The 119,269-nt window shown below is 33.3% G+C and overlaps 17 protein-coding genes across 30 annotated transcripts; 6 read left to right on the forward strand and 11 right to left on the reverse strand.

Annotated features, from left to right (window-relative positions):
• Positions 1–7,560: 7,560 nt before the first annotated feature.
• Positions 7,561–8,043, forward strand: LOC125418767 (uncharacterized). The gene has a single exon (XM_048463206.2). It carries the CDS (start codon positions 7,561–7,563, stop codon positions 8,041–8,043), a length of 483 nt encoding a protein of 160 aa, XP_048319163.2.
• Positions 8,044–26,518: 18,475 nt separating this feature from the next.
• Positions 26,519–35,139, forward strand: LOC107423411 (galacturonokinase). Its single transcript, XM_016032998.4, has 14 exons — positions 26,519–27,052; positions 27,629–27,742; positions 28,006–28,077; positions 28,514–28,557; positions 29,374–29,527; positions 30,073–30,138; positions 30,581–30,660; positions 31,440–31,539; positions 32,586–32,761; positions 33,078–33,118; positions 33,210–33,238; positions 33,932–34,001; positions 34,136–34,225; positions 34,525–35,139. Exons 1-14 carry the CDS (start codon positions 27,011–27,013, stop codon positions 34,767–34,769), a joined length of 1,323 nt encoding a protein of 440 aa, XP_015888484.2. The 5' UTR covers positions 26,519–27,010; the 3' UTR covers positions 34,770–35,139.
• A 3,618-nt stretch (positions 35,140–38,757) lies between these two features.
• Positions 38,758–39,760, reverse strand: LOC107424044 (protein SMALL AUXIN UP-REGULATED RNA 51). Its single transcript, XM_016033758.4, has one exon. It carries the CDS (start codon positions 39,620–39,622, stop codon positions 39,125–39,127), a length of 498 nt encoding a protein of 165 aa, XP_015889244.3. The 5' UTR covers positions 39,623–39,760; the 3' UTR covers positions 38,758–39,124.
• A 2,206-nt stretch (positions 39,761–41,966) lies between these two features.
• Positions 41,967–46,679, forward strand: LOC107424117 (uncharacterized). Of its 3 annotated transcripts, none has more exons than XM_016034010.4 (2): positions 41,967–43,934; positions 46,453–46,679. In XM_016034010.4, exon 1 carries the CDS (start codon positions 42,247–42,249, stop codon positions 43,915–43,917), a length of 1,671 nt encoding a protein of 556 aa, XP_015889496.1. In that variant the 5' UTR covers positions 41,967–42,246; the 3' UTR covers positions 43,918–43,934; positions 46,453–46,679. The 3 variants fall into 3 exon arrangements, with proteins under 3 accessions (XP_015889496.1, XP_015889427.1, XP_015889365.1); XM_016033941.4 differs by lacking the exon at positions 46,453–46,679 and adding an exon at positions 45,703–46,123; XM_016033879.4 differs by lacking the exon at positions 46,453–46,679 and having other exon boundaries at positions 41,967–42,125; positions 42,217–44,098.
• Positions 46,680–47,153: 474 nt separating this feature from the next.
• LOC107424321 (choline monooxygenase, chloroplastic) lies at positions 47,154–51,031 on the reverse strand. Of its 5 annotated transcripts, XM_060813093.1 has the most exons (11): positions 50,622–51,031; positions 50,336–50,381; positions 49,953–50,088; positions 49,464–49,538; positions 49,180–49,380; positions 48,841–48,936; positions 48,476–48,591; positions 48,277–48,370; positions 47,921–48,016; positions 47,732–47,782; positions 47,154–47,577 (listed from the first exon to the last, which is right to left on the reverse strand). In XM_060813093.1, exons 1-11 carry the CDS (start codon positions 50,881–50,883, stop codon positions 47,440–47,442), a joined length of 1,311 nt encoding a protein of 436 aa, XP_060669076.1. In that variant the 5' UTR covers positions 50,884–51,031; the 3' UTR covers positions 47,154–47,439. The 5 variants fall into 5 exon arrangements, 4 of the variants coding, with proteins under 4 accessions (XP_060669076.1, XP_015889685.3, XP_015889764.3 ...); XM_016034199.4 differs by lacking the exon at positions 47,921–48,016 and having other exon boundaries at positions 50,622–51,029; XR_009635016.1 differs by lacking the exon at positions 47,154–47,577 and having other exon boundaries at positions 47,748–47,782; positions 47,921–48,088.
• Positions 51,032–51,202: 171 nt separating this feature from the next.
• LOC107425380 (protein LIM1) lies at positions 51,203–52,080 on the reverse strand. Its single transcript, XM_016035413.4, has 2 exons — positions 51,598–52,080; positions 51,203–51,469 (listed from the first exon to the last, which is right to left on the reverse strand). Exons 1-2 carry the CDS (start codon positions 51,911–51,913, stop codon positions 51,453–51,455), a joined length of 333 nt encoding a protein of 110 aa, XP_015890899.3. The 5' UTR covers positions 51,914–52,080; the 3' UTR covers positions 51,203–51,452.
• Positions 52,081–53,192: 1,112 nt separating this feature from the next.
• On the reverse strand, positions 53,193–57,095 carry LOC107421902 (uncharacterized). Its single transcript, XM_048466467.2, has 7 exons — positions 56,586–57,095; positions 55,735–55,908; positions 55,569–55,661; positions 55,413–55,481; positions 54,559–54,765; positions 53,624–53,749; positions 53,193–53,476 (listed from the first exon to the last, which is right to left on the reverse strand). Exons 1-7 carry the CDS (start codon positions 56,844–56,846, stop codon positions 53,321–53,323), a joined length of 1,086 nt encoding a protein of 361 aa, XP_048322424.2. The 5' UTR covers positions 56,847–57,095; the 3' UTR covers positions 53,193–53,320.
• Positions 57,096–57,634: 539 nt separating this feature from the next.
• Positions 57,635–58,447, reverse strand: LOC107425469 (histone H3.2). Its single transcript, XM_016035501.4, has one exon. The coding sequence runs from the start codon at positions 58,337–58,339 to the stop codon at positions 57,929–57,931; it is 411 nt and encodes a 136-aa protein (XP_015890987.1). The 5' UTR covers positions 58,340–58,447; the 3' UTR covers positions 57,635–57,928.
• A 1,122-nt stretch (positions 58,448–59,569) lies between these two features.
• LOC107421989 (clustered mitochondria protein) lies at positions 59,570–74,973 on the forward strand. Of its 3 annotated transcripts, none has more exons than XM_048473414.2 (29): positions 59,572–59,910; positions 60,676–60,926; positions 61,270–61,331; positions 61,560–61,749; positions 61,824–61,964; positions 62,079–62,220; positions 62,328–62,521; positions 62,609–62,710; positions 63,819–63,954; positions 64,092–64,220; positions 64,825–65,212; positions 65,751–65,855; positions 66,130–66,248; positions 66,605–66,713; positions 66,808–66,900; positions 67,737–67,871; positions 67,971–68,141; positions 68,389–68,475; positions 68,816–68,950; positions 69,280–69,435; positions 69,730–69,798; positions 70,428–70,586; positions 70,852–70,908; positions 70,986–71,026; positions 71,125–71,244; positions 72,246–72,555; positions 73,270–73,377; positions 73,495–73,566; positions 73,980–74,973. In XM_048473414.2, the coding sequence occupies exons 2-29, from the start codon at positions 60,689–60,691 to the stop codon at positions 74,442–74,444; spliced, it is 4,233 nt and encodes a 1,410-aa protein (XP_048329371.2). In that variant the 5' UTR covers positions 59,572–59,910; positions 60,676–60,688; the 3' UTR covers positions 74,445–74,973. The 3 variants fall into 3 exon arrangements, with proteins under 3 accessions (XP_048329379.2, XP_048329371.2, XP_048329363.2); XM_048473406.2 differs by having other exon boundaries at positions 59,573–59,910; positions 62,064–62,220; XM_048473422.2 differs by lacking the exons at positions 73,270–73,377; positions 73,495–73,566; positions 73,980–74,973 and adding an exon at positions 72,656–72,908 and having other exon boundaries at positions 59,570–59,910; positions 62,064–62,220.
• A 381-nt stretch (positions 74,974–75,354) lies between these two features.
• On the reverse strand, positions 75,355–82,954 carry LOC107424521 (chaperone protein dnaJ GFA2, mitochondrial). 2 transcript variants are annotated; one of them, XM_016034384.4, is made up of 18 exons: positions 82,538–82,950; positions 82,352–82,445; positions 81,998–82,072; positions 81,724–81,809; positions 81,198–81,281; positions 81,065–81,103; positions 80,193–80,279; positions 79,286–79,330; positions 79,108–79,195; positions 78,865–78,929; positions 78,707–78,781; positions 77,852–77,924; positions 77,486–77,577; positions 77,278–77,349; positions 76,963–77,019; positions 76,617–76,665; positions 75,851–75,917; positions 75,355–75,752 (listed from the first exon to the last, which is right to left on the reverse strand). In XM_016034384.4, the coding sequence occupies exons 1-18, from the start codon at positions 82,622–82,624 to the stop codon at positions 75,656–75,658; spliced, it is 1,332 nt and encodes a 443-aa protein (XP_015889870.1). In that variant the 5' UTR covers positions 82,625–82,950; the 3' UTR covers positions 75,355–75,655. The 2 variants fall into 2 exon arrangements, with proteins under 2 accessions (XP_015889870.1, XP_060673191.1); XM_060817208.1 differs by lacking the exons at positions 75,355–75,752; positions 75,851–75,917; positions 76,617–76,665 and having other exon boundaries at positions 76,964–77,019; positions 77,425–77,577; positions 82,538–82,954.
• A 4,428-nt stretch (positions 82,955–87,382) lies between these two features.
• On the forward strand, positions 87,383–89,763 carry LOC107424703 (ras-related protein RABA4c). 3 transcript variants are annotated; one of them, XM_025074444.3, is made up of 3 exons: positions 87,383–87,969; positions 88,886–89,379; positions 89,478–89,763. In XM_025074444.3, the coding sequence occupies exons 1-2, from the start codon at positions 87,743–87,745 to the stop codon at positions 89,325–89,327; spliced, it is 669 nt and encodes a 222-aa protein (XP_024930212.1). In that variant the 5' UTR covers positions 87,383–87,742; the 3' UTR covers positions 89,328–89,379; positions 89,478–89,763. The 3 variants fall into 3 exon arrangements, with proteins under 3 accessions (XP_024930212.1, XP_024930209.1, XP_015890073.1); XM_025074441.3 differs by having other exon boundaries at positions 87,387–87,969; positions 88,880–89,379; positions 89,481–89,763; XM_016034587.4 differs by having other exon boundaries at positions 87,388–87,969; positions 88,880–89,379.
• A 451-nt stretch (positions 89,764–90,214) lies between these two features.
• On the reverse strand, positions 90,215–91,636 carry LOC107424612 (pathogenesis-related thaumatin-like protein 3.5). The gene is made up of 2 exons (XM_016034484.3): positions 91,136–91,636; positions 90,215–91,025 (listed from the first exon to the last, which is right to left on the reverse strand). The coding sequence occupies exons 1-2, from the start codon at positions 91,176–91,178 to the stop codon at positions 90,364–90,366; spliced, it is 705 nt and encodes a 234-aa protein (XP_015889970.3). The 5' UTR covers positions 91,179–91,636; the 3' UTR covers positions 90,215–90,363.
• A 971-nt stretch (positions 91,637–92,607) lies between these two features.
• On the reverse strand, positions 92,608–95,492 carry LOC107422959 (transcription factor bHLH130). Its single transcript, XM_016032495.4, has 7 exons — positions 95,328–95,492; positions 94,204–94,991; positions 93,767–94,086; positions 93,491–93,658; positions 93,185–93,250; positions 93,027–93,095; positions 92,608–92,911 (listed from the first exon to the last, which is right to left on the reverse strand). Exons 2-7 carry the CDS (start codon positions 94,784–94,786, stop codon positions 92,843–92,845), a joined length of 1,275 nt encoding a protein of 424 aa, XP_015887981.3. The 5' UTR covers positions 94,787–94,991; positions 95,328–95,492; the 3' UTR covers positions 92,608–92,842.
• A 5,460-nt stretch (positions 95,493–100,952) lies between these two features.
• LOC107422064 (SURP and G-patch domain-containing protein 1-like protein) lies at positions 100,953–106,788 on the reverse strand. Of its 2 annotated transcripts, none has more exons than XM_048471733.2 (9): positions 106,604–106,788; positions 104,814–105,258; positions 103,794–103,920; positions 103,461–103,567; positions 103,030–103,179; positions 102,191–102,322; positions 101,851–102,030; positions 101,394–101,572; positions 100,953–101,261 (listed from the first exon to the last, which is right to left on the reverse strand). In XM_048471733.2, exons 2-9 carry the CDS (start codon positions 105,214–105,216, stop codon positions 101,235–101,237), a joined length of 1,305 nt encoding a protein of 434 aa, XP_048327690.2. In that variant the 5' UTR covers positions 105,217–105,258; positions 106,604–106,788; the 3' UTR covers positions 100,953–101,234. The 2 variants fall into 2 exon arrangements, with proteins under 2 accessions (XP_048327690.2, XP_048327693.2); XM_048471736.2 differs by having other exon boundaries at positions 104,814–105,361.
• Positions 106,789–108,074: 1,286 nt separating this feature from the next.
• Positions 108,075–110,889, reverse strand: LOC112491203 (uncharacterized). 2 transcript variants are annotated; one of them, XM_060813903.1, is made up of 6 exons: positions 110,757–110,889; positions 110,571–110,649; positions 110,260–110,367; positions 110,071–110,143; positions 109,256–109,321; positions 108,075–108,286 (listed from the first exon to the last, which is right to left on the reverse strand). In XM_060813903.1, the coding sequence occupies exons 1-6, from the start codon at positions 110,776–110,778 to the stop codon at positions 108,197–108,199; spliced, it is 438 nt and encodes a 145-aa protein (XP_060669886.1). In that variant the 5' UTR covers positions 110,779–110,889; the 3' UTR covers positions 108,075–108,196. The 2 variants fall into 2 exon arrangements, with proteins under 2 accessions (XP_060669886.1, XP_024928118.3); XM_025072350.3 differs by lacking the exon at positions 110,757–110,889 and having other exon boundaries at positions 110,571–110,728.
• A 30-nt stretch (positions 110,890–110,919) lies between these two features.
• LOC107423655 (uncharacterized) lies at positions 110,920–114,288 on the forward strand. Its single transcript, XM_016033288.4, has 7 exons — positions 110,920–111,082; positions 111,172–111,275; positions 112,011–112,079; positions 112,219–112,277; positions 112,640–112,700; positions 112,794–112,847; positions 113,648–114,288. Exons 1-7 carry the CDS (start codon positions 110,920–110,922, stop codon positions 113,924–113,926), a joined length of 789 nt encoding a protein of 262 aa, XP_015888774.3. The 3' UTR covers positions 113,927–114,288.
• Positions 114,289–117,093: 2,805 nt separating this feature from the next.
• On the reverse strand, positions 117,094–117,603 carry LOC125420179 (photosystem II protein D1-like). The gene has a single exon (XM_060811552.1). It carries the CDS (start codon positions 117,601–117,603, stop codon positions 117,094–117,096), a length of 510 nt encoding a protein of 169 aa, XP_060667535.1.
• Positions 117,604–119,269: the final 1,666 nt, after the last annotated feature.

A 119,269-nucleotide genomic window follows, 5' to 3' on the forward strand; every position in this document is an offset into this window, starting at 1 on the left:
ATAGAAGAATATCTGAGGTTGGAACGGTGGAGATGGTGGATTTTATTTGGGAATTTTGAAATGGTGAGAGGTGGTGGATTTTATTTGAGAATTTTGAAACGGTGAGAGATAGTGGATTTTATTTGAGAATTTTGAAATAGTAAAGTCTGTGTGAAATAGTGGTGCTAGCGGGAAAGAAAATGATAGTTGAAGAAAAATTTTTAAAGTTGCAATTTTCATACGTGTGACTGAGAAATATCTGAACCATTCACTGAATAAGTTGAAATCTAATGACTGGTTATTTTTTCACGTTTTTGGACCACACCATTTTCGTCAGGTCAATCCTGACCATAGAAGAATTCTATATATGTATATTATACATTTATGGATGTGGACAGCACAATTTCTTTTTGATTAATTTTTAAGGAGATTCGCGCCAGTTGACCCACATTGTCGGAATTGATTTTCTCTTGCGGCTACCCTTCTAAGCTTATCTACTATATATAATTGGCATTTATTCTTAAAAATATCTTTTAATTTATAATAAAAGATATGGTGATATAATACATTTTTGAACTATCACATTCTCAATTAAATTTCTGATTTTAAATTATAATAAATATATTACTAATATGGCTATAATATTTTTATATTGTCCATTATAAGTTGGAATATATAGTTAGAATATGTAGTTATGAAGAGAACAATTCTTCATTTCCGTTTTAGTAATTAAAAGAGAGAGAGAGAGAGAGAGAGAGAGAGAACAATTCTGATGCAAATTTATATTTATGGTGTAAATTTATCCAAATTCTGAATGTTAATATTGTCTAAATTAGTTATCAAATCTTTGTTAGTGATTTATTTTTTATCATTTTTCACAATTTGCAATCTCCTTGGTATCCAAAACAGACTAATGATAAACCATTACTTTTTCAAAGAAAAATTTCAAATTTAAATATCTCTCAATCCAATATAAAATAAAAATAAATAAATCTTCACCATAAACCATTACTTTTTCAAAGAAAATTTTCAAATTTAAATATATCTCATTCCAATATAAAATAAAAATAAATAAATCTTCACCATATATATTATCTACCTATTTAGTTAAATGAATTGATGAAATATTTATAAGATGTCGCTAAGTAATAAATAGTAAGTACTGTTTCAAATTCCACCATCAAAAGATAATAAGTTTGCATATAATAAACCAATATCATATAATGATTATAACAATGATATTCATATTTAATACAAGATTCATATTGTTAATATATTAACAATTACATACAAAATTATTAAAAATATACAACTTTTTTATAATTATTTCTTATATTTTACATTACAAAATAAAAATGAAAAAAAAAAGATCAATAATTTTCAGTAATCAAGATGTGGTTTTCATATGACATTTTATGATATATAATAGAATTTATAATAAATATTTTATAAATCTTAAATAATAAATATTTTAATCAAATATGTATTTTTTTTATTGAAAATAATATATTTATAACTTACCAGTGCTTACTATATATTATTAACTAACAAAAATGTAAAATTTATTTACTATTTTTGTAATTTTTATAGTAAATTTGATAATTAATTGACAATAAAAAAGATTTAAACGTGTGGTTGGAGAGCAAGAAGCTTGGTGTTTGGGGGGGGGGGGGGGGGGGGGGGGGGGGGGTGTTGTGATGGTGGTGTGTGGAAGAAATGAATGATGGAGGCAACTAGGATTCTTATCTCAAAACCTTATCCATGAGTACCAAAGACTCCAAATATCAAAATTAATGATCAAGCTTATGATCCCTTTCTTCTATAGTTTGTGAATCTGTAACAACCCGTACCAAAATACATAAGTTTGACCAAGTGAACAATATGTGGATTTAAGTTGACTTTTTCAGTGGTCAATATTTTTTATTTAACTGAGATACTATTGTGTAAATCTCGTCGATACGAGTTCATAGACTGGTGGCACGCCAAATTCCAGGTTATGGATAAGAAGTCATGGTTCTGATAAATTTTAAACATAAGTTTTATATCAGTATCCAAACCAGTCCCAAGTTTTTGTCTGTTAGTGACCTAGGCTTTATATAAGCTCGGTAAGCATGCCAAATAGGAAATCAAATTCCAAAATACCCTTTTCAGCCCCAGAACCCTAGAAATTCTCCCCTTAAATCTGTGGGTCCAAACTAGATCGTTTCGACCTATTTACCGTCGAACCGAATCACTGCTGTTTTTGCCCATTCCGGCCACCAACCTTGTACACGTGCCAGCCAGGGAGGAAGCCCATGTCGAGGTGAGCTTCCTGTAAAATTTCATGGCGAAAAGGTGGCTGGACGCTCCCGAATCTGGCCGGAGCAGCGGCTGCTGTAGGCAAGGTGGGTTGCAGGATTTTTGGGATTTTTGGCCATTTCAATCCAACCCATGCACCTTTTCTACTATTTTCGACCCCTCTGAACTCATTTTCGTGGTTTTTTTACCCAGATTCCTTACCAAAGATTCAACTGAGTTTTTCGGTCGCCGGAGGAAACTTTGGACCAAGATAAGCATACTGGTAGGTTCCTTATCTCTTGGGCTTTCCGTCAATACAAAATTTGTGAATTTTGGAGGTCGTTGGATAATTTTTCCATTTTTGGGTCAATTAGTTAATTTTCGGATAAGTTAGAACTGTGTTTGGACAAAATTGGTCAAATTAATTAAAATTGGAGTTGGATTAGTGAAATTGGATATTATTAGGACCAATTAGGAGGTTCAATTTCAAAAGATTAGGCTTCGGGTGAAAATCTCCAATTTTGGGTACCGGGTCCAAAGGATACGCGGTATAATTGGATTGTCTGGTGTTCAATTTATATAATTTATAGTAGTATAAGTCAATTTAAGATATTTGGGACATACAAGTGTCTTTAGTTTAATTATCGGAGCCTGAGGAATATTTTAATATATTTCAGGCATTCAAGTTGAGCCTGAATCCGAGTCTTCAGAGGAGCAGGAATGAGCATCTGCAGTACAGTGAGTGGTTATTATTTATAAAATGTTTTGGGGTATATAGAATAATATATATATGTGGTTGGTTATTTTACGTATATACAAATTGATTGAAAGGATTGCTTTATGCATATATAATATCTACTTTCACTTATATGAGTTATCATTTTATGTGGATTTTAATAAAATTTTTATTGATTTTTAATTTTGATGAGTTCATAGTGAACTCTGAATTATGTTAATTAAATATTTTGGTATTTAGATCGAGATTTTAAATCATTTCGGAAAATATTTAATTCGAAGAGCAAATTTAAAATCTATATGATTTTGAGCATGTTCAAATATTTTTTATAATTTTTGGGTGCTTAAACTTGGTTTTATGGTGAATATATTTCAATGTAGTATTTGCTGGTTTTCGCATGAAATGACGAATTGATATTTGTGAAATATTTAAATAAACAGTTGAGCTTGAATATTAAATTATGATTTATGATACAGTATTGTTGGAAAAGTATATATGATCTTACAAGATTGTTTTAAGGATGCTATATTGGTTAAATTTTAATTGATGTACCATGTAGTACCAGAGTTTTGATTCAGTATTATATTACAGTGCGTTGGGTTTACCACGGTGCCGTGAGATTGGTCTCATCGAACAGTTTATTATTGCCACAGACCGTGAGGTTGGGTTTATCGGATGGTTTATTATTATTACCACTGTGCCATGAGGTTGGTCTCATCCAATGGTTTATTATTGCCACAGACTGTGAGGTCGGGTTTATCGGATGGTTTATTATTATTACCATGGTGCCGTGAGGTTGGTTTCACCCAACGGTTTATTATTGTCACGGACCGTGAGGTTGGGTACGTCCTAATGGTTATTTATTATTTCCACAACACCGTTCATATATTAAGAGTCATGAGGTGGGTGTATCCCACAGTTTATATATTGATACATCGTATGGTATATCGTATACGTTTGAATATATTGTTGATTTACAAATATTGTGGTAATTTATGCATTTTCATATTTATTTGGTGAAACTATGTTTATTATATTTTATGCTCAAATATTTATATCTTGATTTGAGACATTTTATAATATTACAATGATCGTTTAGTATTTATCTTTCCTTTATCTTTTTTTATCTCCTGGACTTACTGATTACTTATTTGTAATACTAGACTTCGTTGACACTCTTAGAATGCTCTGATTTTAAATGTGGGACTCAATAAAGACCATGATACTTATGTATGTAGTTATGGCCTGTAGTACAGTAGGCTAGTTGTAGACTTTAAGCTATGTGGATTTATATATATATATATATATTGAGGTATTATTATTATCGCTTGTGTTTGTCGTCCACGTTTTAAGGTGAGATTCTATTGGATATTCTCTAAGTATTGTCCAGTGGGACTTCACTAGGTGAGACCACCTGAGAGGTCCTAAGAGAGTTCCTAAGGCGGGTCTTGTCAGCTTGGTATCAGCATTTTAGGTTCTAAATTCTTTAGGGTTGTGCATTGTTGTACGACTCATCCTGTGTTTCGCCTTCCATACTTACCTTTTTGTTGGTGGTAATTATATTTTGACCAATCCTATCATATAGAATTTTTCTTGATGTCGCGAGGAGGTAGACGTGGTTGCCGGCATGTTACAGCTGGAAGTACAGATGCGTCCACTTATGAGGAGCATCTTGTCGAGCACCTAGCTCAATCACTCTAGAGGAGTGGGTTTACTAGGTATTTTGTTAATTAAGCTTGTAGACTTAAAGCAGTGAGTTGTGGTGGCTCCATAGATCTTATGCAATGTTCGGAGGCGGATAAGATCACATTAGCTAGCTTTATGTTCGAAGGAAACTCGAGGAAGTAGTGGACGTATGAAAGAACTAGGAGATGTCACCCTTGGACATAGTTTAATACTACATTTCACCAAGTTTTGTCTTTCAACCTTTGTTAAGATTAAAATGTTAAAGTTGAGACACCTATTCAGGGTTCAAGACAGTGGACAGTGAATAACAGTAGCGACCATTTTCAGAGATCTGCAGTTCGAGATAGCTTATGTGGTAAGTTTCATGATGGACACCACCAGTGGGATGGATCACGCTTTCATTACAGGCAGTCGGAACTCTTTTAAAAAGGATTGCCCCTATCGAGGACATGGTCATGCTAGAGCTTTAAGGTCGAGTGCACAATTTCACCTGATTGATGGGCACAAAGTATATGATAGATAAACAAGCCAGATTTCATGAGGTTTTACCAACACTGGACAACTGTCATCATCCACAGCTAGAAGTGGAGGTCAGAGATAACTACTACTTACTAGAGGCAAGGTGTATGCTATGATCAGTTAAGAGGCATAAATCACCCCGATGTTGTGATAGATACATTATCTATGCTTGGTAGTGACGAACATATTTTATTGGCTCAAGGACCATACGTTCTTTTGTTTTATGTGAATATATTGTACAAGTCAGGATGACTCCAGTTCATTCGGAATGTCACTTGGAAATTTTCACCTCCACAAGAGGTTCATTTGACCTAGTCAGATGTTCGAGAGTAGTTGTTTTTGTTTCATGGAAATTAAGATTCTTAATATTAGAATCTAGCATAAATAAAGTTTGGTTGATGCATTTCGATGATCTGATATGGAACAACTTGTTGAGAACTAAGCTGTAAATCTCATAAGTTGGTTTTATGCCATCTACTTTTGGATGACGACTTTAGATATTGGTTTGATATTTTATTTTCTTGGAGATTGAGGATTTTATGCCAATGATATTTTATGGATCTAAGGTGGTTTATATTCTTGATGATAACTTAATCTCCTAAGGAATATGAATTTTTTGGGCATAGGTAGAATATAAGAAAGTGATGAATGTTTTTCTATGGTTTGAGGATCTAGTAATTAGTTTATAGTATTTGGTTGTAATATTAGAATTAAGATTTAAATTTCTTTATTGTTTGAGGTATAAATTCTTGGAGTTTGTTTGGAATCGGAAGAACTTGAGGTTTCCTCAAAAATGATATTTAAGTTGACAAGAGGACTTGGACTTGATCTTTTGGGTTCATATTCTTTTGGTGTTGACAATCTTGAGGATTTCTATTAGGCTTTATAAGCAATCTAAAGACCTTCATTATAATAAGTATGAAAGATTTTATTTCACGACTTTGAAGAATTTGGTTAAAAGAAAGATGTTTGTCAAGGTTAAGAAAACTGGATAATCAATGAGGAACATAGATCTTATAATTGCAAGTACTAGGAGTGTAATCGGAGGCGAAGAGAATAATTTACATTTTAACTTTGTGACACTGGTATTTGGTTTGAGAAAATTAAATTTAAGTTCTAAGCCTTCTTTTTGAATTGATGGATGGATTTTACTTTAGAAGTTATGAGTTGTTACTTATGCTTCTAGACAGTTGAAAAAGCACAAGTTGAATTATTTGACTCATAATTTAGAACTTGCTACAGTGATCTTTGTATGGAAGACTTGGAGGCACTACTTGTACGGAGCCACTTGTCGGATCTTTACTAATCATAAGAGCCTTAAATATCTGTTTACTCAAAAGGAGCCGAACTTAAGGCAAAGGAGATGGATGAGGTTGCTCAAGGATATGGATTGCACTATTCCTTTTATGGTTGAGTTATGAGAGTTGGATGTTAATTTGTGGATGCATACTTCAGGAGCACTTTTTGCTAGTTTTTAACTATGACAATACTTATGGATCGTGTTCTTGAAGCCCAATTTGAAGATCCTTACTTGATTAGAATGAGAAGAAAAGTTAAATAAAGGAGAAAGTCAAATTTTGCTAATAGAGGCAATTGAGCATTGGGGATTGGTTTTAGGCTTTTAGGCTTTGTGTTCTAGCCAATGAAGAGCTAAAAAGGCAAATTTTGGAGGAAGTACATAATTCTGCTTATGCCATGCACCTTGGTAGTACTAAAATGTACCGCACCTGCGAGAGTATTATTGGTGGACAGGGGTGAAGAGAGAAGTTACTAAATATATATCTTAGTGTTTCATTTGCCAGCAAGTGAAGGCAGAGAGACAAAAGCCTTATGGACTTCTATAGCCTTTACCCATCCTAGAATGGAAAAAGGAGCGCATTACAATGGATTTTATATTTAAGCTTCCCCCCATAATTCATAGACATGACGGTATTTGGGTGATAGTGGATTGACTAAAAAAATCCACACATTTTCTTACCCATTCATGAGAGGTTTTATCCTTAGAAATTAGCGGAACTCTTTATGACTCATATAGTGAGTTTGCATGGGATACCAATATCGATTATACTGACAAAGATCCACTGTTCACTTTGAGATTTTGGCGAAGATTAATGAATGAACTTAGTGTCAAGTGAAATTTGAGTAACGCTTTTCAACTTTAGATCAATGGACAATCTGAAAGGATTATTCAAACCTTGGAGGGTATATTGAGGTCATGAGTACTACAGTTCATGGGAAATTGGAATGAATATCTACTTTTGGCAAAGTTCACATACAACAATAGCTATCACTCGAGCATTGAGGTGTTAACTTATGAGGCATTGTATGGGAGACAATGTTAGACTCCATTATGTTGGAACGAAATGGGTAAAAAGAAACTTCTAGGCCCTACGGTTATACAGGCAATAGTGGACAAGGTCAATATTATACGGACCAGGTTGAAAATAGCAAAAGACAGGCAAAAGAGCTACGAGGATGTGCATAGAAAGGATCTCGAGTTCAAGGTTGACGATCGAGTATTCTTGAAGCTTTCTCTTTGGAAAGGTGTAATACATTTTGGAAAACGAGGGAAGCTAAGTCCTCACTACATTGGACCATATGAGATAGCAGAGAGGATAGGTCCAGTGGCATACAAGATCGACTTGTCAGAGGAGCTTTCTCGAGTTCACGATGTTTTTCACATCTCCATACTTTGCAAGTATATCTCAGATCCATCACATATGTTGGAGACACCGGATATTGAGTTAAAGGACGACTTGTCTTATGAGGAGCAGCCAATGCAGATTTTAGGAAGGGAAGAGAAAAGGCTTCACAACAAGACTATACCTTTAGCGAAGGTTCTTTAGAGAAATCACCTTATCGAGGAGGCGAATTGAGCATAAGAGGATCAAATACAGAGTCAATATTGTCAGGACCCGTTCAAGATCCCTCACCGGAACCCTAGACAAGCCCTGATCCCAGGGTCAGGGCAACCCTACCGGACCTTCCAATGAAAAATCCGGCAGAACCTCCGCTAAGGGTTGGATTTACCACAAATTTCCTACACTGAAAAATACACTTCTATATACACCACCTTATTCCTCCCACATTACTACAATTTGTTTCCACAAATTTACAGCATTCCAAAATAATAACAGGGAATCAATATATGATTCAATAAATATATGTCCAATCAGTATACAGAGCATTATACAAATAATTATAAAATTAATACAATGACAGATGAAGCAATACAAGATGGAGAGGAAAAAATGGCGGAAATGCTTCTTGGACTTTTGCCAATGAACTGAGATGTTGAGTTTGCCCCCGGACAATCAACGTCGACTAATCTAGACCTAAAGGAATGGAATTTAAAAACATGAGATACTAATCATCTCAGTGAGTAACCCAATCTACTATACAATAATAATAATAATAAGAGGGTAAATAACTTAATTAATTGATTAATAAAAAATAAGTAAATAAATAATAGATAGTTAAAAACAATATTTTCCCTCAAAACACTCACGATTTACTCAGTTGGAAAAGTTTCCTTTTTAAAACGTTTTACAAAATCCGCTATTTGTATGCCCCGAAAACCAAGGAAAACAATTAGTCAATAATTTTCTAATAAAATACGATAATTCAAGAATTCAAATTTATAATGAAATAAATTGAAATAAAAATAACTTAGAACAATTACTAAATAATTAATCCATGTCATAACAATTAATACCAAAATATTAATAAAACTCACATTAAAACAATTCATGAAATAATTAAATAATTAAAATAAATCAATTTATTGAATTATTAAGCAAAGGAAAATTTAAATTAAATTAAAATCTCCATTTGAAATAAATAATAAAAACAACATTAAATATATTTTTAATTTAAATACAATTTCAAAATATTTATTTTAAAATTCATGTTCCAAAAACCACTTGATGCACCCACTATATACCAGTGGCGCCAACGGTACCCAACGTCCCAAGGTACCGCCAGACAAGAGGTTAAAGAGAAAAACCGGCATACGATAGCGTGGCGTCCCACCGTACCACTGCTAACAGGGGTCCCGGCCATGGAGGGGCGACCTACCCTCATCCGATGGCAACCACAGGACAACCCCATAATCACTTGTGCGCTACTCACACCTACCTGCACACTCATCACATTCACCTGCGCGCTAATCATATCCATATATAAATAACACCAGTACATGTATGGTGCATCTAAAAATCATAAAATCAATATATTTATTTTCAATCTGAAAATCTCATAAATACTACCAGGTTTATTCCATCCAATTAAACCCGTAAATTTTCCACAATTTCTCTATAAATCATCGTCATAATCCATCGCACAATTTCAATCAATTTCAAACCCATCAACTTTCAAATACATCAATTTTCCAATCCACAATATTCAAATGCATAAGTATAATTTTTAAAATAATATCCTTAAATCCTTAAAATTCAAGATAGGCATAATTTCATTAAAATCCCATAAAATTTCCAAAATTCATAAATCCATATAAATGCATTTTTATTGCTTAAAATAAACTCATAATAATTTCAACAATAAATCAATAATGTTAAAAATCATAATTTATTTAAATATCAAATTTTCATAAAATGAGTTTCCATAATTTATCAAAATCATAATATGATGTAATGCACATATACATTTCAATTTATTCAAATTGTGCCATCAAAATTTCAAATATAATTTTGCTAAATATTTAACACATAATTATTAAATCCAAATATTTAATTATCACAAAATAAATATAATTTAACACCCGAAATTAATTTGAAGGTGGGTCACTCACCTCGAGTACACAACTAACCCAAGATCCTCCATGAGATCAATTCCACGACGCACACGTACTCCTAGAACAACAATATTACACAACTCAAATAAATTAATATTTTATTCGGATAAATAATATCTAGTACCCGGGTGGTTTAACACAAATGTTAACCAAAATTTATGAGTAATACACAGAATCGAAGCTTGTGAAACGACAATTACAAATCTGGTCTTACTTCCCGGAGATCGGACCCGAGGTGGCCGGAATCTAGTCGGAAAGCTCACGGATTTTAGGCCTTCGATTCTCACAATCCATTAAGAATTGAGGAAAGTGGACACCGAATTTGGGAAAGGATGGGCGGTGCAATTGGAAACTCGCCGGAAAGTCGATTTCCCGATGAGCCGCCGTGGTCACCAGAACCCGTCGCTGCCTCCGGCGCGTCCAGTGGCCACTGGTCGTGATTTTTGGTGGGAAGGTAGATCAGGGAATGGGTGACTCAACGGGATCGGCGATGAGGCAAACGGAGGTCGGAATAGAGAGAAATCTGGGTTTGAAGTAATCGGCGCCGCCGCCGGAAAAAGTCTCGATTCGGGCGCATCGGCAGTCGGTTGGCCGTGATTTTTGGCTAGCTGGCTGGTTTTTAGGTGGGCTTTAAGATAGGGTGGCACGTGTACTGTTCTTATGGCCGAAAATGGGTGAACGATGGTTGGCCGGTTGGGTTTCTCTCTCTAGCTCTCTCTCTCTCTCTCTCTCTCTCCTTCTCCTTCTCTCTCCTCCCTTCCCTTCTCAGCCAGTCAAACGACCATGGGTGCCACTGTGCACTCACAGGTGGGTCCATTTTTTGACACATGGCACCACTGTTCACACCCATACAAATCCATTAATAGTAAATGCTGTCTCGGAAAAACTTCACAGGTCCACAACTTTCAAACCACATGTCCAAATCAGACGTGCCGCTAGTCTATAAACTCGTATAGATGAGTACTTCATAACCATACATGATTCAAAACTCAACTTTGTATGAACAAAAAGTCAACTCCGACACCCTTTGCACAGTTTCGACCTTAACTTGTTTTGCTCATAACTTTCAAACCGTAGTTCCGTTTTCAACGTGCTACTAGTCTATGAAATCGTGACAATGTGTAATTTTTAATGGTACCTCAGTCAATGTGAAATTCCATCATGAGCAAAAAGTCAACATTTGACCCCTTTTCGGTCAACGATGGTCAAACCTGGTCAACCTCGGTCAAATTTTAGAAATTTCGATGTACTTCGAGACGAGGTGTTACAAGTATCCTCACCTCTTCCAAAACTAAGGTATGAATTTTGTGGACGAAATTTTCTTTAAGGGGAGGAGGTTGTAACAACCCATACCAAAATACACAAATTTGACCAAGTTTGACTAGATTTAACTAAGTTTGACCAAGTGAACAATATGTGAGTCCAAGTTGAAGTTTGACTAAGTGAACAATATATGGGTCCAAGTTGACTTTTTCAATGATCAATATTTTTTTATTTAACTGAGTTACCATTGCGTAGATCTCGTCAATACGAGTTTATAGACTAGTGGCATGCCAAATTCGGAGTTATGGATAAAAAGTTATGGTTCTAAAAAATTTTAAGCATAAATTTTATATCAGTATCCAAACCAGTCCTAAGTTTTTTGTCTATTAGTGACTTAGGCTCTATAGAAGCCTCGATAAGCGTGCCAAACAGGAAACCAAATTCCAAAATACCCTTTTCAGCCCAGAACCCTAGAAATTCTCCTCCGAAATCCGTGGGTCCGAACTGGATCGTTTTCGTTTTTGCCCATTCCGGCCACCAACCTTGTACACCCAAGGAGGAATCCCACGTCAAGGTGAACTTGGCCATAAAATTTCATGGAAAACAGTGGCCAAATGCGCCCGGATCTGGCCTGAGAAACGATGGCAGCTGGCGAGGTGGGTCACCAGATTTTCACGATTTTTGACCGTTTCAGGCCAACCCATACACCTTTTCCACTATTTTTAATCCCTCTGAACTTATTTTTGTGGTTCTTTTGCCCAGATTCCTTACCGTTTGGGAGATCCGACGATACGAAGTTCGACCGAAGCTTCAATCGAGTTTTTCGGCCACCGAAGGAAACTTTGAACCAAGGTGAGCATACTGGTGGGTTCCTTGTATCTTGGGCTTTCCGTCAATACAAAGTTTGTAAATTTTGGATGTCGTTTGATAATTTCTCCATTTTTGAATCAATTAGTTAATTTTCAGATAAATTGAGACTGTGTTTGGATAAAATTGATCAAATTAGTTAAAAATAGAGTTGGATTAGTGAAATTAGATATTATTAGGACCCATTAGAAGGTTCAACTTTGAAAGATTAGGCTTTGGGTGAAAATCCATAATTTTAGATACCGGATCCAAAGAGTACACAGTATAATTGGACCGTCCGGTATTCAATTTATATAATTTTAGAGTAGTATAAGTAAATTTAAGAAATTTGGGATGTATAAGTGTCTTTAGTTTAATTATTGGATGTAACACCCCGTCCCGAACCATGTCGGATTTTTTACACGTTGACCGAGGTTGACCGTTGACCGTTGACCGAAGGGGGTCAAAAGTTGACTTTTTGACCCGGTTGGAATTCTAGGTTGACTGAGGTACTGTTACGGAGTACACGTTGGCACGAGTTCGTAGATTGGTAGCACGTTGAAAACGGAGCTACGGTTTGAAAGTTATAAGCAAAACAAGTTGAGGTCCAAACTGTCCAAGGGGTGCCGGAGTTGACTTTTTATTCATGCAAGGTTGAGCTTTGACTCATGCATGGTTGTAAATTGTTCGTCGATACGAGTCCGTAGGCTGGCGGCACGTCCGATTTGGATATGTGGTTTGAAAGTTATGGACCTGTAGAGTTTTTCAAACACCGTATTATTTTAATATTATTTTAATATTATTTTTTAAACGCGTAACGATGTGCCACGTGTGACTTAATGAAGGTGACCATGTGTCACCATGTTGAGAAGCCACATGTCAACCATGTGTAATATCAAATTATTTTTATTATTATTTTAAATAATAATATTTTTATTTAATTATTTAATTATTTTTATTTCATTTTATTTTTCTTTTTCTTTTTCTTTTCTTTTCCCCACGTGGGAAAAACACCTCCTTCTCTTCTCTTTTTCTTTTTTTCTTTTTTTCCCTTCTTCTTCCCCGAGCCATCAAACAAAACGCAGACTTTTTTTTCTCCTTCTCTCTCTCCTTTGACTCTCTCACCCTCTCTCTTTGACCGACCGATTGGCCGGATTTCAGTCGCCGGAATGCCACACGCGCCAGCCACCGATGTAGCCCAGCTCGCCTCGATCTCGACCCCCAAATTTCCCGGCCAGTCGCCGCCAGACGCGCCCAAATCGGGCCGGTGAAGCCGGTGGCGGCCGGTTATGTTTTTCCGGCGATTCTCGCCGCTTCCGACCAACCCAGCCCGACCCATACCTCTATCCCACCATTTTCGACCCCTCTGAGTCCATTTCCGGGGTTAGATTGCCCAAAATCCCCACCGTTTGAAAGATCCCTCAAGTTTAAATCCGGCCGAAGCTTTCCGGCCAAATTTCGGCCACCTCCGGCGGAATTGGGGTCGATGGAGACCGGATTTGTAATCCTCGTCGCTCAAGCTTCGATTCGGTATATTATTCGCCTATTTTGGATAACGTTTGTGTTTGACCTCCCGGGTACCGGGTATTATTTACCCGAATAAAATATTATTTTATTTGACTGTGTGTGAATTGTGTTCTAGGAGCACCGGTGAGTCGTGGAATTGATCCCATGGTGGATCGTAGGTTAATTGCGTGCTCCAGGTGAGTGACCCACCTTCAAATTAATTTTGAAAATTTAAATTTTGTGATTATTATGTGTGGTCTGAATATTTGGAATTTAATTTCTATGTGCCAAATATTTATTTGATTTATTGTGGAATTATTGGTGAATTTATTTTGATTAAAGAAAATATGCATTATATAAATTTATGCAATTGTGAAAACTATTTTATGGTATTGAGGATTGCGAAATTCTTGTGGTTTTAACATTAAATTGGGCATGATTTGATTTTCAAATATTTCAAGGAAAATATTTGTTTATGTTGGTGATTCCAATTTTTATAAAATATGCCCATGGAATATTGTGAGATTTAATTATTATATTTCGAGAAATTATTTATGCTTTTGGGAAAATGTGAATATTTGGGAGTTGGTGGATTTGAAAATCATGGAATTTATGCTGTTGATTATAAAGAAATTGTGGAGAATTTCCCGGGTTCAAGCGGATGGAATATACCCGCTGTGTTTATGCAAAAGTGTGAGTTTTGATATATAAATTCAATATGTGGATTTTATGATTTTTAGATGCACCGTGCACGTACTGGTGTTCTGTTTATATGTGATATGGTTAGTGTGCACACGGTTGTGATTAGCGCGCAGGTGGGTGTGAGGAGCGCGCAGGTGATATTATGAGGTTGTCCTGTGGTTGCCATCGGATGAGGGTAGGCTACCCCCCATGGCCGGGACACCAGGTTAGCAGCGGCGCAGTGGGACGCCATGCAACCGTATGCTGGTTTCTTTCTATAACCTCCTGTCTGGCGGTACCTTGGGACGCTGGGTACTGTTGGCGCCACTGGTATATAGTGGGTGTATCAAATGATTTTTTCAAAACTGTGATTTTAAAATAAATATTTTGAAAGTGCATTGGAATTAAAAATATAATTATTACTGTTTCTGGTATTTATCTGATTGGGGATTTTAAATTGGTTTAATTTTCTCCTTACTTAATTATTCAATAAATTAATTTCCTTTAAATTATAATTTTCTGGTGCTTGACTTATTATATTTTATTTGATATTTAGTGAATTAATTGATGTCTTGATTTTCGGGGAATACGAATAAAGGGTTTTGTGAAAAGGTTTTAAAAGGGGAACTTTTTCAACTGAGAGAATTGTAAGGGTTTTGAGAGAAATTATTATTTCCAATTAATTATTATCTATCTACTTATTACTGTGATATTATATTGTATAGTAGATAGGGTCACTCACTGAGATGATTAGCATCTCACACTCTTAAATTCCGTTCCCCTAAGTCCAGGTTGGAGACGTTGATTGTCCGGGGCGAGCCCAACGTCTCAGTTCGTTGCCGAAGGTTCAAGAAGTTTTTCTTCCCTTTTTCCCTCTCCATCATGTATTACTTCTTATCTGTCATTTTATAAATTCCACATTTAATTGTATAATGCTCTGTATACTGTATTGGACGTGTAGTTGTTCTTTATGCACTGATTTACTATTTTTTTTAAGTGCTGAAATTTGTGGAAATCAATTTGTAGTAATGTGGGAGAAATAAGGGGATGAATTTTTGAAGTGTGTTTTCAGTGCAGGTAATTTTTGGTAAGTCCTACCCTTAGGGGAGGTGCTGCCGGATTTTCCGTTGGAAGGTTCGGTGGTATTTCCCTGGGATCAGAGCTTGTCTAGGGTTCCGGGGAAGGAATTCTGGACAGGTCATGACATCGGAGCCTGAGAAATATTTTATTATATTTCAGGCACTCGAATTGAGCCTGAAGGCAAGCTTGCAAAGGAGCAGGAGTAAGCATCTGCAGTACAGTGAGTTGTTATTATTTTTAAAATGTTTTGGGGTATATAGAATAATATATATATATATGAGGTTGGTTATTTTACGTATTTACAAATTGATTGAAAGGATTGCTTTATACATATATAATATCTACTTTCACTTATATGAGTTATCATTTTATGTGGATTTTAATAAAAATTTTATTGATTTTTAATTTTGATGAGTTCATAGTGAACTCATGAATTATGTTAATTAAATATTCTGGTATTTAGATCGAGATTTTAAATCGTTTCGAAAAATATTTTATTCGAAGAGCAGATTTAAAATTTATATGATTTTGAGCATGTTCAAATATTTTTTATAATTTTTGGGTGCTTAAAATTGGTTTTATGGTGAATATATTTCACTGTAGTATTTGCTGGTTTTCGCATGAATGATGAATTGATATTTTTGAAATATTTAAATAAGCAATTGAGCTTGAATATTAAATTATGATTTATGATACAGTATTGTTGGAAAAGTATATATGATGTTAAATTTTAATTGATGTACCATATAGTATCAGAGTTTCGATTCAGTATTATATTATAGCGTGCTGGGTTTACCACAGTGCCGTGAGGTTGATCTCATCCAATGGTTTATTATTGCCATGCACCGTGAAATCGGGTTTATTCGACGGTTTATCATTATTACCACGGTGCCGTAAGATTGGTCTCATCCAACGGTTTATTATTACCACGGACTGTGAGGTCAGGTTTATCCGACGGTTTATTATTATTACCACGGTGTCATGAGGTTGGTTTCACCCAACGGTTTATTATTGCCACGGACCATGAAGTTGGGTACGTCTCGATGGTTATTTATTATTTCCACGACACTGTTCGTATATTGAAGGTCGTGAGGTGGGTGTATCCTATGGTTTACATATTGGTACATTGCATACGTTTGAATATATTGTTGATTTACAAATATTGTGGTAATTTATGTATTTTCATATTTATTTGGTGGAACTGTGTTTATTATATTTTATGCTCAAATATTTATATCTTGATTTGAGACATTTTATAATATTACAATGATCGTTCATTTATACTTTTGAGCATCGATTTTTATGATATTAAATTGGGATACAAGTTTGGGTTTTGTGAAATGATTTTTAAATAAGAAAATTTTCAAACGAGTGGAATGGGAGGTCTTGAGAGAAAGATTTTTTTTCAGAAATAAATTATTATTTTTCTATTATACAATGATACTCACTGAGATTTCTTTATCTCACGTTTTATTTGTTTTAAATTCATTCTCCTAGACCCCAGCAGCTAGTAGCAGTCTATCTCGTACACAGTTTATCGTTTTGTTCCTTCCACAACAGCAGCTATATTTATCTTTCCTTTATCTTTTATTATCTCTTAGACTTATTTATTACTTATTTGTAATCCTAGACTTTGTTAACACTTTTAGAATACTCTGATTTTAAATGTGGGAGTCAATAGAAACCATGGTACTTATGTGTGTAGTTATGGCCTGTAGTACAGTAGGCCGGTTGTGGACTTTACGCTATTGTGAATTTATTTATATATACATATATATATATTAAGGTATTATTGTTATCACTTGTGTTCGTTGTCCACGTTTTAAAGTTAAAGTTCCATTGGATTTTTCTAAGGATTATCCAGTGAAACTTCACTAGACGGGACCTCCCGAAAAATCCTGGGAGGATTTTCAGAATGGGTCTTGTCAGAATCTCTTTCTCACACTTAGCTTTGTATATGGTTCCAAATAAACAAATATATATATATATATATATATATATATATTTATGTATATGTATACATTGTTTCAAACAGTTAAAAATAAAAGGAAAGAAAGAAAAACATGAAGCAATTGAGCATCCAGTAAATAAATAAACATCACATATATGTTTGTAACTTTATCAGATTTTGTTATGTGTATGGTCGGTATAATTTGGTGATCGAAGAGGCTTTGAGAATTGGGTAATTGTCTACAGCTGAGGGAAGAGAGAAGATGGAAATAACGACATGAAAAGACGGTGTTTGCCCTAGCATTACAGTCATGTGCACAACACATGTTTGTTTTGTTACAACTTTTGACAAAAATAGTAAAATGGATATATCAAGTTACGGGTGCATGACGCCAAATAAAAATAAATAAATAAATGTAAAATTTAAAGTATAATATAATTTAGAATCCATTGATGTCATTATCAATTTTATTGAATGGGGGAGATGACTGCCATATATAGAGATAGCACCCGCATTGGAGTGGTCTTCTTAATTTTTCTATAATAATGAAAGTAGGATTGGTAACTTTTGTGTATTGCCGTATTCAGAAGTAAAATATAAAATAAAATAAAAAATGCTAGTTTTATTCAGTTTTTATTTTTATTATTATTATTATTATTATTTTGGTAATAGGTCTTATTCAGTTGAATCTAGTACTGTATTATATATTTTGTGTGTGTTAATTTCACTAGCCAATTTATAGGTTATAGAAAATTTTCTGGCGTTAAGCTTTTTTTTTTTTTTTTTTTTTTTGGGTAAAATTTCTGGCGTTAAGCTGGGAATAGTAAAATTTATAATTAATATAGGACTCTGGTGGAAACCAGCTTAGCAAATACCAATGGTAGATAAGTGACAGAAAAATATAATGGCAGCATTAGTCTTTGTGAATAATTTCTTGGAAACCACATATAAAAAGTGAATCCGTGTGTTAGTGCCAACCCCAACATATCCTATAAATTATATATCTATATATATATATATATATGAATACCTATATATATAGGTATTCAGCTACGTCATTCATACCCCAAAATATGTCTTAGACCTAAATGCTGTTTAATTATGAGAGTAATACTGGACTACCACATGTATATATATATATATATATTGACATAATGATTTTTTTGAAAATATATATATATATAAATATATCTCCGAGCTTATTATATGCGGCATGATGTGGACGTGTAAATTAGTTAATAGTTTCATATTCATTTAATTATTTTAATTTATATTCTTGAACCCATTTTATTTTATATACGGATTTTTTTTTTTTTTATAAATCAAAAACCTAATATGTGAAAATTAATCATTGAAGTAGCTAACCGATTAAGTAACTATAAGCATATCGATCCATTGGTGTTTATCATATCTCCTCGAATAAGCTGGAAGAAATCTTCAAGAGATTAATTATATACATACCAAAATATTTATTAAATTTTTTTATCAAATCAAACATGTTAAAATATAAATGAATAAATCTTAAATAAAAAATAAATTAATTAAACATTACGGCATCATCTATCATATCATTTTGATTAATAAATTTGATAATGATAAATTTAGCATTATTGCATGTGTATATATATATATATATATACATATTGTGCTCTCACTTCCTAATGTCAAAAACTCACATTTTATTAATCTCTCTTCAAAACTAAGGAGATGGGTCGGTCCAGATAGGAAAATGAGAAGGGTGTTATATGGAATGGTGGTGGTCCATGCAGAAAAGTATAAAACAGCAATAACCTAATTTTCATAGACACTTTTAGAATCCTCATACCTCCAAGATTATTAAAAAGAATATAAAACTACTAAAGGCAGGATGAACGTATTGTTATAGAAGTCGTCCCATAAAATAACGCGAGAGAATACGCCAGCTGCCGAAAACAAATAAAAAAAGCGTGCAAAGAATTACAGACCTAATCTTGTAGATGGTGAATAAAGAAGAGAAATTGAAAGGGTGAATTGAGTAGACTACTAGGCCCTCCACTGTAATGGTGTGGTGGTGATGCTGAAAGTGGATGGCGCAATATTAAGCTATTACTCAAAAGAGATGCAACTGCCACTATAATTTGGCATATATCCTCCAACTTGTATTAAGCATTTTACATTTCCAACCAACGCTTCTCACTATTAGACATCACTTTTCACCATTTTTGTCCATAATTCAGAATAACAGCCTCACTAATATGATTTGCTGGCCAGAACTTTGTCCAAGTAAAATGCTAGCATTGGCTTGAAGGATTCTAGAGAAAAAAAAACCGATAAAATATTGCTCTATCTGTGGTTATCTAGTACAGAGTCATAATTGATGTGCTTTTTTTTATTATTATTTTTGTAAATGATTGATGTGCATATGTAATTAATTAATTAAATCTTATAAAGATAATATATAAATATATTGTCCTATTCAAATTAACTGTTAAATATTAAATTAACATTACATTGTTTTTTATTTCTAAATCAAATTAATAGTTAAATTTTAAAAATTATATTTATTAATCATTGATCTTAATAAGATTTATTTTTCATAAATAAAATTTTAATATATTACTAAATTTATATTTAACAACTTTTTAAATTTTAAATATTAGACATTTGATGTGATTAAATGGTTAATAAAAAAAATTAACTGTTAAAACAATTATATTTCATCATGTTAGCCTTATCCTATTTATATAATCTCTCATATAACGTGTTATGAAATAGATGCTCAATAAACTTGTATATTTATATGAAGAAATTTATTTCAAAATTTACAATCTATACTGACATTATGGTACCATTTATTTTATTATAATATGCAATTTGACCATAAATTAATTATATATATACATATATTTATACAGATTTAATATGATAAAGAATTTATGAAAAAAAACGGTAAAAAATAATTATTTATATTATCAGACTATAAAAATCATATAAATTATATAAATTTAATAATTATAGATGCACTCTTTCACAATCTCCCTTATATATAACTCCTTCGTTGTATCAAAATTATACATTTACGAATGACAAAAACTACATTAGCGTTTGCTTCACAACTAAACCCAAAAACTATATTAGTTTTTGCTTCACAACTAAACCCAATAACCTGTAAAAGGACTAGAGATAGGGAAGGAATGTAGTATATATATGTGTGTGCGTGGGTGTGCACGCATCATATGTGTGTGGGTGACTGTATGTGAGCGCTTTCCCTAAAAGGAATATATAGGGAATACATTTATGGTATATATAAATCCGCATGATTTATTCTATATAGATATCAAAAGAGATTATGACTTTTGTAAAAATAGTGTCAATGTTTTATAAACATATAAAAAAGATGATGATTTTTTTAAAAAAACTAATTTCCTTATGTTTGCATAAAAAAATCGTACGAACATCAACATGGCAGACAAATTATATATATACATAAATGTATGTGGTTCTAATTTGTTTTGCTTTTGGATTGTCAATTGTTTGTTGGTTTCTAATTTTCCTATTGCTCCTAGAATTATAATATATTAACGTACGCACAATGGTTTTGGAAGGGTCGTTCCAATATGGCTAGGGAGAGTTTCTCTGGCTCCAAATATTTTATTTAACGCATGTGATGAGATTTTTTTTTTTTTTTTCTCTTTCATATGTGAGGATTCAAATTTAAGAACATCATACAAATTTATACTTAATAAATATTATCATAACTCAGATTTAGAATATATATTAAACTCAATTTCTAATAGCTCAAGTTTATATATTTATGTATATGATTAGCTTCAAATTAAATGTCTAAAATCAAAATTACAAATAAATTTTTTTCTTTTTAACATTTCATTGTGATTTAAAATTACAATTATTAATTATTAAATTATAACAAAATTTACTTTTTATAAATAAGATTTTAATATATCATTAATATATCTTTGATTATCTCTCTCTCTCTCTCTCTCTCTCTCTCTATATATATATATATATATATATGATACACGATACAAACAAAGATATCAAGCTTCTAGTAGACCTGGCAATTCGTATTCGTGGGTCGTGTTCGTGTCAACCCGTTTAATAATCGTGTCAAAAATGCCTAACCCGAACACGACCCATTTATTAATCGTATCAGGTACCTGAAACACTAACCCGACCTGTTTATAAACAGGTCAACACGACACAACCCGTTTAACACGAATATTTTAACGAGTCGTGTTGACCTATTAACCCGTTAACCTGAAATTGACCTATTAACCCGAAACTAACCTATTAACCCGTTAACCCGAAAATTAACCTATTAATCCAAAAAAAAATTTTATTTTTTTTATTTTTATGTTTTTGTTTTATTAAAGATATTTTTTTTGTTTTTAAAAAATTAGTAATAGAAAATTATTTTTATAAAATTTTTAATTTATAATATTTTTTAGTTATTAAATATTATATTAGTGATAAAATATTAATTTAAAATTAAATTTAAATGGGTTGTAATAGGTGTATAATCATATCGGGTTGAAACTGACACGTTTAATAAATGCATCATAACGGGTCAACTTCGAGTTAAACAGGTCAACCCGAAAATGATACGATTAATATTCGTGTTAAACGTGTTGATCCGATTATGATCTGAATCCATTTATAATAAACTCAAACACATTTATTCCGTGTCGTTTTCGAGTCGTATCGCCATGTCATGACCCAAATTGCCAAGTCTAGCTTCTAGCCAAGTTGTAAGTCACGACAATACGGCACAACCTTTTTGTGAAACTTGTAACTAAAGATTATTTTATCTTTTGTAACGAGCCAAATATGGCACTGAAATGTGGTAATTTTTCAGGTGGAGGATGCTTAAATATATGGTGCGTAGAATCAACCGCATACGGATTTTTAAACGCACGGTATTAACTATAGCCATATCTTAAGCTTCTGGCTTGCAGGTAGCCAGATATCAATTTTTTGGTTCCCGCAATGCTGTCAGTAGAAAAATGATTAATGAATATGTCAAAGAAATTAAAAATAGAAGAATATAGTTGTCAAGGATTCCAATTAAGTGGGACATGATAATTAGCTTGCACGAAAAATGTCATTTCTCATCGTTAATGATCCATCATTTGTTGGATATATATATATATTTATTTATTTATTTATTTGATAATTTTATTGGTGAATTAGGTTAAGATAAAATGAATTAATAGTTTTAGAATCAAATTTTTTTTATTAATTATTAAATTATATAAAAATTAAAAAAAATTGAAAATAAGAATATTCATGAGGGGACCATGTTGTAACCCATAAAAAATGTTTAAATACACAATATAAAAGAATTCTGTATGATTCTTTGAAAAAAAAAATGGTATTTCCTAGAACGTTATACCGATTTATTTTTTGATAGATTATTAAAATAGAAAGAAGAATAATATTAGAGAGTTTTTTTTTTTTTATATGTCATGTTAGGGAATGTATTTATTTAACTAAATACAAGACACTCACAAATATTAAATATTAAAATAGAAACAGTACAATAAAACAAAAAAAAAAAGTGTCCATCCAACAAAAGTCCTTATTTTTTATTTAAATTTACAATATATATATATATATATATATTTTTTTTTTTCTAATCTTCCATTGTATTTTTTTTTTCTTAAATGCCCATATTAACAACAGTGTGTCGAATAAATATAATTCAATCATGGATAAATGGATCAAACATAGTTATAATCAAGATAAAAAGCTCCACTAATAAAAAAATACCATTAATTAATAAGTAAATTAGAAATTTCAAAACTTCAATTGAAATGCCAAATGTCACACTAAATAATAAATAAAATAAATATTAAGTATTACACTGAAAAACAAGAATACTCATTTCTTTTAGATAAAGAATAGTCACTTAATGCATAATTATATTGATATATTAATTAAACTAATTAAGTTCATCATTTAGAAATATTCACAAAAAAAAATGAACGTAGATAGAAAAGATAAATATTTAAGTTGGCGGCCAATAATTTAATTATAAAGTTAGTTTCATAGTTTATTGAAAAACCCTTACATATATCTTAAAAAAAAAAAAAAATGGCTTAAAGGGCCATGGCTCCCATTCTAAAGCATCGCTTCTTCACTTGTTGATATTTAAAATTTTAAAAATAATAAAATATAAATTTGTTTTTATATTAAAATTTTATTTAGAAAAAATAAACTCTATCAGAATCCAATGACTAATAAATAAAATTTTAAATCTTAGCTTTTAATATGATCTAATGATTGAAAAATAAAATTATAATATTATAAATCTAATTTAAACCTGATTATATAATTTGCTACTCGAAAAGGTTGAGTTTTCCTAATTAAATTTTTAATATAAAAAATCAATCTATAATTAAGCATCCAATTAGTATTTGCCATAACATAGGTCATACACATTTAGTATTTAATCTGGTAAACTACTTAGGTCAATTTGTAATGCATGATATAAATATGGTATAATATTAAATGAAGGTTAAATAAAAAAACATGCATAAAATTTTCTTTTTTTTTTAAAGAAAATCCAATCTATATGCTATATAATAATTTAATTTGATGTCATTAAAAGGTTTATATTTTTTACAGACTTTTGATATTAAAATATATAATAAAATGTAAATTAATATTATTATTTGTACTTTATCAAATCCCTATATAATCAACCATAAAATATATGACAAAATGTAAATTAGTATTATTATTTATATTTTTTCAAATTCCTAAGGTTATAATCACTAAATCATTACTATATATATATATATGTTTATATTATACATTTATGGATGTGGACAGCACAATTTCTTTTTGATTAATTTTTAAGGAGATTCGCGCCAGTTGACCCCCATTGTGGTTCTAAGCTTATCTACTATATATAATTGGCATTTATCCTTAAAAATATCTTTTAATTTATAATAAAAGATATGGCGCTATAATAAGTTTTTAGACTGTCACATCATATCCTCAATTAAATTTCTATTTTTAAATCATTATTGATATATTACTAATATGGCTATAATATTTTTATACTGTCCATTATAAGTTGGAATATATAGTTATGAAGAGAACAATTCTTCATTTCCGTTTTAGCAATTAAAGAGAGAGAGAGAGAGAACAATTCTCATGCATATTTATATTTATGGTGTAAATTTATCCAAATTCTGAACGTTAATCTTGTCTAAATTAATTATCAAATCTTTGTCAGTGATTTACATTTTATCATTCTTCACAATTTGCAATCTCCTTGGTATCCAAACAGACTAATGATAAACCATTACTTTTTCAAAGAAAATTTTCAAATTTAAATATCTCTCATTCCAATATAAAATAAAAATAAATAAATCTTCACCATGTATATATATATATAATACTAAACGCAGTTATTCAAAAGATTGAAGTCCTTTCAATGTTTCTATCCAAAAAAAAAAAAAAAGAAGTCCTTTCAATGTCTTCCACTAGCTTAGAGAGAGAGAACGATGACCACATACTGTTTCCAAATGAGCATCATGAATTTAACAAAGTAAATGCCCCATTTTGAAGCTTCAACATCGACTTATAATCAATCAGTATATTACGCGATTATGTTCTAATTGCTTTCCAACGCGACTATAAATCTTGGTTTTCTAAAAAGCAACTTGTAATCTCATTAGTGTTATTCGCAAATGTACATTATATCATTCCTGTTTCATAGAATGATTCTAATTGTTTTTTTTTTTTTTATCAAATATTTAAATATATTTAAAAAAATACAAATTAATTGGTATATACATCTATATTCTTCATCAAGTACATACATAATTGTAAGCATTCATATACATATATCACAACAAGTTTTTAAGATAAAGTCATATAAATTAGTAAGTTCCTTTTTTATAATTGGTTTGTATTTTATTTCATGCATAGCTAAAATTTTGAGACCTCATAAATTAATTATTTCAAAATTTGTTTTAACAATAGACTTATCTAAATTAGTGATTAACTCAACTATTATTATACCACCTAATTTGGCATATTAAGTTGGTTTGGAAAATGTCAAAATTTGAAAGGAAAACTAATATTCGAGAATTAATTTATCGAGAATTAGTTTATTAAAAATTAATTTCTTATGAATTATTTTTTAAAGTATTTGATTAGTATCAAAATATTTAAACTTTATAAGTAACTAATTAACATATGTTTTAAAATTTAAAAATAAGATTGTCTTTTAATAAAATATAGAAAATTAATTTTTAAAAAAAAAATTAAATGATATATTTTTTGGAGGATTCATTTTTTACCATATTTTTCTACATTTTGATATTTACTTTTTTTGGATCCACAATTTTCTCTTTATAAAAATCATTTAGATATACGAAAATTTAATTTTCCAAAAAAATTTTAAATTTTTACTAATTTTGATAATTTCCTAATAAATAATTTGGTTTCACTTTCACCAGCTTCCACCAAAAAAATAAAATAAAATAAAATATTGATGAAAAAATTGGTGCTTCTAAGTAATACTTTCATTTTACATGGTAGTACATAGTAATTGAGCGTATTTTTTGGAACTCGAACGAGCTGGAAGGTCTTTTTATTTATTTATTCATTTTTTGAAATAAAGATGGAGGCTCTTCTAAAATTCTTAATTTTAGGATAGAAAACGTTTCCGAATTTTGGATTGATTTTGAGTTAAGCCTAATAATTAATTATTTATAAACTCTCAAAAAAAGGGTCAAAAATTCTAAATTTTAGGATAGAAAACTTTTCCAAATTTTGGATTGATTTTGGGTTGAAGCTAATATTTAATTATTTGTAAATTCTCAAAAAAGGGTCCAATAATCTGAATTTATTTTGTTAGGCCCACACTAGAAATGAAGACAAGCCCATCCAATTTTGCCTAACACATTGGAAGCCAGCGCAATCATACGACATCAAAATCTAAATACACCAAAACTTTTTCGAAATTACCAAATACTCTTTTTCCTTTTAATTTTAGAAATTTCACTGCTACGGAAAAAAAGCCATCAGGTTTCAATAATATTAAGAAAAAGAGACACTGGATTTTGTACCCTGTGTGAAATAAGCAATGAATGAAAAGAAAAAGGACACAAAAAAAAAAAAAATATATATATATATATATATACACATACATATTTTATTTACAAGTAAAAAATAATTTTATTAGCTCCTCCTTCGAGAAGGATTATCTATCTGCTAGTAAAGCTTGGTTCAAAGCATATTCACCAAAAAGTTTGGTTCAAAGCAACTATAATTCAAGGGATTCTTGTGAATTCTATTATTTATTATTTTATTTTTTTTTCTTTGATTTGTTTCCTTAAATGTTAGTAAATGCTTTATTTTTTCATTGTATCTGGATTTATTTATCCATAGTTTTGTAATATATATGTATATTGTGTAAATGTGAAAAACAGAGGTATACGTTGTGAAAGTTTTCACGAATTTATTTTTGATTGTTTTCAACGAAACAAGACGCTTCAACAACCGCTAAGCTTTACGTAAAAAATGAAATAAAACCCCATTTTGTAATCGCATTTTGTTCTTACAAAGAAGTTCGCATTGTGTTCTAACAAAGTTCCACCACCAGTTCCAAAGAGCGTAATCTGATTTCCAATTCTCACAGCGTTTGGGAAAGAAGATGGATCATGGGTTCGGTTTGTCTTGGCCTTCTGAAGCAGAGGTACTCTTTACATTCCCGAGTTTTCTGTTACTTCTTTCTGTAAATAGTGTATGGATCCGTGTGTTCTTTACTGGCTATATTGGCGTATACCTGTTGATGGGTTTCTTGTTTCTGGTCTCATTTACTTTGTAGCAGAATTGTTATTGGTGTTGTAGATAGTTTCGTGGGGGCGGTACATCTCTGTTTCGATCTAAGGACAAATTAAGTCGTATTTCAAATTCTGGTTTATGTTTAGTCATGGTATATATTTCTTGATTTCTGGGTCTCGAAGCAAGAATTGCATTGTATTTTCAGGAAGAAAGAACTAATCTTTAGTGCAAACCAGAAGGGTATTCAATGTGGGTACAAATTTTTTCGGTTGGTATAAGTTGTGCTTTCATTTGTGGGTTTGGTGTGTTTGTCGACATTGTTGGCGTTACCCGCTCAAAGTTTTTCATCTTTTTATAATTATTAGTTTCTTGAACTTAGATGTGTGTGCAAGGAAAAGTGCAAGCACGTGGCACCTGCTTGGTTGTATTTTATCATCGTGTTGTGGTTATTTTATTTTCTAATTTTATGTACTCGTTCATGTTGCAGTTAAATGAAATCAGACAAACGGTTTCTAAGATGGCTGCGAGAAGACCTGATGAAGTTCGAGTAGTTGCATCCCCTTATCGAATTTGTCCACTGGGGGCTCATATTGATCATCAGGTGTTTTTAATGTACCTTTAATTGTTCTTAAGAATCTGAGCTTGTGTATAAAATAGCGATATCAAGTTTATACTGCAACAGCATTTATTTAGTGTATACTCTTAAAAACTTGCTTTCACCATTCTATTTACCATTAACTTTTATGTTAATTTTCGTTTTTCAGTTGATATGTTTTTAAGTTGGAATTGTTATATATTTATAGTTAAGTCGCTCAGAATAATACGTTAATAATTATCTTCAATTTTCTATTAATCTTTGCACAGGGGGGAACTGTATCTGCTATGACAGTTAATAAGGGAATACTTCTTGGGTTTATTCCATCTGGTGACACTCAGGTAAATGATATTCGTTTCACCATACTAGTTCATACAAACAGAAAGAAAGTTCGTAAAAACGGAAAGGAGGTAGTAACAAGATGTATGGGAAGTAGACGATAGAAACACATCTTAAACACTAAGGTGTAAAATTTATGCAAACTGGAAAAGGCTGAGTATATATACATATATTTATGTTTCATTAAGGTGTTTTGATGAATGGCAAGTATATTATTCATCATACCATATGCACATTGAAACTTATAATCAAAGTTTGATCCTTATCTGTTTGATTCTTTGAAATCTGCAGGATGCTTTGCAATGTTGTATAAAATCTTTCTTTGAAATGCTGTGGCAGTTTCTGGAACATTAGGACTTTGATTTAAATTTCACAAATATCTTAGATAATCAATTGGAATTTCATACTCCTGCTGATTGATTGAAAATCTTGTTCTAGGTTGTATTACGCTCAGGACAGTTCAAAGGAGAAGTTAGGTTCAGGTACAGTGACTAACTAATGATTGTTCTTTTGTTTCTCCAGTCATTTTCTAAATGTGTTTTGAAGCCGTATATCAAGCTTCAATATGATCGCTGAATAAATAACGATATCAAACTCTATTAAATCAACATATCAGGAAATTTTTGAAACTGGTAATTGCATACTAATGTTCCTTTTTATAGTATTTTAAATGCCAATGAGCATGGGATGTATATGTTGTTGGGTTAACTCATACAAATGATGAAGGAACCACATCTATATAATAGCCTTCCCTCGAAACCTTATATTCTGGCCAGGTTAGGGAGAGTAGTCTGATTTTAGGATTTATGGATTTGGAAGAAGAGAGTGCACAGAAAATAGAAGACTTCTGACCCTCGAAGCATAAGTAAATCTTCCTTTGAAGTGTCCAAAATTTCTTTGTTATGTATTGCTGTTTGAATCCGGTTGACAATCATTACATTCTGGCAATCTTCAAAGTGGGAGTAAATGAATAGTTTTCTGTTTAGCAGTTTTATTACTGAAATGTTCTGTTTTGAGTTCAAACTGATGACAAAGTCAGAATTTTATTTTGTTTCTCTATAAGACGATATATTTTATATATAGATATATACATATATATATGCTGCATTATTCAGAAAGCTACAAAGTCATTTATAGCATCAAGTTTGTTCTCCAACCATTGTCCACTATGTGACAGTAACTTTCTGTTGTGTTGCACCGGACTTTCTGTCAATATAAAAATTTTTATTTTAACCTTCTGGCATTCTCCCTTCAACTGTATAGAGGACTTGAATAATTGTTTACTTTTTGTATGATAGGGTGGATGAAATTCAAAGCCCAAGACACACCATTAAGACAAATGATAAGATTGATACACATGATTCTTCCAACCATTATGAAGAATGTAAATGGGGAAACTATGCTAGAGGAGCCCTATATGCCCTTCATAGTAAGGGAAACCATCTTTTTCAGGTTAGAAATATAACTCTGTTGGTGTTCCTTTCACTGCTTGGTTAGTTTAAGATAAGTTATGTTGGTTTTTTAGCATTGAATTGAGAAGTTATATAGAACCAATGAATATTCAGTTGCACACACATGGATTCCAGGTATTTTGGCACTCTTGATCAGGATTATTTGATGAAATATGACCAAATTTCTTTATCTGGTGTGTTTTTTAGGACTTAAGTTTCAAGTTTATTTTTTGATATGAAATTGACCTATGATTTGTTCTAATTCTGGCATAGGCCAGTATTAAAATCATGATCTTACTTATTGAAAAAGATTTAAACTAAAGCTGATGTTTATATGATTTCTCAAAAATAAATGTGTTTAGACTTTTGAGGAAGCAAGCACCCATCCTGGAATTTTCTGCAAATAGGTTATCAATCTACTTCTAAAGAATGTTTCTTGAATGAGTTTGTACGCAGTTGATATATCATCTTGATCACTTATCACCTCTGTAAAATCATGTGGTTTTGGATTGAAGTTTACCATATCATTTGATGCACCTGTTGCAGGGTATTACAGGATACATATGTGGTACCAAGGGTCTTGACAGTTCAGGGCTTAGCTCTTCTGCTGCTGTAAGTTTGTCTTCTTGGTTGCTCCAGAAGTGACCTGTTAAAAATTTATAAGGTGGCTGAATTATATATCTAGTTAAGAAAGGATTCATCTTTGTTACAATTGAACAATTTTATGAGTCTTTTTTTCTTTCCTCAACTATTTATTTTAGGTCTGGGCACTTCTGGGGCTCTGATCTGTTTTTCAGTGTACTAGAGATATGCCTGAGTCTTTTGAAAGAGCGACACGAAACTCACAACCCTTTTGTGTGTTTATAGTAATCTCCTTTGGTTAATTAAGAGCAACATTTTTTTAGGGCATAATGCATAAGACCCTCTACTGATATTATTCTTTTTTATCAGTAAAACCATCTTTTTCTCTTTGTTTTTATACAGGCAGTTTGAATCTTTATTACATTTGCTAAACCACCTCCAATATGTTACACTAGCATTGCATGTTTGACAGGTTGGAGTAGCTTACTTATTGGCTTTTGAAAGTGCCAATAATCTGATGGTTTCTCCTGAAGAAAACATTGAGTATGACCGGTAGGTTTCTCTAAAATTTGATATTGAATTGAATTTGATTAAGAAATGCTGCTCATGGATTCTGGAAAACTGTCATTTGATAAAACTACAAATTTAGTTATGAATAATGTAAAGTTGAAAAATTAATCTAAGTGTACAAACTAAATTCACTTAAGGAAATTTCACCAATGACACATTGTTGGCCCACAGAAAAAGATATCCTTAAGAAACCTATCTATAAAAAAGATGAGTAGATAGAACCTCTTGAACAAGGGTATAAATTGAAACCAATCTTATAGGTTTATTAAAGTGTGTGTGTGTGTGTGTGTGTATTATCAAAAGTAACTAGACTATGTAAGTTAATGAGTATATGGGCCCCTTTAACGGACACACAATAGGCAATCACCTCATTTTATATCTTGTGGAATCATTCATTGGGGTGCCTACAAGCCTCTACTAACATGAACTTTTTGAGATGAAATTATCTAATTTTCCTCTCATCTAGAATTACCTTTTCTTTCCTCAGATCATTCTGTCACTAAATTGCCATTTGTTCTTCAATGTCATTGGGTTTACTTGTAATGAACTGTGCAATTGTGAGTGTGATATCATTACTTCAAGATTATTTGGTCCTTTAAATTCCTTGGAAGCAAAGGGATGGTTTAGTTTGCAATATTTGTTTCTACAAAATGATTAAAAAACAGACATACAGATTCCATGTTCCTTACCTCGTTGAATGGGAATAATTCCCTGCATGTTCAATTTTATTAGACCTTTTGATTTCTTTTGTTTACATTTAGGCTGATTGAAAACGAATATTTGGGTCTAAGAAATGGCATATTGGATCAATCAGCCATATTGCTTTCAAGACATGGATGTCTATTGTGCATGAACTGCAAGGTAATGTGTGAATACCTGTGCTTGTACTGAATGTTGTTTTAACAAACTCCTTATCATCCTCATTCAAATATTTAAATTTTATCTGTGTGATGTTACTGAATATTTCATCTTTTTCTATTTCCCCAATATTTTTCACCACTAATAATTAGTAATTTTTAAGTTCTAGGGATGGGGAATGAGGGAATGTTCTTTGGATGTTTACAATCTTTGCTTTGTTCTAGAAAATATGGTAGGAAAGAAATGGAAGGTTTTATTGTTGAAACATATCTTAGATAATAAAGAAGTGAAAGTTATCAGCTATTCTCTTAGAAGCAAATCCAATTTGATGAAAAATATCCTCAACCTTTGGTATAGATGCTACCTTACCCATAAGCAATAGGTTTATATGTAGTAGACTAACAAAGTTTTTATATTCTAACAATGGATGTTGAGTCTGGGGGCAAATGGCTTAATAATTCCATCAAGCAATATGTGTGGAATTTATCCAGATATCCTGAGCTTGAAGTAATGACACTACCGTTCAAAGATACAAGTAGGAACATATAGCCCCCTGATGCTTGAGGCACTGTACGAGACTTGCTCTTGCAACTCTTATTAAGTTACTTTATATATTAGGTAATTTTGGATTCCTATAAAGTTCTAGCTGTCCCCTTTGAATTTCTTTTACTTATTTCTCTAAAAGCTTCAAATTTTATTTTTCTTGGTTTCACCTTTAAGTCCTCTCATTTATTAACTGAAATTATGATCCTCCTAATATCTTTCTACTCAAAGAGGCATATTTTCATTGCCAAAATTATAAAAGATATATAAGATAACATCAGTGAAAATTGAGCCACAGGCACTCTGTTTGCTGCCATTCTTGCTTTGTTTAGCCATCATTTTTTTTTTTCTTTTTCATTATTCCATGCCAGTGTAAAAGTTTGAAGTTGGTTCCTCATCATCTATTTCTATCAGAAATAAGATTCTGCTTCAGTTCTTAAAATTTTCTTGTCCTTCAAGATTTATGTGTATTTAGCAATGATCTCATGAATTCAGTTTATGTGCAGACTAAAGAGTATAAGATTATCCACCCACCCAAGGTGCAAATGAACCACAAGACTGAGTTGCAGAAAGCATACAAAATATTACTGGCATTTTCAGGCTTGAAGCATGCTTTGACCAACAATCCAGGATATAATTGCCGAGTTTCAGAGTGTCAAGATGCGGCAAGAATTCTTCTTGAGTATGTTATATTTTTGGTTTCATTTTTCATTGAGGCCATAGTCTGATGAGTTTGAACTTCAACTGATGTGCTTTACCCTATTTCTGCAGTTAGGGTAGTTTGAAATTGTTTTATATTTCCCCTGTGGTTTGGTTGTATTGCATCTGGATGGTGCTCTAACTTAAAAACTAGTTCTCTTCCTCAAATGCATTTGTTCATAAATCCACCAAACCACATGAATATTCTTTGGAGATAATGCATTTTTAATTTCGTATCTTCATCCTGCTTGGAGTATACAAATTCAGGAATTAGATATTGTTTTCTTCTACTTTTGCAGTGCTTCTGGAATTGGAACATTGGAGCCTCTCCTCTCTAATGGTATTTTGACATAACAAAATTCTCAAGTTCTTATATCTCCTGCGTAGTGAAATTGATTCTTTTTCTTTTTTTCATTTTTTACATTGAACAGTTGAACAGGAAGCTTATCAAACTCACAAGGTAAGTACTATGGTATCAATATATTTTGGGTTTCCAAATATTCAGCTTGTGGCAATTATATATCTCTGTTTGTACCTTACGAATGCTAAAATCCTTGTTTGTAATGATTCACATTTCTTCTGAAGTTGACAATTCAAATCTAGTCATAAACAATTTATGCTTCTTTTTGCGAGTTATAAATGGATACATGTTTCATTTATTCATGCAGTATGAATGTGTATTTGTTTCATGTATAAAAATTCAACTGAACTTGGTTCTGTGAACCTGTTGATTTTGTTAACCCTTGGTGCTAAACTTCGTGAATTACCAATTAGGCAAATAACCTATTCATTTGAAAAGTTAAAATTTTGATGACGGAATATTTCAGGAACCTTAGGTCATGCTTGCTGGAAATTCTGGACTGTAATTACTATGTTATGTTTGGGCTGCCTCAGTAGCCAAACAAATATAGCTTGCTGTTAAATCTGGTGCATTTAAAATAATGTTAATGGACTTAACATTTTCCAGAATTTTTTATGGAGCTTAAAGATTGTGTGAGAGTGCAGCATGTTGTGAAACAGTTTTTGACATGTAAATAAGCTAAGGGTGATCTTAAATGGTCTGCTAACTCTTCATTTTCACATTTTTTATATTTATCTCTCTTTCTCTCTCTCTCTGTCTGTCTGTCTCTCTCTCTCTCTCGCTATCTTGCAGTGCAAACTAGAACCTAGTCTAGCTAAAAGAGCAGAGCATTACTTCTCAGAGAATTCACGAGTTATCAAAGGTAGTATTATCGATGTCCAGCTGCATGTCTATAGACATACTTGAATAATGTATTTATGTAATATGTATGTATGCCACTAATAATTGTTGTGCTTCTATATTATGTATTAGTCACTCAGTTTATAATTGTTTCAGGACTTGAAGCATGGGCTGCAGGCAAGATGGAAGATTTTGGAATGCTCATTACAGCTTCTGGCCTAAGTTCTATACAGAACTATGAATGCGGTAACTTATTGTCTTAAATTCATTGCCACCTGCCATATATTGCCTGAAACTTTTTCAATGCTAGTGGACTTTATTTAAATAACTTAAAAATTATCCTTATGTCTTAGAGAACTTTAGCATAACCAACCTTCATAACCATGTCCCTTGATGACCGATGATGACTAATTACAAATGTACAATATTTGCCTTCAGTATTATCTTACGTAAACTATAGCTGAGTTCTTACATGCTCGTGTGCCCTCTAAATGCTGTTATATGAAAAGCAACAGACCATTAGCCATCATGTTTTGATGTTTTAGGTGCCGAACCCCTAGTACAACTATACAAAATTCTTCTAAGGGCTCCCGGTGTATATGGAGCACGGTTCAGTGGTGCTGGATTTCGAGGGTGCTGTGTTGCATTTGTGGATGCTAGTCATGCTGCTGAAGCTGCATCATTTGTCAAGAGAGAATATCAAAAGTTCCAACCGGAGTTGGCGAGTAAATTGGAACAAGGCACAGCAGTTTTGATATGTGAAGCTGGTGACTGTGCTCATGTAATCTGAGCGCTCAATCTAAGCCGGCCACCCTCTGATTTTTCATTTTCCATCTTTCAAATACCCTGTCAAAACAGAGTTATTCCATTCATTCATTTTATGAGAATCTTTTATTGAGTCTCATAGCATCTTGTTTACAGCTAGTGAAAACAAAATCTGGTCATGAAATTGAAAATGTTAGGATGTGAGATACTTTGTAGAAGAATAGTTGGCTGTGTGAGGGCTTGTTTGGCAATTATATTGTATCTTACTGTGTTCCACTGTACTATACTGTACAAGTGTTTGTGTTGGATTGTATTAATAAATGATATTTGTATAAGACGCACCATAATAGACTTTAAATGTTTTTGTTTTATAGAAAAATACATATATTATTTGATTTTTCAGTTCATCTATGTATTACTATATTATATTGTTATTATTTTTTTATAATTATTATAATTGTTATTATCAAATATTTTAAATATTTGACCATTTCCTAAATCAATTTGGAGTAGTTTAGTTTTTTCAAGAACCTTTCCTTTTTATCTTTTTTTTTTTTTTTTTTTTTTTTGGGTGGCAAAACCTTTTCCTTCATCCCTTCCCTTCCTTTCTCCTCTTCCACTTCTTCTCCTTGTTATCCTCTCATCTCTATCATATCACTAAAAATAAAATAAAGTTACCAAACAAGTCTTGTGACACTTGTCTCGTTTATAATCAAAATATTAAAAAGTTTTTATTTTATAATTTGTTAAAATAGTTGTTTCAAGAGATTAATAATCAAAAAAAATATATATATATATATATACAACTTTGATCCATTGGAAACCTAATTACCATCTTATATTGAGTGTTATTACTACTTGTTCAGTAAGAGTTTTAATAATAAGTTATTAATTAAAATTACATCCTTAATAATTGACAGTATAATGATATCTTAAGAACATCAAATAGTAAATAGGAACATATTGACATGACATATTAAATGCCCAATCAATTAATTATTTAAAATTACTATAAACCAAGTTCAGTGATCCAAAATTGATCTCTTGGCAGCTTTTAGTCAATTTATAGACAATAAAAATGGAATCTGTATTGATTAATCCATTTAGTTTTAATATGCACTTCAACATATCCCCTAGAGTAAATTGGAAAATAGTTCCCACAGAAACATATTTGTGTATATATTATTTATTTATTTATATGCATAAGCCTATCCTTTATCAGTTTGTTCTCCAAATTAATAATAATCATAACAATAACAGTAATAAGTTTAACTTTAAAAAGAATGATATTTTTTGCAATATTCTTTCCATAATTAGGGTTTTATAAAATTGAAGTGCAATGTGCAAACAAAGGATTTTGGACCGGATTTCCCAAGTACAACCTTCCCAAAAAGTTATGTTGATGATGATGATTATAATATATTTCTCTGCACAACCGCGGCCTGCCTTGAAAATATTTATTTATATATTATCAAATAAATAAGTCTTCGTTTGGTACTGGGGTCAAATTAATTTTACACAGTCTCCTACATGCATAAAAGCTAATATTTAATCTATTTTACTATTTATTTTTATTATATTATCCAAAAAAAAAGTCTAATATTTTTATTATAAATATTATAATAAAAAAGTCTAATCCGATAAATAATACACCAATTATATGATAAACTTTCCTATCAAATCCTAATCTTATCCTGTCCACTTTAATTCGATCATCCAAACTATGATTATACCCTAATCTTTGGAAACTAATATGCCAATCAAACATCAGAAACTGTATCAGATGATCAACAATTATAGACCCTTTTTGTTATTTCAAATTTTTTGGTTTTTTTAATCTATAGAATTTATTAAAGATTGTTTACAAATAATAATAATAATAATAATAATAATCCATTGAGCGAGGAAACTATTTAGTGACGTAAAGTTGATTTTGAAAGAAAGTAGGAAACGTGTTGTGGGACAATTTGGGAAATACTGGGGAGATTAAAAAAAAACAAAAAAAAGGGAAGGGTGGATTCCTTTGATTCAAACTTTTTTTGGGGCTGCGCAAAGCTTTTGTCGTACAATTCGGGATCTCCATGTCATCGTCGTCGCTGGTTTTGAATAATAATAATAATACCAACCCACTCTCAGTCTCAGCATGTGATTCTCCTTATATCCCCATTTTGCCCCCCACTCTCCTCGTAATCTAATTCCCTCCCTTTATTCCAATCTCCGTCTCCTAATAAATTTAGGATCTATTCCCTTTTTTTTTCTTTTTTTCTTTTTTTCTTTTTTCCTGAAAAACATATCATTGTCACAAGTGATAAATTCTTTCCTTTCCCTCATCACCCCTGCTTTTTTATTTTTTTATTTTTTTTTGGGTTACTTTTTAAAGCAAACACTTAGATTTACCAAATCAATTTTTATCTAAAGTGATAAATTCTTCGCTTTCCACCATCACCCTCTTTTCTTTTCTTTTCTTTTTTTTAAGCAAAAACTTAGATTTACTTAAATCATTTTTTTTCAAATTTTTGTTCCCCATTTATAATTTGGATTTTGAAATACTATCCTTCTTTTTTGTTTTTCTTTAAATATATATACATATATATATATAGTATCAAGTTCAAAAATTATATTTTTTAATTATTAAATTCCATTAGTGCTTACTTTTCCAAAGGTTCACTTACCCATTTTAGCATGTGATCAAATTTATATTTAATTTTTTTTTTAATTTTAAATCTTAACAAGCAAATGCTACCTTATTTGCCCATAGACTTTCATAACTAGCTTATTATATTTATTTTCCGGAACCCACCATAATCAATTAATCTGGTCTTCGGTTCTACTCAAAGATATGAACATTTTTATATGCTAGCATAAAAGTAAAATCAAGGATCTCTTTAGAAAATAATCCCTTGTCAAATGCTAGATTTTGTGACTTCATTTGACATGAGACTCCTTAGAAAAGAATCCCTTATCAAATGCTAGATTTTGTGACTCCAAAAAGTCTCAAATGGTATAATTAGTTGAAACAAAATGCTAAACATCTATAAACAAATTAACATGTAAAAAGATTAAAGAAATTTTTTAAAAAATAAAAAAAAAAACTTAAATCATTTAAGGTATATATAGTATTTTTGGAAAGATAAACGTGAGCTCTTACACATGATTCTAACACTATAGAATTTTAGTGTAAACTGCTATATTCTAAAAAGTAAAATGGAGTGTAATCATTTAAGTAGATGACAATTAGTGGGCATGGCAGAGTGGTAATGAAAGGGAAATGTGAACTAAAAAAAGTAAAATAATTAAAAAAAAAGTAAAATGAAGTTTTTACTATAAGAATCTGACAGCTATACTAACTGATCCAATGATCCTCATGCGAAAATGCCAAGAAAAGCAAAAGCAATAGAAGTCACATGAATAGCTTCACAAATGTAGGGGAATTTTGGATGAGAAGAAAAAGGATTAAAATATTATGAAACCAGAAACACAATCTGCCAAGGGAATCAGGAATCACAAACCCTTTTAATTTCTCCAAAAAAAAAAGTTAAATTTTATTTTGTTTGTCTTTCTCTGTTGAAAGTCATGCATGCTTACTTCAGTTTATGCTTTAAAGGTCAGCTACCTATATATAAATCACCATGATGGTATCAGCAGTTCAGCAGCACTATCGAAATGATAGCTAAAAGCCAAGGCTAAAGCCAACAACAAATATGCAATTAAATACAAAACCAGATAAATAATATTATAATATATTATTAATTTCTATTTTAATTAAAAATTTCTGGGAATCTTTCATCACGCTAGATAGCAAATGACTCTTGAGCAGTGGAAACCATGATTAATTATGACCTTCAGTTGGCCTACCATGCCAACCCCTCTAGCAACCCTATCTCAAATTTTTTTAAATAAATATATGACTTGATCAAATTTACAGTTTCATAATTTATACATTTATACAACTTTTGTAGCTGCAAACCTATAACTTGACAGTTTCAGAACAGTGAACAAAATTGTGATAAAGATTAAAAAAAAAAAGTAACAGCTAATCTGAACATTTCATTCATTGATTTTCTGATATTTCACTAGCAGTAGCATCACTACAAGAAACGGATGCCTGGAAAGAAGAAAGAAAAGTCCAACAACATCTCATTGATACCCATCAAAGTTTTTTTTTTTTTTTTTTTTTGGGAACTTTATAAAATGGGTTCAAGGATGGTATGAACCAAAAAAAAAGAAAGAAAATCCCAACAAAAAAGAAAAAGGAAAAAAGAAAAAAGAAAAAGAGAGAGTAAGACCAACCCATTTACAAATGGCTCTTGAGAAACCCTAAAAAACCATTTTCCAGGTAAAAAAAAGAAAAAATGGTGCTTGAGTGCTAACCGGTCGTTGTCAAACCCTAGCCTTCTGCAAGAGTGGAGTGAAAGCGTGAGACATGTTGTTTGTGGATATTTCTCTACAGGAATCAAAACCCACATCAGAAGTCATCTTCAAGAAATCATCCAAACCAAATTTCCCAAACTTGGTCTCGCTTTTCTGAAGAAACCTCAAGATCTCCTCAAAAAACCCCACTTCACATGGAAGAACAAGACCCCCACTGCACTCGAATCCGAACTCTTCCTCCGCCTTCTTCAACAATGCCACGAACACCGGCAGGTTCAGAAACCTTGCCGGGATCAGAAACCGCCGGCGCTCCGTCGAACCCACGTAGACAGCCAGAAAACCCGATGGAATGCGGCGGCTGGTCGGATCGTTCGCCACCGCCGCCGCATGCGGCTCAGAATCGGAGCAATAGACGGGCCGGCGGCGAACGCTGACGTGTTTCCAGCGCAGCATTAGCTGCTTGAGGCGTACTATTTGGCTGATCTTATGAACCATAGCGCCGGCCATTGGAGTGTTCCGCAGAAGAAGAAAAAAATAAAAATAAAAAATGGAAAGAGAAAAGTTTGAAAAGAAATTGAAAAAATGGAGAAGATGTTTGTGTTGGAGTGGAAGTCAGATCCTAATCTCGGGTTTAGCGTGATTGTTGTTTTTTTTTTTTTTTTTTATTTTGGGGCCGAAATCTCTATTTTGCCCTTCTATTCATCTTAATCATTGGAATGGATAATTATTGTTATCTCTAATACCATCTATTATTTCCTTATTTAGCACCGAAAAATTGCTCATATTTTATTATTATTATTATTATTATTTTAATTGCTAGGGTTCAATTATAAAAATGAGCTGTTTTTTATTGCGTTGATTTTTAACCTTAGCTGAGCAGGAAAGATCCCACTTCCAATGTCTTCTAAAATAAAATAAAATAAAATAATTGAATTATCAGAATTAGCTACAAATCTTTTAGTTTCAATATTATAAGTGAAGGATCTAAAAATCAATAGCTACATATTCATTAATAATCAATAATTATTTGATTATTAATTGGAAATAGTTTACATGTTCTAATAATTGACAAACGTGATTATGGCTTGGAAAAACAATAACCATGTATTATTTGTAGTTATCAAAATTGATGATTGTAAGTCGTATATGCTATTTTTGAAGATAGGGAGTTAGCCAACATCCGACAGGGTTAATAGGGGAACTGGGGCGGGAGGCTCAAGATAGGATGGGGATCGTACTTCTTACGCCTTGCCCTCTACACACACACAAACACACACACATATATGTATATATATATAAATTTAAATTTATTGTTATAGTTTATAAAAGTATAAATTTATTAATAAAAATATGTTTTTGCATTAAAATAATATTATTAAAACAATTATTGGATATTTATTTATAAAAAAAAAAGGGAAAAAGGGTTTTCCCACCCTACCCTATCTCATTTCCCAGTTTGAAAATTTCACTCTATTTTATTTTAAAATAAGCAAGGTATAGAGCCAGAAAAACAAAAGGGACAATGTGGGGTACAAGGAAGGTCACCTTGGACTGCTCTATCCCTTGCCATTCTTATTTGAAGATCATAAATATGGAATAATTCTCTTTTCCTTGACAGTTTTGTTCGGAATTGTCCAACATTACATCGAATGTGATTTGGTATTATGCATAAGTTTACACACATCTTGTGCTACATTGTCTTGGACAATTGTGGACCAAAAAATAAAAAAATTGAAATTTTTTGTATAGATATAGTTTTCAAATCACATATTTTTATTTAATTGTTGAGAACTTTTTTTTTAGTTATTTAGATATACATCACAAACAAAACACAACTTAAGTGATAAATTATAATTTTATAACATAGAGGTGTAACTATTTACATGAAAAATGTTATGGGCCAATATTGTACTTATCCAGCCCAAAACAAGCATACAACCTATTCAAATTTCTTCCTCGCCCATTTGGGTTTTGTGCTTGAACAAATTGTATTAGTAATTTCTTCAAATTTCTTCCACACCCATTTGGGTTTGTGCTTGAAGAAATCGATTTTGATATATTGTATTACAAATATTAATCTATCACTTTGTTAAGAATCATAAAATGATAAGGGGTTGTTGTCATTGTGTTTCAAAATTGGAAAGGTGACCTTATCTATTGGCATCATGTTTTTGTCTTGAGAGTGATGCTTTAACAATCTTTTCTTATATATTTGAAAGCAAGAAGAATAGCGTACAATAATATCCAAGTCGAGATGGATTTTGTTATTTTTCATGAAGTCTTACGAAAAAAATGCTCCAAATCGGTAGTGAAACCTTTAAGTTATAATTATAAACATAATTTTGTGAAGACACAGCTTTTTTATTGTTTTTTTTTTCATTTAATACTCTGATCTTTGTAATATAGAAGCAGATTGGGTGGCTAAAAGGTTTTTTAGGGGAAATATGCTTCCTAATTTGGACTTTAAAACCTTCTTTTGTATTGGACCCTAAAACCCATTCTGACTTACAAATTTTCTTAACGCAAATTTGTTCTTATTGCTTTTTATGTTCAATACTAAAATTTGAAATATTGATTTAATTGTTTTTCTAAATACCAAAACTTCTAGAGATTTAAATTATTTTCCTACTCTGATTAACTATAAGTGTATTTTTGATTCCAAGATTTGACATAACAAATGATTAAATATATAGATTCGCAGCAAGCAAAAACCGAATCTAAACAAAAACAAAGTATATATAGAGGCATATTTATAAAACTCACAAAATGCAGGGATCTCAATGTAATTTAAAAGAAGGACAGAAGTATAAAACTGAGAAAGAAAGGGATGGAAATGCAAAAACAGTCAAATAAAGAAAGAATCCACGTCCGCTGCTTTTCTCCTCTCTTTCCCCAAATCGGAGCCCTAGCCCTAGGGTTTTGTAAGGAGCAGAGCAGGGAAACGAAATTGCCCACCGCCACCTTCCTCTTCTCTTCCCAATCCTCTTAGTCCCGCTATCTTCTTCTTCTTGTTAACATTTCTTACTATCCTTCATAGTACTTACATATATATATATATATATATTTATATTTATACGCACAGTTGTATATATAATTTTCAGGGTTTAAAGGGAGGAAGTAAAAAGAAGAAGATGGAGGAGGAGAGAGTAGAAGAGGGATTGTCGCTGATAAAGCAGCTGGCGGCTTGCGACAATGGAAGCCGAGAGAAAGCTCTTCGCAACGTACTTGGATCTTGGCTTCCCTCCCAAACCAGTATCTCAGACGATCTAATGAAGAAGCTCTGGAAGGGACTCTTCTACTGCGTCTGGCACTCCGACAAGCTTCCGGCTCAGGTCGAGCTCATCGACCGACTCTCTTCCTTGGTTCCCACTCTGGATCTTTCGCTCTCGCTCCATTATTTGTCCGTTTTCGTGCTCACCATGCGCCGAGAATGGTCCGGCCTTGACGTGCTCAGGTTGGACAAGTTCTACCTCTTGATTCGGAAATTCTTGCACAATGTCTTCGTTTTGTTGAGGAATAATTCGTGGGATTTGGAGCTTTGTCGTCGTTTAATGGGGGTTTTGGAGAAGTGGGTGTTCTTTGCAGATGATAAGTTTCAGGGGAATGGTGTTAATTACCATATTGTGTCTGTTTTCCTTGAGGAGCTTAGGCCTTTTCTGCCTGTTCGTTTGGAAGTGTTTGATAATTTTACAGTGCCTTTCCTTTCTGTTATGCAAAAATTGCCAGATAAGGTCTTGTTGGCTAAGCTCAAGTCTAGTATGTTTGATGTGCTACTGAAGAATGGGCAGAAACTTGTAGAGGCTAAGAAATTGGGGAAGGAAATCGATTCCGGTGATGATGTGGAGGTGTTCGGGTTGATAGCATTGAACATGGGATTTTCAGGGAAGTTCTTTGAATTGGGTTCGTCACCTGAGTGCTATCAAGGTAATAGGAAAGTGCTCTTTGGTTTGCATGAGGAGTTTTTGAAGTTAGAGAAAGATTTAGCATCTTCAGGGATTGAAGTTCCATTCCCTAATGTCCCTGATATTGTTGAACATGATGAAGATGAAGTGCCAAACTTGGTTCCCATTGCTGTTGAGGAGATGGAAGTGGTTCCTTCGGAACCTCTGGAGGAAGATGCCGGTTGGTCTGCAGGGAAGCGTCTAAGAAAGTGTAGGAATGGCGTTAAAGCTTCTGGTGAGAGTAAGAAAAAGGCAAAGAACAGCAAATTGAAGAAGAATAAGAGTTCTGATTCTGATACAGAAAAGGGTTCTACAAATAAGGACAATAAGAATGCGCTTGTTGCAAATTGTGAGAAATTGAATAACGAACCAATTAGTGATGGTGATTTAGTACCGATTAATGAATCTGTGATATCAAACCTCCAGCTGCAGTTTGAGAAGATTGCTGCTGAAGCTGGCTTGGAGAGTGATGTTACAAGTAGTTGTGGTTTGCGTAAAATTGCTGTTCCTGCTGTCTCGAAGAAGAGAAAAAGGGGAAAGACTATGGATAAGAAGCAATCTGGTGAAGGGGATCCTGAAGTTGGCATGGCTGCAAAGAGTGGGGAGAAGAGTGCAAAGAAGGTAAAGTTTTCAATGAAAAATAATTTGGTATGGAAGCCTCAGACTCCTTTACCTCCACAAGACTTGAGATTACCTCCCTCTGTTACTCCAAGAGGAAGTGCACTTAAGAAAGGGGTACCTCCAGGTCCCATTAGGGAGATCCCTACTCCACCTAAGAAGGTGAGATTGAGGGCTGTTACTGTTAAAAAGGCCAGGAAGGCCTTAAAGCGGCGTAAGACTTTGAAATCTCGTTCTACCTAGTTGAAGTCGTGTTGGAGGTAATCTTTTAGTGGCAAAAGTTCATGCTGTGTTTGGTTGCCTACATTATGTTGGATTTGAATCCTAAAGTTCATTTTGGTTTTTATATTGTTTTTTTCATCAATTGAATCAAATTTGCTTCATGCCTTTAGTTAATATGAAATCTTAAAACTTGTTAGTGATATTATTTATTTATTTTTTCTCATATAATACATAAAGTATTACAATAGAATTTTTGATACTTGTTAAATAAAAAATAACAATTCTAATAATACCTTGGCATTTGGAAAGTTAGGTACGATGTTGTAGTTATGAATTCTGGTTTTGAGAAGTTGTTAAGGAATGGTGAGATTGCATATAAACATTTCTAGTTATGAGAGTTAGGGTTCTAGAGGTGGAGAGGAATTGCAGAAGTTGCAGAGGGAAACATGTTTAGTTACTGTTCATGCATAAAGAACATAAATGGCCTTGGGATGCCGTTGTGGTGCCGGCTGTCCTTGAAGTCAAATGGATTAGGATTCTAAAAGTAGAGTCCTTTGTTTGAGCTGGTTTCTATCGGAAGGGAGTTGTAATTGAATAGAACTCTCTATTTGCATCTCGATTGGATTGCAGGTAATTTGGAGTAACTTGTCTTGGATAAATCCTGTCAGTCCTTATGAGATTTTGAACTGGACAACCCTCCCTCATGCTTTTTGGACAAAACCAGTCAGATTTGACCCTATTGAAATGTTTTACTTGGACGCTATTGAATGGCTATTTGCATCCCATTTGGAGTGCAGGTAGTCTGGAGTAATTTGTCTCGGATAAATCCTGTCAGTTGTCCTTATGAGATTCTTAATGAATTTGATGATCGGCCCTTGTGTCCTTTGGACAAGACCAATCGTATTTGACCAATCGAAATGTTTTTACTTGGACCCTATCGAATCAGATGCAAATTTAACTCTCTATTTGCATCTCTTATTTGCATCCCTTTCAGAGTGCAGGTCTGGAGTAACTTGTATCAGATGTAATGAATTTGATGACCGTCCCTTGTGTCTTTCAGGCAAGACGAGTCGGATTTGATCTATCAAAATGTTTTTACTTGGACCCTATCGAATGGGATGCAAATAGAACTCTCTATTTGCATTGCATTCAGAGTGCAGGTAGTCTGAGGTAGCTTGTCTCGGATAAATCCTCTTAGTTGTCCTTACAGGATTCTGAATTGGATGACCCCTAATGTCTTTTTTAGACAAGATCGGTTGGATTTGACCCTATCAAAATGTTTTACTTGGACAGTATCTCAGTCCAAATTTCCTTGCGATTATTAGTTGAGAAAAAAGTGCAGAACTTGCATGAGGGAGAGGAAGTAGAGCCTGTATCAAAAGCAAATGGGTTATAATCAAGTATATTGAAGACACCATGCAAAGCTTAATTCTAACAAGGATTGTGGCTTCTGGAAATGATATTTGTTTCCCCACAACTTTTGGGTGACCATAGCACAAAATCTGAAAACCATCAATAGTTGAACTTTTGGAATTGGAAGACTCTTTTTGTCGATATGGGATTGGAAGACTGTAATACCCAATGTGTTTAACCCTCTCATACTCTACATTTCCTTTTCTAGAATAGTTAACTGGGAGAACACTTTTAAATAGCCACATTTTCCAAGTACACAAACAACGTGTGTAGCACTGGAAACTCATAAAACTAGTCTCGTCAAACCCATGGTTGCAACCTCCGTAATCTCCCATCCCCTCTGTAAATTTTCACCAAAACAGTACTTCCACTAAAGTTTGATATTTGCTGCAGGCCACTGGAGAGCTTAGGCTCAAGTTTTACTTCTCACCCAAACTTGTTGGGGGTATTGTGTTGAACTCGGTGCAATATTCTGGAGCAGATGGTCATAATTTTTATGGTTGGTTTTTAAGGATGGAGAGAGTGGGACGATGGAGACAAAAGTGCTGAAGTAGCTATATTTATTCCTACCCAAAAAACAAAAAAAAAAAAAAAAACAAAAAAAAAAAAAAGAAAAAGAAAAGAAGGAACAAACGAGGTAGCCTTTACTGAAAATCAAGGCCTAGTTTAGTAACTAGTTAATTACTTGCTTTACCCTGTTTATTTAAGTTTTCTTGCTTTGGAAAGCTTAGTATAACTTCAAAACGAGTGGTTTTTGTTTGCTTTATAGATGAATTTTAGTGATGGAAGAAGTATAGATCAAATTAAAAGATTAGACAGAGGTGACCTTGGTGCGTTTTATTTTTATTTATTTATTTATTTTTTGTCAATTTAAAATCTGGAAATATGTAGGTACTAAGAAAATTACAAAAAATGATTTTCAACAAAATAAAATAAAATCATTTTTTAAAAAATAAAATAAAAAATATATATATTTAGATGTTCGAGAATATAGAAAGATAAAATGAATTTTTTTTTTTTTAAAAAAAGGAGATGAAGATTAGATCACTTCCCCTTGAGATTTGAGAAGATTAGGGAAAGTTGCTTGAAATGTTTGAAGCGAAAAAACAAAAATGGTGGTTGAATTGTTTTTGTCATTTGTAGTAAAGCAAAATTACGGATTATGCTTATGGTTATGGAGGATAAAGGGAGGCTAAAACAATACAGGAAAAGTCCTGTGAGAAGCATTCGAAAAGAAGCAGAAGAAAGAGCCTCGAATGAATTCTAGTTGAGAAACGCAAATTCTGTGGAATTCGTCTCATGGCATTTGTTTCTTCATTGCCCTTATTTGTATTTTTCGTGATTTAAAAACAGTATTTATATTATAAGTTCATTTAAAACATAAATTGTTGTATATACGATGATGTAAAATTATGAAAGGTGTTACTGTTTAATAATGTATATAGATATTTATGAAACCAGTTTAATAAAAAAATTGTAAAAGAGTTTTAAAACTTCTTGTGTTTTTTAGTTGTATAGCGTTTCAGATTTAAAAGATAATAGAAAGGAAATCTGTAAAAAGATCAAAGACTGAGAAAAGATGGGAGAAAACTAAAATTCATCCAAGAATACAGTTTATCACAGCATGCAGAAGAAAGAAATGATCTAAAATATCAGGGTACTATTCGTTTGCATGATGGATAAAGGAGGCAAAAGATTTTTTGTCATTGCCCAAAATAAGCAGTTCTCTAAATTGGGAAATGTATATAGAATGCCTGTTTATATTGTAGGCAATGAACAAGTTGAGAAACAAAGTAGCACTATAGTTTAAAATATTTGGTGTCAACCAGTTAGTCAACTCGAGGTTTAAATCAAAATCGTAGTTTCATGAATTTACAATTTGTTCTTAAAATATGCTTCACATAAATTTAAACTGTTCTACAATCTGGAAAGCTTTTATTTACTGAAAAAAGAAGCTTTAGCATTCTACAATCACAATTGTGGCAATATCAGTAATCTTGTTATTTACTTGGGGACATGGACTAAAGCTTCTTCATACTGCAAAACGACTAGTCACTCATAAGCAATAGCTACTGGCGATGCAAATTGGAATTCTTGGTTAATTTTTTGTATCTCAATTTGTGTGGATGCTCATTTGGTCAGGCTATCGTAAAGTAGGCAATGGAAATGGTGCATGGCATTTTCAACAGCAGGAGCATATCTACCAACACTGTATGCTGACGATTCAAGTCCCCTTTGAACACCTTCACATAACATGATATCTTCCATCTGCACATCCTCAATCAAAGAGTTGTTATGATTATGATAGCAATAATAGTATTATCTTTAGTAGGAATAAAGATAATAATAATAATAATAATGATAATGATAATGATAATAATAATAATAATTATAGAGTGGATTAAGCTTGATTTGTTTCTACCTGGACTCTTTCACTATCTTTCAAACTCTTCTCTATGAAAGCTCTGTCATCCTACAACCATACAAAAGAAGAAAGGAAAAAAAAAAAAAAAAAAAAAAAAATTTGAACAAAAGGCATAGTTCATAAACGTATCTCAAAGTTTGTCATCCATAACTGGACCAATGCTCAATCTAAGTGAATATTGGTTACGTTTTGATAAGCAGTGTGGATTGGGTAGATTGAATCGCTGCCAAATTCCTTCCATGTATTGGTTTTAGTTAAATCCCTGACTGACTTAGCAGAAACCTCAACAAGCACCAGCACGCAAACATATCACTACAACCCAAAAAGCTTCCAACCATGCTAGATACCCGTAAACTAAATGCACAGAAACAGCTTATATAATTGCCCTGAACGGAAATGCTACTACAATATTGAGTTAATAGACCAGGGTAAAACAATTCAACCTGATATCTATCCTTTTAATTTATATTCATAATCTTAAATATCACAGATATAGAATATCAATATGCTGTGATGAATATCTAAATAGATATGGAAGTTACCTTAAGAGAAGGTTCAAGAAAATAATCAAATACCACTTGGCATTTCCTGGGTCCTAAAGGGAGTACAAGATTGGTGTCCATCCATGGACCATACCTACAATAAGCACCATAATCTACTTATAGCCCAGTAGAGAAGAAAACAATTAGTTTATACAAGTAACACAAAAGTTGATAATCACCATTTTAGATGACCAAGTACCTATTAATCATGAAATTGGGAAAAACAAAAGCATATAGAGCTTTGGATCCAAGTCGATCATAATCATTTTCTGTCGAGCCACCTTCACACTTTTGGATGCTGACCCTTTCAAATATCTATATCATCAATGGCAATCACTTAGACTAAACAACAACCATCATTGGAATGAAATAATCAAATATCTAATACTTCTGAGAAGAAAAGGGGGAATGATGCAAGGGATTCTTATACAAATTAAATATCGTTCTGCATTTTACAAGTTTGACTAAATGAAGGTCGTCCCCCCATTTAGTAATTTATATTGCTATAATAATCAAGACTGATGTACAAATTACCAGAAAAGTGAAATAGTCAGCAAAGCTTACTGTGGTAGAGTAAGAATCGAGGTTAAGACCAGAAGCAAGGCCCTTATGTGCATATGGCACATGATATCCCCCATCTAAGTAGTTATCACAGAACACCTGCATGAAGAAATAAATAATAACTAAAGTTGTCATTGTCTGCAAACATCAACATCAAAACAATAATTTGTAGACAACTTCTTTTGTAAAAAATTATTAATTACTTTGTCAGTAAGGTAATTAACCCTTTGTTGCAAAGAGAAAAAAGTGGGTGAAACAGACAACACTCAACAATTAATAGTTAAGTGCCACTAAAGAAGGTAAAACATTGAAGTGAACCAAATTTTGTTTGGTGAAACATACCTTCCAGTTGCATTCAATGGTATATTCACGTCTACAAACATAACTTAAAGAAGAATCAACACCATTGCTACTTAGTAGTTCTGAAGAACTACCAAGCCATTCTTCTGCCACTATGTCTTCATCACTATCTACATCCTGCTCCATGTTGAGAAGAACAAATGGCCCCCAAGTAGCTACTTTTATTGGTATAAGGCCAAACTCCTACTCCCCATGACCAAAGAATAGACCATATTATATATTTCACAAAAATGGGAATGAGATTACTACCACAAATAAAATCATACATGTTCAACAAAATTCTTAATTCCTGCTAATCTAGATGCTTTAAGAAGTGCTCCATCTAACCCATATGTCCATCCCTGCAAAAAAAGATGGGATTTGCTTGTTTAAGCATTCAATATTCAAAAAGTAAAATAAGATACTAAATATCAGCAACAACCTTTTGTTTTACATATTCTACCATCCTCATCAATCCATGCAACAAATTAAAAATAGATGTCATTGCGAAAGTTTTAAAACAACACTCTATCAATCACAACTTGCATAAATCTTTCTCTGTAGTCAGATCTTCCATTCTTAGAAGAATCACAAGCATAACTCATCTAAACGTTAACAGCTGCTTATTAGAAGAAAATAATTCCTTTACCTCTCTAAAATCATAATCAAATATGCTCACAAAACCAAAAAAATAAAATAAAATAATAATAATAAAAAATAAAAAAAATAAAAAAAGATTTGAAAAAATCAACACGAGAAATCTTAAGTGAACTCACATGGTAAGGGCATACGAAGCAAGATTTTTTGCCGCTTCCATGTGCAAGAATTGAGGCATGATGACGACAGACATTGTGAAATGCATGAAGTTTTTCATTATCATCTCGACACACCACAAACTCTACATTTCCCAGTCTGCTCTACAAGGAGTTCCCCGTTTGGTCATCAGAGAGAGAAAGGCAAATGACTAATAAAAACGTGCACAAAAAGTAAGCCACTTTTTAGTTAGTCATATCCCTTTCCTTCTCTAACAACCAAACGGAGCCTAAAAAATTGAGCAAAACCACTTTGCAGAAAATAAATTAAAAAAAAAAAAAAGAAAAAGAAAAGAAAAAGAAAATTTGCAATGGTGAAAGAAAAATGGTTACAAGAAAGCATTCACCTGCCAGTGAAAAAGTCACGAGGACGTTTAATCTGTTCAGTACATCCTGAGAATTAACCAAGACGAACCCACTATTGAAACTGAAAATTCTTGGTGAGAAAATCAAAACCCAAAAGCCAATATACGCTAATTTTAATACTTTCCCACTAATCAAAACGAAAACGAAAACAAGCCAAGATGAACCCACTATGAAACTGAAAATTCTTGGTGAGAAAATAAAACCCAAAAGCCAAAAACTGCTAATTTGAATACTTGCCCACTAATCAAAACGAAAACGAAAACAAACCTATGGCTTGCCAGCCTCTGTAGAAGATTTGATCGAGTTCGAAGGAGTAAAATGAAGGGTCGGCGTACCAGGAGCTTGGGGCAGTGAGAGCTTCTTCTATGGGGATTCTTGGGTCGAATTGATGGACCAGTGTCGAAGGTGGGAGTGAGCTGGTTTCAGAATTGTGAAGGGAAAAGGCCTTGAAGCTTCTTCTTCTGTTTGGATTTTTTGTTTGATGGAAGAAAACAGGCGATGTGGGTTTGAGCATCATCGTCATCGCCATGGCAGAGTTTCGGAGAATGCTACTCTCACTGAATTCTTGACGATTTTCCCGATGTTTTCTTCCACTTTCAAAACGGGCTTGGGCTCACTCTGTCTCACCCCGCTTCTTTGACCTTTTTAGCTACTTGCCGTTGCAAATGATTTTTGATGGTTCTATTTTATTATTTTTGTTTTTGTTTTTTTGAAAAAATATTGTTAATAATTAATATAAATTAAATTTTGCAAGCCTCATGTACAAAATATGAAGTTAATTTTAATGACCAATAATCATGTGCCTCCACTCAGAAGTAAAAGCAAGCTATACCACCACTAAATGAATATAAAGGCAAATAAAATATATTGTATTATTATTAGCCATGAGATCTGTTACAGCATAAAGTGAAAATATTGAAACCCAGTACGGACTACAGATTAAAGTTTAATTAAAAGCCCACAAGATTTTTATGCATCTTACATATTTTGTCCTCTTATTTTGAGCAGCATCACCTTAAGGGTCTCCTTGAAAGATAAAAATTACATATGAACACAACTTATTCTAGAAAACTAATTTCAAGTGCCACTCTTCTCCTTCTACTTCATGATTTCACCTGCACCAGGAAACAAACAAGCAAGTAGATAGTCAGTCACAAATGCAAGGAAGCTAAAGTGCTTGATTTTGGCTATGCATTAAAATCATGTTTTTTGAGTTTTACAAATGTTGTTTTTTAAGTCATACATGGTTCGAAGTTGGCGGTGCACTTGTCAGGGAGCTGCATAGCCATGTTGCGATCAACACCGGATATGGGAGGGCCATTGACAAGGACACACAAGCAAGGCTGGCCAAGGGCTTTGAGGGCATTGCAGCAGCTCTCAGTTGGTGGGATGGGGCTAAAAGGAGCCACTGCGGCTCTGCACGGTATTAGCTGAACAAGCGCAGAGAAGAAGGTACTCATACAGCCATGGCTCTGACCTTGCTGTGCCATACTTGTCATTGCCAACATTAACACCAATACTGCGGGCACAGCCATATGAATGCTGCTCACAAGCTTCATTCTGAGTCTTTGTATTTCAGTAGTTAATATGTCTAATTGGGCTTCACATTTATAGGATCAATAGGAGTGTGAGTTTGCGCGGTCATGCCACTACTCACCTCCATCCTAACCAAGTATCACACTTCCGACGCATTCATTCCCTTTTTCCCCTTCTGCTATTCATCTGAATTCCATCCAAGAAGTTTGATGAAAAAGACAATTTGTATGCGAGTGGGAACAGTTGATAAACTTAAACTTCATGACCCTTATTGCTTTATGTATACATATATACATACATAGATTTATATATGTTTTTGTAAGGAAATATACCAGTGGCCAATCTTGATATATATGATATGATTACGGGAACTAAAACTTCTTACATGAATGAGTTCTAGTATATATGTGGATCAAAGCAATCCACTCCTAATTTCCAAATATTGTTTAGACATCAGGAAGGGAAAGATCAAAAGTTCAAAACACCCAAGTTTCCCAATATTTGTATGTTTGTATGTGTTATAACTTTAAACTTTTCACCAAGTTATCAAATATGGTCAGGTATGAATATGCTAGTTAATTGAAGATTGGTGATGACGTTTTCTTTCTTCTAAGAAAGGGAAAAACTTGTTATTTTATTCCAAAGGAAGATTTTGTGGTAATCTGGTGAGGTGGAAACCCATAGAAGGTGCATGTTTCAACTGGACCAGACATCCACATTCACCTTAAAGCAACTCGGGGAGAGTCCATTTCAGAAAGGAGCATCTCTTTTTATCTTTTTCTTGTTGCATGAAGCTTTTTTGAAACTCCTTTATTGTCAATTCAAGGAGTGCCATAATTTCTTTACGATCTGTAAGATGCATTCTATAATCCCAAGAGTTTCATATGCCCCAATTAAGCATCATGTATTGCTCTTACTTCTCAGAACTGCTCTCATTCCAAACACTCTTAGGAGTTGCTACAAGATCTGATTATATTCTTGATATCTTATTCCAAACAAAAATAATATCAATCAAAATTCCTTTTTTTATTTTTTATTTTTTTTTTTACCAGAAGAGTTCCATCATTTAAAGGATAAGGTTCAGGCCAAACCCTTAGCTGGTGAAATATCCAAGAACTAGCCAAATTGGTTGGCTTTTCTACAATTCTGTCACTAGGACATATTATTAACGTAAATAGATATTTAAAAGCAGGCAAAAATGCCAAAATTTACTTGCCCCAGCTGGATTGAAAAAAAAAATAAAAAAAAAAATAAAAAATGCCAGAAATGCTGAACACCAGTTAGAAAATGGCTGAACATCAGTTAGAAAAGTACAGATTCTTTATTACATTTCATTGCTCATTGCAAGAACCTCAGAAATGCTGTTCAAATCTTTGACCAAAGGAGTCTTTGACGAGGACAATCACATAATTTTATATGATTACAAGTTATCAAGGTTCTCCTTTGTTTCCTTTCAGATTTATCACTGCAAGCTCTTGTTCGACAAATTCTCCTGCACAGATGGGAGGATATTTGCTGGCGAGTGGGGATTCTGCAAAGTGGCCTAAGGGCTTTAACACAGCATCGGATGCAATGTGCGCAAACAACTACAAAAGATAAAAACTCATATATAAGCATGACATGCCTGGGACAGTCATTATTTTCAAAGCTCAAGGAGAAAGAGGAAAAGAAAATGGGAGCTTAAAAGTGTTGCAATTATGATGATTATGATATATATGGTTGGGTTCACTCACAGTTGAAGATACTCTCCACAGGCTGCGGTTTTGTTCTGCCGCTAGCTGGATAGCATCAATCGTCCTGTTTGTCACAACAACTTCATGCATTCCAGCTATACAATCACCTGCAGTCAACCATTCTATCTGCATTTAACAATGTGTCAAGAGGCACAATTAGCATAAAGACTATTATCGCCAGTTAACTTAACCACCAATTAGGACATTCAACCAAAAAAAAAAAAAAAAAAGGAGCAATTAAGACAATGACCCTCAATGGCAGATGCCACTTATGTGATGAGGACATAAATGCCATAAATACGCATCTTTGAAGTGTCAATTCAGCAAAATGGTTTTAAGTTCTATGCTTCATAAATGCTGTTAAAGAGAACAAAACCTAGATAGGAAAGAAGTCTGAGGAAAGGATTTAAAGGCCTAATCAGGAAGCTTACTGTTGCAGCAACAACATATCAAAGCATGGAAACCGAGAAACAGTATGTGGTTCATAAGACTATTTAAATGCATATTTATTTTGATTACTCGAATTATTGAAGACAAAATGAATGAAGGTGTGAGCTATACGAAATGTAACAGATTCTGAAATAAGAAGAGCTATAGTGTGGATATTTCCCGTTCTTTGTTTATTAGAAAAAGGGTCAACATGGTTTTCAAGTGTGTTCTTGTTCCAGTTGTATATTGGTTTTTGGTTTGCTATTGTTCATTTTTACAATTATCATTTTTTTTCTTTTTTTGTTGGGGGTTCCATGTACTGTTTACTGTTGATTTGCACCAATTAAGTAATTAAATACAAAACCAAGACAACTAGCTCTATAAATGACCTGTTCTTTTGTTTGAGTATTATATGCATCACAATTTTTTTTTTTTTTTTTTTTTTTTGAAGATCATGCAGTCAAAGTTCCCTCGTTAATAAGCACATCAGTTATATATGCTCTAACCTGCTTTCCTGTCTGAATGAGAAGACACCCAACAGGAACCTTCACCTCAGCCTTTTGCCCATTTCTTAGCCAAATATTCAAACCAGGGAATCTGCTTCTTCCATGAATCGTTAGAAAGTTCAGGTCATAGTGATATCCTGCAAATACTGTTCCCTCCTTGCCATAACGCTGAAGGTCACTTCCTGTTGGAGCTAAAAGATGTGGTCCCTGGTGATTGGATGTAATAGTCATTTTATATGTACTCAATAAAACTAACAAGTAAAATTGGTCAATGAAAAGATATATAATCCATGCCACAACTCAATTTAAAATTAATCACTTTTAGCAATTAGAAAGGTGGTTATTATCGTTAACATGTCTATGATGCATGATCCATGTCTAATCTCTTAACACAGTAGAATAATCAATAAAGTAACTGCATTGTGAAACTTTATACAATACTGTTAACCTAAATTCAGCAAAAACTAATAACATGTAAATTGACTGTCTGGTGTACCAAAAGCTCAGTTTCAAGGTGTACAAACAATGTAGGGAATAAAATTTATGGTGATTACACTGGATAAGCTAAATGCCAGAAAACAGCCTTGCAACTCTATATTGGAGCACAATAAGAGTTAAGTATGAAATAATGTTGAAGATGTACTGAAATTAGTACGATACAGAAGGAATCAACAAAAGGAGAATGTCCATGTTAGCACTCAAATAGCAAAAGATTTGAAAAGTAAAGTAAGTTGGCATATGATACAGAAAATGAAGCATAACATAGGCAAACTGCTGTCTGGACTAGACCACCGACAGCCATCAATTCTATGAAATAAGCTGCAATGCAAGTTAAGTTGATAAACACTCATCACCTGCTTCATTAGCGAAGTGAATGCATCCTTTGGCAAACCAAAGCCAATGGCTGCCATTTCAGCAACAGCCTGAAGTAAAAAGTAAAAACATTGAGTAAATGATCACCATAGATAGAATAAGTATCCACAAAACTGAGAAACCAAATGAACAGTCACCTCTATAGCTGATATCATTTTGTACCCCCAGGAGTCCATCGTTTCTTTCCATTCGGGAAAACCCTCTGGTATCACAGGCTCTGAATTTAGTTCCTACAAAGAAGACATCATAACAGTCTGAAGCAATAAAATCATATAGGTGTGAGACAAAAGAGAGATATAATACCTTAAAGCGGGTGTTTGACGGTCGTGGACCCACTCTCCACATGTACCGCCACTTGCAATCTGGACCCTTGGGTAGGGCTGGCCGGAACTGTTCAGGCATTGCGTTTACCTTCTCTTGCATTTCTTCATCAACCAGGCTTCTTGGAACTTCCACACCTTCTGGTGTCACCCCAACCTGTTATTTCCAATTGAACCCAGAATTCACATTTTGACATCATTTATATTCTGAGTGCATACAAGTAAATGTAAATTCACACCATTTAGCAATGACACAAAATATGCCTTCGTTTTTACCAAACCTTCTTCCCATTCCTTCCGATTGCATAACTTATAAGAATTTACTAGCTATTGCATCTTTCATCAATTTAATTATCTAAAACAATGAAAATCTCGCGGGAAAGAATGAAGCTTATTCAATTTTTTATTTTTTTATTTTTTTAATCATCATTTTATTTTTATTTTGAACTTTCACCTGCAATTCCTTCCTTTGTTTAACGCCATTGAATTAAATATATTTAAAGGAAAAGAAGTTTGATTTGTTTTACTTTAGTCAACGCCATTCATAGGCCAATATGATTCTGACACCAAAATCGAACTATGCTAAATAGCATTTGCCGCAGGCTCCATTGGCCAAAAAAAAAAAGAAAAAAAGAAAAAAACCACACACAGAAATCAAAACTTTCTCACCGTTCATACACTTTCCAATAACTAAGCATAATACATACCAACCCAGTATCCAAAAACCCAAAATTTCCCCCTTTTTTTTTTTTTTTTTTCCTAATCAACTTCGCCGACAAGATGTTGTCGGTAACCAAACAGCAAACAGACGTTTCCGATAAATCAAATACTGACCTGGTAATGCAAGTGGGGCCTCTCCTGGAGGAGCTTGAAGCCGGAGGGGCACTCAAAGTACTTCTCCATCATATCAAGAAAACGATCGTTGTCTTCGACGGAGCACCTGGGGTCTTTCACCAGCAGAGCTCCGGTCTCCCTCAGTGTTCGACTCACCTCGCCGCAAAGCTTACTGAGTCGGCCGTCTCGGAGCTGGCTGTCAAATTCCTCCGCCGCCGTTGCCGCCAAGTAATCGGTCAGATCGATCACCGGCAGGTCCATTCCGGCGCTTTCAGCGGCAACAGAAATTATAAAAGAAAAATCGGAGATTTGGAGAGGGAAAGAAAAAACAGGGACAGACGGAGACACAGATTTGGGTAATGGCGGGAGAGAATGTATTAAAGTCTGGCACCCACAGTTTCTTTTGATAATTGTTTCTATTATTTTATTGCTACTATCTTTGTTTTTGGATTGGTTGCGTGTTACTTTTACAGTATTGCGTTCTTTTTTTCTTTTTTTTTTCTTTGCCTTTTCAAATTCATCATGAATATTCACATTTTTATTTCCCAAAAAACCAAACAATGCCAAATTTATTCTCTAATATATATTTAGGAATTAAAGTTCAAAAATTTCTTTATTTGTCTATATCATATTATAAACAATAAAATTCAAATTAAAAAAAAAAAAAATATATATATATATACACAATCCATGTATAATACGATTAATACTATATTTCTCTTACAGATCGTCTTCACCCTAAAATTTTCATATATATATATATATATATTTTTCAAAAGAAAAAACATTCAACATATGAACTCTAGTATCTGATTCATAATGGGATAAAATTATGTTACCTAAAAAAAACAACTTATTAACACTAAAAAAGTGTTTTTGAAGTCTATTTAATATTTAATTTTATAAATATATTATTTTTATATCAATAACCATTTTGAATTTATTGCGTTAATATAAATACTTTTGTTATTAGTGAAAAAGAAATATATATATATATATATACTTTTATGCTATAATTCCTTTTATTCAAAATAATGAGAGAAAAATCATCAAAATCATCAGAAAAATCAGCAATCCGTTCGTCCACTCTGATTTGCAGAAATTAAGAATCTAACCAGGGGATAGACATAGAAAAAAAAAGAAGGAAGTTTCAAATCTAACTGATCATCAAATCCAACGTTAACACAATACATATATTTTTGATTTTTCCAATCAAAATCCAAAACACCCTCCCAAAGTGTCAAAAAACCCCCTTCCAAGACCAACAATTTACAGTACTGAAAACGACCACCCAAAAAAAAAATCGACAAAGACCTAAACCCAGCCATTTTTGCTTCTTCCATCTAAGCTCTCTCGCCTCTGATCCTCCTAGCAAGCTGAATATCTTTGGGCATAATGGTAACCCTCTTCGCGTGGATCGCACAGAGATTGGTATCCTCGAAGAGACCTACCAGGTAAGCCTCCGCAGCCTCCTGAAGAGCCGCAACAGCACTGCTCTGGAACCTCAGATCGGTCTTGAAATCCTGCGCGATCTCACGTACAAGCCTCTGGAACGGCAGCTTTCGGATCAGAAGCTCTGTGCTCTTCTGGTACTTTCTGATCTCACGCAGAGCGACGGTTCCGGGTCGGAACCTGTGAGGCTTCTTCACTCCTCCGGTTGCCGGGGCAGATTTCCTGGCAGCTTTTGTGGCCAGCTGCTTCCTCGGAGCTTTGCCGCCGGTGGACTTCCTTGCTGTTTGCTTGGTTCGGGCCATTTTGGGTCTTAGGCTTTTTTTTTCTTTTGCTTGAGAGGATGAAAAATTTAAAAAAAAAAAAAAAAATCGATTGGATTTTCAGGAATTGGGTGATGGATGATGGAGAATGGTGTAGGTTTCGGAGGGAGTTTTATAGTGCAGAGAAATTTTTTTGGCGTTTGGAGAAAGAAAAAAATTGCGCGGGAGATTTTAAAAAATTGGGGATTTTGGGAAAGTGTTAGGGATTGGTTTCACCGTTGGATTGGGAGTTATCCACGGTGGTTGTTTGATTGAGGGAATGCGCAAGGATCACGATCTGTGTGTTGCTCCACTAGCCAATATAATGACGACAGCTGGATTCCAATCATAATCTTAAATTAAATATCATTTTCTTTTTGGCCTAGAATTTTTCTTTTCCAATTATAAATTTTATGATAATTTTTATTAGTTTTCCATTTTTTTTTCCCCCCTGTACATCAACAGCACTAAATATTTATAAAATTAAGTTAGCAACTTATACGAAAAATCATATAATTTAGAGACCTTGAATGCTATGTATGTCATGGTAAAAATAGACAAAAAAATGGTTTAAAGACAAATATAGAGATGATTCAAAGGCAAATGTATCAAATATTAAAGTTGAAAAACTAATACACTAAAAATAATAATAATAATAATAATTATAAACACCAAATTGCAATTATAAATAAAATTAAGAGACTAACAGCCTAAATTATCCTTAATTTTTTATCAAACATGTGAAACGTTTACTTTTCATCAAAAAATGCTTTTAATTAAAATTATAAAAAAAAAGGAAAAGAAAAGAAAAGAAACAAGCATATTCGTATAACCCCAAAAAAAAATAAATAAATAAATTCCATAGAAAGGAGTGTGCATGTATATAGTTAATTTGTAGTGTAAAAAGAAACAACCCACTCCTCTTTGTCTACGACTCGAGCAAACAAACACAATTAGCTCGGCCAATGGATGCGGGCCAAGTGGTTGGAACTGCATGTGTCATACTAATCATTCATTCACTACCCCAATACGAATGTAAAATTAAAAAAGAAGCCCATATAATTTTTTCCGGCCCACCTAAAGCATTAACCAATTTTAGAAAACGATTATTCTCACAAATAATTGGAGTGGTCAAGAAAAAACGACGCCGTATAAATTTTGTTCCCACATTCTTTTCTTTATGGTTTTCATTATTAATTTTGAATTAAACCTAAAAAGGAAGGCGGAAGGCCCAAGCCCAAAAAGATGGGACTCCAAGCTGTCAGCAGGGCGCTTTCTCTCTGTTTTTTCTTTCCCCCCCTCTCTCTCTGTCTCTCTGTTTCTCTCTCTCTCTCTCTCTCTCTTAAAAGGTCGAAATTCGCCGCCTCTCAGCCACTTCCTCTTCTCCTCTCTCTCTCTCTCTCTCTTCCTCCTAGTTTGGGCTAAAACCTCACCACCTTCTTTCTAAAACCCTCTTTATTTTTTTTTTCGTATTTTTATATTGGAAAATAATTACTCGAATTGATTATTATAGTTACTTTGTTATTTTATCGAACACCTTTGCTGCAGTTTGAGAAGCTTTTGCCTTATTGGTGGTAATAATACTATTCCAACTCTGTTTTCATTTGGTGTCCCTTTTTTTTTTTAACAAAAAAAAGAGAAGAAGAATTATAAATAAAAGCTGGGTTTTGCACTTGTTTGTGGTAATTTTGATTGGTTCATTTGGTTAAAAGTTTTTTTTTTTTTTTTTTTCCTTTTTCTTTGAAGTGCTCAGTAAAATGGCTAAGTTAGAGACTATGAGATTTTTGTTTTTTTGGTTTTTATTTAGTTTTATTTCCGTTTATTGGTTTTGTTAAGTTCATTGGTTAGTCTCTGTACGTGCACGCTGTGCTGTTGTGATGTACATGTCATGCCTATTTATGGTTAGTCCCATATTTCTGAAAAAGGTATTGTTTTTTCACTGTGTTTTAGCTTTTTATCTTCAATGCTAATTTTAAATATTTAATAAGAAAATAGATGCTTTTTTTTTTTTTGGTGGTTTTATTAGAGCTATTGGCTTGTCAATGGGCTTAGTGATTTCATTTGCATCTATATGAGTCAAAAAATAGAGATGTTCATGGTTTTTTTAATTGGGTGTCATAATATATCTTTGAAAGAGAGAATTAGTTTGCTTTTTCCCAATGTAAGACAAGATATTTTGGTATTTTGGTGTTGTTTCATTAATTTATTTAAAACGTTGGTATCTTTTTCTTAAAGCTTGCTGAAAGAATTCCATTTTTAATTGTTTGCACATGTTATGTTTATGTTTTGGTAGTGTTGTGACGTGTATGGAAATTACTTATGTGTGTACAAATTTTCAGAGAAGGAGGTGAAATGGCTGGAAAGTCGAACAAAGGGAGGAACCGGAGAGGGTCAAATAATGCTGCTACTAATTCTTCTGAGTCAGTTGTCTCGTCCAATGCTTCTAATAAAGAATCTAAAGATAACTTAAGTGCTTCAGAGCCCATTAAAGATGATGCTAATGGTGTACCTGTTGCGGTTGAGTCAACTGATACCCAGCCTGAGGTAAAGGAGGTTGAACCAGAAAATTCAGCAAGCCAAACTAAGCAAGGTAAAATTAATAATCGGGAAAACAGAAGAAAGGATACTAGAAAAAATGGCTCTGGCATTTTGAGATCCAATTTTTAGTTTATTCATACTGTGTGTTTCTTATCCAGTTTTTAGTTCATTCATCCTGTGTTTTCTTTTGCATAAAACCTTTATCTCACCAAGAAACTTATAACTAATATAAACGCCAATTTACAATATGCATGCATTGACTTGCATACAGGTTTGCATTGCTTGTATGCATGTATAATTATATTTTGGGTCCATTATATGTATATCTGCATTTTATAAATAGTGTCCAACATAAAAAATTCCAGCATTTACATTTTTTCTTCATGCTAGTGCAGGTGATCTTCATCTTTTCCCCGTCTCTGTCAAAACACAAAGCAGCGAGAAACTTGAGCTGCAAGTAAGTTATTTCCTAACGGATATATTGCTTGTATTGTCACTTGTTTATAATTATTTGCAAAATGCAAAAGCTGCATGCATTATGACCGTATTGAACCCACTTGTCAATGAAGATTTTATTTTGATTATTTAAAGCTGTGGCATTTGAGTTATCTGTTAAGATAATTTTTGATCCTTGAATTCAATGTTGATGTCCTATTTATTAGCAATTCATTTAATTGTCTTGAAGCTGAACCCGGGAGATTCAGTAATGGATATTAGACAATTTCTTCTTGACGCTCCTGAGACATGTTTCTTCACTTGCTATGACTTATTGCTGCACACAAAAGATGGTTCCACTCATCATCTGGAGGATTTTAATGAAATTTCTGAAGTAGCTGACATAACTAGTGGTGGATGCTCCTTGGAGATGGTTCCTGGTATATACTAACACTGCCTTCCATTTGTTTTAATGAAGATCTGATTGGCTCTAACAGGAATATTGCTTTGACAGCTTTATATGATGATAGATCCATAAGGGCTCATGTTTATCGAACAAGAGAATTGCTTTCCCTTTCCACACTCCATGCATCAGTATCAACATCGCTTGCATTACAGCATGAGATGGCACAGAATAAAGCAACAAGTCCAGGAGGTTAGGATATTGAATCGAAGCCAAGAGTCTTTCACTATTATCTTGAACTTATTTTTCATGTTGTTCAGATTGTAATAGGCATACTCTGCTATGATGCAGATACCACAAAAACAGATGTACTGGAGCTTGATGGTTTGGGTTTTATGGAAGATGTTACTGGTTCACTGGGTAATTTGCTGTCATCATCCTTGAAAGAGATTAAATGCGTGGAGAGTATTGTGTTTTCATCCTTCAATCCTCCTCCAAGCTATAGAAGGTGGGGTCAATAATTTTGCACCTGCACTTAGTTTTTGTTGAAAACATAGCTTCGTTTTCTGCGGAATATTTCTCAACTCTGTGTTGTTGGTCTTTGTTAATTTCCAGGCTTGTTGGAGATTTGATTTATTTGGATGTAGTAACATTAGAGGGCAATAAGTTTTGCATTACTGGAACAACAAAGATGTTTTATGTGAACTCAAGCACTGGGAATACCCTTGACCCCAGGCCGAGTAAAACAAATTTTGAAGCTACTACCCTTGTTGGACTCTTGCAAAAAATCAGCTCCAAGTTTAAAAAGGGTAACAGAACATATTTCAGGTGTTGCTGGATGTTGTTAAAACTCAAAGCAGTCTGATTAATCATTTCCTCTTATTCTCATTTTGAAGCTTTTCGGGAAGTTTTGGAGCGGAGGGCTTCTTCTCATCCTTTTGAAAATGTTCAATCTTTGCTGCCACCTAATTCATGGCTTGGATTGTATCCCGTTCCTGGTGAGTTAAACTACATGGAAGTTAATTAAATTCTTTTCCTCTTCAAAGTCTATATGTTGCATGTTAGGCTGTTGGAGTTGTGGTAAGCAGGCTGCTTCTATAAAGTGTTTAGCTTTATATTACTTTTGGTACCAGAATTGCCTCACGCATGTTTGATGATTACTTTCATCTTGAAGATAATGATGGAAACCAAATAAAAATATCAAGACCTCCTACTTGTGGATTTAGAAATTAAATAATTAAGTTTTTTATTTATCGCTGGAATTATTTTATTTTTGTTGGTGTGTTTATTTCCAATTAAAATCATGGTTATTTGGAAACCATTTTATCGGATGTATTGACTTATTAAAGGGTCAATTGTATCCCTAGAGACTCAGACTTTGATAATTCACTAGTTTATGTTATTTCCTTCCTCTGGTTTTCTCGCTTAACTCTTTTTGTTGGTCCTCCTTATCTTTCTTATGTTCTTATTTAGTCTTCCCTCTTTTTTATCTCTGTTCTTTAGATTCTTCTTTTTCTGTAAGAAAGAAGGAAAATATAGGAGAATAAATTTTGTTCTTGAATTTAATACTGCCATGGTAATATAAATAACGTATCAATCATGATCTTGTTTCTAAAGCTTGTAATTGGTCTCACAAGAAGGAATCTAATTTCTTTAGCCTCTGTTGTACGTGATTAGTTTTTGTACTAGATGCTATTATTAAAATTTAAATTATCAGTTATCACAGGTGGCGTCAAGATGTGAATTTACTTACATACTGCACCTATAGCTATAGAATTCTTTTTGCATACAATGCATTCTCTTACATCAACTGTTGCTTATGAATTTAGTATATCTATTTTGGCAAAACATTGTTATGATTTTGTGTGGTTTGATATGATTATTGTTATCATTGTTGTTGCGGTTTTATTCTTTTCTAATTGTAATGGTTCTTGGCATTTATAAGTTTTGAGGTTTGATTTTGTAGTGTCCTCTTTTGTTCATATCTTTTTTACATAATTACATTACTGGTTTAGGTTAAAGATCTTTGTTTTGTGAACTTGGAGATTGCTTTATGAAACCTTTGATTTACTTCATTCTTTAATTTTTACATAATAAACTTGTCAGATCACAAACGTGATGCAGCAAGAGCAGAGGATGCTTTGATTCTTTCATATGGCAGTGAACTGATTGGTATGCAAAGAGATTGGAATGAGGAGTTGCAATCATGTCGTGAATTTCCCCATACAAATCCTCAGGAAAGGTGTATCACCTCTGATAGAGTGACATGTCAAAGTTTTGTTGTATTTTCCTTTGGCTTTGGCCAACAATGGATAAGGTGTCAAATATGACCGCTGTTTGGTTTCCAGTGTTTTCAATTATGAAAATTTTATTGTGCAGGATTCTGCGTGATAGAGCTCTCTACAAAGTGACTTCAGACTTTGTTGATGCTGCAGTTAGTGGTGCTATTGGAGTCATCAACCGATGCATACCTCCTATAAATCCAACTGATCCAGAGTGCTTTCACATGTTAGTTTGATCTGCAAAAACTAGCCTCTTTTTTCTAGTACATATTTTCCATTAATGGCTTTGATTAAAATCTCGACATTTGTGTTGAACATTTTGTATTTAATGGCCATCTTTTTATCTTTATACATTACTGTTTGAGGAAAAGATAATGACTTCAGTGTGCTTTTTGGCAGCTGCCTTTTGATGGAAAATCTTTACTTTCCAAGTTAGGGATATATAATTCAGCTAAGGACCAGATTGTTTTTTATCAGACTTGAGTGCAGGATACTGATGATTTTCTTTTCCAATAGATGTATACGTTGATTTTATAATATCTTTTGTCTTTCTGTATGCTGCTATTTATAATGAATTAGCTCATCACCATCCTGAATTTTAAGATGTGAGGCTTTACATCAAATGGTTATGCTTGGCATATATGTTTTCTTCCGTGACTGGTAGCTTGCATTTAGGATATATTTTGTTATGTCTATGATTGCATCTTACATTCTATATTCTCTTTGAGATGTGTGAGCGGTTTTGCTTTTGACCACCATATGAATATTAGGTTCCCTCAGTATGTGTCCTTTTTGTTTGATTAATATAACTTTCTTTGTTTTTTCTCTAGGTATGTTCACAATAATATATTCTTTAGTTTTGCTGTTGACGGGGACCTTGAACAGCTATCCAAGAAATGTGTGTCAGATAATAAGCTGAAGAATGTGAGCAATGACTCTTTGCCTGAAAAGGCTTTCAGTGGTTCATTGCATGGAGATAGCGGTCTTCCCAATGGGGAAAAATGTGATAGATCATGTACAGGGGAACATAATAGTGTCACAGAATTGGCTCCTGATGCGTCTGCTGAGGCACCATCTGCTGAGACTGAGCAAGCTACATATGCTTCTGCAAACAATGATTTGAAAGGCACTAAGGCATACCAGGAAGCTGATGTTCCAGGCCTTTATAATCTTGCAATGGCAATAATTGATTACAGAGGTCATAGGGTAGTAGCTCAGGTTGGACTTAACTCTGAGACTAGATCTTTTCAATTTTCACCCTTGCTTGAAAGCTGTCATTCCTAACTTATATTCTGGTTATGACCTAATTGGTTCTAGAAGGTCAAGATATTGGGTTATCTCTCTCTCTCTCTCTAGATGTATACATATATGTAGTGTAGTATGTGTAAAAGTGTAAATTTATGTGTACTCACTTTCTCTTACTCTCTCTAAGCAATCTATTCTTTTGTTTTTCTTTTTTTTTTTTTTTTTTTTTTTTTTGGTGGTCAAACTTATTATTCAATCGCAATCCTCCAGTAATAAGAAGAAATGACAGAACTGCCTATACTCAATGTTATATGCATATAATTTTTTTTGATCGGTTGTCACACTCACATGTGATAGTTTTTGAGTGTTTTGGATGTTCTTTTACTTTTCAATTCCCCATATTCATTTTGCACTTAGCTTGCTTGAATCCCCTTTTTTTTTTTTTTTCTATATGAAATTTAATATTGATTTATCTTCTCACCACGTTTTTTTCATACAAATCCTCCTGCAGAGTGTTTTACCAGGCATTCTTCAAGGGGATAAATCAGAATCTCTTTTGTACGGTTCTGTTGACAATGGCAAGAAAATAAACTGGAATGAAGATTTTCATTTGAAGGTGAGGGAGCATCTGACGATTTGTTGATTTCATCTGCTGTTGGTTTAAGATGCTACATCCCCTTTTGTTGTTTTTTTATTTTTATTTTTTTTTTTTTGGGGCCCCTGTTTTCTTTTTTACTTCGAAGGTTCCTCTTAAAGTAAGGTTTCCATATATACTTTATTGGATTATTGTGCCAATGCTTTATATAAATGAATTTCCTTGTTACAAGTACTCATTAAAGGAAAGGGAAAAAAATCCGTTGTTGCAAATGCTAAGTGTTGCTTATTATTAGGTGGTTGAGGCTGCAAAACGCCTTCATCTGAAGGAGCACACAGTCCATGATGGATCTGGAAATGTTTTCAAGTTAGCTGCACCAGTGGAATGCAAGGGTATTGTTGGCAGTGATGACAGGTGAATCTATTGTCTTTCTATCATAAAAACTTCTTACTCTTGAAGTTGGGTCTTCCTCTATCTCAATCCATGCATACTTCGGATCACCTTAAACCTTATTCTTTCTGTGTATTTGGCTTTTCACCCCAGTTTAGTGCTTGCATATATCCTTTCATGTGATGCTTGAAGTTTGCATCATGGTGAAAAATTTCTAGACTCAGCTTCTCAGCGTTCTTTGTTGCTGTTTTTTTCTGCAATTAAATGTTTTAACTAATATTGAAGTCTCTGCAGGGGAAAATCTTAGGTGTAGTATTAAAGTGTTAACAACTTAAACATCTAACTATCTTTCTCTCTCTCTTTGATATCTTATGATTCAGGCATTATCTCCTTGACTTGATGAGAGTCACTCCTCGTGATGCAAACTACACTGGACCTGGGTCTCGATTTTGTATCTTGAGACCAGAATTAATTACAGCTTTTTGCCAGGTAAAATTCTGATATATATATATATATATATATTTTCTCTATTTGGATTAGACCAGTATGTACATTTATGATGTAAATTTTACAATTGGAGAAGGCCAAAGCGACAGAGAGATCCAAAACTAAGTCCACATCTCAAGGAGATGCTCATACTGCCAGTAATTCTCCAAATGTTGATGGTGAAATACAGGTGAGTACAAGGCAAATTCAATTACAGCTATGATGATGTAAATTGTGTTATTTTTAAATTACTTTTTGCACCCGTATGTGATATCTGTAGATACTCTATATGGATGGTTGGATTTAAGTTTTTCCTTGTGCTCAAAATGACCCACCGGTAACTTCAATTGCACGCTTAAAGCATTTGTTGCAATATGACTAGGGAATAGTTATGATTTGTGCTTCTCTTTATACCTCAAGTTCTATTGTCTTGCATTTCAACATAATACTCTGTCCTTGGTCTAATCACTAATTGGATAGAAATTTTTATTTTTTATGCATCACCTATAGTGTGAGTACAACCAAAATAGTTGTAGGCTTGCAGTAACAATTATCTTCAGTTATTGGGGCAAAAGTTACAGTTTTCCATTGTTTGAAATTTGTTCTTTGTGAATTAGCATTATTCTTCCTAATATTCACCATTGTGGACATTTAATCTTTGTATTTTTCTCTTCGTCGTGCTGTAAGGATGCCTATTGAACTGATTCCTTTTGCATGTGTATACTCCTTGTTCATTTTGTACGTTCAGAAACATGAAAAGGCAAATAATTTCTCGTTGCTGATTACTTAGTTTTGTTAATCTTAATTTTATTTATTGTTATTATTTTTTTATTTACTAGTAGATTTCTGTCAATTTTTTGTTATTCTTATTTTTATTTATTGTTATTATTTTTTTATTAACTAGTAGATTTCTGTCAATTGTAGAAGTTTCTTTGACTGTTCTGTTTGTATAATTTATAAATAATTTGTGCCTAATTTGTCTCTTGTTGTTTGGCTTTTGTGGCTAATTGCATTGCTCTTATTTAGGATATAACAAAAGAAGAGAACACTGAAGATGTTCAAGAATGTGCTTCTGCACCTGCTGAAAGCTTTGAATCACAGGAGGGGATTCTTTTCAACCCTAACATCTTCACTGAGTTTAAATTAGCTGGAAATCATGAGGTTAATTACGGACCTTGACCTTGTAATATCTATTTTATCACTCTCACTGAAATCTAAGTTCATAATCTTTGGTTTTCTTTTTCCACTTTGTATTACCAGGAGATTGCAGCTGATGAAGAAAATGTGAGAAAAGCTAGTTCGTACCTAACTGATGTTGTGCTTCCAAAATTTATACAAGATCTTTGCACACTTGAAGTATCACCTATGGATGGCCAGACACTAACTGAAGCACTCCATGCTCATGGCATTAATGTTCGCTATATTGGAAAAGTATGTCATGAGTTACAATTAGTGCTCTCCTAACAACTTTTATTGTTAAATGCATATATATATATAATATAACATCTAGTTCTATATGTATATATATATATAGAGAGAGAGAGAGAGATAGATGGATAGATAGAAATTACGTGTGTTTCATGTGGATGAAGGATGTATCTGTGCCATGGTAAGGTATATGGTCCTTTTTGTGGGTAATTGTAATGTTACTTTTGATATAATTTGATCCCATTAACAGGTGGCTGATGGGACCAGACATTTACCTCACCTCTGGGATCTCTGTTCTAGTGAGATTGTGGTCAGGTCTGCCAAGCACATCTTCAAGGTACGAGCATTATCATATTTGCTTATTGTCATCTTGTTGGTTTTTTTTTTTTTTTTTTTTTTTGGGGGGGGGGGGGTTAATTAGTAAAATGTTGTCTTGGTGGGGAGTATGAAATGTTAACAGTTTCCAGGTAATTTTCGTTTGATCCTATTAATTTGTCTCCTCTAACTGCCTGAAACAAGAGGGCTTGGGTGATTATGAAGTTGTGTCACTTTTGTAGTTTAAGTCCAACCTCGCACTGTTTCTGATTTTTTTGTGGTTGTAATAGGAATTAATTTAGTTACCGAGATTTGGTGCATTGGGCACATGTGAACACACAATAAAGAATCTTCTTGTGCAGGCTGTTTTGAGAGATACAGAGGATCATGATCTTGGACCAGCAATCTCGCATTTCTTCAACTGTTTCTTTGGAAGTTGTAGTGCTGTTGCCTCAAAAGTCTCTGCTAACAGTGTGCAGTCTAGAACTCCAAAAAAAGTATGCCTCTTAGATGAATCTATTCAGATTTGTTCTCAAGTTAGTTCCTTTTCTTTTAAAAAAATAAATGAATAAACAAATAAATAATAATAATAATAATAATTAGCTCTTGACATTTAAATCTTGAAAAGTGTCAAGAATGGTCTTAGTTATTTGCAAGTGAGCTTAAGTGCTGAGGCCTGCCGAAGCTCATTTAAGTGGATACTTCCTATTGTTCCTTTTGTGAATTGGAGTAGACTTCCTTTTGCTTTAGTGTTATAAACCTAAACTGGTCTAGTTGCATAGATAACTTGAAAGGAGATTTTTAACTCATATTCAATTATCTACAGGACCAAATGGGCCATCAATCTCCGGGAAAACATTCTAGGGGACAAGCAAGATGGAAAGGCGGAGCTTCTGCTAGGAAAAATCAATCCTCATATATGAATATTAGCTCTGAATCTCTATGGTTGGACATTCAAGAATTTGCGAGGGTCAAATATCAGGTATTACTATTAATAAGCAGGGATTGCTTTATAACGGACTAAATGTTTACTAGATTTTTCACTGTCCTCACTGCATCACACATCATCATGAAGACAATCATTTGATCTCTTCATGCTGAGACCATTTTCTGTGTTGATTTATACTACAAAGGGGACTTTACATAAGTATTCAAAATAAAGTGGACTAGCCTATGTTATCTGCACTCTCCAAGCACAGATTTTGTTCCTTTTGTTATTTGTTTACTTTGCATGTGCATCAGAATCTGTTTTGACTTTAAGTTTTTACTGCTACAGTTTGAGTTACCAGAGCATGTGAGGACACAAATAAAGAAAATTTCTGTAATCCGTAATCTTTGCCAAAAGGTAAATATGAGTTCATCTTATCCAATTGATTAGAGCTTGTATACCATGATGTTATTTAGAAATATCTTCTGCTTATGATGTTTGAATACTTGTTTGTTTACTTGTTGGTAGGCATGAATGCCTTTGAAATCATTTTTTTTTTTTTTTTAATTTAAATCTTTCAAATGATTTTTATTTGCTTCGGTTTTTCTTTCATTGTTTTGTTTACATATGCAAGGCTGCTCTAAGACAGCCATATGGTAGTTAGAAAATCATATTGTCCTAGCATTAAACCCCTCGGTTTAAGTTGAATATCAAGCCAACACTTAAACTAAAAACCCTTTCATGTGTAGGAAACTTGGTAGCTAGAAACAGTACAAGAATTACTGAATGCTAAAGCCTGAAATGAGAGTCCCAGGAATTGAACATGAGTCCAGAAGGCATATGTATATCAAGCAAAGACAGACACACTACCAAATATGTGTTCTAAGCTCACAATAATTTCATTTAAAATATAACATAAGCTCTTGTTCTTGCAAACATTGTAGATACACTAGTATTATTGATATATTATGTTCTGCAGAAATTTGCTTCCAGAATTGCTTGAGCTTAAGAGAAGCCAACTTACTTGGCTTTGAATTCTTTTGCAGGTAGGAATTACAATTGCAGCTCGCAGATATGATCTTAATTCCACGGCACCTTTCCAAACATCAGATGTATTGAATCTCCAACCTGTAGTTAAGCATTCAGTTCCTGTGTGTTCAGAAGCTAAAGATCTTGTGGAAACAGGAAAGGTCCAATTGGCTGAGGTATGAACCTTTTTTGGATCTTGCAATAACTTATGTTTGAATATTATTAGGAAATTTGAATGAAGTTATATGTGATTCGGCTGAAACTATTGTTTACTGCAAAATAAAATCATAGAATGTGGTGTAACTTTGGTATTATCTGAAATGGCAGAGAAATATTTTAAGCTGAATTACTACAGTATGCAATTGTTTAGCTAATAATCTGGACAAGAATGGCCCATTAAATGGTCCATTAAGTTTCTGATAATCAACTTATTTGTTTCAGGGAATGCTTAGTGAAGCCTATACATTGTTTTCTGAGGCGTTTTCAATTCTTCAGCAGGTATATTATTTTACTTGGGTTGGCTTCTTGAGATCTCTTTTGTTACATGTAGTTTTATCAATTTCATCTGATTACAGGTTACTGGTCCAATGCATAGGGAGGTTGCTAACTGCTGTCGGTAGATGTCAAACTCATTTCTCTATGCAGATTCTTCTTGTTAATTTGAAGTGCATTTGTGATGTACTAGCCTCTTAAAATATATCCCTTGAACTTCAGGTATCTCGCGATGGTTTTATACCATGCAGGAGACATGGCTGGAGCCATAATGCAACAGCACAAGGAACTGATCATAAATGAACGTTGCTTGGGTTTGGACCACCCTGACACCGCTCACAGGCATTGTTTTCTATTCTTTACTTTTGTTTTAGCTGCTGAGATGGAGTTTGAAATAATTGGAAATGAACTTTTTCAGTGGTTTAATATTGTTTGATTATGGAAAGTATAGTCCCCAAGGCTCAATTTCTTTTGATTGCTGTGATATTTTTATGGATGTGTTTGACAATGGAGGTTCTAATCCATGTTTTCCCTTTTTGTTTTGTGATTTTGCAAGGTTTCCAATGTTTCATTGATTGATTAAAAGAAAATTATGAAGAAAATAAAAAGATTAAGTATAAAATATACATATTCTATTTTCCATGGAAATATGTAAGGATTTTCCTTTTTCTTTTGTTTTTTTACTTAGTGGAATTCAAATACGAAATATAGCGTGCTCTTACATAGTAAAAGGCAAGCCATAAAAGATGTTTCATCATGAAGGGCTTATTTAGTTTTGATGGGCTATTTTGTTAGTTTTTCCTATGTCCTGGTGCTTAAATTCCTAACCTTCAGAGACATGCAATTTCTGGTAGTTTATTCATTTAAAATGTTTCATGGTATATATACCATGGCATCTTGGCTGTTGAAGTTCATTATATAGTGTCATATGCAGAATCACACTTCATGAAAACAAATCCATACTCATTTATAAAATCTTTTTGCTGTGTTTTTTGGGTATAAAGGATCTGAAAATTTTTCGTAAAGCTCTATATGAAATTTCTTTCTATGTATCACAGTATATTTCTTCTTCTTTCTGGAAGATTTTGATAGTAAATTGTTCTTAGGAATAGCTCCATTGACACACCAAGATTCTCTAATGAAATACTACCTTTTTGCATGGAGTAAAGTACATGGTGGTCATAACAACTTTGGAATAATAAAGTGAAATATAGTAAATGTGAATAAAAATCTTGATCTTTGAAATTGCATGGAAGATTCCTCTTAACTTTGCATGCATCTCTGTCACTCTTTACCTTCATATCTAACTGTTGGCTTTCTTGATCTGTAAATATGCTATGCAGTTATGGCAATATGGCTCTTTTCTATCATGGACTTAACCAAACGGAACTTGCCTTAAGGCATATGTCCCGAGCATTACTCCTGCTAAGCTTGTCATCTGGACCAGATCACCCTGATGTTGCTGCAACTTTTATAAATGTTGCAATGATGTACCAGGATATTGGGAAGATGAACACAGCACTTCGATATCTGCAAGAGGCCTTGAAAAAGAATGAGAGGCTTTTAGGCGAGGAACATATCCAAACTGCTGTATGCTATCATGCCCTTGCCATTGCATTCAATTGCATGGGTGCCTTCAAGCTTTCTCACCAGGTACTGTACCTTAGGGACATTTGCTTAGCAAAAAGTGGAAAATTTTGTTTGTACTCTTTGAGTTTTATTGAAGTTCACGTATCTGTTCTTTTGGAATTAGGCATCACCCTTCCTTGAAAGCAAAATTAGATTACACCGACCATCTCTCCATGTAATGGGTGCTAAATGGGGAGTTTGAATTCCATCTATACTGGTAACATTCACCCTAATTCTCTACCAATGGTGCAATTAGCCCAAACCAGAACCTGCATGGCTTTGTTGGGATCTATTGATCCAAGTTCAAGAAAGAAATGAGATGTTATTAACGATAGTGGACAATATAATGAGAGTACTTAATTATTTTCATTTTGGAAGTGGACCTAGTTCAGGTCATATGAGTGCACTGCTTAGCTTTTCAATTGTAAAAGGGTGCTTCGTTACTCACAACAATCTCACTTTAGGATTTGCGTCATAAATTTTGCTTTTTCTTTAGTTAAAACAAATTGAGAATGAAAATTACACATGTTAATCCAGAATTGGATGCTGGTATTAAAACAATGTTATGCTACTCGATTAGAGAGGTGTCAAATGCCCCTTGCTTTCTCTTTTGAGTTGCAGTGGTATCGAATTCCACATGGAGAAGATAGAGTATTTTTATTAAGACCTATCAGGAGGTTAGTGATATTCTTCCAACAAGTACAATCATAAAAAAGAATTGTCTTCTGGTGTTTGCAGCATGAGAAGAGAACCTATGATATACTTGTCAAACAACTTGGAGAGGAGGATTCAAGGACACGTGACTCTCAAAACTGGATGAAGACATTTAAGATGCGTGAGCTACAGGTGAATGCATGTTCCAGAGGGCTTTGAAGATAAAATTTTGATGGAATGCAGTTTCAATTTTTTCAAGATGATACTTGCTTCATTGCCAATCTCTGAATTTTTGTATTTGATTGACAGTTAAATGCACAAAAACAAAAAGGCCAAGCCTTGAATGCTGCTTCTGCTCAGAAGGCTATTGATATTCTGAAGGTATCTTGGGTGCTCTTTTTGCTTATGCAGTTCGAATTTCACATTTTTGATAATGTTAAGATATAAAGATCTAACTTTAACAGTGCACTTTTGTCATGCTTTCCCGTTGAATTATTCCATTTTGGTTTTATCCTAGTATTTGTCTTTATTGAGTTTTATGGCTGCAATGCTAATCACCTGTGAGAAGGATTAGGAATCTGGCTTTTGTCCTAATGCATTTTCATATTGCATGATAATCTTCTGATCTATTACTGCAGAAACAAGTAACCTAGGTTCTTTGATACTATTATTGCAGAAAAACAAGTAACTTTAGTTCTTTGATATGTAAACATTCGTTGTGCATGCTGCCAGGATTAATAGACTTGGTACCCGAGAGCATTTTGTTTATTTGATAGCTGACTTTTGCATGGCAGGCCAATCCTGACTTGATACAAGCATTCCAAGCTGCTGCTATAGCTGGAGGATCTGGGAATTCCACTACTTCTGTTAACAAATCTCTCAATGCTGCGGTTATTGGTGAAACTCTTCCCCGGGGGAGGGGATTTGATGAAAGGGCTGCTCGTGCAGCTGCTGAAATCAGAAAGAAAGCAGCAGCAAAGGGTCTCTTAATTCGCCCTCATGGTGTTCCAGTCCAAGCTTTGCCCCCAATTACTCAGCTCCTTAATATCATCAATTCAGGTGCTACCCAAGAAGCAGTGGATGATGGAGAAGCAAATGGACCAAAGGAATCCGATGGCCTTTCATCAAATGGTTCTGTCGATGCAAGTAAAGACCAGTCACAGCCAGAGCAAGAGGGTCAGGCTCCTGTTGGATTGGGCAAAGGCCTTGCTTCATTGGACAGCAAGAAACAAAAATCAAAGGCCAAAGTTGCAGCTTGAATTTTTGAAGCAGTGATTTAGTTGATCGGAAACAAAACAAGAATATAAATTTGTTTGTGCGCTTTGGTCATTTTCCTTTTTCTATGGTTCAAGTTGCAATTTTTTTCGATCATCTCGAGGAAGAGTACCTCGCCGCCTCAGCCTCAGAAGCTATTAAGAGAGTTGAGATGAGCATTGCACCCATAAAATTTCCCCAGTTTTGGGTTTTTGTTTGGCACTCAGGCTGGTAGGTTGGCTCAGGGAGCAGGCAGGCAATCTCTGTTGCAAGTAGGTTTAATGTAGTAATGCTTGTAGCAATTTTTCCTTTATAAATTTGGGTATTCCATAAAGCCATAATCTGAAACAATCTCAGCGCAACTTCATTGTTTTCCATGTGAAACAATATAATTCATAATCGGGTTGAGTTTAATTACATAAAATGTAATAGTTACTCCCATCTTTTTTCTTTATTTAAAAGATGCGATTGATTCAGATTAAGTATGACCAGCAATAAGAAGATATCCTTGGTCTTGGTCTTGTTTCTCTCATATTTCTAGCTGTTCTTTTATTTATTTTGCCACCCTTAGAATTTGAGAATCTAATATCTTAAGAATATTACTCATTTTCAAAATGTATTTCTACCCAAAAAATAATAATAATAAAATACAAGTGTCGTCTTTTTATCTTGATCAATTAAAAATCACAATAAAAATTAAGAACATCCCCAAAGGAACTTTCAAACTAGATATGTATAATATAAAATTGACCGAATTAACATTACCTCCAAGGCTGCATCAGTTTTAAAATCAGGCAATATAAAACATAGAATCCATCCAAACAAAAGAAAAGTGGATGTTTAATTAATTAATTGGCATACTGAACAATTTGAGTGGTACAAATGACCATGTCAAAATACTTTAGGAGTCTGAAATAATTGATAATTTTGCTTCTATTTTTATCTCGAAACTGTCTAAAAAAAATCATGTAACTAATAACATGAGCATTTGCTGCCAATTCAAATAATGACATAGCAAAAACGATTTTCTATATACAACGCCTAACTATTATCACTCTTGAATGTGTTACAAAATAACATTATGATATGAGGGAAAAATGTTTTTAAGATAACCTCATAAATTTATAGGTCAAAATAGCACCCAAAATCACTCCTACAAAACTTCCAGAGTGGATGGGTATTCGTATGCTATAATTTTCCATTAGAAGCTCTTTCTTCACCCGGATGCTCCTGCTGCTTTGCTCTTATCGAACTCCCCCTGCTCCTCTTTGACAAACTCTTCAATTAATTCACGCTGTCTCTGGGTCAAATTGCTGCACAAAGTAAACCAACATTGTTAATTACAACAAGCTTCTACTTAATTCTATTGCTTTGATTTTTTCTATTAAAATAAATAAATAAAATAACCTACGTTGGGATGCTGACGTTGAAATGTACATATTGGTCACCGAAAGAATAAGAATTTCTGGTCTTAATCCCTGTCATTAAGCACCAGATGGTCAGAAGGCAAATTCAACTTATAAAATAACCAAAGAAAGCAAAATAAACTTGGATTTTGAATAAACCTCAGCTGCTTATAATAGAAACTACACAATCTAAACAAAGAACTTTTGTCATACTAATGCGAACAATACAACATACAAAAATCCTCCATCCAACCAATTTTTTTGCTTGTATAAGGCAAACCAATTGCCCTCTAGAACATTCCATTGCAAATGGTAAAAACAAAAAACAGACCACTTTACAGGCTTAATTTAGACCCATCTGCAGCAAAATGGTCTTAATCCACCAATACACAATAAAGGTGGAATGCAAAACCAGGATGAAAAATAATCAGTATAAAACCAGTGACCCTATCTGTATCAACTAAGATCAAGAATCTAACTAAGATCAGGAAAGCCTAGAAAAGCAACCTGGAGAAATAGACTTCAGAAAAACCAAACAAAAGACATCAGGAACTAAATACTGATGATTGAAATGAAAACCACAAAATATATGAAATACAGTAGTACAAATCCATATGCCAAGTTAGCACAAATGAGATTATTGTTTCTTAATAGTTATTTGTTATAAACAAAATAGACGCTATTAAAATGTAATATCTTCATAGATACCGAGGACCTTTACAGGGCTAGAAACTATTAGTACCAACAATTAGTAGAAGTCATGAGTCTCACCTTTTTTCTTGAGGACTACCTTCTGGCCGGGTTGGGTGCCTGGCCGGACCTGCAAATAAAACAGCAATTAATATTTATCACTTTGGTGACAAGCACATCTATAGCAAACCAAATTGCTGCAATACCAAAAAAGGAGTAGAGAAAGAAGAGTGGGTGAGTGAAAGAAGAGGAAAGGAGGATGCCTAACATGTTCTATGGGTAATATTACCAAATAACCCTAACTGATATGATAGTGCCTACATTAAAATGAGGAGGCAGGCCCACTATATCATGGCCTCTATTACTAGCATTCATAATATCTGCAACAGCAAACAACCACTGATCAACTCTGGATTACTAAACAAACCTTTAAAACAACATCTCCCGTTAGAGTTGGGACATGGATGGTTCCCCCCAAAATTGCCTGCAGAACAGCAACCCAACAAACCTCATCAAACTAAATAGAAAAATGTCTGGACCTTAATAAAGGAAACATGAAACACATGAACAAAACAAGAAGCATAGTGATGGAAATCCTGTAACACAGTACTTATAAAAGCAAAATCATAGTTTAAGCTTGAGGTCATGAAATAACTAAAACTTAAAACTGTCCTCAAGGAAGCATAAAGAATATCCCAATAATCACTTCATGCACACTGGTCTTGAAACTCTAAAGCATTACCTGTGTGATACTCAAAATGGCATCAACATGAATGTCAGCACCTTCTCTACGAAAAACAGGATCTTCTCTTACCTGCAATATTTAACAAAAAAATTATAAATGAAGTCCACGTAGGAAAATTATATTAAAGGAAAAGATGTTTGGAACCTTCACAAAAGAGAAAGGGGGTGGTGGGGAAATGAAGAAGAAGAAAACTTTTGCATGTTACCCTAATTGTAACATAAAGATCACCAGGTTGATTTCCATCCGGATCAGCCCCACCACTACTGAACATCTTTAAAGTTTCATTATCTTCTACCCCTGTAAATAACAGTAAAGAAAAAAGTCAAGAACCCAGTAACATGGAAAAAAACCACATATAACAACAACAAAAAGATGTGCATGATAAGCTCTTAACACTTGCAATTTATGTTCTCATATAATGATTAAACATTTAATGTTAGTAATCAATATCGGATAGTACACAGAAAAGAACATAAAAGGAAAGTGCATGTCATATGTATGAAAAGGCTCAACAAGAGAAATAACCTTCTACACTGCAAATACTAATGCCTGAAATGTAGAAAAAGAATACCTGGCATGATATCCAGCTTAACCGATTTCATTCCACTCACGACTCTTTTTCCATTACATGACTTGCAAAGTCTCTGATGCCACAATTATGTCCATAAGTTAATACAAGCATGTCAAAAAACCATCAACTATTTATGTTCAGTATATTAAACCATTCTTTTATAAGCATATAATATTAATCGTCAATATACCACTGAGTGAGATTGATATACAGATGTGCACATATTAGCACTTAAATTGCACAAATTTAAATGTGCTAAAGATATACAGGTGCAGACACGCTTGTATGCAATGTAAAAACTGATAAAACACACAAAAGCACACTGCTCTTGAGAGGTACAAAGACAAAGCAAGTTTACTGCTCTTCAACATAAAAGCGGAATTCTCACATCTTCATCCATGAAGATGAAAGTAGGAGATACGCTGACCACATATTTCCTATGTTCAGAGTACATTGGTGTTTGTGGGTGGCGCACCGCCGTGGAGTACATATTAGTATAATTATTACTTTTTATTTTTTAAAAACTAATTTTGGCTTAGATGTATGTGCAAATTATATGTGTAATATATATAAAATATAAAATAAATAAATAAATAAATAAACAACAACAACTTGTATTTCTTCCTACAAACTACTTTCCCTTATACCATGGTCCCATCTCTTTTATGGAATTAAAAATGAAAACATAAGTACACAGCCAAAAAGTATGAAGCACTAAGAGCACAACTAAAAGGGAGAATGGAAATATTAATAATGACCACATAATACGCTTGCACACCAATTAGAGATAGTTGAACACTATTTTTAAATCCATATTAATAATAATGTGATAATAAAGGGATGGTATGCCCATACCGGGAATATTTTCCCTGTTCCACCACACTGAGTACAAGTTGTCTGCATCCTGAATGGGCCGCTTAGAATGGATGTCTGAAAATCCAGCAAAACATACGAGTTAACACATATTTAACCCTTATTTAAACCTTTGAAATTTCAATTCCAAGGAGACTCACCATCCCAGACCCTCTACAGCGCTTACATGATTCAGGTCTGGTTCCAGGAGGAACACCACTCCCACCTAGGAAAAAAATATCCAGGAACAGGATAAAAGTTAATAGGAACATCTCTTTCCAAAGTAACCACCAACCAGCCAATAAGGCAAGCAACATCTAAATACTTGACAAAAGCCAAAGAATCTGTAAACTAGCAAAAACAACAGAGCAGAAGCAGTATGCAAGTTAAACAAATTGGCATACCACAAGCTTCACAGGGAACTGCGGCTTGAAATGTCACAGTTTTTGTGCATCCCTGAACAGCTTCCATAAAGGATATTTCAACAGCAACCTATACACAATAAGCAAGCAAAAGCATGTCAAACGACCAAAATTCTAATGCACAAATGTATCTCAACAACACAAAGACAAGGGTGAAAACCTTGACATCCTGACCACCATAATTCTGACGGAAAATGTTGAAGATCTGATCTCCAGTGTAGATATGTACCGCAGCATTCACATGAATATACAATTGAGAGGTCAAATTACTATCTTAAAAAACATAGAGCAAAGGTAAAGAATTTATACTTTCCTTCTAATAAACAAATATAAACATTCAGTGATCATAACATTGAAAGTTTATCACTACTAAGAAGAATAGAACACCATTGTAAACTAATAGAAAACAGACAATTTTTAATCTAGTAGTGCACTTCCATGAAGTTGCTGTAAAAAACAATATGTCAAACCAGCATAGGATGTAACCGGTTATCAGAAAATGCAAAAAAGTTGGGCAATATTGAAAACATGAGTAAGCAAGAAGAAAAGCACCCAATTCAAATAATCAGGAAATACCAAAAAGGCAAAAGTTAGTAACAAAAAAGAAAGAAAAGAGGGGCTAAACATGCAGAGTTACAAGGCCCTATCTTCTAGGCTCTCAACATTTTGAAATGGACAAATTTTGGCATTATTCAACTGAAAATAAGACCAAATGCATCGAGATAAACTTGTATACAGATAGATAGTATCCAAATCTGAAAAAGAATTATCGGAGTCAATTTTATATTACATTAGGTCTCATTTATGCCAAAAAAATACAAGAACACGAACATAATATTTATGTGACAGAGTTCTAAACATTGACACCAAATTCTGCCAAATACTCTGCATAAAAGGCATAGCACCACATACATACATCCGTTTGTGTCCATATCACACCAAATTTATTTTTCAAATTTAGATGGCACAAGATGGAATACTCAAAAGTGGAATTTCAACTTAAATGAGTTAAAACTCCTAGTGCAAAAAACAAGCCATCAACTGAGATAATCAAGAAGAATCATTACTCCATCATTGAAGATATCGTTAAAAGGATTCCTGAAATCATGGGAAAAGCCAGAGCCCTCTTGCTCTTCAAATGCAGCATGGCCAAACTACAAAATTAAATATCAACCATAGTGTCAGAAAAACAAATAAATGACATAAAGATCATATTAACATAATTATATGAAGAACAACCATGTTGATAAATACAGTACAAGTCAAGTTGTTCAGTGTCATTGCGATGACTGAAATGATAAAGAAAAGAAAAAAATTATATTTGAACATCAACACTCCCTAATATGTCAACTCATCAATCATTTTCAATCCTATCCGTCTTAATTAAAAAGAAACCACTATCTAGAAGTATTTGCAAAATACTTCTGCATTCCTATGATTTTAGATTTATTGAAATATAAAATCAGCACCACTGTTAATGGTGAAATAATATGATCCATGTAGCTCTAGCTCGTTACCTAAATGCAAAGCAATTAATAAACGTGATTTCTTAAAGATTTCCCTGAAATAACGAACCTCATATTATGACAAACCACTACTTAGGAGTACAAGAAAAATCAACACCTCAAAGATAAATACATTCAGTTATAGTTGCTAAAATTCAGTTTTTATAGAAAATATATATATATATATATATAATTTTTGGTTTAATATGTCTCTTTGTTATATCTATTGTCTCCTTTCACAACTCATTGTCATAATTTAAATAATCAATAGCATATTTTTTATTCTTTCAGTTAATTAAAAAAAAAAAAAAAAAGAGGCATTAACTGCTTATAAATACAAAACCTCCATGGTTACAGAAATGTAGACAATCCATGGCAACGGAGCAGCAGAAAATGAAAAGGAATATGAAAGAGGGAAAAGAAACAGTACACACCTGATCATATTGTTGACGCTTATCCTCATCTTTTAAAACCTACGACAGAGATAATAAAATTGGATTTTAGCATATTCCGTGAACACATAACAGAGAGGAATCTAAATAAATTTGAAATTGAAGATTGAAGGACCTCATACGCCTTTTGAACTTCTTGAAACTTCTTTTCAGCTTCAGGATCTTCTTTGTTTGTGTCAGGATGGAGCTTCTTTGCAAGCTGCAGAAAGGGTGACAGGTAAATGATCAAAAAAGAAGCTGAATACAACAACAACACAAAAACTAAAGTTGATTGGCAAAATCCAAGTAAATCATACAGTAGATAATGGAGATAAATGACAAAAGCTTACATATTAAAATAAAACATATATACAAGACATTAGGCCCTACAAATTTACATCCACACGTATAAATATAACTCTAATTTCTCCTATAGAAACTATTATGAGAATTCAATCCAGTCTAAAATGTGCAAAATATCCGTACTTCCCACAAAAACCAATAAAACACTTAGCCTATTTAGAAATATAATCCATCACCATAAAAGAAGACACTAAAAAAGCGAGCTTGTTGCTAGATACCAATTCTATAATTTCATATTAAGTGAGCATGTGAAGAATGTAAATTAAAAAAAATGAAAAATAAAGAGGTGAAAAACCTACCCCATAATAAGCTTTCTTTATTTCAGATGCAGTAGCATTCCTGCTGACACCAAGTGTATCATAATAATCTCTTGCAGCCATGGAAGCTGATCAGAAAAAACCGCATTAGTATAATTTTCTTTTAATCGTCTAACATAGAAGTCACAATAAAGAACAACTATACAATAATAAGAAGCCCATCAATGAACAGAACCATTAAGCTCTATCTTCTTTTTTTTTCTTCTTTCTGCACAAAACTATGCATGAAAAATGTTATTTCATCTTAATTCAATACCAGTGCCGTGAATTGATCTCGTTGTGCCCTGCCTGGCATTCAAACCTCTCAATAGCAACCAATTCTGCTGATAAACTGCCAAAGGAATTTAAAAAAGAAAAGGCCCGATAAGCTGCAGAAGAAAGCACGACCTTTAAAGGCACAAAAATAAAATCACAATCAAAAAACCACATAATGGGCACTGTTTAATTACTTTGCTTGATTGAGTATGGGCATTCATGTCACTAAACCAAAACCTCCTAAAATAAATGAAAAATATTCAATTTTTGTTTTTCTTATTCTCAGGGAACCCAAACAGGAAACCCCAGCATATTAAAAGCCACGGACATACAAAACCAAAAATAGTTTACTTACCATTGTTAGAAGCGCGAGATCCTAAAACTCTAAATGGATTGAAAACTGCAGAATTGAAGTTCCTATAACCACCTCGAAACACCGTCTCCTTAACCTACAATACAATTCATCAATTAGCTAAATTATTAGCAATAAATAAATAAAATTGGTTTCAATCAATTGGTCAGAAGAAAAATTGAGGCATACGGGGTTCTGAGTGTGGTGGAGAAAATGGGATGAGAGAGAGCGACGAGCGAGGCAGTGAAGGAACCTAACGCCATTGGAGCGAACCATTTGGAAACCCGCCTTGTTAAGCGAAAAAAGATTTAATTTAGCCTTCGAATTTGAGAAAGCAATTGATGAGAAATGGGAAAAAAAGATTAGGGATTTGATTAATTTGGAAATTGTGGGTCTAGGGTTTGGAATTTGATTTTTGGAAATTGCGAAGGAGAGGGTGAGAGGATGGTAAGCATAAACCCTAGTAAAACCCTAAAAGTGGAGGAACTCAGGAAGGTTCTAGTAGTTAGCGAACCACACGCCCCACACAACGAAAGACTCTGAGAAGTAGCCTTTGCTTATAGCCCCTATCAAACTCTACCACACATTGAAACTCAAAAAGTCTGAAATGCCCAACTTGTTGGAGACACACACAAAAAAACAATAAATAAATAAAAACAAATAAGAACCTGCGAGATTGTCCATTTTTTTTCTTTTTTTCTTTTTTCTTTTTTTTTGGATTTTAAAAAATAAATAAATAAAGAGGCAAATGTTTCATGTATGATGAATTTAGCATAACACCCATCTATAATTTTTTTAAAATTTTTTTCCATTATGGTTTTAATTTTAAGATTAATTTTCCATTTGCCTAATACCAATTAATTAGTTAGTATTCTATCAGAAAAAAAAAAAAAAAAAAAAAAAGAGAAAGAAAAATACTATTTGGTATTTTATATTATGAGGGTCTTTGGTGTTAAATAATTTGATGTAAAATGTGTGTTTAAGTTTAAAAAACTGGAAGAGAAAGGGAAAGTGTTGCAATGATCTTTCTTTTATTTTATATTAATTTAATTTCACTTGTGTTAATGTATTTGAGTTTGACCATTTTTTTTCCTTTTTTTCTTTTTTTGGGTTTGGTTCTTGATTGGAAGAATATTTTATTTGTTTCTGTACAGTCTATAAAGCAAAGGTTGAAAATATTAACAACCAAATGAAAAAATATTAACCGAAAAACATAACAAATATGGAATAAAATAATATCTTATTTTAAATGAAATGGGATTACATTCCTAGAGGATAAAATGGAAAAATAAAAATAAAAATAGAAGATGTTCACCGTATGTACCTTGATACATATGGATTATGGAAAATTGTTGTTATAGATATTAAAAGTGAAAAAAATAATAATAAAAAAAGTTTTGTACTTTTCATTAAAACCAAAAATAAATAAATAAATTCTATAGGTAAGGGATATATGAAAAATAGAGAAAGAGCATGCAAATTGACAACACTTATTAATGGTTTGGGTATTTCTTTCCTAAGTAGTTATGTTTTTACATTGACCTCCCTTGAATGTTATCTGAATTACAACAAGGCTGATCTCTATGTAATACAATTAATTTATTAAAACGGTGAACAATAATTGCACTAAAATTATTATAGTAATTATTCACCCAAACAAACTTTTATAGTAATTGAAAAATATAATAATAATAATTCATCTGGTGCATAGAATCCGTGATGAGAAGCTCCACAAGGAGTCAACCCCGGTATATCATTGCCTCTTTTCCGACTTTTCTCTTGCCTTCATTCCAAACCATGGAGGCATCGATGTAGCTAATGATCTATTTATTTATTTATTTTTTGATTTAGCAATATAATTATATTTAAGGCATCTTCAATTACCACCTAATTCCTGCTCCCAAGCCCCTTCAAACACTTTCTGAAACTGCTGGTGATAGTATCTTCTTCTTTCACATCCTCTTTTCCCCTTCAATCCCTTATTTGCCTTGCATTTAGCTGAGGCATATTGTTTGCACTCCAAAATGACCTTTAAAAGATCACTATAATATAAAACGAAGATAATAAGAAGAAATGGAGGGAAGATACTAAGAAGAAATGAAGGAAGAAAAATGATTATTATTGTTATAATCTTTCATGGCCTTCAACTCCATCACAAGCATAACTAAAGCTATTATCATCACAACTTCCATAGATATAGTTTCTCTCCCATGTAATTTCTTTTCCGTTGTAACTTTCTTTATTTTGTTTCACGTGAAAGTAATTCTTTGTAGACTCTTTGAGATGATTTATAACCTAAACTCTCTACCTTTTTGAGGTTTATTATTATTATTATTATTATTGATACATGGTTATGTTTCAAACAAATAAAAGGGTATTGTGACAATTAAAATGTGGCATTGATTAATGAAGGTATGGGTCGATAAACTATAGTTTAGTAACAAAGTATCCTTTAGTAACCAGTTGATTTGTTTTCTCTTCTTTTTTTTTTTTTTCTACCTAATTGTAAGAAATTTGCTTATTTCGTTTGCTAATATTAGTTATAGTTTGTTATATATTTTTATTAACTATAAAGTTGGGAGGGACAAAAAAAAAAGGCATAAGAATAAACATCAAATTGAATACAATTTTAAATTAGGTTGATTTTTTAATTTTCTTAAATCTTTTTTCTTTCAAAATATTTATTTAAATGTCTAATAAACTTTAATTATTATGAATTAATACTAACAAATATTTGAGGTAAGAAATTAAACATATTAGATAGAAAAAATAAAAACCAACAGTGTTCCACTTCTAAAAACTAATTATATTTGAAAACATTTTTATTTATTTTCCACTGAAAACTACATCTTTTGGCACAAATACTTGTTGTATTTGTTTCTTTTTTTTTCTTTTTTTTGAGTGGAATACTTATCTCTGTTAAAATTAATTTCATTCTAAAAGTTTAGAAAATCAATCAATTTTATGATAACATGAAGTAAAATATATACAACCAAACTTACATTAACCTAATTTGATTTTTTTACTATTATAACTTCTTTTATCAATTATTATATCATTTTGGGGATAAGACTTAAAAAATATATTTATGATTTACTATATCTTTACTTTATGAAGTTTATTTTTCTCAAATCTAATTTTAGTATATTAGGAAATCCATATTAAATTATTAATTGATCATTTTTAAATTTGAACTTTGGAAATCTGATGTTAAAATTATCATATGGATCTGACGTGAGTTTGACATATATATATATATATATATTTAAAGTTTAGATAATTAATTCTTATTAGGGTTAATATCATTTTACCCCTAATTGAACCACAATTTTTATCATACATATATATATATATATATATATGTATATCATTTTAGTTCAATTATATATGCAATTTTTTCTAAGAATTTGATCAAATCAGTTACATACACTACACAAAAACAAAATTAAGCATAATAAAATTGTTTGCAAACAACATTACATTGTTTGTAATACAGTTTTTATCAAATGCATCTATTGAAAATGCTTCATTGGATCAAAGTGGCCTAAAAAATAATAGTTTAAGGGGTAAAATGAGAATATTTATAGTTTGTAGTTCATGGTGCTAACTGAAAAATATGACAAGGGGTAAAATGATATTAACCATTCTTTTGTTCCAAGCCTCTTCAAACATTTCTTAAACAGTAATTCTTGATAAAATCTTCTCTGTTCCCATCCCTTTTTACTCTCCCATCCCTTCTTTGCATTACATTTAGCTTAGGCAAATGCTTTACACTACAAAATTATCTTGAGATAGTTACTAACCTTGGAAATATAGATTAGTATATAATAAAAAGAAATAAATGATGAAGTAATTAGACGAGTAAGATAATTCCGTTGGTTTGAGTACCACCATCTATGCCGATAAAGTGGATTTGAGTCTACCAGACAGGGGACAAGGGGAAAGCAAAAAAATAAATAAATATGATGAAGTAATTAATAGAGGATTACCAATGCCATCTTTCATGGCCTTCATCGCATGCATAGTTGATATTATCATAATCACAACAACTATAGTTTCTCGTCCAATGTTTCTTTTCCAAAGTAATTTCTCTTTTTTTGTTAAAGTGAAAGTAATTACCCCAAAAAACCCTAAATTGTTTGAGAGGTTTTTTTAATTTTTTTTTAAATGGTTGTGCTTAATTAATGTTTTAAACTAATGGAAGGCTACGTAACAATATATTAAGATGTGGCTTTGAGTTAAGTTAATTTTGGTTGAAGTTTAAACTTGTTTTTAGTTTTATTATACGAACCAAAATATATAATAAGCATCGAACTTACTTGGAAAATAAAACATCTTAATTGTATTATATATTAAAAGTTGAACAATTCATAATGTCTACAGGATATTTTATTGTGGAAATCGAATTATGTTGAAAAAAATATAGCATTAATTGAAACGTTGGTAACATCTAAAGGATAAGAATATATCTGACGAAAATTTATGGTTTGCTAACATAAATACGCAACAAATTTGAGGATTTATATAATTTAAAAGAATAAAAATACAATTAAAGTTCAAGAAGGTAAAATATATTCAATCTATTTTTTTTTTTATAAAAAGAGGGTTTTGAAAGGGACATCAAACTAAGAAGGTTTTAGAATGATACTTTTACAACTACAGATGCCACATAAAATATACATTCAAAACTCATAATAACAAAAATCCTGGCAAAAATAAAAACTCATAAAAACAAAAATGATATTTTCCTATTTAATAGCATGATAACCCGTGCAATTAATAACAAATTTAACTATTTTAAATTATTATAAGGAGACATGGGTGACATTACTGTTCCTTGGATATTGAAATCTCTTCATTCCTAATATATATATATTTATATTATAAAATAAAATAATATATTTTTTTTGGTAATAAAGAAATTATATGTCAAAAAAATTGAATTTTTTTTCCTAAACAATTATTTTATAATATAAAATTGTTATAAGCTTATGTTTGGCTAAAAAATCATTTTTTCTTTTTTGTATAGATGCATGTATTCTCTTTTAAAACATGGTTCGATAAAAAGGGAAATTGAAAAATAAAAAATAAAAAAAATCATAGTTTGTTTCTAAAGAATTTCTGGGAAATGGCAAAGATGGCATTTGAGAATGATATTGGCATGCAAAGAGGACGGCAAGGGTCCAAAACACATCCGCTTTTGTTCTCTCTCTCCCTCTCTCTCTCTCTGCCTCTCGACGACTTGTTCTCGTCTCTGTTTTCTCTCTGATTCTGAGGATTCCCATCTTTCTCTTCAAGTTCGATCAGCTTCTCTTTCGATCAAACGGTGTCCAGATTTTGGTTTTTTTGTTTCCCATTAATTTTTGTTGTTGGTAGTTCTGGGTTTGGTCGGAGATGTCGAATTTGCATAGCAATTTCAACCAGAAGATCGATTATGTATTCAAGGTCGTGCTGATCGGAGATTCTGCGGTGGGAAAGTCCCAACTTTTAGCTCGATTTTCAAGGAACGAGTTCAGTTTGGATTCAAAAGCAACTATTGGGGTTGAGTTCCAGACCAAGACGCTCGTCATCGACCACAAGACCATCAAGGCCCAGATATGGGACACTGCAGGCCAGGAAAGGTATATCATTTTTTTCTTGGGATTTATGTGATAATATGATATGGGTTTTCACTTTTGAGCCCTGTAATCATTGATTTCAATTTAATTTTAATTGGGTCTGCTTTATTATGTATGTTGAATTTGATGGGTATGCCTTTTTCTGAGCTAGAAAAGTTTATGAATGTGACATCTTCTTTGGATATTCATTATCATGTTAAATGGCTCTTAACGGTTATGTAATTTCTGTGTTGTTAGACCTTGATGTTCCTCTGTTTTAATGGACTTGATTAGCATCTTGTTGACCTTGTTTTTTCAAAATTGAATATGGAGGAACTTGAAAGCAATTCCATGAAATGGACCGGAAATGCATGGACCATTCAGTAACTAAAGTATATTGCATAAGTTCTTTTGGTGGCAGTAGGGGGTACCATGGAGCTACATGTTTGTGAATTTCAAAACTTTATGCCTAGTGTAGTAAAATGCAGAGGTTTGGTTGAATGAATAGGATTACTATCGAAGATGAGAAAAAATTCTTTAATGGGAAATAAGTCGACCAAGATTACTAATATTGCAAGAAGACTTGTGATATTACTATAAGAAGTTGTTATTTATTAGAAAATGAAGACGATGGTCGGGAAATAAGTAGGCAAACAGTCGAAGAATATTATGTGGATTTAGTTTTTAGAAAGACTATTATGACAAATGGAAAAAATTTGACAGGTTAGCAGAGAAATAAGAACTTCCACTTTCCAAATGGCATGGTGAAACATTCTGACTTGATAAACTAAAATTCCATGCTTGTAAAAACCTTATTCATTTATTAACGAAAATGATCTTATTGAATATTCTATTTTTTTCCCTCAATGCCATGTAATAGTTAAATAAGAATAAATATTACTGTTCTGTTGAGCTTTTTGCTGATGATCTCCAGATACAGAGCGGTGACAAGTGCATACTATAGAGGTGCTGTTGGAGCAATGCTGGTCTATGACATAACCAAGCGTCAATCATTTGATCATGTGGCTAGGTGGCTAGAGGAATTGCGGGGTCATGCTGATAAAAATATTGTCATCATGCTTGTAGGCAACAAAACTGACCTTGGCTCTCTTCGAAATGTCTCAACCGAGGATGCAAAAGAATTTGCCCAAATGGAGAACCTTTTCTTTATGGAGACATCAGCACTTGAGGCCACTAATGTTGAATCAGCTTTCCTCGCAGTCCTGACTGAAATTTATCGAATCATCAGCAAAAAAGCCCTTACTGCCAATGAGGAGCTGGAGTCTGGAGGGAGTGCATCACTTCTTAAGGGAACAAAGATTGTTGTCCCTGGACAAGAGCCACAACCTGAAGGGAGATTCAGTTGCTGCAAGACTTCATAAGATTGTACTTCATAACCTACCGTCACATGGATTTCTGCTGTTTATAATTCTGGTAACTGCATTTTGATTTTTCAGGAAGCAGTTGTTCCTTTACTTGCAATCTTTCTTGTCTGGTCTGTGGTTGTCTGACATTGTTTTTTCATCTTTCAGTAGATCCTGTACAACATATTGACGCACCCCGGGTTTTTCTAGATTTTGTATTACTGCTCAATGATGCGGTAACTTTGACATGTTCTTGCTTGCAGCCGACTTGAATTCATTTACATGATTATTGTTTAGCAGAATTCTTTGGCTGTGCTAAAGTATGTATTAATGCACACTACCAGGTTCATGCCTTCGTACGAGAAACTAGGCAAAAGAAGCCTCCTTATGGAAAGAATATGGCTTCTCTATTGTATAATCTTCATATTTTGATAAAAAAAGGATTTCTTTCAAAGTATAATGTTGTAGGTTTCACTGGCTGTTTGAACTCCAAAGCGCATTTCTCAGAATGAAAGTGGAGTTTCTAGACAATTTTTGGGTGGTGCTTTCTTTATTTGTGTGTGAAGGACCTCTTTGATGGATGATCCTAAAATAAACTAGAAAATAATTTCAGAGGAAGTGGAGTAAATATAAGATTAAAAAGAAATAGAGAAAAGGGAAGTGTATATTAAATTGGAGCTGTTTGCAAAATTTATCATAACTTATTTTATGTGATATGATCAGTGAGAGCAAGTGATTCATGCTCTGTTAATTTCCACACATCCTTTTCTCCAATCTGACTCTTTCAATTTTTCTGCCCATCTCCCTTCTCTCTTCATCCTAACTAGACGGTACATCTTCCCGAGAGTGAAAGGAAAAAATGGTTTCAATATAATACTAAAGCTGAAGATGTCTTTTCATTATGTGAGAGACTTAAACACATGAGAATCAATTTCCCATATATGCTCTTATAATTACTATATATATGGATATATATATATATATACAGGAAATAGCAATAATTTCTTAGCAATAAATCCTCTATAATAATTTATAAATTTTGCATATGGTTTAATTAGCAAAATCTAATCAAGTAATTAGCTTCCTTGCATGTAAAAGTGCTAGTTGGATCATCATAAGCATAACTGTAAGCCGTGGGGCACATAGCTTTGAAAACCCTGGAATAACTTGTTGGCTTGCAAGTCTGGGGACTACCATATGCACCTGTGCAGCAATACTCTGGCTTGTTGAAAGCCATGCATGCACTGTTGCATGCAACAACACGACCTTGCCTCTTCACCTGCAAGCCATTTGGGCAGTACTTGTTCAAGTCCCGAAGACACTTAACTGGCTTGCAGGATCCCGAACCACCTACCGGGATTATAGAAATAGGCATGTTATAGCCATCAACAAGGCTAACATCATAAAAATCCACAGGGCTGTCGAGGGTGAACTCAGCAAGCGTGGCTGGTGGTGCACCTCCTGCTCCAGCACACTTTAACACGCCACCGCAGTCACCGGTGACACACATGCCCTTACCTGATTGATCAAAGGAGCAAAAACGACGACCCCAAAACCTACCGGACCACCCTTTTGGTGCATTTATGTTTATGGTACGACCGGGTCTTAGCTTCAACCCACCATCCATTAGAAGAGGTTTGCCCGATCCGGATAGGATCCCTGGCCATATTGTGTTCTTGCATCTGTTTTCTAATGTAAAAATTGCAGCTTCAGCCCCTGAAAAAAATACCACAAAGAGAAAACAATGTTAGTAAAAGAAGGAAATTAATATGAAGAAATTAAAAAGAAAAGGAAAAGAAACAAAGGGGTGATTAAGTTTTTGGTACCAATGTAAGAAAGAGGCAAGAGGTAAAGAAACCACAAAGCCATATGAGAGTAGTGAGAGAGCCCTTTGGGTGTCCAATTTTGGAGGGTTTTTGAATTAAGGTGGGAGGTTAAGTTGTACTATTGCACTATTTATACAAAAATTTAGAAGATTGAATAACAAACTAAGGTTACGTCCAAGTTTTGTCACTTAATCAGAAATATAAGGAATGAAGGAAGAATTGGGGTTTGGGTTGTGACAAGTGTACATTGTGTCATATCTAGCTAATTAATAAGAATTTTAAGTAAACTAATTACCAAATTTTTGTTTAAAATATGCAACCAAATCCGGATTTTTCTGTAGCATATAGTTTATCAAAAAATGGTCAACTCAGCTTTCTATTTTATTAAAAACAAAAAACAAAAAAACTCTGCTTTCTGTTAGAAACTGTATATGCATATCTTGCTTTTTGTGGTGAGATGAAATTAGATCTCTATATTAATTACATCATATACACTGAGAAATATGGATCACTTGGTGCCATTTGATTGAGGGTGGACATTGGATGCTTATATCTTTTTCTTAAAGAGTTTTGGGCATGAAAATTTTATACTTTCCTTTCCTCTTTACAAACAATACATTTTAGTTTGTTTCTTTGAAACATTTTATTGCTACTAATTGTTCCTATCAAAGCAGGATTTTGGTAAATATAACATATATATATATATATAGGAGGAGATTACGGTACGATCCATCTGCATGCAGATCCGCATCAAAATCGATGTTTTTAAAAAAAAAAACATCTATTTTGCTATGTATGTATACACAGCTGTACACAGCAAAATCGATGTTTTTTTTTTTAAAAGACGTCGGTTTTGATGTTAGTCTACATGCAGATGGACCTCATAGTAGCCTTTCTATATATATATATATATATATATTGCAGCTAAAAAATTAAAATGGGTGTTTATTCTAACATGAACAGCTTGAAAGTGGTGTTTTTACTATTTATTATATCACTGCCTGGAAAATATTATATATATATATATATATATATATATATTTGCAGGGGTTGATTTTATTTACCTGTTCAATATTTAATATTCAATTTAATACTCTGCTGTCTAACTCAAAGCTCCAAAATTTTATCACATATTTAATTGTCAAAGTTGATGAATCTTTAGAAATAAGAAACAAGCACTTCTGCAGAAAACTAATTTTCCAAGCAATACATATCTTTTAGAGCTTGTGTATATCACCGTTTCTATTGGATATAAGACTACAATTTGTCCAATATAAAAATAATCAAACCTGATGGGATATAGATTTGAATTATGGTTATCCCAAATCAATTGGTCATTCCTAAATGCAACACAAAATGAACTTTTTTGCATTCATCTTTGTAAAGGAGAAAAAAAAGGAAAAGTGAGTGTGTATAGTTCTTTGTAATGCATTTAGAATTTTAGAACAACCAACATTAATATAACAGTCAACTTTAGAAAATGAAATGAAATTAGGAATTTTATTTTATTTTTTACTTTTCCTTTTTTGTTTTCTTTCATTGCAAAAATAATCTGAAGGGATCTACATGTACTACAACAAGCCAAACTGGGATCTACATGTACCACAACATAAGATTTCCAAACCCATAATATCATACTCCTAAATCTCATAATCATTATTAGATCTTTTTTTTTTTTTTTTGGGCATATGTACAGAAACTAAATCATTAAGAAGCATTCGAATATTGTTTTTGTGTACTTGAACACGAGCACTTGGACTTTGTATCATTCAGTGTCTGCAGCAAAGTGGAGAAAGAATAAATAAATAAAAATCTTAGTTGATTAAAGATAGAGAAATTGAAGGAGATAACTTTTAAAATTTTAATCCAAATTTGTATAAACGTTCCATACCTTGACTTGCTTCTGAAGGTCTTTAATGTATTGGACTGCCAAATCCAACATGTCTGCAGTGCTTGTTTGCTGGTCAAGAAAAAAGAAAAACATTCAAAATACTGACAACAAAGAAACTTTTTTCTGACATTTTCCAAGTTACACACTGTCTAAACTACCTTGTCCATTTCTGGGAAAAGATCTTGCAACTTCCTCATTCTTTCGCTAATACGTGTCCTTCTCACCTGAAATTTGTAGCAATCATTGTTATGGTATTTGAAGAATTCTAGCTATATATAGTGATCATCCAAGTCCCAATGTCAGAGTGAAACATAATAAGCAATTTTTTCTTCGACAAAGTTTCAAGTTTTAGGGACCAGAACTATTTTGAAGATTGGTATCTATGCTGCTAAAAATTTCGGATCCTCTCATAATCTAAGCTTTGCGTAAACGAAAATTTATGAATTTATTTCAGAAAGATTTACCCTCTCAGCGATGCTGCGCGGATGAGTGGCGAAGCCTCTTTTGGCACGAATTTTACAAGGAGCGGCACCTTGAAACTGCAAGAGCTTCTGTATAGAAGGCATCTCAAAATTCTTTGGCAAGCTCAAATGATGTGTCAAATTGTAATTCCTGTTTCTGAAATCTGTGTTCTGCATTTTTACATATAATAAAATAGCATTAGCAATAGGAAATACAAAGAAACAACAGCAAAAGGAGTTATTAACATTGTTGAAAATGCAATATTTTTGAAGTAGTACCTGAGTTTCCATTGCAATTGAAGTAGGAAACATATTTCCATCATTATCTCTAGCTCTTTTTAGGCAATGGAATGAAGAATCATCCCAAGAACCGTTTGAGAAATCTTGGATGTATTGTGAATTGTTTGCTTCACCATTTTCTAGCCTTTGGCCTTCTGGGCTACTCATTCCTAATTTTCCATTTTCAGTCTCAGAAATCTGAGGCAAAGGCCTTGAGGATGAGGGTGTCCCAAATGAGAAATTTAATTGATTGTTCACTGTACAAGTGGATGAACTTGGTTCTCCTTTGTAACCTCTAAAACCTCTCGTTGCAGCAAGCCCTGTAAGAACAGAAGGAAGAAGGTATTAGAGGAAACTGAAAAACAATTCCCATAAACAACTCGTATTTCAATCTAAAAAATTTACAATTTTACTTTGCCAATTTGAGAAAACATTACCATTTTCTGAGTTTATATCAGAGAACAACCCTGCCGGAGAGCTACTCTGCCTAACGAGGTTAGATCGATTTCCAACACCAATTTTAGCTTCCATGGAGTCCTCAAATCCTGTGGAGTTGATAACACCAAAGGAGCTATCCAAATTAGACCCCGTAGAATTATGACCATGCAAAGCATGAACTTGTTGAGCTTGACTCAGGTACATCATCTGAGAGCCGCTGGAGTACTCGTTCTGTTCCGGAACAGAGTCTTCTGTTTCTTGTTTCATAGCTAAGCTTTCACCGAATTGGTGCAGGCCATTGGAACCGGAGTGGTCTGTTCCATTACATGCTGATATGAATTTGGCTAACATGGTGTCCACTTCGGGGCTCGAAGGACGAACATACCGATGGTCATCGTATCCGCCACCGCCATTATTATCAAGCAAACTTGCGAGAAACGAGCTCGGAGCAGAGCTATACCGCAGCAGATTAGAGTTCTGCTGCTGCTGCATTTGGCAAAAATTTGAATCCATGAATTCTGGCTGATTCTTTCTCAGCTCTACCTCGGAACAATTCACCATTGGACCGTATGCAAGACTCATTATTTTCAGCAGATTTCTGAGAACCACCAATAGTTTCTTTCTTTGTTTTCCGCTAAGCAAATTAGACTGAAACTTTCAAATACAGGAAAAGATCATTTGGGTTGCTTTAAGCTTCATTTTTTTTAAATCTTTGGCCACCAAACTTGATTATAAAAAGAACCGAAATTAGAACTTCTTCTTCTGGACAGATAATCTACCTCCAAATCTGTAAACAAAATGTAAAAAAGAACGCGACTTTCAGCATAATATCAAAACCAAAACTATAGACATTTTACCCCCTCCCAGAACATAAACAAAGACTTTCAAATCTCAAAAACAGCATTTTTCTTATTGGAATCCTTAACATCACAGAAACAAAAACAAACATGAAATCCAAAACGAACGGTACAAGTTCACAGAAGAGAACGTAAAGCAGCTGGAATTCAGTTCAGAATCTTTGTTTTAACTGTATTTCTCTGCCCTGAAAGTAGAGCTTCAGGACAATAAAAGACCCAAAAACAAAAAAAGTTCCAGAACTGGAAAAGACAGATAATTGTACAACCTTGGTACAAATTCAGCACCGTTTTTAGCTCAAGCAACGAAAGTAGCTCCAAATTTCTGGGTACAAATCCAAATCCAGAATCATCAAAAACTGTGTTCAGAAACAAAGCAAAGAGAGAGAAAGATAGGGCGTGTCCCTTTGTGTGTACAGAGCCAACAATCTTGTCTCTCCCATCTGCCACTTTTATCCACTACAGATTCAACAATCACCCTCACATTTCCAATCTTATTACATCAAAGCCATTGATGACATCATGTGGTCCTTGATTCCTCACAAACACACACGGGTTTGACCAAACTATCCTCTAAAGGCGGTTTTCTAATTACTGGGATTTGGCCTTGGGTTTTATGTTCGAAGTATTTTTATAAAATATAAATATTATTATAATGCTAAACCCTGTTTCCAGCAAAGCACTCTGTTTCCAGTAAAGCGGCCGTGATGTTTTTGATTTCTATTTGGTGTTTTATGGAAAACATTGAAAACAACGTCATCTTTAAGCTTGAAAGGCATAGATAGTTTTATGTCCAAGATAAGCATATGATGCTTTGCTTGTGGGCCAAGCGTCTCTAGTGTATCACGGAGAGTTAAATTAAAATTTTGGGGTTTGTGGGATAAACAGTCAACGTAGCGTATCAGATATTTGTGCTCTTTCGTTCCGAGGAAAAGCCACCACAACTATTTATTTGGTGCGTGAATCTGTATACTAGTAGTACTACAACTTCCCTTATCCTTTTTCTATCTTTATTGTTATTATTATTATTATTATTTAATATTAATTGCTACTGGTCTAATCCATCTAAAAGGTACCTTTCGGCTTTTATTAAAAATACATGTACTCGATATTTTTCTTCTTCTTCTTTTCATATGGATGACATTTATTATAGTGTTTTCTTGTTTTTTTCTTTGTCGGTACAAAAATTTTGGAAGTTACATGATGCAGGGACCATTTGCTAATGTTGACAGTCAAATGGGGTAAATTTCAATTTTTAAGTTTGTAAATATATAAAGATTTTTTTGTTTTAGAAACAGTTTAATAAGAAAATTATTGTTTTATTCAGCAAATTATAATTACGAATTTTCTCATTCTAAACAAGAAGAAGAAAACTTGTAATCTCAATCTTGCACTTCAAAGTTTGGTTCTAAAATTGGAAACTTTCAAATTTTGTGTATATTTTTAATTTGTTTGGAAGATATATCAATGACGATATTTTGACCCAACTTGTGAAAGCCGGAAAAGCAATAGTAACCATGCCAGGATTTTCCTTGTATAAGAAAGGAAAATAGAAGAAACTGACTTCGATAAAGGAATTTCAAAAGCAAAAATAGTTGGGACTTTTTTTTTTCCTTTTATATTGATATTAAAACAATGATTTATTTATTTATTTATTTTTGGTCTTCTAAACGGGAAGGCTTTGTTGTGCTATCTTTTTAACCTTCAATAAATTAAAACTATGTTACTATGCCTCAGGAAAAAAAAAAAAATTAAAAATATGTTGCATTCACATTGATGTGCTTGTTTGTAAACAACTTGGTAATTATATAAAGCCTTAATCAAAGGGTTTAGCCTGGAAGCAATATTAATATGAGTTTTGACATCAATTATTCAACGTACATGGCAAACAAAGACATTATCAAGAGAGAGTCTTCGTCAAAACTCAAAACCACCCAGCTGTATTACCCACTAAAACGTGCTACAAGAATCGATGGATATATATATTATTATGGCTTTGATAAGTCCACTGACAACTAAGCAATAGCTTAATCTGTGGACAAAACCTCTAGCCCTTTTCTTAGTTTAATTGAATTTAATTTAAATTAATCACCATGATTATCCCGTGTTTGCTAGGGTTAATTTTAATACTGAATCTTACATGATGTTTGATATTATTAGCCTCTTAAAACTAGAGTTGAATCTTGAATGTGATATATCTATTTGACTTTTAACCCAAATGTCAACTCTTCTTAAGATGAGGAGGAGCTTATAACCTACTTTGATCTGGTAAACGTTGACCATCTTATTCATATTAATTTAATTTGTCTTTTGTGAATAAAAAGTTTATTGAAATGGCAGGGCTTTAATTTGATATGATCAAAGTCATGCTAAAAAAAAAAAGAAGTGCTAAATTTGTAATGGTTCAAATTTCCTTTGCATGAATTGATTTCAAAGTCGGGCAACTTTATGCGACCATATCCTAAAAAGGTCCAAAAAGTATGCTAACTTGTATACAGTCAAGTTTGACCCTTCCTCTCTCTGAACAATGAGGAACAAAAGGTCTTCGTTGAATGCTACTTCTTCAGATTTCACACTCATAGTACTATTTTTTCTTTCTCACTAACCCATCTCAAGCTTAATTATTTTGGTTTGTGTTTTGGATTCCCTTATTAATTTGAAAGGCCGCAAACATAGATTGGAGTCCAAATGGGCAAACATCCTCTGTTATGATTTTATTTTTATTTTTTTTCTTTTTGTTTTGATATTGAAGATGAAAAGATTCAAATTTAGTATTGTTGTTTAATAAAAATAAGGATTTTGACATTAGATTGTTATGATAACAGGATAGTTAATATATTTTTTGCAACCCAACTTAAGCTAAACCATAGTTGATTATATATATATATATATATATTTGTTTTTTTTTATATTTTCTATCATCTAAATCTAAGTCATGTTAATGTTTTCTCAACATTAATGATTTCTCCAATCTTCTATCTATATTCATTACATAGGATCTTTTAATAAGTGGACTTTATCATTTAGTTGCCATAGATGGCATTAACCAAATTAAGTATGAAAAATCATGTTGCAATCAGCAAAACAAAGCGGTTTCAAAAAGTTAGATCCGCAAGATTTAATATATATAGAATATTTTGAGCTTTTGTTGGGATGGATGATGACAAGATTACGAACATCATAAGCAAAACTTTGGAATTATTAAAGCATATTATAAGCTAATAAGTTGAGGGAATAGGGAAAGAAGTGAATATCCCAAAATTTGTTAGGTACGAAGAATTATTTTAGGTCCCACCAACAACCAACTGAATTTCAGCATCTTTTCTAGCTTCCTATTAATTGGAGGAGCTCAATTGGCATCCACAGTCTACTGCATTAATGCTCTTCTTTAAGGATGAGATTAGGTACACTCTCTGTGTGTCTCTCTCACCAATATTTACAGAATCACAACAATGTGTGAAAAAACTTGAAAAGAGAAAAAGAGAAAATAAAAAAATAAAAAAATTAAGCAAATAAAGTAACTATTTCTTATTCATTTAGGATAAGGCCATCTTGCTTTAATTTGGTTTTATTTATTTATTTATTACTATTATTATTATTATTATTTTGGTGAATTGCTTTAATTTGGTTTTAAGTACAGGCACTTTGCGGCCACTTAATTAAATATGTGATCCCCGATCAAAAAACATACACCCACTCAAGTAGTTAAAAAAGTGATTAGAAAATTGGGATTGCCGTTGTTTAATTAAAAATTTTAAATAATTAATATTAGCTGGTCTCCTGAAAGCTAATTGGATCGATATGGATAAGTAATAACATCAGTAACATGTAATCCAGGCCATGTTTGGCTGGAGATCATATTCATTCCCAAAAGTCTAACCGCATAGCCTTCCCCATTAAATGGGGATGGATCATAAAGCACCATGACTTGGAATTTTTAATATATATATATATATATGTATGCATGCATGCATGCATGTTTGCATGTGGGTATATCCCATGTTCCTCCGACGTTATATATTCCATGTTCTGATGCTATTAAATTGACTTCCCACTTGGAAACTGGATAACATGTTTTCGCATTATTTGACAAGCTTCGGAACAGATGTTTGTACCTGTCACCCAGTTTATGCATTTACAAACTATATTCTAATTTCTCAACAATATATATATATATATATGTATATATCATATACATATACTGTAAGTCTGTAACCCATTTATTTGATCAAAAAAGAGTCTGTAACCCATTTACAATTTTTTGATATTATTCTTTCGGATCTGTAGAAGTGATCAGTGTGTGTTCGAGCAGGTATATATAAAATATTGATATATAAAAATTCTGTAAATGCCATGGCAACTTCCGTGATTCTCATCAGCTAGCCGATGTTGACTTCAGCATCATCCTATATGTGTTTCTATTTCAACCGTGAATTTGCTTGCCTATGTGTGTACATCTGGAAACCACTTATCCCAGTGCAATAAAGTTAGGGAACAAAAAATATAAAATTGAAATGAAAAATCATGTTAAGTCCCTCTGTGAAAAGCATGTACACAACTTTTTTAATCAAAAGCTGAAAGCAAAAAAAGGTATAATTTAAAGAAAAGTATTTTGTTTCTGCAGTGCATAATCGAATGGGACTCGATGATTGTAACATTTTATGGAATTTTACAATTTGGTTCAAACACCATTTCCACTTTCCAATTTCTACCAATAAATACCCTACTCAGTATTCCACACCATTTTATTACCATCTACCATCATTGCTTTTCTCCTCCATTGCCTTCGATTTATCCGAGAGTAAATTAAAGCATTTTGCAGCTTAACCATAGTTACATTGAAAAATAATTAACTAAACTAGAGCCAAAAATATGAACTAAATGCACAAGATATTTAAGTTTTGCTTGCAAAACGCATTTTGATATTCTCGAGCTTTCAAAACATTAAAAAAAAAAAACATTTCAGTTTGAATACTTTTTATTTTAAAAAGAGTTAAATTTTAACACAAATCTTATTTTTTTAAAATTTTTGAAATTGTTTTGAGAAAAAATAAATTATAACACCAAAACTCACTGTTTTCTTCTTATTGTTCTACCTCTCTCTCCCCTCCCTCCCTCTCTCACTCTATAATTTGATTATAGACGGAGAGAATAACCCACCAAATAATTCCCACTCCACAATCTCTTTTTTGTATCGAAATCTCCAGCAATAATTCCTACTCCATAATCTCTGCTTCCCACCTTATATAAAGTATAAACCATCATAATTAATTTAGTAAATCCTGATGGAGGTTTACTCCATTGGGTTGGATGTAAAACAGGAGGAACAACCTATTTTGGCATAGAGTCACACCCAACCGAAGTTTATCCAGTTTCTGATACCCTTCATTAGCTTCCATTGCAGCCTTGATAACTCTCAACGAATAACCATTCGATTACGGGCTTTCCTAATTTCTCAGCACATCGAATACAAACGGAGCAAGAAGGCCGACACTAACGTTTTTTAATTTCCAGAGTAGATTAATCTTTATTGAGTTAAACTTTCATATTACTTTCCAATATATATATATATATATATATAAAAGCTACAGTATCATCCGCGGGATACCAACCCGTACCAAACCCGACGCTTTAAAAAAACAAACACCGAATTTGTTATGTACAGCTGTGTATATATATAAAAGAATTTGCCACATTATCAGTTAATATCGGCTAGGACAATGATGATCCTCCACCTACTTCGGTGCCTGCACTGCGCTGTAGGAGAGAGTGGGATGCAAGAAATGAACACTCAGGCTTTACCTTTGATTTATCCTATATAGAATAAAATAAAGCATTTGGCAGCTTAAACATAATTACATTGAAAAATAATTAAATGTAGTAGAGCCAAAGGATGAACTAAATGCACATGATATTTAAGTTTTTCTCCGATAGCAATAGGCGGTTCCAGCCAAACAAACGATTACATAAACCAACCGAGGGACTGAAAAAAGAAAAAAATAAAAACATATTTCACCCCAAAACGAGACTGTCATTGATACTGCATTTCACAGTAATAAATTCCAGAAATTGGTTGGATGGGTAACAAAGATATCAATTCAATTTTCCTTTTTCTCCAACACTATCAAAAAGGAACTATAAAGGCGGACCAAACATGTATACTGCTTGCGTGGTGGTCAGTAATATGCTTTTCGTGGATTGCCCTGTGCAGAATTACACAAAAACAAAGAAAATTTACAGAAATGCATTAGAAGTATTATAAGAATACTGTAGGATGGAGCAAGACTTAATTGTAGAGCACAGAGAAGAACGAGGAAAAGGATGCACTATAATACCAGAGGGTTAGGTCTGTGACGGTAACCAAGCATCATCCGCTTCTTATACTGCTCGTATATATCATCTTCAGGAGTTACTTCACCAGGATTTTGAGCACCAACTCCCAAATTGTCCTTCTTCACATCACCAGCCATTATTGGATCTGCCATGCCACTTCTGGAGCTCCCCAAACCTTCACCTGAAATTTACATAACCATGTTGTAAAGAATCTCCCCTAAGACATACGTCATCAGAATTTAAACCAACAAGATCAAGAAATTTTTCAGGCACACATTCAACGATGTCAAAATTAGCTCAAGAAGACAATTTATGACAGACTATGATGCATTCCCTTATACATCTTGCCAAAAAATATTTAGAAAACTCTCTTTTGTACATGTTATGGATTGTGCTTCCATATGCATGTTTTTTTGCACATGTAAGAGAGAGAGTGTTAGTGAGAGAGAAAGAGCTCACCTTCTTTCCAACCCATTTTAGACAACAGTTTATGACCCACATTATCAGCCTGGATTCTTGACCTTTCTGCGGCCTCTTTAGCAGCTTTTCGTGCAGCTGCATCATTACAAGCAGCTAAAAACTTCTCCAGCTCCTCTTGTGGTATATAATCACCCATGTGATGACCTTTTTTACCAGGAGCTGCAGTACCAAAAAGAATAAAATGGAGGTTAACTTTAAGAAATAAACACTAGGAGGCCATGCACTAACAGCAATTGTAATTAATCACCCTAGAAGTTGAAACTAGAAGTCTGAAAGGAACTAGAAGCAAAAAGCGTTTTCAATAAGAGAATAACTGAACCTTGAAGAGAAGCAGGCGGGGGCATTTCATCCTTTGACTGTTTAGGTCGTCTCATCTTCTCTTCCTGTGCAGCCTTCTTCATGTAGAACTCCATCATTGCTACAGGATCTGCACCTCTTTGACTAGAGTCACCTATAATTATAGGTATAGGCAAAAGTGTGAGACTAACAAGGCAAGAAGACCAACTAGAGCATATAAATCGATAGGTACGTTATTATAACTTGGATGATGGACCCTCAAAAAAGTACTTAAAAACAGGAATTCATTTGCAATGTATCACTGACAAAACAAACAGACACCATCCACATAAAACAACATCAATCAATTTTTTTTAAAAAGGGAAAAAAGGGATCATAGAGAGCAGCTCTTGCTGAATCCCCCAATACTTCAAAAAGCTTTTGAAGCATCCAGTAACAAGGCAAAATTTAGAATTTCCAATTTCCTATCCAATAAATATATGGGCCTTTTTACCACTCTTTGAGCATGTTCAGGAGTGCTTCTAGAAAGATTAAACGAGATTTTAAGAAGATCAAAGCACTTTTACAGTGTTTGGTTAAAAATATGAAAATGCTTTTGTTTGATGCTTTTTTGCTGGAGCGCCTATTTGGTGCTTCTTAGGAAACTGCTTCCTACAAAAGCATTCCCAAACAAGTTCCTTCTTCAAACATGAAGCCAAATTCAGGACCATTGAGTAAGTCTACTCTATAGAAAGATCCATAACATAATAAAAACCTTCATCCTCCCTTTACCCAACACAACTTATTAAGAATATCACTATGTGGAAAAATAACTCAACTCTACATTATAGAGCAATAGAAAAACATTATATATAAAAGTACCCATTCTTCCTGCTGATGCTGACATTCCAGAAGCACTTAGATCCTCAGTAGCTTCATATAAAGCAGAGGCAGGTATTTGATAATTTGAAAGCTGCTGAAAAGACCTTTGGGAACCATTCGTGGATTTAGAAGCAGAAGTGCTTGTAACATCTAAAAGAAAAAAATAAAAATAAAAAACCATCAGTATAACCGAGACATTTCCTAATCAATTTTTTTCCTAGCAAAATTACATTTTCAGACAACAAACCACCAAATACCACTCGCATACATATATATATATATATATATAGGTATATGTATATACACACACACAACTTCTGTCAATTGAAACTATACTTGTGAAAAAATTTTGATACTTGTGTCAAACAAACTTAGACCATGTTAAGGGGGAAAAATAAAAATAAAAAGCTTAAATTCATTCAGGTGCCAACCATTGCGAGATGTTTGGGTTTCCCTAGTCCGTGAAATGGCCTTTTCCTCTTCAGCAATCCGATATTCATAATATTTGTAATCAGCACAACTCTCGTCAAATAGAAATCTACAAATAACATAAAGCACCATAAACAAAACATAAGTTTGATGTGATTGTGGAAACAAAAGCCCCAAAAGACGAAAAGGTAAGGTAACCATAAACATAATAAATGAGCTCCACAAATTTTAATATAATGTCAATATGCCAAAATTTCTAATAGATTTTACTTCAGATAACAGAAACATAAACCAAAATATATGCCTTTAAAGATGAACAGTCCTAGAGAACTTACTTGAAAGGAGTGTCTCCAGGATTTTTTTGACGTGTAATATGCTCAATCTGCCTTCCATTTTTAGCCACAAAACTTGCTAATTTGTCAGCAACGTTCTTCACTGTAGGATCACTTGGGGAAGATGGTGCTGCATATCACTTATAAAACTGATTAATACCGAGAGCATGAACAAGGGAATGCAAATTACTCTTGTAGCAGGCCTGCCAAATATTCCAAATCTTTCATTGAACATCTCTTTCCACCAATGTTGATAGGAACTTAATGTACAAGCTGCATTCATGAGACAAGAAATATTCAAGAATGTTTTGTCCTCTTCCTCTACACCACTTCAAGAGTAGAGAAGACAATTACCGAAGTGATTTCTCTCAACAACAGTGTACCATGAAAGGGGACCACTTTGAATTTTCTTGAATAAAAATATTGATATATTTGTTATCTTTATTCCATGAATGGTAAGCACAAGTAAATGATTTACAATAAAAATACCTTAGAACATCAGGACTAGAATGTTGATTATGAACAAAGATTTCTCCAATAGACCAATCACTGAGGAAAAGGAAAAGGTTGAAAACACAGACGACACAGAAATTGGATGGGAAGTTTTAACAAGTATCTTCCAAGCATATTTATCTACTATAAGATGGTTGAATACAAGTTTACAATATGATTGGAAAATGGTTTCCTCAAAAATATGGAAAAGCTACATGTGAAATGGAAAAAGAAAAGAACAAAATGTCAAAGATGCATCATCATCAACAGAAATACCAAAAGATATTCCAGACACATCAATAAAGCATTATCTCTGACAAAACTAAAACATATTCAACACACCATAACGGATTTAATATACACAAATTAGAAAATTAAATGAGACATATATCATTGAGAAAGAAAAATGACCAATGAACATAGAAAATAAACAGAGGACTACACTACAGGCTTTTTTCCTCCATAACATATACATGTACTCAAATAATTCCATTGCAAAAAATCAGAAAGATAAACATAAACAGTAATTACCAACATTCAGTGGGGCCGGTGATTGCTCATAGGCATTTGGCTGAACTAACTTTTGTCGTTTGACAGGTGCATCAACAGGAATATTTCCAGTATCTGATTCATCATCATCTTCATCTGCACCTAACTTAACAGTAGGAGCCACAAGCTTTGATTTCTGTTTCAAGCTGAAAGCAAGTTTGCCAGCTGATGCAGCTTGAGTGGCCTTACGTGCATCATTAGACTTAAATTCTATATTGGTTTTAGAAACAGAAGGGCCAGAAGTCAAAGAGGCTGATACAATTTTGCTAGGTCTAAACTCCTCTGGTGCGGAACCCTTCTTGTCTTTCTGTTCTTGTAGCTGTTTGAATCTTTCCATGAATGAACCATCATTCACAAAGAGGGTAGGTGGCACTCCTTTGTCCATTGGCAAAGAGCCAAATGTGCTTAGGCTGTTTAGTGGATTCAACTGTTTGACAAACAAGCTTCCAAACTATTTAGACATTGAATTATACTTTAGACCTGATCTTTGAATCATTTTATACGTACATAACCGATTCAACTGAAAAATCCTAAGCAAAAGACCAAAAGTATCGTATATAAGAACTTCTTTTGATAGTAATGTATTTTAAATACTTATTGGTATAACAAAATCCAATCTTTTAAAAAAAAAAAAAAAAAAAAAAAAAAAACTAACTTAGCATACTGAACCTCTCTAAACAATCCTAATTGATCTTCTTTCAAAACCAAAAATAAATAAATAAATAAATAACTAGGATGGCAAACAAATTCAAATACGCAAGAGATAAAAAAGCAAATATATGTGGAAAAGATACATAGTTATAATAATTGGTGCATAAGCCAGTTCTATAATTAAATAAAAGGCTTCCTTTATTTCACAGGATAGCACTGAAATATAGACATGCTGCCTCTTGAGCCAATGAAAACCCTCTTATACATAATTCGAACTAGAACTCATTCCTCTGATGTGCAAGACAAAATTTTCAAGTTCTATGGGCAGGAATAAGCGTGGAATGAGAATGCTATTAGCAAAACATCTTACTCCAAGAATGGAGCTATGGTAATTACTTGACAATGGAATTGAGCATATAATTCTATATATTTTCAGAATCCAACTAAAAGCAGAAATCTCAACTACAGGCCCCTTTGTAGTATTAGCTTTTTTCCCAAATGGGAATTCAAAAGGAAATAAAATATTTTTGTCTATGCTAGCATAACTAAGAAAGAGATTCAACCAAAAAAAAAAAAAAAAAAGGGGATACTCGAAAAGAAAAATGGAACTCATACCTTGGCTTCAAAGCTCAAAAACTCTTAATATTATTTTATTTCTAAAATTTTATTACCGAGAATGATGACATTAAAAATCAGTACTTTCTAACACGCAATCTTATATATCGAATCCCAATTTTTCCACTCCATCCATATCTGAATGGTTCTGACCCTAAACCTAATCCCAATTATATGCCTATTCCAAATCCTTACCAAAAATCCCCATTCTCAACTCGATCAAAAATCACAATCAAACTTGGTCAATCCAACCAAAGCAAAACACCGATCAAATAAACCAATCCGATATTCACTTACATGTTATAGCAACACACAAACAAGCCCCAAACCCTAAATCTAAAAACCTAGCACATTTCACACCTCTAAATCACCCACCAGCAACACCAGCACAAAAAGCCAAAACGATCGACACCCCAAAATTAAAAAAAGAATAAAAATTCAAAAATTGGTTAATTAAAGTGAAAATTAATAAAAATAAAAAAATTAGCCAAAAATTACACACTAACCTGAGAAAAAAAAAATCCAATCGGAAATCGTCGATCTTCGTCTGGTTCGTTAATAAGAGGTCAGTTTTGACCGCATATAAACAAAACCCTCTCTCTCTCTCTGGTTGGCTGTGTACGGAGGAGAAAAGTGAGACCGCTTTGCTTTTGTTGGCGGTCGGTTCTCGATTTTATATATATATATATACAGGAAGAAGAAACCTCTCTGGTTTTAACAATTATTATTATAATAAAATATAGGCAATTTTTTATCTATCTCATCAGGGGGTTTGTTTCAAATTATTTTTGCTTTCTAGTTTCACCTCTAAATTTTCACAAAATTACAACATTATAACCATGGGTCAAAGATTTGGAAAAAATAAAAATAAAATACTGACCCCATCACAAAAATTTTAAAAATAAAATTATAATTTTAACTTATTTTCCTTCATTTTCAAAAAGAAAAGAAATATATAAAAAAAAAAAGAAAAAACTTATTTTCCTTCCCTTTGATAAGCTAAATTCAACAACGAAAATATTATTTTTAAACATTTATAAGTGCTATAAGAAAGTATAATACTTTTTTTTTTGTTCGTATAATATATTGGATTTATTCAAAATAACTCTAAAAAAATGTAATTGTTAACCTTTTTTTTTTTTTTTGACAAAGTAATTGTTAATCTTAAACATTTATAAAACTTTGAAACTATTAGAAAATAGTTTTGTACAATAACATATTTTGTTATTTTGCATATATTAATTTTAATTATTTTTCTATTGTTTATTTTAAAACAATTGTTTTACCAAAAACATCTTATTCATTGTAAAATTTATACATTATATATATATATATATATATATTTAAAAAAAGCCGTATTCCTAACATCTATATTTTTTTGAAGTGCTAGAGGAGGTGCAATAAATTTTAGCAAAACTAAGAAAATTTGTTTTAAAAATGAAAGAGGTAAACACAATAATTTACAATGGACTGTAATACTGGTTATTTATTTCTTTTTTCTTCTAATCTAGGAATAGTTTTTATAATTTTGGCAAAAATTGACAGATAATCAATTTGCTTTACTCTTTCTTTTTTTTTTTTTCTCAAATAGGTTGTGTTAAACGTAATGCAATTTTTTAAAATTAAGAAATGAAATAAAAACATAACAATGATAATTTAGATGAAACAAAATTCAAGAGATTGCATAATCATACATCAAAAAACTATTTTTCGAACTCTTTCTTTTTTTTTTTCTGGCTTGTTTTATGAGTAATCTTTTTCAGCATTTTTTCGCATAGTATAAAAAACTGAAACTTGCATACGATACAAGGCAAAGCTTTAAACTATAAAAACTGAAACTTGCATACATTACAAGGCAAAGCTTTAAACTCTTAGTTCAAAACATTAAAAAAATGCTTCAAACTCAATCACTCAGATTTTCTAATATCACTAACAAAGTAGAATACAGCATAGTCTAAAACTGAAGAGCAAGTGCGATCATGCCAAAACAAGAACATTATCATATATCAATTATAACTAGGATGACATAGATTTGATTAATAAGATCTTATGTAAAAAATAATTTATATACAAATCTCAAAAGTAATATTTACGAATATTCACTGCTCGTCATTGTTTGTTGTGGTAACTAGAGCAGTGGAGTCTCCAACTTTGCTGCCATCATCTGAAATATTACGACGATCTTCCTTCTGTAGAAGTGTAAAAAACAGCCAGACAAATTGGACAAAGAAAACTAAAAGCAAACAAACTTCAAAAGTAACCATTTCCCAGCCAAAGTAAAAGAAACCATCAAGGTATGCCTTCCTTATTACTGATTATACAAACTGTTAATTTATCTCCATTAAGATGTAAAATTTTGTAAAAGGTTGCTGATTTTCTCATGAAGGTAGTCATCAACCATTTTGTACCACCTTACATCCAACAACCATTTTATGCTCTGAAATCTGAATCAGTTTTAGGTAGAAAAATCAAGCTTTCGACATTTAGTCATTTCATTTTATATTCTTTGATTCTTTTAATTAAAAATCAATATATGTTATAGAACTATAATGCAACAAGAAAACAATGATACTTGAAAGTCTAAATAAGAAAACTATATCACTTTGACAGTGTTATCAATTCAGTAAGTACGAAATATTTTTGTAAATTACAGTTTATTATAAAGTCATGTGTCCATGAATAAAAGAAAAAGCATGTTTTTACAATCAGGTCCTTCCTGCCCTGCATCAATAATTTTTAGCCTAATTCATTGTATAGTGTGCAGCTAACGTCTGTCACCATATACAGCCCTTAAAATCTCATTGACAGTTTTAATCTTTAGCACTTAGAAGCATTGAGAAGTTAAAAAAAAAAATTATACTCCTTGGTTATAATGTTGACATTCTCCAGTCAAAATATGAAATAATGAACCTAGCGAGTTTAGAATTTGTAGGTTGTAGACTAATAATAATATTATGAAGTACAAGAGAGACATTGCCTAACAATGTTACTTAAATTTATTAACTATGTTAGGAGGTGAACCAAGCAACACTGCTACAGAGAATTAAAATTACACAACATAATTTAACAGTACTAATAGAATTTATATGTCAGAAGCAGAATAGAACAACAACTAGTATGAGAATACAATTTAAGATGGGGTGGGGAGGAAAAAATACCTTACTAATTTTACCATGAGCAGACATTATTTCATAAAACTTGCGCATTAACATTTCCTCCTCTACCTGCAAAATTGACCACAAGTTTTAGTTTGGATCCCTTCTTAACCAACAACATGAATAAAGATGGCTAGACATACTTGCCTTTCAAAGATATATTTTTGCAAGAAAAAATTACATTAGCGAGTAGCTGAGGTATTTTCCTCCATGAATGGACACATATTTCCACTTAAATTCTTTTCATTGAAAGTTCGTATCTTGACACTCAAAAGTTCTTGAATTAGTGTAGGAAGGTCTAAAATTCACCGTTCTTGCATTCCTCTTACAATCCTAATGTCTAAACCTGACATCAGGAGTCAAATGAAGTTAAGCATCTGAATGAAAGTATGCATGGTTCCCATATCAATACCCTGAACTATACAAAATATCACGCAAAGCATGATTTACAGTAGAATTGCTATATCATAGACGGATTAGACATCCAAACAATACAACAATATCACATAGCTAAACAACTAATTAGACAAGACCTTTTATCTTACAGAGGAAACAAACTTTCTTGAAGTTGATTTTTAAGTATTAAGTTACAAGTAAGATGTTGCAATAACCCAGAAATATAATCAACATAATCTATGGTTCAAAAGTCTTTTTAAGATAGGCTCGTCTAATCACAATGAACTTATAAATTTTTACTTAACCAACTTGCCAATGAAAATCGTGGGATTAGCAATGCAATCAGATATATATCACTGAAATTTGAAATTCCAATACAAAGTTAGCAATAAGAAAACTACAAAGGGGCTTTAAAGAAGCACCTGAAGTTTATGCAGTTCATGAGACATTGATCTATAGGCTTCCATAAGTAGTTCATTCTGTTTCTCCAAATGCCTGCACAAAGAAACAATCTTTCTCTTCAACAAAAATGTAAAACATAAAAAAGCTATAAATCTGAGAAAACAGATTCAAAACATAAACAAATATTTAAATTAAAAAAAAAAAAGTACTTCAACATATCTCCCGTGTGTTTGGGGTCCATTATAGTTGGCGATGCGAGCAGGAGGCAACGATTATGATTCCAAAGCTTTACAACGGATCGTTTTAGGACAGTGAGGCTAAAAAAAAAAAAAATGAAAAAATTATTAACATGAAAGTAAAGAAGAAGATTTAAGATCAAAACCCCAGAGAAATTAAAAAAAAAATTAAAAAATGTTTTTTTTAACAGTTTCCATAGCCATTTTGGATGCCAATTAAAGCCCATAAATAAAAAAAATTGTAAAACCCCAGAGAGATTCTACATCCAGCAATGGCGGCCTACCAGTAGGAAGGTCTTTCCTCAATAGCAATGGCGCTCTGGCTGTTAAAGACGAGCTCTTGCTGTCCTACAAAGGGTCGGGCTACGCAACAAAAAACCCAGGCTTGAGATAAATCTAAAGATATAGCAAATAAATAAATTTTATAAGTCATGGTCAAAACAAGAGCTAAAATAAAATTTCACTCGTACCCAATACTTCAGTGAATTTCATCTTAACCCCTACTTTCTTATTAGAAGAAATTGTTGGCCTTAAAAAAACAAAAAAAAAAAGGCAGGAGCTCTGGCAAGGAAGTTGCAAAACGATGCAGAGCTGAGACTGTGGTAGGACTTGGAGGGATAACACAAAATCCAAATGGACACAACAACAACAAGCACACTCAAAACCCTTTATCCTTTGTGCCCTCTCCGCCATTTTCACTCAAGAATATCAGCTTCTCCTTTTCGCTTTCTTTATTCGCGTCGCCTCAACAACAGATTGCGCCTTTCTCTCTCCTCTCCTACTCTCTGTTCTCTCTGTACTCTCTCTCACCCTCTCTCTATTTCGAAATGTATGTATGTATGAATTTTAAGGTGTTTATATATATGTGAGGATTGTTATGTGCAGCTGGAGGAGGAACAGAGACCAGTCTGCCTAATGGAGTGGGAGGAGCAGTGAGCCATCAAGTGTCGAAGAATAAGATTCTTCAAGTTGTTCTAGTTTCTCCTCAGGTATCCAATTTTCATATGTTTTTAGATTTAATATTACGGTTTTGGGTTTTCAACCAACTGTGTTTTGAATGTTATCGTTGCTTCTGAGTCTCTTGCTATCTTTATTGCTGCATTGATTTCCACGGAGGCACTGACTCTAATATTTCGTACTGTTCATCGACATGTTGAGTACAATTCTCGGCATGTTCTTATATGTGCAAAAATTAAGACTTTTTTGTGCGAATTATTGGATAACCGTGTTGATAAAACAAATATTGATTAAGAGAAAGATAGCAACTGATTGGGAATGCTTGGCTTTGGAAGCGACTATCAAACGATTTGATCATCCAATATGTTAGAAGACAAAGCTAGAGCTTGAGGACTCTATACATTCAACTGCTTATAAGTTGGCTTGTGTTTTTAATTGTATACTAATTTTGAGCACTAAATTCTAAACTTGTTAAACCATCAAAATATCAAGCTGAAAATATTAGTTCCTAGTCTGTTAGTGGGGTTTAGATGGACAGTCTTCTTTTGATACTAGCAAAACCATAAGTGATTTATCACATGGAAAATTCACATATATCAATATTTTACATCACTTTGTTCGGTGAAGTTTAAATTTTTGTAAGTTTGCCAGATTTTTGGGGAAATCCAGAATATGGCAACTCAAAATTATGTTTCTTTATTTTCTCTTTTAGGTTGCAGACCTCAATTTCTCGAGGATGGCTCTGAGATTTCTATTGTCCTTGACAGATTCCTGGAAATACAGGTTGCATCGCTAGAACATGTGCAGCATCAGCTGTGGGTCTACACCTAGTTGGAGTAAGCATAACAGTACAAATTCAGTTTGTAAAACCTTGTTTGGTTCATAAGCAAGAAAATAAATAAGGTTTTTGCCAACTTTGCCCATTATTGGACCTTTGCTTCTGACCCGTTTAACATGTTTGTGTTCCTTCCTTAGCCATTAGGGTTTCAGGTGGATGATACAAAATTAAAGCGTGCTGGATTGGATTATTGGCCGTATCCTTTTACACATTTTTATGTTTTTGTTTCTTCAATCGATTATCTTTCTGCTTTTACCTTTTCTTCCTTGTAGAAATTTTCTCTTCGAGATCTTCAAAAATAATGACATTATAGACAAGTTATGCAAAAGATATCAAAGTATTGAGCTAAGTTTCATGACAATGGACTTAGATGTCATTTCACTTGTTAACTTCTAATTTCAATTCTCTTGCTAACTGATCTAAACAAGATTCTGTATTTTAAATTATCCAGACTCTCATCAGCTTTACATAGTTTTCTCGTGTAATCTTTGTATTACATACCTGATCAATATTTATCCTGGCGTATATCAGTGTTCAACAATTAACTCCTAATCTTAGATATGTAGTTGTTAAAGTTCACAAATCATGGAGAGAGTTTCAGGACTATTTCAGACAGCAGGTTTTGCTCATTTCAAACAGTTTCTGTAGTTTCTTCATAGTTTTTCTGTAGTACTTGTTGGCTTTACTCTATATGGTTCTGTCCTTTATGCAGGATGGGGAAAAGCGGTTGCTTGCATTTACTAAGAGAGGAACAAATATTCATTCAGTAAGTTCCCATCTTTCATTTTATTTAGGTATTCATGATTCCTTAATTTTAACCATGGTTGCAATATATGTCCGAGATCATCTTGGGTTACTTTGTCCCATAAATTCACTAGTTTTCAGATTAGAGCCCTCAAGTCACATATTGATCTTTTATCATTATTGTTATTTTTTACACAAATTTGGGCACCAAAAGAACTTGTTAAAATAAGTTATCTGACATCTAAAAAGATTGATTAGTTGTTCAGATACACAGGGCAGTCCATATATCTTGGGAATTCAATCAACACTTTGTCCCAAATTATATCCTTTGATCCCTCTTTATCCTTTTCCGATGAATTTATGGTAGTTTCGCTACCAGCTATTTGGTACAATGTTCCAAGTCGAACTTGACTTGATTGACAGACTAGTGTGTTTCATCATCTTTTAATCCCTTTCTGTGTTATTTGATTCAATTACATTAGACTTGCAAAAAGAGATAGATAATTACTTGTGAAATAATCCTCTAGCATGTGTTCTTAAGATGTGTAGAATCCATAGATATGTAAATGTTTTTATTTAGTTGCTTGTTAAAGGTGGGATAAAAGAAATAAACGATATGCTAGTCTTTCAAATGCTGCTGTATTATGCTAATGCATGGATACTGTTGTGCATTTTCCTTGAGTCATGGTGGTCTTTCTCTTAAGATTACTCTTTCTTATTGGAAGCCTAACTATTCTAGTACCTTTCTTGTAATCTCAAGACATACCATTGCTTTTTTATCAGTTGATCTTCCCAAATTGACCATAAATATATACTTTTCAGGAGTTTTCTTATAGAAGAGGTGATTATCTCATATTTGGCTCAGAAACCAGTGGCCTACCACATGAAGCCCTGCAAGACTGCAAAAATGAAGCATTTGGTGGTGGGACTATCAAGATTCCAATGGTTGAAACTTATGTAAGATGTCTGAATCTCTCTGTAAGTGTTGGCATTGCTTTGTATGAAGCTTCTAGACAGCTAAACTATGAGCAGCTTCAACTTCCACCTGAAAATTGTATTGATAGTGAACAATCATTCATCGCCGAGGACATTTTTGCTTAATGCAATGTATCACACCTCATAGCTATTATTACCACACCTCATAGCTATTATCATTACAAAGGTAAGAAAGAAAATTACTGCTTTTTCGAATTGACTTAAAACATTTGTGCATTAGTATCAGATCAACACCCTTATTTGATAGACTTGGTTACTTGATCCCTTGTAACTTCACAATCACATGACATTAGTTTTGATCAAATATATGTTGCTAAACTGGTCTCTCTCTTTGTTGGTAGAGTAAATTGGTCTTGGTTTGCATAGATCCATTTGCAAATTGAAGTTTTTGCTACAAGTCTTGTTCTCATTTTGGATGATTATGTGAAATCATGTTAAGGGAGTATGGATGAACAATTTTTTTTTTTTTTTTTTTTGGGCCCTTTTTTCTTGGTCTTCTCCGTTTTTTGGGAGGTTGTTTGAATGGACAAATGGAAAAATTTATCCCTTGTGACCACAACGAGATACTTGTACGGGGCTGAAGTGGGTTTTTGAACCTTATCCATGATTGGTTGGATTGGGTCGGGTTGTGTTGTTGCGAATGGGCTTTCCGGGGAGAAATTCTTGGTGTTACAAGAAATTATTTTCTTGTACAATCAAAAAAGGTGACAGCCATTTTTTCATTGTTATATTCAACTTTCTATATTAGCTTTTATAATGCGAAATACTAAAAAGGTTAAAAAAATCCATTACTTTAAAACAAAAAACAAAAAACAAAAAAAGGCCATTGTTTTCAAATAATATTAAATTGTAATAAAAACTCGCTCTTGAACCCTCAAACCTTGTAATTTATTTTCTCCTCCTTATGCACCTCTAAATAAAAGGTATTAAAATTAAGAAGAAAAATAAAATGTAAGAATCAATTATTATCCAATATGGTTTTGGTGTATTAATATTGGTTTTTGTTTCATTTTTATAAAGCCTCATAGACTATCATTCAGCAAAAGCCTAATAGCCATTTGTCTAATATATGTTACAAAGTTTCTTTGTAAAAGCCTAACAGTAAAAAGTATAAGTTATTTATTGTTTTAGAAGGTAATGATTAGAGTTCAACTTTTTAATCTTTAATGTAAAATATGAAATAAAAAGTTAGTTTCTTTTAATATATATATATTTTTTTTGTTTTTGAAATCTTTTTCTATGGAATTTATTTTATTTTTATGTATTTATTTATTATTATTGTTATTATTATTTTGGTTTTCTGGGCTGAGGATTTTGAGGATCTTGTGAATAATGATGAAGGCAAGAGGCTAATAATTGCAATAAAAATCATATATTAATTTATTAAAAAGAACATTAAATACTACCAAACTAGCTGCGTCTACTGTATCTACCTACCAAGTCCGCCGACAGTGAAACTAATTAAATGTAAAGAAAAGTAATTTAACTTTTAGAAAAAAGTGAAAGTCACGTGCATTTGTCGTTTTTGGCCCATATAATAAGCTTGAGAGTTGACGCCTGTCACGTGACCATTTTGAATGATGTTCTAATAAAGACGACGCACGCCATGTCTCCCTCCCTCCCAAGCATCTTTGATCAACTACTAACCCCATTTTTACTAATAAATTATAACATAAAATTCAAATTATTTAATTGGTTGGAACCATGTCTTTTCAGTAGATACGAAACCACCGGATAGATAAGAAGGGACCCAACCACGCAACACCTTAGCCTGGCCACGTGGCTCATTTGCAACCTCTCCATTTCATAGAATCCATCAAATTGACATTTTTGCATTTTGCGCAAAAAGAGTAGTATTTTTATGTTACAAGGACATATGCATTTAGTCTACATTTAAGATTTTATTTTTATTTATTATTTTATTTTAATTTTTAATTTTTTACTTTTTTTAATTTTAGAAAGAATACTCCAATTCAACTGCACCCGCTATAGCATTTCAAATAAGTGGTTATTGAGTTCACGGAACACAAACTGAATCTTCAAGTTCAGATAGCAAGACAGTGAAGAGTTATCAGTGTGACCATGAAGCTGGGTGAGAGTGTGTAGCGAGGGATATTGGGATAGGTCGAGTTCCAGTGGGGATCGGATCTTTGCATCCTGCTAGCGAGTCCTCCGCCGTCACTTAGGTCATCTGATAACAAGGAGACTAGCCAGCGTCGGTCGAGTATGAGCTGTCCGTAATTCTAGGCTTATAGGGGACACCACCCCCCGTCCTAGAACACAAGACACTAAATTCGAAGTGAGAGCGTTGTCAGCTTTATGCCGCCGTCTCCCTACAGTGACATCGTTGATCGGTCAAACTGCAGTCAATTACATGAATTTAGTAACCGGAGCCGTCTTGTCTCCCAGCCTTTGGATTAGCCCCTTCTGGAGATACGCAGTTGTCATTACTTGATTCATGCACAAGTAGGACGCGCTGAGGCCGAGCTTTCCTCTACTACTCATTGGAGCTAGCATACGAAATTTCCCGTTGAAGGGTTCAACTCGAGGGGATCAAACACATGCATGGTCAACAAGCGTGGTCATAAGCAAAGCTTAGTCCATGTTTTCGTAGCCGTCAGTATATGGAATAAGCTAGTCAGTCAGGTGGAGGACAGGTTTTCGGTAGGCGAAGAAGAGAAGACGAAACTCCTCATGATTAGCAAATGTTCTTTGACGGTGGAGTAAATCAGAACGGCTGGAGCAGCCCCTTTCTACATGCTATCTTAAAGCTCGCCAAAAGGCTCTCTAAAGTCAAGTTGAGGTTCTTTTGCACAAACAATATCGCAGAATATTCAGCTATACTAAAGTAAGTAGTCGGCCTAACCTTCGGTTCCCGTAACCAAGTTTCTCTTTCTCGCTCCTTATGTACTCTTTCTTACTTAATCCATACTTTTTCACTTTTTCTGAAGTGTGGGGCAAAGGGGGCGCCGGCGCCCTCTACTTCTACTTCTAACTAAAGGCGAACAGCCGGCATTGCAAGAAAATAGAGAGCCACCGCCCGTTTGAGTCGTTGCGAGCCGGAAAGCGTACCGACTCAGCAGATAGACTGGTTCAACTGACATGGCAAAGCAGAAAACCCACATACAAAACAATAAGCACATGCCGCTAAAGCTAATGCTCAAAACTCATACCAAGAATCCTCTTACCGGAATGCACGAGAAAGCCTTTTCTGGAGTGAATGCATGGGATAGAAACAATTAACTATTCATATGCCTCTCTCAATTCCGATTTCATGGACATCTAAGGCTAATACCTAAAGCAGTGAACCAAATACCTACTACAGGCCAAGCAGCTAGGAAGAAGTGTAAAGAACGAGAGTTGTTGAAACTAGCATATTGGAAGATCAATCGTCCAAAATAACCATGAGCAGCTACGATATTGTAGGTTTCTTCCTCTTGACCGAATCTGTAACCTTCATTAGCAGATTCATTTTCTGTGGTTTCCCTGATCAAACTAGAAGTTACCAAGGAACCATGCATAGCACTGAATAGGGAGCCGCCGAATACACCAGCTACGCCTAACATGTGAAATGGGTGCATAAGGATGTTGTGCTCAGCTTGGAATACAATCATGAAGTTGAAAGTACCAGAGATTCCTAGAGGCATACCGTCAGAAAAGCTTCCTTGACCAATTGGATAGATCAAGAAAACAGCAGTAGCAGCTGCAACAGGAGCTGAATATGCTTCAGACACACCCGGTGCCACGAAATGATTGAGAACTACGACGGGGTCGAAATCCATTTTTTTCTTTGTATTCAATAAGTATTGCATGACCGAATAATTCAAGGAGGGGCGCACTGCAGGGAGGGTCCTTTTAAGTAGATGACTCGTTGGGCCGTCGGAGCGGGACTTCTTTGGCAAAAAGAACTTGAATAACTTGGTTTTTCTGAAGAAGTCGTCATTTTCTATCAGGAACGCTATGTCATTTACAACCCCGGCGTATTTCGGATGCTTGAAGGCCCTGCTGACCCGAAGTGATTTAGAAAGATTCTTCTTTATCGATGGTGATCGCTCATGGTATCCATAGCGTTGCTTCTTTTTCGGCCAAATCCGAATTTCGTTTTGCTTCTCCCGGTCGTCGAGCCTGATCGACTCGACTCTTTTCCCTTCCCCCCGGCCTCTCACTTCGTTTCGTTCTTCTTCTGTATCGTCGCTTGAATGAAGACACCTGAGCGGCCCAACTTTCCCAAATGCCCACCACCGGCCCTTCTCCTTTCCGGGTCTGGATTTTTCGCGTCGTTTCAGTCGTCGTGGTCGGATCAATTAGGTGCGGGAAGGTATTTCACCAAGTTGGACTCGTGCATGGCACTCCTTGCTCGCGGAGCGGCATACCGAAAAAAGAAAGGTTTTGGAAGAAAAAAAAGTAGATTCCCTTTTGTGACCAAGAGCGGGATGAATAGCTTCTCTTACGATTTTGGATATCTCTTGCTGTTATAGGCTCGATCTCACTCAATCCACCAGTACGAATATAACCTACATGTCCAATTGAACTATGAGCTAGAGGTCTTTTAACTTTCGTTTGGGCCATGGCGGCCAGTGCTCCTAAGATCATAGAAGGGAGGATCCGACAGAAGTACGAAATTCTGATTGTTCAGAGAATCAGATCGGTTCTATTAAGGACAGGTCGTATTGATGACCAAGAAAACTCTGGAGAAGAAGCAAGCTTCAACGCTCCCCAAGGTGCCGGATGAAGGTCTTACGTCGGCTAAGAAGACGGAAAATTCCTTCTTTTTTTCGGTTCTGGAGATCAGATCGGGGACATAAAAGTGAGCCCTCCCTATTTTTAGTGGGTGCTCGCAAGGTCAAAGTCCAAAATTCTATTCTTTCATTAATACAGGGGTAGGGGGAATAAATAGTTTAAGTGATTTACACCTCGAAGTGTGTAAATACCGGATGCATAGGTTGAGTCATTCGCTAAACAACTATTTTGTTGGGCGATCAACCAGGTGCTCCTACCCTAATGAATGCCAACTGGAAGAATCAATCTCCTTGATTCTCAAGTCGAGGGCGCTTCAAAGAAGCGCCTGTGATACACGCAGAATATTCTGCGATATTGTTTGTGCTTACCGATATGCAACTGACTAAACAGGACATATGGCCGGGCAGGACGGCTTTGTATTTTTTGACATGGACCATAAAGTACCTGGCTTTAGTAAGTTAGCTTTTGCTGAAAGAAACGATGCTTCTGAAACGGTAATGTCAGCCTTTAGGAATGAACCACCTTTTGCGGAGATAACAATCCCAGCAAACGATAATGTGCTTAAGGGTGTAGGTTTGGGAGTGATGGTTGCTTTCTTTCTAGCTGTAGGACTAGTTCCTAACGTTACCAGTAATATAAATGTATAGATATAGGAGGATTATGATAGGTGTTAGTACACATTATAAGGGTCGTTTAGTTTATACTCAT

The sequence above is a fragment of the Ziziphus jujuba genome, chromosome 1 (assembly GCF_031755915.1).
Source record: "Ziziphus jujuba cultivar Dongzao chromosome 1, ASM3175591v1".
In the NCBI taxonomy this organism is placed as follows: domain Eukaryota; kingdom Viridiplantae; phylum Streptophyta; class Magnoliopsida; order Rosales; family Rhamnaceae; genus Ziziphus; species Ziziphus jujuba.

Coding starts and splice junctions, on each gene's coding strand:
- LOC125418767 (XM_048463206.2), top strand. CDS start 7,561: ATGGGTAAAAAGAAACTTCTAGGCCCTACGGTTATACAGGCAATAGTG.
- LOC107423411 (XM_016032998.4), top strand. CDS start 27,011: ATGGATCATGGGTTCGGTTTGTCTTGGCCTTCTGAAGCAGAG. Junction 33,119..33,209: donor GGAGCCTCTCCTCTCTAATG/GTATTTTGACAT, acceptor TACATTGAACAG/TTGAACAGGAAGCTTATCAA. Junction 33,239..33,931: donor AAGCTTATCAAACTCACAAG/GTAAGTACTATG, acceptor GCTATCTTGCAG/TGCAAACTAGAACCTAGTCT.
- LOC107424044 (XM_016033758.4), bottom strand. CDS start 39,622: ATGGCCGGCGCTATGGTTCATAAGATCAGCCAAATAGTACGCCTCAAG.
- LOC107424117 (XM_016034010.4), top strand. CDS start 42,247: ATGGAGGAGGAGAGAGTAGAAGAGGGATTGTCGCTGATAAAGCAGCTG.
- LOC107424321 (XM_060813093.1), bottom strand. CDS start 50,883: ATGGCGATGACGATGATGCTCAAACCCACATCGCCTGTTTTCTTCCAT. Junction 48,592..48,840: donor TCGATTCTTACTCTACCACA/GTAAGCTTTGCT, acceptor TTGATGATATAG/ATATTTGAAAGGGTCAGCAT. Junction 47,578..47,731: donor AAGATAGTGAAAGAGTCCAG/GTAGAAACAAAT, acceptor GAGGATGTGCAG/ATGGAAGATATCATGTTATG.
- LOC107425380 (XM_016035413.4), bottom strand. CDS start 51,913: ATGAAGCTTGTGAGCAGCATTCATATGGCTGTGCCCGCAGTATTGGTG.
- LOC107421902 (XM_048466467.2), bottom strand. CDS start 56,846: ATGGACCTGCCGGTGATCGATCTGACCGATTACTTGGCGGCAACGGCG. Junction 55,482..55,568: donor AAATGATATCAGCTATAGAG/GTGACTGTTCAT, acceptor TTTTTACTTCAG/GCTGTTGCTGAAATGGCAGC. Junction 54,766..55,412: donor TCACTTCGCTAATGAAGCAG/GTGATGAGTGTT, acceptor TCCAATCACCAG/GGACCACATCTTTTAGCTCC.
- LOC107425469 (XM_016035501.4), bottom strand. CDS start 58,339: ATGGCCCGAACCAAGCAAACAGCAAGGAAGTCCACCGGCGGCAAAGCT.
- LOC107421989 (XM_048473406.2), top strand. CDS start 60,689: ATGGCTGGAAAGTCGAACAAAGGGAGGAACCGGAGAGGGTCAAATAAT. Junction 65,856..66,129: donor ATGAAGATTTTCATTTGAAG/GTGAGGGAGCAT, acceptor GCTTATTATTAG/GTGGTTGAGGCTGCAAAACG. Junction 70,909..70,985: donor CGTTTTCAATTCTTCAGCAG/GTATATTATTTT, acceptor ATCTGATTACAG/GTTACTGGTCCAATGCATAG.
- LOC107424521 (XM_016034384.4), bottom strand. CDS start 82,624: ATGGTTCGCTCCAATGGCGTTAGGTTCCTTCACTGCCTCGCTCGTCGC. Junction 82,446..82,537: donor TCCACCACACTCAGAACCCC/GTATGCCTCAAT, acceptor ATTGTATTGTAG/GTTAAGGAGACGGTGTTTCG. Junction 80,280..81,064: donor AGCGTCAACAATATGATCAG/GTGTGTACTGTT, acceptor TTAATTTTGTAG/TTTGGCCATGCTGCATTTGA.
- LOC107424703 (XM_025074441.3), top strand. CDS start 87,743: ATGTCGAATTTGCATAGCAATTTCAACCAGAAGATCGATTATGTATTC. Junction 87,970..88,879: donor GACACTGCAGGCCAGGAAAG/GTATATCATTTT, acceptor GATGATCTCCAG/ATACAGAGCGGTGACAAGTG.
- LOC107424612 (XM_016034484.3), bottom strand. CDS start 91,178: ATGGCTTTGTGGTTTCTTTACCTCTTGCCTCTTTCTTACATTG. Junction 91,026..91,135: donor CTTGCCTCTTTCTTACATTG/GTACCAAAAACT, acceptor TATTTTTTTCAG/GGGCTGAAGCTGCAATTTTT.
- LOC107422959 (XM_016032495.4), bottom strand. CDS start 94,786: ATGAGTCTTGCATACGGTCCAATGGTGAATTGTTCCGAGGTAGAGCTG. Junction 93,251..93,490: donor CGCGCAGCATCGCTGAGAGG/GTAAATCTTTCT, acceptor TACAAATTTCAG/GTGAGAAGGACACGTATTAG. Junction 92,912..93,026: donor ACCTTCAGAAGCAAGTCAAG/GTATGGAACGTT, acceptor ACTTTGCTGCAG/ACACTGAATGATACAAAGTC.
- LOC107422064 (XM_048471733.2), bottom strand. CDS start 105,216: ATGGACAAAGGAGTGCCACCTACCCTCTTTGTGAATGATGGTTCATTC. Junction 102,031..102,190: donor CCCGCCTGCTTCTCTTCAAG/GTTCAGTTATTC, acceptor TTGGTACTGCAG/CTCCTGGTAAAAAAGGTCAT. Junction 101,573..101,850: donor TAAAATGGGTTGGAAAGAAG/GTGAGCTCTTTC, acceptor TGTAAATTTCAG/GTGAAGGTTTGGGGAGCTCC.
- LOC112491203 (XM_025072350.3), bottom strand. CDS start 110,719: ATGACTTATAAAATTTATTTATTTGCTATATCTTTAGATTTATCTCAA. Junction 110,144..110,259: donor CACACGGGAGATATGTTGAA/GTACTTTTTTTT, acceptor TTCTTTGTGCAG/GCATTTGGAGAAACAGAATG. Junction 108,287..109,255: donor CTCATGGTAAAATTAGTAAG/GTATTTTTTCCT, acceptor ACACTTCTACAG/AAGGAAGATCGTCGTAATAT.
- LOC107423655 (XM_016033288.4), top strand. CDS start 110,920: ATGGACACAACAACAACAAGCACACTCAAAACCCTTTATCCTTTGTGC. Junction 111,276..112,010: donor TTGTTCTAGTTTCTCCTCAG/GTATCCAATTTT, acceptor TGTCCTTGACAG/ATTCCTGGAAATACAGGTTG. Junction 112,848..113,647: donor GAGGAACAAATATTCATTCA/GTAAGTTCCCAT, acceptor TATACTTTTCAG/GAGTTTTCTTATAGAAGAGG.
- LOC125420179 (XM_060811552.1), bottom strand. CDS start 117,603: ATGGATTTCGACCCCGTCGTAGTTCTCAATCATTTCGTGGCACCGGGT.